General features: G+C 53.0%; 3 protein-coding genes across 8 annotated transcripts; 2 read left to right on the forward strand and 1 right to left on the reverse strand.

The window, feature by feature from the left end:
* Window positions 1-21,781: 21,781 nt before the first annotated feature.
* GTPBP4 (GTP binding protein 4) lies at window positions 21,782-42,057 on the forward strand. Its single transcript, XM_047741096.1, is given in 18 exon segments — window positions 21,782-21,925; window positions 22,843-23,013; window positions 25,746-25,849; window positions 25,930-26,066; window positions 27,534-27,634; window positions 29,205-29,297; window positions 30,039-30,230; window positions 30,312-30,377; window positions 32,467-32,556; window positions 33,282-33,392; window positions 35,455-35,532; window positions 35,804-35,855; window positions 36,250-36,350; window positions 37,330-37,452; window positions 37,454-37,528; window positions 38,593-38,658; window positions 40,519-40,662; window positions 41,419-42,057. Coding segments are annotated over 18 exon segments (1,905 nt in total). The 5' UTR covers window positions 21,782-21,877; the 3' UTR covers window positions 41,572-42,057.
* Window positions 42,058-52,218: 10,161 nt separating this feature from the next.
* Window positions 52,219-54,379, reverse strand: LOC125106068 (isopentenyl-diphosphate Delta-isomerase 1-like). Of its 2 annotated transcripts, XM_047739590.1 has the most exons (4): window positions 54,080-54,376; window positions 53,849-53,941; window positions 53,344-53,474; window positions 52,219-52,703 (listed from the first exon to the last, which is right to left on the reverse strand). In XM_047739590.1, exons 1-4 carry the CDS (start codon window positions 54,219-54,221, stop codon window positions 52,386-52,388), a joined length of 684 nt encoding a protein of 227 aa, XP_047595546.1. In that variant the 5' UTR covers window positions 54,222-54,376; the 3' UTR covers window positions 52,219-52,385. The 2 variants fall into 2 exon arrangements, with proteins under 2 accessions (XP_047595546.1, XP_047595547.1); XM_047739591.1 differs by lacking the exon at window positions 53,849-53,941 and having other exon boundaries at window positions 54,080-54,379.
* A 2,764-nt stretch (window positions 54,380-57,143) lies between these two features.
* WDR37 (WD repeat domain 37) lies at window positions 57,144-107,633 on the forward strand. 5 transcript variants are annotated; one of them, XM_047739584.1, is made up of 14 exons: window positions 57,144-57,814; window positions 68,312-68,489; window positions 70,497-70,593; window positions 73,441-73,536; window positions 74,213-74,277; window positions 77,647-77,782; window positions 78,921-78,992; window positions 81,202-81,246; window positions 82,884-82,960; window positions 87,360-87,600; window positions 88,904-89,045; window positions 101,333-101,467; window positions 101,922-102,036; window positions 104,809-107,633. In XM_047739584.1, exons 1-14 carry the CDS (start codon window positions 57,591-57,593, stop codon window positions 104,938-104,940), a joined length of 1,755 nt encoding a protein of 584 aa, XP_047595540.1. In that variant the 5' UTR covers window positions 57,144-57,590; the 3' UTR covers window positions 104,941-107,633. The 5 variants fall into 5 exon arrangements, with proteins under 5 accessions (XP_047595540.1, XP_047595541.1, XP_047595544.1 ...); XM_047739585.1 differs by having other exon boundaries at window positions 87,363-87,600; XM_047739588.1 differs by lacking the exon at window positions 57,144-57,814 and adding an exon at window positions 57,962-58,236.
* The last annotated feature ends 689 nt before the right edge of the window (window positions 107,634-108,322 follow it).

Here is a 108,322-nt window from a genome sequence, read left to right on the forward strand (position 1 = left end):
ATCAGTATTTTACTCAGGTTCAATTTAACTCAGCCAACTTTTCTATTATGTGTTGCTTGCAAAGAGAGGAAAAGAGAGAGAGGATTGAACTCTAATGAAAGGATTGAAATTAAAAATTTTAAAATCCCACGGATATCTCAAAACCTCATTTTAGGCTGTTCAATATTTCATCGCTTCATCCACCCATGCTCCCGTCCACCCATCCAGGCACCCACTGCCTCGTCCACCCATCCAGGCACCCATCCATGCAGCCATCTATTCATGCTTCTATCTATCCAGCATCCATCCATCCACTCACCCACCCAACCATTCATCTGTCCATCTATCCCTCCATCTACCCATCCATCCATCCAGTATCTAGTGATTATCCTGGTAGGATAAAGCCATCAGAGAGACCCTTGCTAGTTCTAAATCTCTAAATTCTATGATTTACGGACCCAGCACTATTCTAGCTACCGTGAGGTATACTGAAATACAGAGCATGGATTTCCCAGCTGACTCGGAAGTCACAGTCTAGTCTGCATCAGACGGTGGTTCATACATCCAGATTCTGGGCATTGATAGTTGTAAGCTCTCTCACACACACAATTTTTAAATTGTCATTGCTAGCAAAGGAAATCAAGTTCTATCACCAAGCATCATGCCTTGCAGATTGTCGGTATTGCAAACAACAACAGCTAATACATGTGTGTGGGGCTCTCAGCTGTGGGTGACTGTACCCGGCAGGGGACATCTGGTGGGGTCTGAGATACCTGGGGTGGGAGGGTTAGGGCTGTGAGCAGCCAGTGGGCAGAGGCCGTGGACCTCCTCAGCATCCTTCAGTGCCCAGGACAGCCCCACAATGTGGAAGTTTCCAGCCCAAAATGTCAGTGTTGCCAAAGCTAAGAAACCCGTATGTGTACACGTGTGTGCATGTGAAACACTGTCTCACAGGTGCCACTCTAACTAACCACTGGGCACCTGTGAGCTCCACCAACACAGCAGTCTTGGGGGCCGCTGGTGTCAGGAGGCTGCGGCAACAGGAGGCCAGGATCTTAGAAGCTTAGAAAAACTCAGATTTATTGTCTTGTATGTCAGTGTCTGAAACGGGTCTCACTGGGCTAAAACTGAGGTGGCAGAGGGGCTGGCTCCTTCCGGAGGCTGCGGGGGGACATCTGTTCCTTGCCTTTTCCAGCTTCTAGAAGCTTCTGCATTCCCTAGCTTGTGCCCTTCCTCCGTCTCCTGGGACAGCAATGCCTCACGTCTCAGAGCCTCTCCTGTGGCCACATGTCTCTGGGGCGCGTTGGGAAAGAGGTCCCTGCTGTCAAGGATGGGTATGATTCGGTTGGGCCCCAAGAAGCAGCAGCAATCCCCCCATCTCAGGATTCTGTAACCTCACACCCGTCCTTCCTTGTGGCAGGCGGAAACACTCACAGTTCTGAGCATCAGGACACAGACATCTTCGGAATCCACTTTTCCCGCTGCCACACTGGGTGCCACACTGGGTGCTTCTATAGTCTGGAATCTCGTGAGCAGACACTGAGGGACAGAGAAGCAAACAGCTCAGGGAAGGTTCCACAGCTGCTTGTGGGGCGAGCGGTCTGTGTGCAGCCCGAGCTCCTGCCCCTTGCCAGCAAGTCAGAACCTCAGAGAAACAGACGAACAGACGTACAGACAGACCAAGAAGCAGCTCTGCCCTCACGCCCTGAGTCTTCCTGAGAGGGAGCAGACAGGGGTGTGCGGGACCCACACCCTGAGCTGCGGGGCAGGGTTGCGGCTTGCGAGATGGCAGATACCGCTCCGTGCCCTTGCCCCGCTTCTGATCTCTGGCAGAGCTCTCGGACCTTCTGGCTCCTTCCCGCGCGTCTTCCCAGAGGGCTCCTTGGCCGTCGCTCCTTCCACCAGCGAACACGAACCCAGAGCCAGGCTGGGACTCAGCCCCCGTCCCTCCGTCAAGGAGCAGAAGCATGTCAGGGAGATGGCGCCCGAATGCTGTGCCACCGCGTGCCGTCGGCGCAGGGCGGGCGGTTGGATGTGCCTGTGCCCGGGGACCCGCGGGCTCGCAAGCAGGAGCCTGGGCCAGCGCCGGGCGGGAGGGGCGGGAGGGGGCGGGAGCCCGCCAGAGGGTCGCAGGCATCCTGGCCCGAGGGAGGGAGCGTCTGGGCCGCTGTCGCCCCCGCAGGAATGTCACACGCGCCACATCGGTGACTGCCAGGGATCTGGTCACTCACTACTCGTCTGAAAACCATGGAGAAGGCGGAGCAGGACGGCGGAGGGGCGGGAGAGGGTCTGCTCGAGCGACCGGGCGGCTCCGAGCATCCGCGAGCTCAGCGGGCGGGCGACGGGCGAGCCGCGGGTCTAGACGGAACCGACCGCCCCCGGCAGGCGGGACATGCGGAGAAGCGGCCCCGCGGCGGTCGCGGGCGGACGGCCGGGGCAGAGCGCGAGGTCGGGACTATGGGATCCGCTCCGCGGAGGGACGACCCCAGACGCCGAGCGCGCCAGAGCCCTCGCGGGGACACTGTGGTCTCAGGACACGCGGGTCGCAAAGGCCGGGGCGTCCGCGTGCAGCCGAGCGGCCAGGGACCGCGGCGAAGCCAGCGGCGGAGACGGAGCCGAGGGGGCTCTCAGCTCGGGGTTACCTTAACCCGTGATGGAGGCACAGTCGGCCGCGGTCTCCGCGCAGGGACCCCACGAGCGGCAGGTCCGGAGAGACGCCCCATTTCTCCTCTGGGAGGGGCGGTGCGGGAGCGCAGGGCGGGGATCCGCGGGGTTCGGAGGCTCCAGACGGGCCGCGCCGGAGACGGAGACGCTCGGTCACAGGCCGGGGAGCTCGGAGCGCGGCGGAGACCAGGGAGCCCTGGCGGGAAGGACGGCTTCTACCCACGGTGCCCTGAGGAGCGGCCGAGCTCCGGCTCTTCCCGGCTGGGGACTGGGCGGCCGCCATCTTCGTTCCCGCCCTCCGGACTCTACGGAAAGCGCTCGGGGAACAAAAGCTCCGAGCGCGGACCCAGTGGGTGGCTTAGCCCGGCCCCTGGCAAGGATGGGGCAGTTCCGCCTCGGGCAAAGGCATTTGAGAATCAGGGCAACAGACCCCAGATCAGCAAGAACATCCAACCAAGACCAAGTTCACCGATCAGTGACAACTGCGGAACCCCAGAGCTCCGGGAATACGGCACATAGAATCATGATTTCCCCCCAGGATCCTTTAGTCTTGCAAAGTTACATTTTTTTAAATTTAATTTTTTCTTATTCTACTTTTTAAAAAATTTTCCTCTTTCCTATTTTAACATTTTTAACTATTTATCGTATCAATACCTGAAATAAAAATTTCATTGTTATAGTCATATTTATCCCTTCATTGTATTTAACATTATTTTTTGTATACATATAGGGTTTGTTTTTCTTAAAAATTGTGGGATACAATATCTTCTAATACATCAAAATACACCCTAAATCTAGCACATGGCTTTGTTCTAGTTTCCAGCCTGATCACATTCTTTCCTCTTTTTTTCTTTTCTTTTTTCAACCAACTACTTATCAATTCCTTTTTTAGAATCTTTTTTAATTTTCACCTTTACAGTCACATTCCATCCTTTCATCGTGCACAAACAAAAGAATGAAACTGGACCACTTCCTTACACCACACACAAAAATAGACTCAAAATGGATGAACGACCTCAATGTGAGACAGGAATCCATCAAAATCCTTGAGGAGAACACAAGCAGCAACCTCTTCGACCTCAGCCGCAGCAACTTCTTCCTAGGAACATCGCCAAAGGCAAGGGAAGCAAGGGCAAAAATGAGCTACTGCGACTTCCTCAAGATCAAAGGCTTTTGCACAGCAAAGGAAATAATCAACAAAACCAAAAGACAACCGACAGAATGGGAGAAGATATTCACAAACAACATATCAAATAAAGGGCTAGTATCCAAAATCTATAAAGAACTTATCGAAATCAACACCCACAGAACAAATAATCCAATCAAGAAATGGGCAGAGGACGTGAACGGACATTTCTGCAAAGAAGACATCCAGGTGGCCAACAGACACATGAAAAAATGCTTCACATCACTCAGCATCGGGGAAATACACATCAAAACCACAATGAGATCCCACCTCACACCAGTCAGAATGGCTAAAATGAACAAGTCAGGAAATGACAGATGCTGGCGAGGATGTGGAGAAAGGGGAACCCTCCTACACTGTTGGTGGGAATGCAAGCTGGTGCAACCACTCTGGAAAACAGCATGGAGGTTCCTCAAAATGTTGAAAATAGAGCTACCCTATGACCCAGCAATCACACTACTGGGTATTTACCCTAAAGATACAAATGTAGTGATCCGAAGGGGCATGTGCACCTGAATGTTTATAGCAGCAATGTCCACAATAGCCAAACTATGGAAAGAACCTAGATGTCCATCAGCAGATGACTGGATAAAGAAGGTGTGGTTCATATATACAATGGAATACTATGCAGCCGTCAAAGAAATGGAATCTTGCCATTTGCGATGACGTGGATAGAACTAGAGGGTATTATACCGAATGAAATAAGTCAATCAGAGAAAGACAATTATCATATGATCTCCCTGACATGAGGAATTTGAGAGGCAGGGCAGGGGGCTTGGGGGGTAGGGAAGAAAAAAATGAAACAAGATGGGATCGGGAGGGAGACAAACTATAAGAGACTCTTAATCTTACAAAACAAACTGAGGGTTGCTGGAGGGTAGGGGAGTAGGTACAGGGTGGCTGGGTGATGGACATTGGGGAGGGTGTGTGCTATGGTGTGTGCTGTGAAGTGTGTAAGCATGATGATTCACAGACCTGTACCCCTGGGGCTAATAATACATTATATGTTAATTTTTTAAAAGTATAAAGAAACTAGTGTAAGTTATTTTTCACAATACACGTATGTAACCTGACATAACAAAGACTTTATCTGTGGGATCAACATGCAAGTGATGGTGAGATTTTACACTCTCTACATGAACTCTGCATGGGAGGTGCATCTGTACCCCCAGCACACCTTGATCCAGAAGCCCCATGGGTCTAGACCTGGGGCCAGTGGTCCAGACAGGACAGAGCCTCTGGGCCACATTCATAGCAACTGCGTGACAAGTAAGGCAGGCGCAGAGGGCGATGAAGCGGTGATGACCTGACCCCCATCCATGAGCACCCACTGGCATGTGGACGTCTGTGTAGGTGGTGGGGCCTGAGGGGACAGGATGGTGTCTTCCACCCTTCACGGTGTGCAAACCCCTAGCCTGAGGGAGGCCACCCACCCGGAGCTTCATAGGAGAAGCTTTGGTCTGCATGTGCTGGGCAGAGGCCTGGGCGTCAGGATTCAGACACCAGGCAGGAAAGCCTCCATGTCACAGCCGTGAGGTTGCCAGGACCAGTCCTGGGGAGTTGGCTGAGCCCCCGACCCAGCCCCCACCTCACCTGAGCCTCCTCTGCGCGCTTGCCCATCACTTCCTTGTTCCCCTCCCCATGTTTGCTCTAGTGTCCTCAATCGAGGTGTCTATCCTATCTGTGATACATTGTTGTTTTTGCTTCAACGATCTGTTATTCTAAAGCATGGGTGTTGGCAGGTAGGAGACGCGAGAATTCCAGGTCCACGCGAAGGGCTTGCACTCTGCAGCCCAAGGTGCAGCTGCTGGGGACGTTTTCAGTGGCGCAGAGTGTCAGAGGTGAGCGTGTCAGGTGCCTGCTGAGTTTGGAGCTGACGCGGGCGCGGTGCCCTCCCTCCGGTGCTCAGCCCTCTGTGTGGGCAGACTGGCTCTGCTCCTACGTCAACATGCGGGAAAGGTTAAGTACGCTGGCCTAGGCGGGAGTTTCCTCCTCCTGCACGGGCCCAGCCCTTGACACCAGGAGGAGGCGTCCACGCAGGCAGCCGTGGGTGTCTGCCACTTTCCGGGGTGGCCGCCGGGGTGTGGGCGCCGCATCCTCCTCTGCAGGCCCGCCGGCCCCCATCTGCCAGGCAGCCCTCCCATGGGGGGGGAGCTGGGGGAGGGTGACGGCCGGACTGTGGGTGCCACAGCACCCCGGCATCGTCGGGGGTGTGGCCGGTCAGATGGACCCCAAAGAGTGGAAATCAGACCCATGTCCGCAGACGGCCACCGAAAACTCACAAGCCTGGGGGGTCAGAGTCCTGAGTTCTGTGCAGTGAGGACTGAGTGGAGTCAGGGACTCAGATGCCTGCAGGACAAGGGTCTGGAAGGTTTTTAGGGGGACAGACCCCATAATAAGTAGGTTCTCTGGATGCAGAATGGGGCCAACACAGTGAGGAGCGGTGTCTTCCTCAGTGCCAGCAGCCTCGCCAGCGTTTTCTAGATGGAACGTTCTGGAACAGTCCAGCGACATCCAGAAGTCTTATTAGCAGAGTTGGGGAGGGGAGTGCTGACAGGAGTCCAAAGACAGGGCCCATGGGAGGCTCTGGAAGCGCCACTGACCAGTTTTGGCACCTGCTACAGGAAGGCAGCCTGTCACCTCAGAGCCCCAGCCCAGTCCACGTTGCTCACATCCAAAGTTGAAGTGAAAAATGAAAGTTGGAAGTGTATGGGCAACAGACACATGAAAAGATGTTCCACATCACAGACTGTCAGGGAAATACTAATCAAACCCACAGTGAGATCCCACCTCATACCAGTCAGAATAGCTAAAATTAACAAGTCAGGAAATGACAGATGCTGGCGAGGATGCGGAGAAAGGGGAACCCTCCTACACTGCTGGTGGGAATGCAAGCTGGAGCAGCCACTCTGGAAAACAGCATGGAGGTTCCTCTAAAGTTGAAAATAGAGCTACCCTCCGACCCAGCAATTGCACTACTGGGTATTTACCCTAAAGATACAAATGTAGTGATCTGAAGGGGCACCTGTACCCTAATGTTTATAGCAGCAATGTCCACAATAGCCAAACTATGGAAAGAACCTAGATGTCCATCAACAGATGAATGGATAAAGAAGATGTGGTATATATATACAATGGAATACTATGCAGCCATCAAAAGAAATGGAATCTTGCCATTCGCAACAACATGGATGGAACTAGAGGGTATTATGCTAAGTCAATCAGAGAAAGACAATTATCATATGATCTCTCTGATATGAGGAATTTAAGAAACAAGGCAGAGGGTGGTAGGGGAAAAGAGGGAAAAAATAAATGAAACAAGACAAAACCAGAGAGGGAGACAAACCCTAATCTTAGTAAACAAACTGAGGGCTGCTGGAGGGAAGGGGGTGGGGGGATGGGTTAACTGGGGGATGGACATTAAGGAGGGCATGTGATGTAATGAGCACTGGGTGTTATATAAGACCGACGAATCATAGGCCTGTACCTCTAAAACCAATAATATATCATATGTTAATTAATTGAATTTAAATTGTAAAAATAAAAATAAAATTGGAAGTGTAATCTCCTGATGACAACGTTGATGTTTTCCACAAAGCCCCAGGCTGGCGTTGCCTCATCTAGCAAATAATACAAAGCCATTAAAACTGTGGGTGAGGGGTAGGACCCTAGCGTGGCCGTGGCCACAGCCAGTCCCGGGGAGAGTCCCCGTGCACAGGGTGGCAGAAGGCACCCACTTCCCTGTACAAGGGAGCTGCACTGGCCGCTGGGAGGGCACGCAGCCCCCCGTGCTGACCCCCAGTGGGAGGGTGGGAAGAGGAACGTGGTGCGTCCACTCTCTCCCCTGCGGACAGTGGAGGGGACACCAGCCCCAGCGCCCGGCGGAGGGACAGTTCCATGGCTCCATCTCCAGGGACCTGCCTTCAGTCGCCACACAGAAGGGACAGACAGCTCTGCTCTGATGCCATCTTCGCTCCTTCCGCACTAACGCCTCCCTTCTGCTCAGACAGCAGACAGAACCCTGCACAGAGACGAGTACACGCGTGTGTAAGCATGACGACGCCCGCACGTTTGTGTCTCCGGGTCCGGAGCCACGCTGCATCTGTTTCTTCTTGAGCGAGATGGCGGCTGGACCAGTGGATAAACCAGCTGTGTGTGAGTTTCCTGCTGCTACTGTGACACGTGGCCGGCAACGAGGTTGAAAACAGCACAGAACCTACTGTTCTTCAGGCTGGAATTCTGGAAGGGCCCCCCCACCCCGGGCTCACTTCCAGTTGCCGGTGGGGCTGCGTCCTCCTGGAGGGTCACAGGAAGAAGTTACTTCCTTGCCCTTTGCAGCCTCTGCGGCCGCCCACCTGCCTTCTGTCCCCACAGGCCTCATCTGACGCCCACCCTGCTACTGCCCTCTTCCCCTTCCGAGTGCCTTGTCGTCGGCTGAGCCCACCCCGCGCATGCCTCCAGGTCAGCTGGCTAGCACCCTCCATCCACCTTCACTTAGCTCCCAGGGCCATGGTCTCGTAATGCACTCACACACTCATGGTCCTGGGCATTAGGATGGGGGGCTTTGGGGCCACTACTCTGCTGAGCACACCCACCAATATGCCAGGCTCAGTGGAGGCATATGATGCAGATTTCCTAATGAAAGTAAGTAAATAAATAGGCCTTGATATCCAAACTCTACTGAATCAACGTGGTGTTTACCATTTTGGGCAGTGTGCACATGTGTGCATGCCCTGCAGCGGCACGCAGTAGGTCTAGAAGTCTGCAGACACACTGCTTCCTGGGCGGTGGGCACGCGTGTGCACGCTCTGCAATGGCACACAGTAGGTATCCTCTGGTGGCTCACCGCGCCGGAGGTGGACTCAGGAGGAGGCACCAGCCGATGAGAGGCGCTGGGGCTCGCGTCTGCTCCTCTTACGCTGCCCAGTGCCCAGCCTGTTCCCTGCTTGGTCAGAGATGTGGGGCCCAAGATGATTAAACTGAAGGGTGCTTTTGCAGACACAGCAGCACCAGGTCTGTGCCGGGGCCGGGAGACCTGCTTTCCCTTTGGATCCCGTCTGGAAGTGGCTCCTCTCCCAGAGAACACGGACCCAGACACGCCCCTCCGGGTGCCGCAGAGAGAGCTGGAATGAGCCGTGTAGTCCCCAGGGCACCGTGGGTGCAGAACAGCTGCTGTCCATTTGAGTCACGGAGCATCATTAGTAGGTAGAAAGGAATCGACGGCCAGTACTTCGTGCTGGAAGGCGGCCTGTGTCTGTGCGCCAGTCCCAGGAAATGAGTGAGCCGCACAGCGGACGGACGGGGCTCATGGAGGGTTGTCTGTGTGCCCAGGATGGCTCGGGGGCCTCACGCAGACCCTGTGGTTGCAGCAGGAGATGCAGAGGCCGGGGTCAGAAGGCCAGGGGGCTCCAGCAAGCACAGAGGGAAGAGGAACTGGAAACCAGTGTCAGAGCCCACCATGACTGTGTCGTCCGCTGTGGGGTCACAAGCTGTCCTGAATGGGCCCAGCAGTTGTCCCCAATCTCTTCATCAATCCTGTGTGGAAGAACCAGGCAGTGACATTTACAGACCACATGGGGGATGGGAAGAGCCTAGTACAGACTGTATCCAGGGGTCAGCCGGGCCAGCCAGCGGGCAGCATCTGGAACCTGACACGGCCAGGCCCGGCTCTCACGCACCTGCTCTGCTGCTGGCTTGCACACACCTGTCCCGGGCCCTTTGCAGATGTGCACGGCTGGGATTGGGTTCACACCATGGAAGATTTTCTCTGTAATATCAGGACGTGAGTCTTCCCAGAAAACTGCCAGAAACATCTCTGGCCAATGCAGAGGCAAGAGCAGGAAGGGGAATCAGGACCTCCCCGCAAGGCCCTCCTCTCCTGCCGGCCCCGACCCCCCCAGGCAGCCAGGGTCTCTGTCCCATCCACTTGTCACCCCACAGACACTCTCTCAAATCCGCCTCCGCAACCAGGAAGATGAACAGAGTTGGGGCTGCCTACGGCTTCCTGCCCGAGATGTTCCACGTCAGAGTGTCGGACCCGCTGCCCTGGGTGACGGCCCCGCTTTTAACCACGCTCTAAACCCGGCCCTCCTGCACATGCGACACTGCTGCTCTCGTGCCCCTCTCTCTCGCCCCCGGCAGTCCGCACCCCCACCTGCGGACCCTGCACTGCCTGCCGCCCCTGCTGGCAGGTCTCCTGCACACGCAGGCCCTTTCGTAGTCACCCCCTCGCGCTTCCGAGCGCCTTCAGCAGCTTTCTGACCAGAGGACTAGGCCCTCATGATAGCGCCCGTGTCTGCATGGTCTGTGCTCCTGAGCTCCCACCCCTGGGGCCCCAGGCACCCATGCTCCCGCCCCTGGCTGGCTTCCCTACTTTCCCCGGGGAGGGACTTCTCCTCCTTCCTGTCATCCAGATGTGCCTGATGTGCCTAAGGGAGGGCATCTGCAAGCCACTGGCTTCTCAGCCTGGAGGTGCCCTGCCATCCTGGACACCCCTGATGGGGGGTGGGTACAGGGGTGCCGAGGCTGTGTGAAGGTGGCTGTGTTACTGTGAGTGTCATCTCCCACATGGAGCTGGTTCCTGGACCACCTGTGCAGTCCTGCTCCTTTCTCATCCCTGATCCCAACAGTGAGGCCAAGCACATCTGCCATTGCTGCGCACTGCACAAAAGGTCTGTCCCTCCATCAGCCTTGTGCCATCCTCAGAAATGCTGGTACTTGTTTGATGACAAATTTCAACAAAATCACATTATCCACTTTCTTGGACTTAGAAATCCAAGGTCATATTACTTATGGCTCATGTGTGAGAATTTGGGGATTGCATTAGCATTTGAAGGGAGCCAGAAAACAGTATTTGAGACAAACTTACTCCTAGTCACTGTCCAAGGAAGTTCTGAGAAGCCCGGGACCTCGGGTGCCCGAAGATGGGGCTGAGTCAGGAGGGTGGGGTTCCCGAACCTTCTGAGACTGATCGTAGAAACACACGCGAGAAGCACACCCTCATTGCTCTGAGAGTCCGCAGCTCAGCGGTGATCTCGAAGGGCCGGTGACTATAAAGACGAAAGGCCCACCTGCTGAGGAGCCCGCAGGGCGAAGCTGGGCGTGAGCGGTAGTAGACTTGAAAGGGGGTTCCCGCAGTTCGCTCAGCGGCTTCCGCACAATCATGTGTGTCCTTGCCTTGCATGAAGCACACCCCACTAAGGGTCAGCTGTCGGGAGCACCACACACTAGAGATCTGGTGGCGGCCAGTGGAGGATGAAAGGAGAGAGAAGAAATGGGAGGAGAGCCACCGCTGTCACTGCACTCTTGGGCTCGCTCCATGCACAGCCCCCCAAGGTCCCAGAGTTGGGGAGAGCATCTGCCTTTCTTGTTCTGAGGTTTGGCCTGAGGCTGAGCCACGGGGCCTCGTGTATTTGTGGGGTCTGCAGCCAGGGGCCGACAAGCCCTTACAAGAGCCCCCCCTGCCCTTCCGAGAGAGCACATTTCTTTACTTCTAAAACTTACAAGGGATGCGGACTGTGGCCAAAACCAAGATGACAGATCACAATATGTGGGTCACTACAAGGCGGTGTTGGTGGCGTATGGGGTGCACTGGGTGTGGGGTTGATATTGTTGGCGAAAGGAGTGTTTCTAAGAGCGGGTTGTTGTGATAGCCGCCTCCTGATGTCTGTTCCCTTGTGGCTGAGACACCGTCCGCAGCAAAGCCCAAGGCTTCTATCAGAAAGGCTGGGGTCACCCCGGGAGTCTGTGAATGCTGCTCCCACACGGGATGAGGGCTCCTGGGTGTCCCTGGAACATATCCTGTGGCCATTTGCCAGACTCTCACACAACGGACCACCAGCAGTGTGACCATAGCACATCTTAATGTGTGTCTTGGTTTTTAAGTTTCATATCTGAAATGTGTAAACAAGTGAGTTTTCGCTGGGAGATTACAGCCTGGAACCAGGGGTTCTGAGGATGATTAAGAAGGGTGAATACTTAGCCGCTGCAGAGTCCTTGGGCTGTCGGGCAAGGTCAGGCTTCTGGTGGCCTTTGGTGCCATCACAGCCTCAGGCTCCAAAAGACGAACCTATGACACAACTTCCACGAATGCCCAACATCTCAGAGATCCAGCTTGTAGGACAAACTAGACAGGCAGCAGGGTAGGAGCGCAGGAGTCAAACACGACACCTGCTGTGTGGAGGTGTGGCCAAGCTGGTTGGGAACGGCACACAACAGCTCTGTCCCCAAACAGTGTGACCAGGGCTCGGGGAGGGGCCGCTGGTGGAGGTCCTATAACGATGACTCAGCGAGCCCTTGGAAACCACACCCGTGCTTGCGCCAAACCACCGGTCCTCCTGGGCAAGCGAGCATGGATCAGAAACGTTTGTGGGACAGGTTTGTCCCCCTGAGCGTGCCTCCCCCCCAGCAGCAGCGCCTGCAAGCGTCACTGGGTTCTGCCCCTGCGCCGCCTCGCTGGGGGCAGAATGAGGAAACCGCTCCGCTTCCTTGTCCCTACATGGGGATAACAAAACCTCTGTTGGGGGGTGGTTGGGATTTCTATTGTGATAAATCATCAGAAATAACCTACGTAGGGGCGCCTGGGTGGCTCAGTGGGTTAAAGCCTCTGCCTTCGGCTCAGATCATGATCCCAGGGTCCTGGGATCGAGCCCCACATCGGGATCTCTGCTCAGTGGAGAGCCTGCTTCCTCCTCTCTCTCTGCCTGCCTCTCTGCCTACTTGTGATCTCTGTCAAATAAATAAATAAAATCTTTAAAAAAAAAAAAAAAAGAAAGAACCTACGTGAAGCCAAGTGCCTGGTACGCACACCCCTGTAGGCGGCCACTGTCCCCTACTCCCCAGCCAGACAGCTGCACAGAGGCCACGACCCCGTGTTCTGACTCAGCCGTGAAATATCCTACCGGTCCCTACCCAGGTGAGGTTAGCAGTGGTTGTGAGGTTGAGAGGAGTTGATGCGAACCTGGCTGGGTCCATACTCCTCCGCGTTGCCCGTGTTGTGAGCAAGTGCGTGGCTCTCCCACCCACCGTGGTCGCAGGGCTTGGGAAGGGTGTGACATTGTCTTGTCGCAACAAATGGAAACACAGCGGGGTGGGGGTGGGGAGCTAGGCCTGGACTGACATTTGAACCGGAAACGCATGCACATTATTTTTACAGGTTCCCGGCAGTCAAGGAAAAAACTGCAAGTTTGTTAATTGGTGATGGTTTCCGGTAGACTTGATGGTTTGTGCGTTTACATAAACCTCCTGATTTGATCGCATCCCCTCAGGCTGTCACTTGTTTTACTTACTTGCGTGGACGTCTTCCTAGTGCTCAATGCGGGGTCAGCCACACAGCTGGTATTTTATAAATAGTTGTTGAGTTGAAGGGATAACGTACTAAATTTCCTAAGAGTGTCCTTGGGGCACCTGGGTGGCTCAGTGGGTTAAAGCCTCTGCCTTCGGCTCCGGTCATGATCTCAGGGTCCTGAGATTAAGCCCCACATCCCGCTCTCTGCTCAGTGGGGAGCCTGCTTCCCTTCCTCTCTCTCTCTGCCTGCTTCTCTGCGTACTTGTGATCTCTGGCTGTCAAATAAATGAATAAAATCTTAAAAAAAAAAAAAAGAGTGTCCTAGAATTTCTCATACCTTGCTCCTTCCCCTGGTGTGGGGGCACAGCCTTACCTACATTTTCAAATACAAAAATCTGGATTTGAGGAAAGGCTGTTTTCTCATGTGTAATACAGGCATTACTAGGAGGGATCCCATCCAACGGTGAGCCCTTTGCCCAACTCTCATGACCAGATCGCAGCCCTCGGGGACTCAAGGAACAAAATCAAGGCCCGTCTGGTGCAGTATGACGCAGAGGACAGGGCCCCAGGATGTGTGCTCTGCAGTTAGCTGAGGTTAGGCCTGTCTCTGGATGTCTGCAGGGCTCGCTTTCTCATCTGCACCATGAGATTCTTGAAGGACAGATAACTGACACATGAACTTGGCCTCCCACTGGCATTGTCCCTCGGAATTGGCCTCATAAACTTGATTTTTTTTTTGTAACTTACTGCCTCTTGATTGTGTCCATTTCTTAAATTGGAGTGCCGCTGACCTACCATGTTCTATTGGCTTCAGATCTAAAGCAACCCTGTGCACCGCTCAGTGCTACCCACGGTGAGTGGGTCCCTGACCTCAGCACAGCATGTCTCCCTGGATCCCCTGTGCTGTGATCAGCGAAGGGCAGCGTATCTGAAGAACACTGAATTCCTGCTCTGTCTTCCGCTGTACTGAGACATAATTACACACGGCCATGTGTAAGGTCCTGGAGTCCCGAGTGACGGTTTCGCACACGTGTGCGTCGGGAAACGCTCATCACGGCAGCGCTCCTGAACGCCCCCCGCCGCGCCTCTCGTGACTACCATCTCTTTCTTGCGGTGAGGACGTTGAAGACCCACGCCCTCACGGCTTTCAAGCATGTGATACAGCATTGGTAACTGTAACCATCACACTGGACGTCAGGTCCCTGGCCCTTATCCGTCCAATAACTGAAGGTCTGTACCTTCAACAACAGCTCCCTCCTCCCCCAGCCCGGCCCCGGCGACCAGCGTCCCGCCGGCTGGGTCTTTGGGTCTGATGTCTTTCGAGTCCATGGCGGAGTGACGCCGCGCGGTACTTGTCTGTCTCGTTTCGCCCAGCATCACACACTGCATGCGCACCCGTGTCGTCGCAAACGGCGGGATTTCCTTCTTTCCTCACTGTGTGTCCGTGTGTACCGCGTCTTCCCCGTCCGCCCACCGCTCGCAGACGCTCGGCCGTGTGCTCTGCGGAACACGCCGCAGGGAACGCGGGGCCGCCGGTATCAAGTCCGGTCCGGTTCCGCTTCCTTCGGGCAGACACCAGCAGTGGGATCGCTGGATTACAGGGCGGCTCCATTTTCAGCCTTCTGAGGACCCTCCACGCCGTGGTCCAGAGCGGCGGCCCCAGCTCGCCTTCGCAGCAGCAGTGCACGGGGGCCGCCCTCTGTCCGCATCCTCGCCGCGTCCCTCCTTTCCTGTGCCGTGGGGTTTAGCCGTTCCGACAGGTGTGCGCGATCCCCGCCGCGCTGGTCGGTGATGCTGAGCGTCCTTCGTGCACCTGTCGGCCGTCTGGATGACTTTGAAGATGTATCTGTTCGAGTGCTCTGCTAATTCTTTTTTTTTTTTTTTAAGATTTTATTTATTTATTTGTCAGAGAGCGAGAGAGCGAGCACAGGCAGGCAGAGAGGCAGGCAGAGGCAAAGGGGGAAGCAGGCTCCCTGCCGAGCAAGGAGCCTGATGTGGGACTCAATCCCAGGACGCTGGGATCATGACCTGAACCGAAGGCAGCCGCTTAACCAACTGAGCCACCCAGGCGTCCTGCTCTGCTCATTCTAAAAGTCAGATTGGGTTGTTTTTTGTTTTTGCTGTTGAGGAGCATGAGTTTCTGGATGTTGGCCCCTTGTCAGACGTACAGTTTGCAAACATCCTCTCCCTTTCAGCAAGGTCCCCTTTACCCTCAGTTGTTTCCTTTTCTCTACAGAAGCTTTTTGTTTGATGCAATCCTACTTGTGGCAGTTTGCTTTGCTACTTTGTGCTTCCGTGTCATATCTGTGAAACCCTTGCCAAGACTCACCATGGGTTTTTATGGTTACAAGTGTTAAATTTAAGTACTTAATCCATTTCAAGTTCATTTCTGCTGCCTCCTCCCAAAACCCCAGGGGGGACATTAGCACCAGCAGCTCATGTGTGGCAGCCCTGGGTGTGTGAATACACTGTGTGTGTGTTCCTAATCCCTGTAACCTCTGAAAAAATTGCAGTTATCCTCAAGCTCATATTTTGTAGAATAAACGTAGTAAATATCAATGTGATAGAAAGTAGTAACTTCTGTTTACACTGACTTTTAAAACTCTTAGGTCATCATATTAAAAGTGAATTTAATATCAATATTAAATAATATATTAAGGCATTTAAGAGTATGGCCCCGTGGAATCAGGTATGTTTGGTCTTGACTTAAGATAATCCCTTGGAAATTTCATAAAAAGGAAAGAAAAGTCTGCTTCAACGTTGTCTCTCCCACAGATAGAGACAGAAGATGCTGACCGCGCAGGTGCACTGCCTGTTTGTGGGGGCCGTGGGGGAGCTCTCAGCGGGTCGTGGCTGCTGCTAGCGCTCCACGATGCTGCTGTTCTCTGTGGCGGTGCACACCCTCCCATCCGGAGCCAACAGTTTTAACTGGGTTTCTAAAGGCAGACACATCATCGACTGAGCCCCCTAGGCGTCCCAGAATGTCCAACTTAAGAAATTCTGCCTGCACCTGATTTAGAATCGCTTGGAAATTAGTCATGCAAGCCAAAGTGCACAGATTACAAACCTTTGGTTATCACCTTTTATTTTCTTTTAGAAAAGAGGTATAAGATTTAGAAAACTGTAAAACGGAGACAGTTTCAACGGTGAGTTCCTATAACAGAATGAGGCACGTACCGTCCCTGAGTTAAAGCACGGAAACATCCCTCTTGATGGCGGCCAGCAGGAACAAGGGTGTTTCTTCTCCAGCACAGGCAGCACGGCCCTGCCTGCCCCTCATTCCCAGAAGAGACCCCACCCGTGCACACACACAGCCCGTGCTTGAGTCAACACCAGTGTCGTGGGGTCGTTCGCAGCACATGACCCGCAGTGCCCTCGCTCATCCATCTCCACGGAATACCAAATAAAGTAGTCGTCCTAACGAGGTCAGGAGCAAAGTTACTCCTCAAATGCAGCGCAGCGAGGAAAGTGGCTTTGGAGTCCATTTCCAGCTGTGCCACTCAGCAGCTGGTGCCAGGAAACAGACCGGTTGACCTCTCCAAAATCAACATTCTTATCTGCAAAATGAGACGATCACGTCCACGTCATGGAGCTCCGGTAAGAACAGTCACCCAGCAAATCGTAGAGGCACCCTGGGTGGCTATTGTTACGTAAGGCCAAATAGGAATTTGCTCAAATAAAAACTCAGACTATTATCCTACGCAAGCACCAACAGCACACAGCTAACACTGGCATGGTTTTCCTGCATAGCTACCGTGCACCAAGCACTCTGACAGATGCTTCACACGTACCAGCCAAGCCTCACAGCAGCCCTCTCCGCAGGCATGATTCCTGCCCCCAGTTTGTAAGCAAAGAAACTGAAGCTTAGCGGAGTTGAGCGCCTCAGCCAAGATCCTGTGGGGTGGAGACAGGCCTCAGAAACAGAGCCCACGGTCTTAGCCCACCGTGCAGCTCTTCAGAGCTGCACGTGTTACACGGCCCCTGTGGAGGGGGTTCGAATGCTGTCATCTCCCTGTGTGGAATGAGGGCGCGGCCCCAAAGGATTCACACCCCAACCAAGCTAAGACGACATCTGTCCTGCTGCTGCACTTCAGATCCAGCAGGACTCACAGACCTGAGCGGCAGACCCCGTGCGGATGTCGCCGTTACAGTAACACACCCCACTTGCTAGCTACTGATGAATGTGTCCCCCGGAATCCATGTGTTGAAGACTCAATCTCCAAAATGATGGTATGAGGAGGTAGAACCCATGTGACGGGACAGTGTCCTCATCCCCAGGGAGCTCCCATGCCCCTCCCACGGCAAGGAAGGCCCATGGCAAGAAGGTGACTCCTAGGAACCACGAAGAAGGTCCTCACCAGAATGCAAGTGTGCCAGCGCCCTGATCCTGACCTCCAGCCTCCGGAACGCTGGAAGTGAACATCTGTCCTTTAGAAGCCTCCCTGTGTGTGGTCATTTGTGACAGCAGTCCCAGTGGGCTAGTGACAAATGTCACTAGAGTAAAATTCCCCTTGAGTTTTCAGTGTCACATTAGAGGTAAACTGTGACAGGTAAACCTTTCACCTCTCCATCCTTCAGCGACTTCTCTCATAACCAAGCCCAGCAACCACTGATAGACACACACATACAGCCCTCCTGTGCGGACTCAGCTGACGTCCCCTGGGCCAGCAGTGGAGGCACCACTGGTTCATGCCAGGAGACCGTGGTCAGGAGACCGTGGGTTGGGAGAGCGTGGGCCAGGAGATTATGGGTTGGGACCCTGAGGTCTGAAAGGCTGTGGGATGCATGGCCGCGGGTCAGGCTGTGGTGGAGAAACCAGGGCCCAAGCATGAGGAGCCATGCTGATGGGCAGAGCTTGCTTGTGGCGCGTGCGTACCTGCGACGAAAGGAAGCACCCTCCTGCCCGCTCTGGGGGCCGCACAGCTCGTCAGCACGTCAACATGGAGCGAGCTGGTCCGCAGCGGGCTGGCTGGCTGCAGGCTACTCGGGATCCGGGCCTGCAGCCTCAGAACACAAGACCTTCGTGTCCCTTGTCACTCCAGCCCAGAACCCAAGACCTCTGTGTCCCTTGTCGTTCTAGCTGAGGCACCCACCCTGGCTGTTCACACATGAGGTCCCGTGCTCCCTCGCCTGCGGTACGGCTCAGTGGGACAACAGAAGCAGCACGAGGCCAGATTCCCCATGTCACGGCCCCCACTGCAGCCTTCCATCTACCCATTCCAACCATTCTGGAAAGCTCGGGGCGCTGCTGGTACTGCAAGGAATGGCGGGAGGCCGAGACACACTCCCTGCTCTCCAAGGGGCTGTCTCTTTAGGTGGATCCAGGGGACATCTAGGCAACAGCCCGAAACAGCACAGGTCCATGCCAGACGCATGGGCCAGAACAGCTTCTGGGGACCCAGGGGCATGACCACAGATGCTCTGGAGGGGTCCTAATGCTTTGGTACCAGACAGCTACCAATGGCCAAGTGACTAATCCCCACACAAAGTCTCCTTTCAGGCAAGAAGCCTGGTCACACTTCCCTGGCCCAGATGCTGCTACGAGATGTCCTGCCCATGTCAGAATTACAGCAACAGGAAAATGCAAGAGAGGAGACCCGTCCACAAAACAGAGCTTGGAGAACAAGCCTGGCTGAAGTCGCCAGGAAGCCCCACAGGGCACCCTCGAGGGTCAGCCCCCACAGCCAAGGTTTACGGCCGCCCCAAGGTTCGCCCTCTGAGGAGCCCCGGTAACCAAACATCTCCAGACACGGTCGGAATCAGCTCAGGAACTGGTGAGCTGCCCTCACTGAGGGTGGCAGTGAGGAGAGGCCCCCAGAGACCAGCAGCTTCTCCACGGACGAGCGGCTTGCTCTTAGTGGCCTGGGACACATGCCTGTGCCCCAGGAAGCCATGCTCAGCCAGGCAAAGTGCAGGTGGGAAGGGTAGGACTTAGATTCTCAACACACGGGTGGTGTGGGATGCGAGGTACTTCTGCACAGGAGTGCGGCTCTGGGCCCGCGATGCTCGGGCACACAGACCCGCCGGGCAGCTGGACAGCTGCTGGCGCGTAGCCTGGTGTTCCCATGGCCCCTCTCCCATGTCACACCCACAGATGCTTTAGAGCTGAGGCTGGTTCACGGGTCTCTTCCGTTTGTGGGGTAGTCCCCATCCCTTGTGAGCAGCAAATAACTCAGATTCTGCATGACCCCACTCTCTGAGGGATGATTTCATTACCACATGTGGCAGCGGAGACTCTCTGATAAGAAACCTGGCATTTACTATCCTTTATGGCAATGCTCAGGTCATTACCTGGTGCTGACCCAAAGAAGTTTTCATATAAAAATTAACGATCATCATATTAACTCCTCTTATGCCTTGTGCTTTTGCACACATCTTCGTCAGTTACCACAAACGACCCTTCAGAGGTGGCAACGTTTCGCCACTTGACGAAGAGGGGCCAGGGCTAAGAACCGTCGGGTTTCCTGCCAGAGTTCACGTAGCTTGCAGGGGGCAGACCCGGGATGCGGACAGGGGCCACGGACGCTCCACCATCACGAGTGCCCATTGTTTTAGGTAAATAGGATTCCAAGCTCAGGAGGGAACAATAAATACCAAAGACCTGTCAGTTTTTCACTGATGGGATTTATAAAGTTCTCTTGTTTCTTCTCTGACACGAATGTTAATGTACCTGCTCTTTGTCCAGAGTCTGTTTTTTCTGTTTTTTCTTTCAACGAATGGTTCCTTTCCTCCATAGGAACAAGCAGACTTCAGCCGTTCTGCGTACAATCAACAACATCGCATACACTGACATTTGGTAACACTATCCCCATCGTAAAGAATTCTGTGCCCTCCACGGAGTGTCTGCATATAAGGACTGTGTTTACCGGGCACTGGGATCCTGTCTCCTTCGCCCCTCACAGCCATGTGACTCTGGGGAGAAGCCAGCCCGCGATCTCACATTAGCACCACACCACGAAGCGTTGGGAGTATCATGGAGACTGAGGAGGAAAGCACTTGGCAAATGTTAACAACCTGCCCAAATGCAAGAATTGGTTTGTTACCGCCTCGAGTGAAGAGCTAAAGAAAGGACAGTCGTCTGCCCGAAGCAAAGGATGGACTTACTGAAATACCGGGTTTTTAAAGAGGAGGGGCAGCCACTGAGAGTGAGGGCAATGGAGAGGCTGAGGACATGCCTGGGGAGAGGCAGAGTCCAAGCAAAGCTTCGCAGAGCTGTCCTGTGGTTCAGCAGGTGCCTGCAGCTGGAGGCCCCGGATGACCCCGGGGGGCTCCCTGTCTCAGAGCCACCACACGAAAGGGGGCTGGTGTAGCTCGCTGATGGCACAAAGCTGTCCTTACAGCTCGTGACAGACTCGTGAGTCACAACTGCTTTCGACACTGAACATTAGCAAGTCGTTTAAAAATTGACAGGACCTGCTCAAAGGACCCGAGAAGGCAGAGAAGCAGAATGGCCACGGGTCCAGAATGGCGACGCCGGGCCAGGCCATTTAGGTTCAGACCCAAGTCGTCCCGGACGGGCCGTGTGACCGCGGGCGGTGAGAGCCTTGCCGTGCCTTGATCTCCCCACGCTCTGCTGGGGCTTGCAGGAGCTGAGCGAGCTAACACGCGGTCCGGGGCTTAGACGGGGCTCGGCACAGGGTCGCACCTACGCAGACTTGCCGGCGCGGTGCTGAGTCACCACTTGCCCGATGCCGAGCGCCCGGTGCTCCGTCCCCACCACCCCGCCCCTCGGTGGGACACCACTGGCCCCTGGACGCTCCGACGCAGCAAGCAGCCCTCCGCCTCGGAAGAGGCCGCGTCCCTGTGCTGCTGGGACTTCCCAGTCTCCGAACCGTGCCCCGGGTCTGACTTCACGGCGGCCCGCGGCGCCGTCTCACACTCATAGGACTGGGTCAGCCAGGGCGCAGGGACCCTTCGGGGCTCCGCAGGGAGGAGCACCTGCCCCCGGGGACGATCGTGCGAGTGTCCGACCCAGGACACGCTGAGTCCGTCCGCAGGCACCGAGGGCGCCGGGGGCAACTCCCAGCCGACGGGGAGCGCCGGTCTGCAGCGGAGACGGGAGCGTCCGCGCCGTCGGAGAGATCCGAGCGGGGCCCTGAGCCCCGCGGCCCCGGAGGGACTCCCGGGAGCGGGGCGGGGGTGGAGGCGTGCGGACAGGGGGCGGGGTCCGAGGCGGCAGGGACGCGGCGGGAGGCGCGCGGGAGAGGGGAGTGATGACCGGCGACGGTCCTACCGCGCCGGGACGGACGGGGGTGGGCGCGGGAGCCCGGCCGGCAGGACTCGGACGCCTTCGGGGCTCGCGGCGGGCGCTACGTCTCTACGGGTCTGGGACGCGGGCCCGGACCGGCCTCGCCGGCTGGGAGCGGAAAGGGCGGAGCTTGGGCCTCCCCGTCCCGCCGCGTTACCCGCGCGTTCGGCCTCGTGGCGTTCCCGAGTCCGGCGTCGGCGGGAACTGGTGCCCCCGTCCCCGGGCCCCTGAGACACTCCCCGAGGCCCCCGAGACCCCCAGGACCCCGAGCCCCCCGCGCCCCTGAGCCGGGTCCGCCCGCCCGGACCTGCCCCTCTCTCCCCCTCGCCTGCCCCGCGGATCCCAGCAACTTCCCCCGCGGGGACCTGCCGCCAGGCGGGGGCGCCGTGCGACTCGGAAGCGGAGCCTGGGGACGCAGCGGGGGCATCCGGAAGTGACGCCCGTCGGCGGAAGTCCCGCCCCCCGCCGGAAGTCCCGGGCCCCCCTCCGCGCTCCCTCGTGGTAGGTTGCAGGCATGGCGCACTACAACTTCAAGAAGATCACGGTGGTGCCGTCTGCCAAGGTAGGCGACCGCGAGGGCCTGTCCGCTTTCGCCTCTCCCCTGCCGGGTCGCCAGGAAAGCCCGAGCCTGTACTTCGGGCGGGGACAGAGGTCGCCTCCTCCGGCGGGTCTGCCCACGTCCTCGGCAGGTTAGAGCCTTCCGGGGTTAGCGGTTGTCCCGGACACCGGGGGCTTGCTTCGGCGTTGGGGTCCCTTCCCCAGAGGTTAGGGTCCCCCCCCGCGTTGGGGTCCCTTCCCCAGAGATCGGGGTCCTCCCCTCCATAATTAGAGACCTTCCGCAGCCCTTGGCATCCTACCCAGAGAGGGAAGAGGACAGTCGGGAAAACTTCGCGAAGTAGCTGACTTCTGGACGAGCCTCTTAAGGCTTCAGAGAATTCCCTGGATTGGGGCGGGAGGGGTACAGGTCTCCAGGCTTGAGGTCTGTGTCCTTCCCGTCGCCGACAGGTGTTGTGGGCACCCGTTTGCTTGTCTCTGCTCGGGGCAGTTCAACCAAGAGTTGTTTGTGTCTCGGTGACTTCTCCTATCTCGGGAAATTACAGACAGTAGATTTTGGCTTTACTTGTTTTATGAAAGTCAAAGATTTGCGAGTTGAAATCGCAGGACTTTTTTCTCTTGAATGTTTTTTCTGATTTATGCCTGAGTTACTAAAGTTGGGGAGGGCCCTGGGTGTGTGGATATCAGGGTAACATCAAGAACGGATGGCACAGAATTTATTTTGGCGGCCATGTGCTAAGGGCTTTTTAAAGGCCAGAAACTATGAACGTGATCAAAGTTGAGTATAAAAGATTAAAGATCAGTTAGAAAAAGTGTATTTAGAAACATGTGGTACCATTGCTTTTAGTCTTTTGAGAGGATTTCAGATAAGCAGATAAAAGGTGGGCGTTTCTGTGTACTGTGTCTTACTTCGTGTAATTGCAGGACTTTATTGACCTGACGTTATCGAAGACTCAACGGAAGACTCCAACGGTTATCCATAAACATTACCAGATTCATCGTATTAGACATTTTTACATGCGGAAGGTCAAATTTACTCAGCAGAATTACCATGACAGACTCTCCCAGATTCTAACAGATTTCCCCAAATTGGATGTAAGTGACTTGGGGACGCAGATGGTGATGTGAACGGGAGCCAGCCCATAACTGGTGTCGACAGCCGGTTCGTGTGCATCTCCGACAAATAGGGGAGGAAACAAATGATTCGCTTGTCAGACTTTGTGAGTTAGTGGCACAGCTGGGAACAGACCACAGGAGTTTGACTCCTTAGTATTCTTCTTTCCCCCGTCACACTCACGTAAGAGACCCAAAGCTGTGTCCTCGGGCTTTCTCTGTCACCCCAAGGCTGGCAGGTGGCAGCCCAAGCTCTCAGCGCTGTCGCTGGGAATCTGGCAGCTCCCTGGCTTGGGTGGGCTTCCTGTCCTTCCTCCTTCCAACGCTCCCTTTCCTGTGGCCTCAGGTCACATCAGTCGCCCGAGGTCCACCACTGTTTGTGATCCTGTCACCTTGTTGGCCAGGGATGGCCAGGTCAGCACTGGCCTCTTTGCGACTGCTGAGAGGAAGTTGTGTGGGGAGCAGGGATTTGTGCCTTGAGCGAAAACAGTTGAAACCTTCGCTCTGCAGCATAGTCGAGTTTGCTTATTGGCGAAGCTCGGAAAGCAGGAGCCGATGCTGCTTACGAGGTCACTGTGTAGGGTCACACAGCTGCAAGGTGATTTGAGGTGGTAAAGGACATAGGGTGGGGTCAGCAGTACAGGGTGAGAGCCTAAATTTGCCACTGTCCCAAAAGAGTCTGTGAAGCTCGCTTAAGGCCGAGGGGAAGTTGGTTTATGTGACAGGAGTTTCTTCTGTATTTGAGGTGGTGATGGTTCGTTTGAACAATTACAGATGTGCCTCAAGTAAGAGTAGAGGTTTCTGCCAGCAGAAGGCGCGCACTCCCGTGCGTCTTCAGGTGTGCTGAGGTGCTCCATACGGGCCACTGAACGTGTGAATAGTTTCTGGGGCGAGGATGGGTACCCTAGAACTTCCCTGGTGGGAAACAGAAGAGTGAGGTTTTTGAAAACTGGTGTGATACTCAGAAACACTTGATCTGAGCAAACAAAATGCTGTGAACTAATTAGTACCCGATTTCTGTAGTTCTTTGTAAGAACTTTTATCTTTTTTCTTCTTGGTATTTTTTTATACAATAGAAATTTAAATTTGTGAACATTCTATTACTTTTTTGTTCCCCAAGGGGTTGGGGAGGAAAAGAGGGAGAGAGAGAATCTGAAGCAGGCTCCACACTCAGTGTGGACGTGACACTCGGTCTCACCACCCTGAGGTCATGAGCTGCACTGAAGCCAAGAGTCAGATGCTTAACTGAGCCACCCAGCTGCCCCCCGCGCTTTTTGAACTAGAGTGAGCCATCTGAGAAGAATTTTGGAGTAGGAGGGGAGAGCAGCTGCGTGTCTGGGGATCTGCTCAGACCCCGGGAGCATAGCAGGCACCGAGGCCCTGTGCTTGTCTGGTGAGGGGAAAGGTGGTAAACGTGGTGGAGATCCGCGGCGTGGCAGCTGAGTGAGGAGAGCCCGGGGATTGTGGCAAGGCCTGAGGGCAGTGAGGTGGTGAGCCGTGCGGCCGCTCACGAACAGCACTGAGGCCATAGGAGCAGCAAGTGCAGAGGCCCGGAGGGACGCAGTGTGATGTCTTCCAGGAGCAGGAAGACCAGGCGCTGGGGCTGGGTGTGGAGAGGGGAAGGCTGCAGATGGGTCAGAGCGGATGTGTCCGCCAGCCAGCGGGTGCTTGTGTTCCGTCTTAAGCTTTCCAGGCTGACCCTTGGACGAGCCGAGCTTCGACTTATCTTGTAGAGGATGAGTGGCCCGTGGGATAGGAGACCGCCGGAAGGTTGGTGCACCGCGTTAAGTGGCTGGCGGAGCTGAAGAGTTGAGTGCTTGGGAGGAAGAACTAGCGGGTTTGATGACAGCGCAGGTGACAGTGCTGGCGCTGTCCATGCACGCGGGAACGTGGAGGGTTTGAGGAGGAGGAGGATGGTTTGTATGCATTGATCGAAATGTGGGTGAGACATCACACAGAAGGGCATGTGGTCTGGAGCTTTATGTGAGGTCTGGCCTGGAGATGTCCCTGCACTTAGATCCACGTGAGGTCACCCAGGATGTGAGTGAGGAGAGAAAAGTGCTCCCAGGAACTCTGATGTTGGGTGTTGGGTAGGAGCACGAGGCCACAGGGATGGAGGCCATTTGGATAGAAAGCATCAAGAAGTGTGAGTGGCCAGCTGTGTGCTGTGCAGAGCTCTGCAGGGATGAAGGGAGTTTGGGGCGGGGCTGGTCTGATGAGCTGTCTGGGTGGGCTGGTGGAGACAGTTCTGACCAGACTGGGTTTCAGGGAGGGAAAGAGCCTCTCTTCGTGATGTTTGCCAAGAGGGGAACAAAGGAGTAAGAAGGCTTGTGGGCTTGAGGGGGCTTGCAGACTTTCAGATTGGGGGGGCGATGACAGCATGTTTGCAGGCCTGGGTTCAGGTCTTGAGGAGTGGGGGAGGAGTCTGGTGCACAAATGGAGAATTGGCTGGGTTTGTGGATAAGGGTGAAGGGGGCACAGTCTTGGGCCCAGGCCAAGTGGGCAGGCAGAGGCAGCAGTGACCCCTAAGCTCGCTTAGATGTTTTCTCAGAGAACTAAAGAGTCATCAGGAGAGAGGGCAAGGGGAAGATCCTGGGGGGTTGTGGAGAGAGGAAAGGTGGGATGTACTTCCCCAGGAAATTATTCTGTAAGTAATCCTGACATCAGGGTGAGAAAACTGTACCAAAAAACCGCTCGCTGTGTTTCTGTTCTAGGACATCCATCCATTTTATGCTGATTTGATGAACATTCTCTATGACAAGGATCATTACAAGTTGGCTCTGGGACAAATAAATATTGCCAAAAATTTAGTGGACAAGTAAGGTATTTTCTTAATACAGTATCTTCCAAATTATTGCCCAAAGTGAAAAGCATCTCACATATTTGTTTTTATTTAAGTGTGGCTAAAGATTACGTGCGGCTCATGAAGTACGGAGACTCTCTGTACCGTTGCAAGCAGCTGAAGCGCGCGGCCCTGGGGCGCATGTGCACCGTCGTCCGGAGGCAGAAGCAGAGTCTGGAATATCTGGAGCAAGGTGCCCCTGCTGTGGGAGTGGGAGCGGGAGCGCCGGGCGGGAGCGGGGCGGGCGCGGGCCGGGCGCGGGCCGGGCGCGGGCCGGGGCCTGTGTGCTTTGCGGCTGGTTCTCGTCAAGAGCTCCTGTTCGGGGCACCTGGGTGGCTCAGTGGTTAAAGCCTCTGCTTTCGGCTCAGGTCAAGATCCCAGGATCTTGACCTCACATCGGGCTCTCTGCTCAGCAGGGAGCCTGCCTCCTCCTCCTCTCTCTCTCTGCCTGCCTCTCTGCCTACTTGTGATCTGTCTGTCAAATAAATAAAAATCTTTAAAAAAAAAAAAAAAAAGAACTCCTGTTCGGACTATTTGGCTTTGTTTTCTTTTAGACCTAACAGGGTCGAATGACTTTTCCCGTCTCGCCTATCAGAAATTCTGGCAGGCTAGTTATTCCTGAAAAAGTAGCTAGGAGTTAAAACGCTTACAAATTACTAGTACTGTTAAGAGAATTTGTTTTTCATATTTCGTGCGTAAGGCACATACGCTGTAAATCTCAGGGAGATACCAAGAAAATATGTAAAAAATAAAATGACCCATAGTTTTAACCTATTGATATTACAAATTTTTACCAAAAATTGCATCATGGGATGCCTGGGTGGTTCCGGTAGTTACGCGTCCAGCTTTCGATTTCAGCTCAGGTCGTGATCTCAGGGTCATGGGATTAAGTCCCTGTTTGGGCTCCATGCTCAGTGGGGGGGTCTGCTTGGGATCCTCTTCCCTGCGCGCCCGCAGCTCGGCATGTGCAAGTGTGCGCCCTCAGATAAGTAAGTCGTCAGGAAAAGCTTCGCGGTATGTGTCAGCGTGAAGTGGCTGCCTGGGTTAGAAGTTAGTTAGTAGTAGTTAGAAGACGGTACTGCATTAGCGGAGTATGCGTGATGACACAGTTAGGTGCCTTTTTATGTACATTTTTATGCCACAGATGCTTTTAAGTCATTGTTTTCCTGCCCGGGTATCTGCAGATAATTTGTAACAAGTTGTGCTACTTGACTGCCGTGACAGTGCTTCCAAGGGTCTGTTCGGTCTGACCCCGAGGGAGTGGAGTGGCCTCACTGTGCCTTGTTCTGTGGAAACAGCCCAGGGCCTAGGCAGGAAGCCGTGCACGCACACTTGCTTCAGAATCGCTCTGATTCTAAGCAAGATACCGTCTCACCCAGTAAGAGCGGTCTGGGCAAGTTGACCTGTTTCTGGCTCCATTTTGGACCTGTCCAGTAGGATTCTGGATGCAGCCCGATTTGGGGAGCTCTTCAGTGTTCGGTGGTGTGTCTGCAGCGAATCCTTTTCTGTTCGTGTGTTTTCTGTCAACTCGCATTGTAACTGTTGGAACGGGCTTAATGAGCCACGGCCCGGGAGTACAGCTGACTGAAGCAGATCGCGAAGTTTGACTTCTTCCGTGGTTCTTACGAAATTAAGTGCGTGTAATGTGTGTCTCCCACAGTGCGCCAGCATCTGTCCCGTCTGCCGACTATTGACCCAAATACGAGGACGCTGCTCCTGTGTGGGTACCCGAATGTCGGCAAGTCCAGCTTCATCAACAAGGTCAGTGTCTGCTTGTGGCTCAGTCATGATCTTGGGGTCTTGGGATGAGCCCCGTGTCAGGCTTCCTGCCTCTCCTTCTGCTTCTCCCTCTGCTTATGCACTGTTTCTCTGTCTGAAAAATAAATAAATCTTTAAATAAATAAGGTTAGTCTGTGTCTGGGGATAACGCAAGTGACCAAGGACCTGAGGCTCGAGTCCTGCTGTGTCCTCTCCCTGTGGGTTGGAGTCCGGCTGGCCAACTAGTCCTTGAGTCAGTGCTGCCCTCGGCGTACACAACCCCTGACTGGAGGGGAGGACTGAATCTGTATGAATCCACATTTGTGTTGCTGTCGTGGAAAACATTGTGTTTTTTGGTGTGTGTTGCTAAGTTTCTTCGGGATTCACAACATTCGAGTGTGGGTTTTTTAACACGCAGGGAGCATAGTCTGGGAGCCGTGACACGGGGGCAGCCAGTGTGGATGGACAGGCCGCAGTTGCTGGACTGGGCTTCCTGAGGTATTTCCTGGGTGTCACCTTGCGTGATGGGTCACTTGTCACATAAGATACTTGGCCCCCGTCCTGGGGAGTGGCCGGGTTGCCGTGTCCTTGAGCGAGTCTTTGTTGGGACTTGAGGACAGTATTGAGTGACATGGTGCTTCAGGACAACTTAGCTGAGCTCCGGGGACCTGAACATTGTATAAACCGCATTTAAGGGGCACCCCGGTGACTCAGTCAGTTAAAGGTCTGACTCTTGATTTCGCCTCAGGTCGTGATCTCAGGGTCATGAGATCGAGCCCCTCATCAGGCTCCTTCTCAGTGCAGGGTCTGCTTGAGAGTCTCCCTCTCTCCTTCCACCTCTCCCTCTTGTGCCTATGCATGCACACTCTTTCTAAAATACGTGGACACGTCTTTTGGAAAGTAGTATTGGTTCATGAGTAAATAGAACAGAAGGTCAGTTCACGCCAGCAGGAGCTCGGGTGCCAGTCGGGAGCAGGTGCGGATGTGTGCACCAGGAGCACATCTGCTCGCAGCCCATTTGCAAGTTTCTCTCTAGTCCCCAGCAGTGCTGACGTGACAGGCCACGGCTCTGTGGTGCCCGAGCCAACGGTCCAAGTGCTTGGGAGCCACTTGGTCTCTTACGTGGAACCAATAAACCGTTGAGTCCCTCAGGTGCACGCACTACTTTCCAAGACTTGGTAGGGACGTGTGGCTGGTGGGCCCTGTGTCAGCCGTGCAGGTAGGGCATTTCTGTCTGCACAGCGAGTTTGTGGGGCACTCCCGGGCCCGGGGTGGATCAGAGCGCAAGCTGACGGACACCCGCCAGGCTGGTGGCCCCCCACCTCCCTCCTGTCTGATGGGGACCGTTCCTGTCCTGGCCCTGTCGTGGGAGGAAGTGGGTGGGGCCTGTTCGTCTGTCAGCAGAGGCTTCTGTCCTCCGCGGTGTAATTGTGCCAGGTCTCTCTCCTTGTGTGGTCTTGTTTTAATGCCAGAATCCTTCGTCTCAGTAACCCGTAGGTGTGACGTTGACCTTCTCAAGGGGAAATGAGGTGTGGAACTTGTGTGACTGGGGAAGGTGGTTGTTGTGTTTTAGGTGACAAGAGCCGATGTGGATGTCCAGCCCTACGCGTTTACGACCAAGTCTCTGTTTGTGGGGCACATGGATTATAAGTACCTGCGCTGGCAGGTAAGTGCCCTCACCTCCAGACATGGAGCTCGCATCCGGGTGGCTGTTTGCGGGGGTCGACTTCGGGGATCCCTGAGGAACTGAGTGTCTCCCTAATTCCAATGCGCTGGGGGGAGGACTCTGAGGAGGCAGGAGAGATTCTCGGGGCCACCAGGAGCGCCGCTGTGGAGAAGACTCCGTGAGCTTCCCGGCTGCCTGAGGGTGGCTCAGGGAAGCAGCCGGTGGCCTGTGCGGACGTCCGCTTGTGTTAACGGCCTCCTCGTCGTCTCTGACCCTGTTTACACAGAGGACACTTATTAGCCATTTAAAAGCTTGGAGCAGTAGAATTTCATTCCATAAATGGTGAAGCCGTTCCTAACACAGAGGCCTGTTTGCCTGTTGCTCTCCTGTATTGCTCGGTCGGGGCCTCTGGCTGGCTCAGTCAGGAGAGCACGTTGCTCTCAACGTCCGGCTCAGGAGCTCAGTCCCTGTGTTTGGCATAGTTTGGCATATGTTAAAAATTAAAAAAAAAAAGAGGAGTCCTTTTCTCCAGGTCTTTGACTAGTTCTTTAGTGATCTCTGTGGGGTCCAGCCATCCCCCCTTTCTCTTCACATGTAAAGCCTATTTGATTGTGGTCGGTGGGAGACCTATCTTATGTATTGGCTCTGTGGGGGCTCGTTTGGGGTTGCGTCCCTTCCAGGGTGTGCTAGACGGGAGGTCTGTGGGTGTGTGTGCTCTGGGATGACACATCTGACTGTTAGGTGGTAGATACACCGGGGATCCTGGACCACCCTTTGGAGGATCGGAACACGATTGAGATGCAGGCCATCACGGCGCTGGCTCACCTGCGCGCTGCCGTGCTGTATGTGATGGACCTGTCTGAGCAGTGCGGGCACGGGCTGAAGGAGCAGCTGGAGCTCTTCCAGAACATCCGGCCTCTGTTTGTCAACAAGGTACGGGTGGCAGCCAGGGCTTTCGGTGTATAACGTGCACCGCGAGGACGGTAATTTCAGTATCTGCCTTCCCTGTTCCAGCCTCTGATAGTCGTGGCGAACAAATGTGACGTGAAGAGGATTGTGGAGCTTTCTGAAGACGATCAGGCAAGTCACCTTAATATTTTGAGTATTTCTTACCTACTAATTCCAAACCTCATTTCAGACCAGCAAAGTTCAGAAGGAATCTTAACAATACTAGCCCGGGTTTTTAGTTTACAGTTGAGCTGGCAGCCTTGGCGGGTTATTGGTGGCAGACTAGACCTGGCCTGTCCTGACCTCTGCTCTGCCTTCGAGGCCGTGGAAATGCCCATGTGTTCAGCAGGTTGGTACATTTAACCTATGGAAGGTCTTACCTTGGTGCCAGAGAGCACACAAAGCGCCTTGAGGTAGGCCCTGCCTCTTCCGGCCTCAGGCGGCCCGGTGCACTGAGTGGCACCTGCAGAGTAGGGGTATAGGTGGGAGGGTTCTGTGGGTATCACCTGTCTGCTGCGCAGTCCTGTGGGGAAATGAGCTTGGGGACTGAGTGAAGGAGGAGCATCTGTGAACTTGCCAGAACAGTGAGTCAAGAGTGTTCGCTGTACTTTCTGGAGGCAGGTAAGGTGGTTAGGCCTCGCTGTCCACACAGCTCATGCTGCAGCCCTGGAGAAGCTTTGCACTGGTACTGAGGTTCTCAGACTCTGGGGCACACCCAGGCCTGCAGGGTGGAAGCCTGGGAGGCGTCCCTGGGGTGGGTCACCCTGGAGTTTGGAGAGCAGTGCACTAGATAGCCACACTGTAGCCCCATTTCCTGGAGCACGTGTCACTGACCAGCTCAACGGAGAGGGTCTCCAGGAGGTGGTGTACTGTCCCTTCCCAGTGCCCCTGTCTTGTACTACTGGGACACCGAGTGCTCGGGAAGAGGGTATTTTCAACAGCCGTGCTGGTGTCTCGGGCACTGCACTGTGTTCAGTCAGTTACTGGCCAGGTACACGTGGCCTGGTTGGAGAGGACCCAGTCCCTGATAAGTGAGCTCCAGTTTTTAGGTGCTTGCACGGGGGGGTGGAGACAAGGGTAAAGTTGTGAGGCTCAGATGTTAGGGTGAGTGTCAGGCAAGGTGCTCGGGCTTTGAGGTCAGGTGTGCCCAGGCCCCAGTTTCGTGGTCTGCCTGCTATGACGGGGTTGGTTTCCATTCTGGAGTCCCTGGTACTAAGAGCCGCATTCCTGGGTGGCTTGTTGGCCATGTCATCAGGCAGACGGGAAAGCACGTGGGCAGGGGATGCCATCGCAACGGTGCTGTTGGGTTAAGCCGAGAGTGCAGCCTGCCTGTTGCTCTGGCTTGTTGCTGGTCTTATGTGCGTTAAACACGGTCACTGTGAATTCAGGTAGAGGAGGGGTGTCTGGGCCACAGGCTAGTCAGAACCCAGTGTCCCCAAGATCACTGCTCTTTGCAGGGGAGGAGGGAGTCTCCTGGTAAGTCAGACCCCGTAGTGAGGGTGGTGGCCTTGTTTGTGACCGGTTTTCCCGTCATAGGGTTGACCAACGTCTGGACGAGGGTGTGCTGGTGAAGAGGTGCACAAATGAAGCCCCTTATTCCAGATCTGAGCGATTGCTAGGTTTCTGTGCTGTTTTGTAAGGAATTCTCTTAGGTTGTAGAGACCAAATGTTTAATTTAGGAATCGCATTGAAGACATTCTAAAAGAAATTCTTTAGGGGTGCCTGGGTGGCTCAGTGGGTTAAAGCCTCTGCCTCTGGCTCGGGTCATGATCCCAGTGTCCTGGGATCGAGCCCCGCATCGGGCTCTCTGCTCAGCGGGGAGCCTGCTTCCTTCTCTTTCTCTGTCTGCCTCTCTGCTTACTTGTGATCTCTGTCTTCAAATAAATAAATAAAATGTTTTTATAAAAAAAAAAAAGAAAGAAATTCTGTAGCTTGATGTTGCCAGGTTCCTTGTTAGAAGATGATACCGTAGAAAAAAATGCTCCAGGGAGCATTTGGTCTACTTCCTAGTCTGGTTTGATCTTCTTGGTAATGGGTATTTCCTTAATCACAGAATAATATAAGGAAAGATCAGCATTTGGGGAAATGTCCTTTAGATGAGTTTAGAAACGAACTGTGGACGTGCCAGCTAGCACATATGATACCCGTGTGAAGAACAGAATTATTCCTGGGGAAGTGGAAATAGATAATGGCGCTCTCGTTTTTTCTTTTGTCTTCCCAGAAAATATTTGCAGATTTGCAGGCTGCAGGACTTCCCGTGGTTGAGACAAGTACCCTGACGGAGGAGGGGGTCATGCAAGTGAAAATGGAGGTCAGTGCTTCGTGCTTCCCTCAGAGGAGCGCGTTTGGGGGAAGGAAGCGCTGTCTGCAGGCATCGTGGGCAGGGAGCCCTCGAGGCGGCTTGTGGGAGAGCCTGTGCACAGCACTGAGCCTGGTCCCCGCCCGTCCAGTTGAATGCGGGGCTTGAGGGGACCCTCTGAGTCCCCCATGGGTGGCTTCGCTCCTTCCGGACCTGGCAGGAGGGCTGCAGGAGCCGTACTGTCACAGAACTTGGGCGGACGTCGAATGAGCAAGAGGAGCACAGGGAGAGACGTTTCCTCTTGGGTTTCAGATGCAAGTCTGATCACTTACGCCGGTCTGACGCTGTGGTTGACTTGGCTCTGGTGCTCTAGTCACAGTCCCTGGGGGGTGGGGCGTGAACCTGGCTCGGGGCACAGCACGAGTCGCTGGTGGCCTGAGCAGGCCTGGAAGGACCGTGGAATGTTGCCTCGGGATGCTGCCTCAGCCTGGGCTGGTGGCCTGCTCCCTCCTGAGCGTGTGGTCTGCCCCAGGGGTTTACGTGGACTTTGGCGTGGTCCCCAGGACAGCACCAGCTGCTTGACTCCCGAGGAAAAGCACATGGCGGGGTCTAAAGCTTTGGAACATGGTCTGCTGATGAGCCGGGGATGTGGGGGGAGCTGATTCCTGTCCCGCACCCCCACGTCCAGCCCTGAAGGCGGGATGCCTTGTAAGCCTGGTCCTATTTCCTCACCTCAGGCTTGTGACAGGCTCCTGGCGCATCGAGTTGAAACCAAAATGAAAGGAAATAAAGTGAACGAGGTGCTGAACAGGCTGCACCTGGCCGTGCCGAACAAGAGAGACGACAAGGTGAGGTCGGCCTCCCGAGAGCTGCAAGCCGACACCCGCCGAACGCAGGGCTCTCAGGCACCGCACACTCACGCGGAGTGACAGTGCCGTCATGTGCCCTGACGTGGTAGTAATGTCTCGTTCGTCCTTCCGTTCTCTCTGGTGTGTAAGCATGCTTGTAAAAATCCTAGAGGTGTGCCACATTCCTTAACATTGTTGGTTTTCTGGGCACGGATGGCAGCGTCGGTGAAGCGTGTGAGACGGGTTCAGCCCAGGGTGCAGTCCTCAGGGTTGTGGGATCAAGCCCCGTGTTGCTGTTGGAGGGGGGGGGTGGGGGGGGTCTGCACTCAGCGGGAAGTCTGAGATTCTCTCTCCGTCCGTCCCACCCGTGCTCGCACTCTAAATCAGTCTTTATGAAAATTTTTATTGTTGGTTTTCTTGCTATTGCTGGGCTCAGTTGCACGTCTTTATCCATAATTTTGTTTTAATTGTGGATGTATTCGTAGAGTGAATTTTACGGTAGGGAGTGGAGGAGGTCAGACCGTGCCCTCCAGAAATGCCTTCCTGGGCTACGCTGTGCATCGCCTGGATCTGTAACGCTGAGTGTTTGCTGGTGTCAGTCTCATCCGTTAAAGATGGTCCCATTGCTGGGATTTCCTTGATGATTAGGGAGGCGAGCTTTTTTTTATTCTTAAAGGTTCTATTTTAACGTAATCTCTACCCCCAACGTGGGGCTTGAACTCGCAGTCCTAAACCCGAGAGTCAGGTGCTGCGCCCTGTCAGGCAGACTTTTTTCATGAGCTTATTGGCCTGTTCGTTCTTCAGGTCATTTATCTGTTACTCATTTAATTTATGATTTTCACGTAAAGGAAATCAGACTCTCACGTTCGATAGGTGGTTGTTGTGCTTTGGTCATTTGCATTTTGAGTTGGGATTCCTTTTTTAGCCTCGAGTTGCACTTTTTTTTTTTAAGATTTTATTTATTTATTAGAGAGATCACAGGTGGGCACAGAGGCAGGCAGAGAGAGGGGAAGAGAAGTAGGCGCCCCGCTGAGCGGGGATCAGTCCCAGGACCCTGGGATCATGACCTGAGCTGAAGGCAGAGGGTTAACCCACTGAGCCACCCAGGCGCCCCCGGTTATACATTTTTAATCTACTATTTAATATTTAATTTTTAAAATATATGCTATTAGCTAATATTGAGGTGTTTTTGTTTTTGTTTTTGTGTTTTAGCGGCTACTGCGCAGAAAGACCTACCATTTGTGATGGCTGAGTGTGGCTCAGTCATTAAGTGTCTGCCTTTGGCTCAGGTCATGATCCCAGGGTTCTGGGCTCAAGTCCAGCATTGGGCTCCCTGCTCAGTGGAGATCCTGCGTCTTCCTCTGCCTGCCACTCGCCTGGTTGTGCTGTCTCTCTCTCTGTTATATTAGTAAATAAAATCTTTTTTATTTATTTTTAAAATTTTTTAAAAAGATTTTATTTATTTGACAGAGGTCACAAGTAGGCAGAGAGGCAGGCAGAGGGGGTTGGGGGAAGAAGGTCCCTGCTGAGCAGAGAGCCCGATACGGGGATCCATCCCAGGACCCTGAGATCATGACCTGAGCCAAAGGCAGAGAGAGGCTTTAACCCACTGAGCCACCCAGGCGCCCCTAAAATCTTATTTATTTATTTATTTATTTATTTTTAAAGGTTTTTATTTCTTTGTTTAACAGAGAAAAAGAGATCACAAGTTTGCAGAGAGGCAGGCAGAGAAGGGGGGGAAACAGGCTCCCTGCTGAGCGGAGAGCCCAATGCGAGACTCGACCCCAGGACCCTGAGATCATGACCTGAGCTGAAGGCAGAGGCTTAGCCTGCTGAGCCACCCAGGCATCCCCTTAAAATCTTTTTTAAATAGATAAACTTTGGATCAGGTATGGAGTCTTCCTGTTTCCTTGTCCAATTGGCCCTGCGGTTCTGCTCAGTGGTCTGTTGGATTGGAATTGGTCTGACTTTGCAGGGAGGTGCATGCCTCCGTTTTTTCTCTCATGTTCCTTTTGCATTCAGCAACGTATTTCCATAACTCTTTCTGGTGATGTCCCCTCAGGAGAGGCCCCCTTTCATCCCTGAGGGAGTGGTGGCACGCAGGAAGAGAATGGACATCGGGGAGCCCAGGAGGAAGCGGGTAGGTCTGCTGCAGGGGTGCAGAAGGCCGTTTGTGCATGGGGCGGGCACAGAGCGTGACACTAAGGGCACCTGGGCCCGTGCTGTCAGGCTCCATGAGCACAGATGTGAGTGGTGGGGTCCCCGGGCCATGGGAGCTGGGCCTCACAGGCGTTAAAGGTGTGGGCTGGCAGGCTGGGGAAGAGGTCGTCTCCCGGGGGTGAGGGGGACTCCACAGTTGTGCACCGCGAAGGCCAGCGAGCTGACGGGAGTGCTCTGCCCTTCCGTTGCAGGAACGAGACCTCGAAGTGGAGCTGGGAGACGATTACATTTTGGACCTCCAGAGTAAGGGCCGGCGTCCGGGTCGGGAAGCAGCGGGAGGCTTCTGTGCCGCACGTCCTGCCGCCGCGCCTTCATCTCTGTCTTCGGGAAGAGACGGGCCCGAGGCTTCTTAGCGGTTTGGCGGCTTCGGGACGGCGGCGCTGAGCTCGCCCGGTGCGCAGGTGCTGGCGTGCGCCGCTGCTGCGGCTGGTCTGCCGCCACCGCCTTCGCCTCCCCTTCTGGGCCTGCGGTCCTGTGGCGCTCGCTGGCCGACCCTGGCGTGTGTTCGTTTGTTAGGGGTGGGGTACAAGGGCTCTGTTGTCCACCTGGCGAGACGGGTGTGAGAAGTCACTGTGGACACATCGTGGCTGAAGGTATTAAAAACTGTAGTAAACATGTCCTTTCCTTTCTACTTCAGAGTACTGGGATCTGATGAATTCCTCCGAGAAATATGACAAGATACCAGAGATCTGGGAAGGCCACAACGTGGCGGATTATATTGATCCTGACATCATGCAGGTCCGTGTCACTCGCTGAACTGTGTGATTTTACTCCTTTCGTGACCGTGAAGGTATCAGCATGGCTGTTGGCCTGCCTGGACTTGTCGCCCGTGTTCCTTCTACACCGTGAGCCTCCCCACCCCACCACCAATGGCCTCTCCTGCCGAGGGTCCTGGAGACCCCAGGGCTCTGCTCCTCTGGTCTGAGCCGTGACCTCTTTTGTGGGGCAGGTGCACTCCATGGTCTGCGAGCTCCCTGCCCTCCTGCTGGACCCGCTCTTGCCTCCTGGAGCCCTGCTCCTTGGTGGTGGCTCCCTCCTGCTGCTGTCTCTTCGCAGGTTCTTTCTCTTCAGAAGACAGAATCTTTCTTAAAGCCTTTGTCCTCTGCAGGGCAGGCTCCTTCATTTGCACACTGAGGCCCACACTCCCAGCCCCAGGAACCCGGTCATGGGCTCCTTTAATCTCCACCCCCAGCACTGGGCCTGAACTCAGGATCCCGAGATCAGGAGTTGCATGCTCCACGGGCTGAGCCAGCCAGGCGTTCCCGTAACCGGTTTCTTAGTAACTGTGTAGCCAGTGGTGGCGTTTGTGTTTGGGGACGGCCTTAGAATGGATGAAGGGGATGTTCTAGTCACATATCAGCTCACTTTGATAAGTTTCTAGTTTTAGAGCAGGATGTGTTCACGTGTGTGTGTGTGTGTGTGTGTGTGTGTGTGTACACACATGCGGTGGAGGGGCGTGCTGGGGAGTGAGGGGGGTAATGGTTGCACATTTCACCTTGATGTCTGCAGTCATTGTCAGCAAAGAGAGGAATGGCACCGGACAGCTCATGGGGTTTGTGGGCTCACTGCGGGGTGTGAGCTCCAGGGCGTCCCTGCACGGGACCGGGTGCAGGCACTCATCGCCCCCTGAAAGGCCGAGGGAAACTGAGCTCCTATAGGAATATTGTTACACTTGAGAGTTTTTCACTGTTGTGTTTAATGACAATTCTTTTTTAAGAAATTAGAAGAATTAGAAAAAGAAGAGGAACTAAGGACAGCGGCAGGCGAGTACGACAGCGAGTCTGACAGTGAGGATGAAGAGATGGGGGAGATCCGCCAGTTGGCGAAGCAAATTCGGGAAAAAAAAGAAGCTGAAAATTCTGCAGTCCAAGGAGAAGAACACACAGGGCCCCAGGATGCCACGGACTGCGAAGAAGGCAAGTTCTGTGTTTCTAGAGTGCCAGGACCAGCTCGCGTGGGTGTCGGCTTCTTGCACAGCCGTTGCTAAGTGACATTTCATCCCAGATGTGGCTGTGGGATTGCACATGCATTGTACTGTCGACGGGTACTGGTGTTGGAGGTGGGTTGAGCCCCAGTCAGCCAAATTCTGCCGACGACCCCCTTTCCTCATGACTTCTGGGTTCTGCACTGTTGGAGGCAGTTTCTTTGCAGCTGAACAGAGTGAGGTGGTAGTTTGAGATTTGTGGCAGGAAAGCCGTCAGCCACCCTGTTCCTGTTGCTTATTTTCCATGCGAGTCAGGGTTCATCCTACAGAAGCCTGAGCCGGTCCGGCTTAAGTCCGTGGACCGTTTCTTGGCTCCTGTGACGGGTTAGGATGCGGGGGGTCACACTTCAGGCACGGTGGTTCGAATGGTATGAGAATTCTTTCCGGTCTCAGTCCCGTCTCTGTAGGATTTTTCTCTCCTGCTCTGTGCTCGCCGGGGTGGCAGGTGAGGCCAGGTCCTGTGGCACCCTGAGACCATGGGGTGTGGTAGACAGGATGGCGTGCAGGGCAGCTAAAATATGACAGGAGTGGAAGGGAAACAGTGATGTTCCAGACATCTCTTAATGGATGACAGCGTGTCTGAAATACTGTTTTCATGAGATGGCAAGTGAGTGGTTCTTGGTAGACGGGACATCTGTCTGTGTCCCCTGTGGTGCTTGGTGGCTTTGGAAGGAGACGCTGTGGCTGGAGTTTGTGTCTTGGGGCACATCATGTGACCTCAGCGCCAGGGACCCTGCACGCAGAGACCCCCCCGCTGAGCTGTGCAGAATCCAAGGACATGACGTGTATGTCGTCTTATCCGTGGCCACTGCTTGGGAGATGCTGGTTTCAGCAGCTTTAATGCTTGTCCAAAAATACGAACATGAGCTCGATTACGAGACTTAATTCCTAGAAAAAATGTATTGTAGGTCATTGTAAAAGGTACGTTTTCCCTTCAGTCTTTTTTTTAAACATATCATCAAGGTATTTGCTTAAATTCCTTTCCCCCATGTTCAGGTTCAGCGGAAAGTCTTGGAGGATGAGATGCGCAGTCTTGGTGTTGACATGGATGACAAAGACAATGTAAGTGTGTGGAGATGGTCCTGGGGCACGGACGGCTCTGCCTTAGGACAGCAGCTCTTCGAAATCCGGGGGCTGGCAGAGCTGGTTACAGAAGAGAGGGGAACTGGGAGCACGTGTCGAGGCTCAGCATGGAGGTGCTGACTGAGAGCTGAACACGCTCGTCCCACCGCTGTCTCGGGCCCCTCCGACGGCTCAGGGCACTCGGCTCCAGGGCCCCTGCGGGTGGTGCAGAGGCTGTCTTCAGCCTCTGTTCTTGTTCCCGCAGCGAGAGTTGAGGGACGCCGTGCACGCTTCATGTGACCCTGCCTGTGGGCCGGCCCCAGTGCATGCACTTTGTGGGTTTGGTTTTGTTTTATTTTGTTTGTTCTTTTTGTTCTTTTTGTCAGCTTTTTATCGTATTTGTGCCTACATCGTCTTCCATTCCAAGTTAACGAAAAATACGAAAACTACCAAAACCACAAAAGAAAAAAATCACTTGTGTTTGTAGCACACAGAAATGATCTAGTGGACATGCAGTTTACACCTTTTTATTCAGCTTTTTATGGGGAGAGCTTGAACTTCCTCTTTTTCCCTTTAAAATGTATTTATAACCGTATTCTATACATCATGCCTGTGGTATAGCATTTTTTGGATAATTTTCGAGTAGAAAGTGTTAGTTCAGCCTAAGCTTCTGGGGTGGGTTGTTGTTTAAAAATTCATTGGGTGTCAACTCAGAATACACGGTGACGTGTAAGTAACGTAAAATACAGTAGAAGTAATCTGTGTCTGGGAAAAATACAAGTTAGAATAGACTGTCAGAGAACAAAATGTAAACTTGTTTTTTTAATTTTTAACTTGAATTTTGATATTGGTGACTCGGGTCTTCACGTCGTGGCTTCAGCATAGTGACCAGATAGATATATGAGGGTTTGCTGCGTCCGTCCTCATGAGAGGAGTTTAGGCTGTAAATAGTTCAGAACTCTTCCTGGGGCCCAGCAATTAAAATGTGTGTCACATAACCATTGGAATTCTGATTTTTTTCCTTGATGAATGGTGCTGGAGCATATATATTTTTTTAAGATTTCATTTATTTTACAGCGAGTCTGTATGAGCAGATCAGGCTGGGGGCAGAGGGAGAAGAATCGGGAGCATGCTCACTGCTGTGCACGGAGCGCAACACTGAGCTCGATCCCAGGGCCCCGAGGTCATGACTTGACCTGAAAGCAAGCGTCGGACGCTTAACTGTCTGAGCCCCCCAGGCACCTCTGGAGCATATGTGTTTTTGTATAAAGTAACTTTTTTGTATTCCGGATTATTTTATTAAAACAGGTTCCTGAATTAGAATAACAATCAAAAGATAATGTGTTAAAGCTCTTTTCCGAAGGGTTAGACTAATTCGGCTTTTAATCGGTGTGCGAGGGCCGTGTCCACACGGAGCGTTCTATTGGCGAGTGCGCGTGCCGGTTGACCGTGCCGGCTGACGGCCTGTGCGCCTGTCGAGCAGAGAACAGTCGCTGTGTCTGCTGAACCTCAGCTCGGAGCTTTCTGGGCGCTGTCTCCTGTGGTAACCGCCGAGCTGGAGAGGAGAGGACACTACGTCTGAAATAGAAGTTGGGGCATCAGTCTCACGATCTGGGGTGTGGGAGAACGTTGTGGAATGGCCAGCTTCTAGTAGATACTTTCTGATGGAGTTAAACTCCCATCCGTAACATAAAGCAGTGGTCGAGTGGGAAGGAACATTCGGCCGGTGACTAACACGATGTCCCAAGAGCTGTAGCTTGTTCAGTCATGTCTTTCAGAACTCTCGAGTGTCCTGTCCCCTTGTCAGTGTAATTTCACGTGTGTGACCGCAGCCCTGAATTTGCTGTTTGTGCTTTCCAGGCCCATTACGCAGTCCAGGCCAGGAGGTCCCGGAGCGTTACTAGGAAGAGGAAGCGGGAGGACTCTGTTCCACCCCCGTCCGTAGCCCACAGCCGCAGCTGCTCTCGGCCTCCACGGGATGTCTCTGGCCTTCGGGACGTGAAGGTTAGTCCCTGTGATGTGCGATAGAAAACAGGGACCTCTGTTGGTGATTCATGGACTCAGGCACACCCTGCAGCTGTTGTTCCGAGGTCAGGGACCACAGGTGGGGACTGGTGCCCCCCGAGAGGCCAGCTCAGCATTCTGGACCCTTACCCTAGAGCTGTCCTCCCATGGGTGGTGGAAGCATGGTGTCCTAGGACTCTGTGCTCAGAACCGGCGGCCAGAGCCCCTCCAGGGGCTGGCTGTGCTCAGTCTTTTGGGAACGACATTGGATATGTACAGTCTCTTTCACTGAAGCTTTTCTTATTAAATAAACACAGAAATGGTTAGTTTTGGCATTTCGAAAGTTCGGGTACAGGAGAAAGTCTGTATATAAAGTGGCAAACTGTTTACTTGATGGAAGCCTGGAGATTTCCATCTCCTAGATACCTGGATTTTCATAAGACCAGTTGCCGCTTGTCAGATGGGAGCGGTGTGGTTTCACGGGCTTGTTTGTCTAAGAGGGAACTGTAGCCGATGGGCCCAATCTTTGGTTCCTGCTGGGCGTGGACTTGTCTGGACAGAATGTTCTTCCCGTCCTCGCATGCACAGGGTCGAGGTCTGCAGCCCCTGGGTCCCAGGGCAAAGTGTAGCGACAAACTCGTCAGCGCTTCTCCTTGCAGAAGAGATCTGGGCCATGAAGACAGACTGCTGGCCGGTCGTGACAGGTGCGTAGACGCTTGGGAGTTAACGTGTGTTGTGTGTTCTTATGCTTTGCAGATGGTGAAGAAAGCCAAGACTATGATGAAGAGTGCGCAGAAGAAGATGAACCGCCTGGGGAAGAAGGGGGAAGCAGACCGACATGTGTTCGATATGAAACCCAAGCACTTGCTCTCCGGAAAGCGGAAAGCTGGGAAGAAGGACAGGCGGTAGCGGCCTCTGCCGCGGCAGCATTCCGGCAGGGCGGGGGGCACCCGGCCTGGTCTTGTGGGGTCCCAGCCTGTAGACTGCAGAGAGCAAGGACACCCGGAGCTCTGGCTGCTTTGCTGTCTGCGGGGTGCGCGGCTGCCGGATGTTGGTGCTGCCCCAGCGCCGGTCTTCTAAGGGCGCGGTGAGTTCTGTGTTTAGGGAGTTTTGATCGCTTCAGGTCTGCAGAACTGGGAAGATTGATTGACGTGAATGTGTGTTTTGATGGAGAAAAATCTTCCTCCTTTCTGCAAGAGGGAACTTTGGTTCATGTGCATCTGGTCTTTTTTGAGAAGAGAACACCTCTGCTTGGGGACACAGGCAGAATGCTGCCAGCCTGCCTACTAAGAGCCAGCGCCTGTGCTAGATGATTTTCTAGACTTTTCTCTGCGATGTGTGTACCCTTGCTACCTGTCTGCATCTAGCCTATCCAGAACAAACCTCTGAAAGAAAGTGGTTTCGGTTGATTTAGTTTTCTGTTGTTGTTTAGTTATAAATCACTCTAGTTTGGCGAAATGAAAAGGAAAACAAGTAACTCATTTGTTTTCAAAACAGAAAGTACTCCTTCGTAGGGTGAGATGTAGGGCAGTGCGGCAGCCAAGTGTGACCTCTGCTGCTCGCGTGAGGAGGCCGGCATGGGTCCAGCGAAGCACAGTCCACCCCCGCTTCCGCAGAAGCACCTGCTGGCGCCTGTTCGCAGGGCTCCCGAACGGAGGTCGTTGGGCCGCGCGGGTGACCGCTGGAGCCGCCGTGCACGAGCCGGGGCTCTGGGGCCGCGCTTCCCGACCTTCCAGCTGAGCCCACGGGGCCGCCAGCGCCCCCGCAGTTACAGTGTGGCGCTTCCCCCGTGCTCGCCGTGCGGCCGTCTTCAGCCTTCCGTCATGTGTCGTAGTTTTCTTACAGGCGTGTCTAACAAGTGCTGTGTTTTGGGGGCGTAAAGTCGGATTTCCATGTACGTGTGCTGAAAAAGCTTCATTTAAGAGAAGCTGAAATGCACGTGGTGCTGGGGAGACAGGAACCATCTCTGTGCGGGGAACGCAGCCGCGGAGCTGTTCTGGAGCTCGGGTCTCTCTGGAGGCCTGCGTCTTGCAGGGAAGGGCTTGGCTGGCAAATCCATCAGTTCTGGTCAGTTTTAGCCCTTGTGGCTTTGGTGTTCACATAGCAACCCCGGTGGTGAGGACCTTGTCCCCCAAAGGTTAGGATTCTAGGTTTAGATCGCTGACTGCTGGCTGCTGCTGGTGCAGCTGTAGACAGAGACGGACCCCGTTCTTGCAATCCCCGTCCACGGAACCGGCTGCAGCGGGTTGAAGGAGCCAGTGCCCGTTTCTTTTTCTTTGCTTTTTCCTGCTTTTACTTTTCTTGGGGGCCCGATACTTAAGAACTAGGACTTTGAAAAGCAACTGCAGGGGCGCCTGCGTGGCTCAGTGGGTTAAAGCCTCTGCCTTCAGCTCAGGTCATGATCTCAGGGTCCTGGGATCAAGTCCCCTATCGGGCTCTCTGCTCAGCGGGGAGCTTGCTTCCTCCTCTCTCTCTGCCTGCCTCTCTGCCTACTTGTGATTTCTGTCAAATAAATAAATAAAATCTTAAAAAAAAAAAAAGAAAGAAAAAGAAAAGCAACTACATGTGAAGGGAATTTGGAGAGACCACACACATGCTCCAGGAGAGACACATACTCCCAGAAGAACTACGGGACCTTCAGTGTTTAGCCGTGGCTGGCACAGTGATACCCTTAAAATAAGGGAGAGTACCTGGTTTCCAGAATTCCCACATTATAAGATTTCAGATGTCCAGTTTTCAACAAAATCACAAGGCATACAAAAAAGTAGGGAAGTGTGTAGCCCATGAAAGGAAAAAATGCTATCTCAGGAGGATGAGATGGTGATTGCCCAGACAAAGTTTAGGACAACCATCCTAAAGATCCAGAGCTGAAGGACGCCGCGCAGAATCAGGAAAATGATGTATGAACAAAGAAATAGAAAAGAGCAACAGGTGCCCCAAATCCCAGCATTGGAGAGTACAAGTAACAAAATTAAAAAGGTAGATCAATGATATTAAACCAATCTCTCTGCTTCAAAGGAAATAATCAGTGAAAGAGACCTTAAGAAATGGGAGGAGATATTTGCAAACAATGTATCTTTTTTTTTTTTTTTTAAGATTTTCTTATTTGACACAGAGACACAGCGAGAGAGGGAACACCAGCAGGGGGAGTGGGAGAGGGAGAAGCAGACTTCCTGCTGGACAGAGAGCCAGATGTCGGGCTCCATCCCAGGACCCTGAGATCATGACCGGAGCTAAAGGAGGATGCTTAACGACTGAGCCACCCAGGCGCCCTAAACAATGGATCTTATGAAATTAATAAGCAGAACACATAAGGGACTCCTAGAGGCAATTCTCCAAAGAGGATGCACAAATAACCAATCAGCACGTGAAAAGATGCTGAAAATCACTAATACAGAGGAATGAAGATGAAACCTACGTGAGCTCACTCCCACCAGAATGGACACTTGAGAGAACAGGTGTTGGCGAGGAGGCGGAGAAAGGGGATTGCTCGTGCGCTGTTGGGGGGAATGCAGACTGGTGCAGCCACTGTGGAGAACAGTGTGGAGGGTCCTCAGAAAGTTAGAGTTCTCACGAACCAGCAGTCCCACTTCTAGGTAGAAAGCCAAAAGAAGGGCTCCTGGGTGGCTCAGTTGGTTAAGCGACTGACTTCACCTCAGGTCATGATCCCGTAGTCCCAGGATCGAGTCCCATGTCGGGGTCTCTGCTCAGTGGGGAGCCTGTTTCTCCCTCTGACCCTCCCCCTTTCATGCTCTCCCTCTAGAATAAGTCTTTTTTTTTTTTTTTAAAGATTTTATTTACTTATTTGACAGATCACAGGTAGGCAGAGAGGCAGGCAGGGGGTGGGGGAAGCAGGTTCCCCACTGAGCAGGGAGCCCGATGCCGGGCTTGATCCCAGGACCCTGAGATCATGACCGGGGCTGAAGGCAGAGGCTTAACCCACTGAGCCACCCAGGTGCCCTTCGAATAAATAAAATCTTTTAAAAATAAAAAGCCCAAAAGAATTCAAAGTAGGATCTATAAGAGATGTGTGTACCTCACTTTTGGTGCAGAATTACAACAGCCTCTAGGAGGGCACAACCCAGGAGTCCAGGGATGGGTGGATGAGTAGAAGGGCACAGAGAAAAGCAGACAAGAGTATCAGAGTGTGGATGGAGCGTGAGGACCTTGCCGCAGAAGATAAGCCATTGATGAACGGACCTGCACCCTGTGGTTCAACCTGAGGTCTCGAGTAACTCTCAAAATCCTGGAGACCGGGAGTTGAGAGGCGGAAGCCGGGGGACAGGGAGGGATTGTTTCATGGGGACAGAGTTTCAGTTTTGCAAGATGTAAAAGTTGTAAAGATCTGTCATACGCAGGCACGTGAGTGTACTGAACGATACTGGATGGTGTCCTTAAAGATGGGCTACGGTGGGCAACTGAATGTGTGTTTCTTAAAACTTTCAGCAAAGAACAGCCTTGGCCCAGGTGGCTTAACTGGTGAATTTCTGCCAAACATTTAAAAAACATCAGTCCTTAAACTGTTCCCCAGAAACAAAGACAAGGTGCACTTCCTAAGTCATCCCATGAGGCCAGCATTGCTGGGACACCGAGGCCAGACGAAAAACCGGAGACCAAGGTCCCTGGTGAACATCGACACGAAGTCCTCAACGAAAGGCCAGCAAAGCTCAGCGAGCAGGATGGAGGGTCGCCCGGCGTGAGCCCCGGAGGTTCCGGGAGTCTAGGACGGCCGGCGTGCAGATGTGACGGCCCGTTAACGCCGCGACGGCGGGGACCGTGAGACCCTCTCAGCGACACAGGGAGACCATCTGATCAAGGGCGATACCGGCTCCGGGGGAAGCACAAAGCCTGAGCCGGAAGCCACGGCGGAGTAAACGGCGGCTCCGGAGAGCGCGCGGCCGCGTCCCCGCCGGTCCTCTGAGACGGGGCCAAGGCCGCCCCCCGCGGGGCTCCGCTGCTGCAGGGCACCGTGTCCCGGCCGGGGCGGCGAGACGCGAGGACTGGGAAGGAGGCGGGCCGCGCGGCTGTGTGCGCCGGGAGCTCCGGGACTCCACGCCCGGGAGCAGGAACTCGGCGCGGTCTGCGGACTCGAGTCCGGCTACGGGACACTCACGTCTCGGGCCACTACAGTGAACGACCCGAGGACTACGCGGAACTAGTCCCATTTCTAAAAGGATGAAAAGGAAGGAAGGATTTGGGAACTAACCGGGGGGGATGTGGACGCTGAAAAGCGCGCGGCGCTGCTGGGAGGACCGCGGAGAGCCCCGCCGAGCCCCGCGAGCGCCCCAGGGCGCGGTGGCGTCCGGCTGTCCGCGCGGCCGCCGCCCGCCCACCCCGCGCAGCCCTCCTCGCCGGCCCGGCCACGCTTCTGCCGGAGCAGAGCCGGGCTGCGGGCCACACGGCGGCTTCGCGGCGCGGCCGCGCGCACCCGGAGGAGCAGAGGGGAGCGGAGGACCCCCACGTCCCGTCTCGGAGCGCGCTTCCAAGCTGCGGCCATCAAGGGCGTGCGCGGCCGGGGCGGGAACCTCTGGAGGCCCCGTGCTGCCCCCAGCTGGGGCCGCTCGCGAGCGCCGTCCTGCAGCGCCCGGAGCCCGCTCTGAGCCGAACGAGGGCTCTAATGGCAGCCGCACCTGCAGAGCAGGCCAGCGGGGATGGAGATAGTGAGTAAACGTAGCAGAGGCACCCGGTCTCGGGGACAGCCCCAGGGCAGGGACCGTTTACTGTGGCAGCGGTTGTCAAAAACCTCATCCCGGGAGGAGTTGGCCGTGGGGTGTAGGCCCTGCAGCCTCAGTGAGGGGCTCAGCAGTTCCCTGAGCCCAGACCCCCGCCGGGCCCCACACTGCTGGAAGCCAGAACACCGAGGTCTGCCCTGGGTCTGGCCTGCCAGGCTGGCTGCAGGCCTCTGAGCCTCGCTGTGGGGGTGACTGCTCCTGTCCTGGGCCCTGGGAGCAGGCTCCGTGCTGGTGGCAGCCTGCCTACTCGGGGACTCTGTCCTCTCCTGGAAATCTGGACTTAGCTTGATTTCCGCTTTACTTCCCTTCCTTGTTCCAACCTCTCCCTTGTCCTCTACCAAGATGTCAAAAAGAAATGTGATCTCATTAATTCATTCCACAATGTCAGCATAACTTCCTGTACATCCTGAAACTCCCTCTCTGGTTGGCGCTTTCCTGGCAGAACCCCTCTCGGGGTCTCAGTCTCTCATCCTCTTTTGGGCGTGTGCTAACCTGCATAGAAAACCTGCCATTTCCGGCGAAGAACGTTCCGCGGTCGTGCGCGTGTCCCCCGAGCTAGCACATTCTCAGATGCTGACGGGGTCAGCCAAAGCACGCACTGATTTCTGAAGTCAAGGATGGCGGTGACGTTTATGTCTACCTCGTGGACTGGCATCACCCAAAGACGAGGAAGGGCGCGACGGGGGTTTTGATGTTGCATTCGGTGCACCTACCCCTTGACCGTTGCTGGGGGCTGGAACTGCTTGGGAAGCTCGAGCATTTCAGGTCTTGGTTTGGGATGAGTTGGGTGAGACCAAGCAGTCTTAAATCTAGGCTAACTCTCCACCGAGACAGGTCACTTGTGAGTATCTGCTCACTGCTGGGAACCACTAGGCTGTCCCTTCCCCGCTGGGCGGAGGTGTGGGGTGCCGTTCCCTCGGGTCCTGGGCGTTGTTCCTCCACTCGTGGGCAGGCTGACTCGTCCTCACCCGCAGCTTCGAGGAGCAGCTGTCCGCACAGCTGCTCCCGTATCACCTGCCTGAGTGTGGGTGTGGGGAGTGGGCACTGAGTTCCAGTCTGGCACTCGGCTGTAATGGGAAACGCGGATTTTCATTGTTCTTTGGGGTTTTGGCCATCCCTGGTAGTGTCCTTGCTGTGGAAGGGAGGCATGATCATGAAATAGGCTTTAGGAATTGTTACCACTGTCTGGGGCGCTTTTTGTTTGGTGTTCTTTTTTTTTTTTTTAAAGATTTTATTTATTTATTTGACAGAGAGGTCACAAGCAGGCAGAGAGGCAGGCAGAGAGAGAGGAGGAAGCAGGCTCCCTGCCGAGCAGAGAGCCCGACGCGGGGCTCGATCCCAGGACTCCGAGATCATGACCTAAGCTGAAGGCAGTGGCCCAACCCACTGAGCCACCCAGGCGCCCCTGTTTGGTGTTCTTTGATTTTAAGCTTGTCTTATTCCGGAAAGGATTTTATTTGATTTTTTAAAAATATTTTATTTATTGGGGCGCCTGGGTGGCTCAGTGGGTTAAAGCATCTGCCTTCGGCTCAGGTCATGATCTCAGGGTCCTGGGATCGAGCCCCACATCGGGCTCCCTGCTCAGCGGGGAGCCTGCTTCCCTCCTCTTTCTGCCTGCCTCTCTGCCTACTTGTGATTTCTCTCTGTCAAATAAATAAATAAATTCTTTAAAAAAATTTTTATTTATTTATGTCTTAGAGATAGAGAGAAAGAACACAAACGGGGAGCAGCAGGCAGAGAGAGAAGCAGGCTCCCGGCTGAGCAGGGAGCCCAATGTGGGACTTGATCCCAGTACCCTGAGATCATGACCTGAGCTGAAGGCAGAGGCTTCACTGACTGAGCCACCCTGGAGCCACTCCAGGACGGATTTTAGAAAATATGTGGGAATTACTGAATGAAACACCCCCGTCTGCCCCTTTCCGAAGGCATTTGTCTGAGTTGGCTGGGAGACCACTAAGGCAGGGGTCAAAGTGAGGATCTCAAGACATACGCAGAAGCACCCACATCCTCTCTGCAGCCTGGGGGATGAGAGGAGCAGCTCCTAGAGCTCAGCTGTACACCGTGGCAACTGCGTGGGCGGGCAGATGCGCCCCCGCCTGCTGGCCCTCTCACTCAGTGAACGCTTCCAATCCCAAAATACTGGTTACACAGACCACACACAGCCTGACCTAATCCACCAAGGACAGCGGTGAAATGCACAGTTGTCTCACAGCTCACGATAAAATTAAACTAGAAATGACAGATGTGGACTCTGATGCCAGATGATGTGTGTTTACTGTTCCAGTCCAGCCGGCCTTCCACTGCGCCCCGGGGCCATGTGTGATACTACAGAAAGTCAGCGAGGAACAGAGTCCCTCAGTGCATTTCCTTTCTTTTCTTTTCTTTTTTTTTTTTTTTAAAGATTTTACTTATTTGACAGAGATCACAAGCAGGCAAAGAGGCAGGCAGAGAGAGAGGAGGAAGCAGGCTTCCCGCTGAGAAGAGAGCCCAATGCGGGGCTCCATCCCAGGACCCTGGAATCATGACCTGAGCCGAAGGCAGAGGCTTAACCCACTGAGCCACCCAGCGCCCCCGCTCAGTGCATTTTTAAAAAGAACATGCTGCTCAAAAGAGACACATTTAAAAACAACTGAGAAAAATCCCATATGAAGGAGGAAAGTAAGTGAGAAAGAAGACCACACCTGTGATGCCCCAACGAAGCAAGTGTGGCCGTCTGGGTGTCGGTTAAAAGAATGAAAAGCACCCAGTTGGCTAAAATACCACAAAGTTCTATTAAACAGGAATTCAGTGCGAATTTAAAACATAGGTGATACAACGGTTTGAATCTTTCTATGTGTCCTGGTAGGGGAACTAGAGAAATCCTTAATCATTTTGGATGTTTGATCATCCCACAAATAATAAGCAGATCAAAGAGAAAAAGTCAAGGTCTCAGTAACTGAAAACCCAGTGAACAGTTATCCAAGCATAACAAAACCCTTGGAATTTTCCTTTTGTGTTATTTTTTGGGGGGTGTGTGTGTGTGCGCGCACGTGCGCGTGTGTGTCTTAAATAGACTCCATGCCCAACACGAGGCTTGAGCTTACAACCCTGAGGTCAAGAGTTCCGTGCTATGCCCTGCCTTGGAACTTTCCTAAAGAAAATTTCAGTAGATTCTGAAAACAGCCACCGTATTAGTCACACACTCCAAGATCACGCAAAAGCATTAGAGCTTTAATACCAAAAGTCAGAAGTAAGCACACATGCCAGCCCAACCTCCCATGCACCTCCTAGTGAGTGTAGGAAATATCCCTGAGCTGGACGTGGGTGGGAAACTGCCAACAGGTTCAGACCTGTGCTGGGAGACCTAATTCTTTCAGAGTTGTGCAAACCCAGAGGATAACAAACGCTGCTGATAATTGAATAACAACATGTTTGACCGACTATGTGCCTTTGTATAGTGCAGAAAAGACATATTATTGTAAAAATCCTAGAAACATTGGACAAATACAGCTCAGTTTGTGGCACAAAGAAATGACAGCTAACAACTCAATAGCAAGCCAACAACCTGATGAAAAATGGGCCGAGTTGTAAGCACATTTCTCCAAGGACGACATCCAGGTCGGCGATAGATCCACAGAAAGAGGCTCAACATCCCCCAGCGTCGGGAGATGCAAATCCAAACCACAGTGAGATACCACCTCGGAAGAGCGGAAATCAGCAGCACCAGCAACCACTCGTGCTGGCGAGGGTGTGGAGAAGCGGGACCCTCGTGCACTGTTCAAGATTTTAGTTACTTATTTGACGGAGAGAGATCTGTCTGTGAGGATGCAGGCGGGCATCCAGACTTACAAGAGTGGGGTCCCCCCTCCCTAGGAATGCCCACCGAATGGGCCCGCCCTTTTGGGGGGGAATGAAACCATCAAGCAGGTGTTCCTGGAGAGCAGATGGACCACCTCTACCACCTCCACCTGAGAATTACGTGACCTGCAGCCCAGGGACCCACTCACATGGCTCCGAGTTCTGTCCCTGTGCCCATCCCTGTACTGGGGGCTGGGGCCACGCAGGGGAGTGACACACGCCCCTCCCTACAGTCTTGGTTTTTTCATTCTTGTTCTCTGGCCAGTATAGGCTTGAAGACGGAATAACCAATTTTACTTTTAAAATTTTGAGAGAGAATGCTCACAAGTAGGAGGGAAGGGGGAGGGGCAGAGAGAGAAGCGGACTCCCTGCTGAGCAGGCAGTGGAACTGTCTCAGATTCCAGGATCACAACAGGAAGACGCTTCACCAGCAGAGCCACCCAGGCAACCCGAGTAATCAGTTTCATACAAGACTACTTCTGGCCCCTAAAGGTGTCAGACAGTTATAGATTTTGAAGACCATGAATTTTAAGATAAAAACGGTTTTGTTCTAAGGGGTTCATCAGGTCAAAGAACATTCATCCTTCCGTGTTCCAGACAGGCCTTCTAATACCGCGACAGCGGGAACATCTAGTGCTCACTGAAGGTTTACTGGGTGGGACAAGGTGTGCGGTCCACTGGTGCTCTTGATTATGGATCCCATGACTTTATTAAAGGGTTAAATAATGGGATTAAAGTCTTAACAAAGCAAACAACAATATTAAAATGTGGTATTTCTTTTTATTCTTTTTGCTTTTCAGAAAAATTAGTATTTGCCACACAATCTTGCCTGAAGTTTTAAGTCAACTGTTAAGGGATTTTTCTATTGAATTTACAAAACATTTGCTTTGCTAGAACATTTCTCATGCTTTTCTTTGTTATTTGTTACACAACACTCAAGGATAATGCAGCTGTCTTAAGATCTCAGACCTGAGAAACCTATGGCAAGACTTCTGGAAAGTGCATTAGTCAAGGTATAATTTAGCAATATGTTTTTAAAGATCTTATTTATTTGACAGCGAGAGAGAGAGAGTGAGAGAGAGAGAGAGCACAAGCAGGGGGAGCAGGGGAGGGAGAAGCAGGCTTCCTGCAGAATGGGGAACCTGATACAGAGCTCGATCCCAGGATCCTGGGATCATGACCTGAGCCGAAGGCAGACGCCTAACGACTGAGACCCCAGGCACCTCAGTCAAGGTGTAATTTAAGTATGAATATATACACATCCCATAACCCAAATCGGTAACACGGACGGTCATATTTCTGCAAATTTTTTCCCCCTACAATACAGCCTGATGTTGTAGAAGTGGTTTTTGACTGGGGGTGCCTCTGCCCTCCAGGAGTTACTTGGCATCGGGTGTCACAGTGACTGTCAGAGGGGGAGGGGTGTTAATGGCTTTGAGTGGGTAGAACCCAGCAGCTAGACATCCCACAGCACACAGGATGAATTCTCATGGGGAATGATCCAACCCACATATCAGCAGCGTCGAGGTAAGAAATCCTCACCCCGCTGACTCGATTTCCACCTGACAAGCAGCCTGTGCACCGTCCACCGGAGCGCGCGCTTTACTACCTGGCAAAGACTGTTCAAAAGATTTAGTGACAGAAATCAGGACATGCAGCATTTAATTTCTCTTGAACCTCCTCCACTAGTTCCACCTGCTCATATGGAAGTTAACTTGGACTACTCTGAAGTAGCTAAGTGAGCCGTTCCCCTGCACGTTCTTCTAGGCTGTCCTAAGAATGGAATGATTCGTAAAGCGTTTGGCAAGAGCGAGGTGTTCTCCGCGCCCGCGGACGGGATCATCTCAACGCTCTGAAAATGAAAAGCTTCACCTGCTGTTCCTGCGTCAGGACCGCGCGATTGGAGGGAACGCGAACTTGCCCTCTGTGTTGACAGTGACCTCTCACAGGTGTCTTCTATGAACAACAATGCACACATATAGGGGTGTGTGACAAAAAATTAACAAGTGGGTTGTATTTTCAACAAATACTGGTTATAAAGTATCAAGGTTTCAAGTGACCAGTTCTTATGGGGAACCAAATTTCTAAAAAATCACGTTAAGTTTCCTAAGTGGAGAAATTTTTCACTATTTCGCTAACCATTCATTTTCACATTCACATTCTGTGTATTTTCTCATGGTCAACAAACTGATCCAAGTGGTTCAAGTTATCCCACCACTTGAAGAGGAAAGCATCGGCAATAATCTGAAACCAGGGGGTCAGCTTGATTTCCCCACAGGCCGCCTTCTTCAGAAGTTCTCTTAGCTCTTCCTTGGTCACGTAACAGTAGCTCTTAATCTCATTGGGGTCCGGATTCAACATCACATTCTTCCTCATGAACAGGATGTAATCGATTTCATGTTCCCCCCAGAGGCCGTCTGACTGAGCCTTGTAGTGGATTCGCGTCAGGTAGTTCATTTCCTCCGGAGGCACCTGCGACGAACATGAAACAGCAGCAAAGACTTCAGCACAAGGGACGTCAGGGCGCCTGTCAGTGCGCGCCCCGGCCGCGGAACCGCTTCCAGCCGTCTCTGTTATTATTATAGTGTCAAGTGCCTAAACTTTTCTCCCTGTGGGACGAACACTCGAGCCCATTTTACGGACAGACTGTAAGAGAAAAGGTCGCTCAAACTAGATGCGTGTCCTCACGCCTCCATGGTACTTTGCAAGGGGAAAACGTATTTACCATTTTAACCAGATGACAGATACTTTGTTTGCTCGGGTCTCATTTAAAGGGAGCAACTGCAGGAAAAAAAAGGTCATTCGCGTGCGTCTGATTGGGTAATCAGATCTGCAGTTCCGATTTGAAAGGATTTCCACAGAAAAAGCTATCGTCTTTCATCTGGTCAACTACAAAAATAATCCACTTTATACACTGGTTAGGGATCCATCCACTTCCACACTGGGCTACGTTCTCGCAGGAGACCGAAATTCAAGGACTCTTTAGTGGAGGGCTTCCTGGGGCCGGTACCTCACGAGCTCACAGAGCAGAGACGCACCTTACGTCCAAATTCTAACTGCGGCGGCCTAACGTGCGTTTGGGCTGCTCAGCGGGATTCAGGCGCGCGCTTACCGCTTCCATGGGGATCCCTAGTTCAGCCTCCAGGCGCCTCTGGGCCGCGCGTCGCACCCCCATGGCCTCGGCCTCCTCCAGCTCGCGCGGGTTGCTCAGCGGGTGGCTGCAGCAGGAGTTGGTGAAGCAGCCTGCGGGGGACACGCGTCAGCTTCCCTAGCCCGTCGCTCCGCGGGTCCGTGAGAAACTCCAGTTTTAAAACGAACAGGAAGGGGCGCCTGGGGGCTCAGTGGTTGAGCGTCTGTCATGATCTCAGGGTCCCGGATCGAGCCCCGCATCGGGCGCCCTGCTCGGCGGGGGGCCTGCTCCCCCCCCCCCCCGCTTGTGCTCCCTCTGTCGCTGCCAAATAAGTAAAATCTCAAAAAGTATCAGAAAACCGGAATTTCTCCGCCCGTCGTCACGGCGTATCCGGACGCGCTCCGTGTCGGCTCTAGGGGCCCCAGCGCGGTGCCCGCTCCGAGCTTCCGCCCCGAGCCCGCGGCCGCCCCCCGGGGTCCACACTCACCGGGAAACGTGATCTTGGCGTCCGAGCGCTGCTGCAGCAGGAGCCGGTCGTCCGCGTCGAACAGGAACACGCTGAAGGCGCGGTGCAGCAGCCCTGCGGGGGGACACCGCGCTGGCTCCTCCGCGGGCAGCCCCCGCCCCGCCGCCGGCCTCCACACGCGACCCCGCCGTGCGACAGCGCAGCGGGCCCCCGCGACCCGGCCCCGCACCGGCCCCCTTCCTGCCCCCGCACCTCGGTCTATGTTCGCGTTCAGGTGGCAGTTGCGTTTGGTGTCGGCGCCGACGCGCCGGTCGTCCGCGTCCACGACGATGCACATCTCCGACAGCAGCTGCGCCTGCTGCGCGTCCAGCTTGTCCACGTCCACCTCCGGCATGCCGTCCGCCCAGCCCGCGGCCCTGGTCCTGACACGGCGCCGCGCCCGTGACCGCGGGTCCCCGAGACAGGCTCCCCCGCTACCAGCGCCCGCCGGCTCGGTCCCCGCTCCCGGGCGCTCCGCCTCCGCGCCCCTCCGCGCCCGACCCACGTCCCACGTCCCACCCGGACCACTTACCTCCCGCGGCCGCGCTCCGCGAGATCTACCTTTAAGCCCCGCTCCCAGGCCTGGGGCCCGCCCCTCGAGGCCGCGCGTCCAACCGTCAGCGCCCGCGCCACAGCGCGCCACATGCTCCCCAGCCAATCGCGCGCCGGCCCCGCAGACGTCACGGTCGCGCGAGGGCGTGTGCAGGGTCCCGACGCCGAGGTTCGGCGGCTCCCGGTGCCCTCTGAGCCGCGCTGTGCTCAGCGGAGCGCTTTTAAGGAGGGAGCCCGGCAACAGAGGGGAGGCGCGCGGCTCGGACTATCCCCCGCCTTCCGCGCGCCGGAGGCGCCGAGCAGAGCGTCCGCGCACTTCCGGGTCCTCGGGCGCTCGAGTTCTGACAGGTCGTGACGTGTGTGCGCGGGGCCCTCTGCGCAGTTAGCCGCGGGGGAGTGGGTCCGAGCTCGGGTTCCCTCCGCGCGGGGCAGCACGAACACCGCGGGGACCGCGCCAAGCGTGTCCTCGCTCCGGAGGCCGCCCCGCCCCCACAGCCGCCTCACCTCACACCCGCACGTCACACCCACTCAAAATATTAAGTACTACGTGTTTTTCACGTGTTCATTAAGAAAATTCATTTTTCTGTTAAAATTCCGAAGTCACTGAATTTGTTCTCAGGTCACAGTCATCCGTGTATTCCGACAGGTTGACTGGACTGTGGCTGCACGCGCGGTGTCTCCAGGGCACACGGGGACTTCGGGCCGTTTTACGTGTCCGTTTTAGCGCGTCACGCAGGCCACGCTCCGCCGTCCTGCGCCCGTGAGGAGCACGGCTCCGCGGCGCGGGCTCGCCGGACACCCGAGTCTCAGGCCCGACCGACAGCGGAGTGCGCGGCTGCGTCCCGCGGTCCGCCTCCGGGCCCGCCGCCTGCGCAGCGACAGGCGGCGACTGCCTTTGGCTTGGCTCTGGATCCGGGGTCCCGGGATCCAGCCCGCATCCGGCGCCCTGCTCGGCGGGGGGCCTGCTCCCCCTACCCCACTCCCCCTGCTGGTGCTCCCTCTCTCGCCGTCTCTCTGGCAAATAAATAAAATCTTATAAAAATTTTTAATAATGTGGGGGCGCCTGGGCGGCTCAGTGGGTTAAGCCTCTGCCTTCAGCTCAGGTCATGATCCCGGAGTCCTGGGTCCTGGGATCGAGCCCCGCATCGGGCTCTCTGCTCAGCAGGGAGCCTGCTTCCCCGTCTCTGTCTCTGCCTGCTCTCTGCCTACTTGTGATCTGTCTTATCAAATAAATAAATAAAAATTAAAAAAAAATAAACGAATTAGGCAAAAGACTTAATAAAGTATATTAAAATTTTTTAAAATGATAATAAATTAAGGTATTTGTGAATTCACTTAGACACGCTGCGTGTAAGTACAAGTAACACCAGTACGTGCTCTGCAAACACATCACAAGAGGCTCAAGGAGATGCTTCCGTACTGCACATGTCGCTTCTGTCTGCGGAGAAGGCCGCTGTCACCTGTCGTACTGGACCCCATCTATGAAGAAACTCTTACCTCCCATACACACGCTGGAAAACTGGCAAGTAACTGTTTTACCAGCCTTTTCAGATGATCCAGCTGATTTTTGTTTGATAAGAACCAGCCCACTGCCAAGTCCTTCCAAACGGCAGAGTGACCTTCCCCCAGGGACTCAGGGGCCTCCCTGTGAGTACTTTGCTAAGGGCAAAAGGCAGACTTTGCCCAACCCCCAGGATCCTGCAAGTACTTTAACACATAAAACTTAGAAATTTCCTTCATCCCTGACTCCACCAAGAAACTTGTTGGCCATCCACTCCCCACCCCAAGGCGTATGGCCCACGAAAGGACACCTGGCGGTCTCACGGCTGAGGTCTCCCTGGACAGCAGTAGCACTTCCCAGCAAGAGCGAGCCCCTCAACGTCCCGGAAACCCTGCTTCCCATATTCCTTAGAGACCCCATCCGTAAGCCCCGGGCGGTGTATGAACCGGATGCAGCTCTTCCTGCCCCGGGTCCTACCCTGTGCTTTCAGAAAACCACCTTTTCCCACCCGAGAACTCCTTCTTGGCTGTGGGCTTCAAACTTAATGTCTCCTACATCAAAACCGCGTCAGTGAACATCTTAGACCGTTACAGGAACACTCACTGCTTGGGACCAAAACTGCCTATTTTCTCATGCCTGATATTGCAATACTGAGTCACTCGGAAAATACTCGTTCACTGGATTAAGCAAATCTTGCAAATGTTGACACATGTCATTCTTCAGTATCAATCACCTTATTAATACCAGCACTGATTTCATCAGAAAGGCCTGAGGTGCCTGGGTGGCTCAGCTAGTTAAGCGTCTGCCTTCAGCTCAGGTCATGATCCCAGGGTCCCGGGAGCTCCTCCCCCCTGCCTGCTGCTCCCCAGGCCTGTGCACGCACAGGCCACATCTCTTTCCCTCAAATAAATAAATAAAAAATCTTAAAAAAAAAGGGGGGGGGAAGTCTTTCAAGCATTGGGACGCCATCAAGGCCTGGGTGGGACAAGGAGGGCGCTGGCCAGTCTACTCCGCTGGAGTCCCCTCTGCGTCCCGTGGCTTCCAGCTGGCTTAGGAGCGGGCCGGCCCCACCCCCGAGTTGCTCTCCTGCCCCTGGAGTCCCGGGCCCTGCTCCTGGATTCGGGGTGACCGAGGATCCTCTTTCTCCGGAATCTCGCACGTCTGCCGAACTCCCTCCTCACGTAACTGAAACTGCGTGTGACCTTCCTGCGCATCTGTCCCCTGTCGCTGTCACCGCCCGCCCGCCGGAACCCCGAAGCGGAGAGGCGGCTCCCGGTGCCCGCCGCGACTCCGGGAATCTGGAGCCCCGCGTCTCCTCCGGAACGCCTCTGCCCGGCTGAGCCCCACCCGCGCGCGAACACTTCGGGATCGCGTCCCCTCGTTCCGCGGCTACCGGGTCCCCAGCTCCAACACGCTTGTTTCCCGCACGGCCGCGCCGCGACGGTCCTGGGAGCCAACGGCGGGCGGTGCCTTGGAGGCAGGAGCCCCGCGCGTCCGGGGCTGTCCCGCCGCTCGGCCCCCACAGCTCGAGTCCCCGCCCGCAGAGCCGTCCGCGGCGCGGCCGCGGCTCTCGGAGGTCTCGGCCGGCCCGTCCCCCCCCACCCCAGCCCGCGCGGACACCAGCCAGTCCCACCTTCCGCGGCGAGCAGCTGACTCGAGTCCTTCTGGCCAATGGCGAGCGCAGGCTCCGGGGCGGGTGAGTCACCGCCGCCGCCGCGCTCCAGTATTAATAGCTCTGCCCCCACCGGGAGCCGCGCGGCCGGCAGCCTCCGCCGCAGCCCGCACCGTGCGGCCGCGGGGACTCGCAGGTCCGGACGCCCGCCAGCGGCGGCCCCGACCCGAGCCGATGGACGCGAACCTGGGGGGGTCAAGGACCCCCGCGCGAGCCCGCCGCAGTGAGTACCGGGGGACGGGCCGGCGGGTCCGTGCGAACGCCCGCGCCTCCCAGCCCACGGATCGGCCCTTCCGGGCTCATCTTCGGGCAAGCGCCGGCCCCCTGGGGCGAGGGCGGGCAGTCTCGGGCGCCCACGAGCGCTGCCGCACCCCCTAGCCCCGGGCCGCCCGCGCACTCGGGCCCCGCCAGCGCGACACGGGACTTCCGGCCGGGGCTCAGGGCGGGGGAGGGACTTCCGCCGTCGCGGCGGAGATGGAGGCTGAGAACGGAACTTCCGGCGCGGGGCGGAGGTCGTGGAGGGACTTCCGGCGGCCTAGGCGCGAAGCGACGCCGGAGCTTCCGGCGGCTCCGGAAGTGCGAGGCGTAGGGCTGCCGGGTCGCGGAGCCGTGTCAGGGCGGAGAGTCGGTGTCCTGCGTGTCCCGGTCCGTGCGTGCGCCGCGTGGTTGGGAACGGGCGGTCTGCGGCGCAGGGCCCGGTTGGCTTGAGGGGTCGGCGGGCACGGCGGCGGCAGGACAGGTGAGTGCCCGGCGGTCCTCTTCCTCCCCGGCGGGACAGCCCGAGGGCTGGGGACTGCGGCTCGGAGAGGGGCTGGGGGCGTGCCCCGCCCCCCACCCCGACCCGGCGTGCCGCGGTCCTTGCGGCGGGTGTAGGGCTGCGGTCGGCCGGGGACGGGGGGCGGTGCCTCGTGCGGAGCCCCAGGCTACGTGCTGGGCCGGGGCGGCTGTGCCGGCGGGTCCGCGGAAGCCGACGAGCCTCCCGGGGGCGTCGGCAGGTCTCGTCTCCGCGCGGGCGGGCGCCCCGTCAGGGCAGGACGGGGCCTCCACGGCGTGACCTTACACGTGTCCTCGGAGCCGTGCGCCTCGGGGGCGGCCGGTGCCTCCGGAGTGCCTCTCCCCGCACGCTCGGCTCCCGGGCTGGGGGTCCGCGTGGCTTGCGCGGCCGGGCCCTCGGCAGTCGTGCGGGCGCCGTGTCCTCCTCGCGTGGGCCCGGCCGGCGGGGAGAGCGGCGGACCCCGGCCGCACCGCACAGCGGCTGCGCGACCTCTCCGAGCGCGTGCGGACCCGGGGAAGGTCGCGCTGGGCTGTGTGCGCCCCGCGTCCCTGCGAAGCCTTCGGCCCGGGACAGCTCGGGGCGGGGGGCGCTGCCTTCCTCTCGTCCCAGCCCCCGGCCGGCTGACGGCTGGCCTCGCACTTGCACCCGGGGAGTCCGGGTGGTCCTCTTCCCGCCGCGCTGCCCGTCCCTTCGGGTGGACGCCGCCCGCGGCGCAGACCGGCGGCGCGAGCCTGCCGGCGCCCTCTCCCCGGTGCTGCGGGGCCGCTGGCCTTGCTGTCGCCGCGGCCGGCCATTCGCAGCGCCGCGCGGGAAGAGAGCGCGTCCGAGGTGCTGCGTGGACCGGCGGCTGGGCAGTCACCTTGGACACCGTGACGGGCCCGGACGGATTCCACTGCGCGGTCATTGTGTGCGTCTGCTTAACGCTCGTGAGATTACGGGGTCAAGTGTTCTGTTCTTGCTAAAAAAATGTTTCAGAGTCCCGCTGGGTGTGAGATTGTGAGTAATGTTTTGTATATGGGGGCACGCGCGGCACAGGAGTTGTGCGGGGTACTTCGCATTAAAACTCCTCCTGCGAGTGTGGGATGAGGGGTTGGGCTTTTGGGGGGAACTGTTTGTAATTCCTTGAAAATAATGTTTTTAAAAGCAGTAGGTTTTTTTTTTTCATGAACCTGTTTAATGGGATCTGCCCTGTAATAGTGGGTTAGTATGAATATTTTTAAGAAATGTAATTATCTTTTGGAATTTCAGGTATTTGTTTTTGATTGTATTTAGGTAAAACGGCACAGCTTTTGACATTGGTTACAGTAGATTACTTTTAGAGTAAAGACTTTTTTCCACTTTACAGTTCTGTTCTTTTTTTTTTTTTTTCTTTTTTCTTTTCTTCTCCCTGCCCCTTCAGGGTCCCCCTTTTTTTTCTTCCCTTTACAGTCTTTTTTTTTTTTTTAAGATTTTATTTATTTGACAGAGAGAGCGAGCACAAGTAGGAGGAGCAGTGGCAGTGGGAGAGGGAGAACTAGGCTCCTTGCTGAGCAGGGAGTCTGATGTGGGCTCGAGGCAGGACCCAGTGATGACCTGAGCTGAAGACTGACACATCGGCCACTGAGCCACCCAGGCGACCCTCCCCTCTGCAGTTCTGTGACCGGTGTACTGAAGTGTTTGGCCTGTGGAAGATTTTGGGACCTGTTGGAGCTCCAGCAGGGACGTTAGAGCAGTAGTGGCTGATGTTACTGATGCATGTGAACCTCACACTACACCTTTGTCGTAGTTCTTCCGGCTCGTCTGTCGCTGCAGCACTGTCTAACGCTCTTCCCTCGTGTCTGGCTCGGAGCCCCTGCCGTATCAGTTCCGTCTTCCTTTTACAGACACCTGCGATTTCCTTGCTCCTCTCTGTGATTTCAACCTGAAAACACCCTACACTTTTCAAACATTTATATAGGATTTATCCTAATACTGATCCCTGCGGCGGTGAAGACCGTAGATGCTTCAGTTCTCCGGTCAACCAAGGCCTTGTCTACCCTGGGCGGACCGGTGTGGGGAGAAGTGGTGTTGGCACCAGGGCGGACTACTGGAGGAGGGAGAGGATGTGAACGACGAGGACAAGAGTAAGATTTTAAAGAAGGTTTGGGAAGAAAATTTTGATGGAAAGATTAATGAATGAAAAGAAGAAATTGGAAAGAGGCTAGGAAAACTAGAGGAACCCCCCACTCTAGTTTCCGAAGAATGGTGAATATCATTGAAGACATGAGTGGAGGAGGCAGAACTTGAGTTGGCCGCGTCGTCTTCAAGTATTAAGAACACAGCGCATGGCACAGGCATTACGAGCCCATCACTGAAATGGCGCATCACAGAGCTTAGGTCTTAAGGGATAAAATTACCAAGGATGAAAAATCTCCATTTAATGCCAGGTTTTGGACAACCAAAACCTGTTCCAGATTTATAAACTATGATTGTGTGAAGTGTACATATTTGGTTGGAAATCAATCAACATGAAAAGATTACGTGTATATGTACTGTGTGGTGAAATGACGAAAACAAGCAAAGCCTAGAACAACAGTATTTGGGGTTTGTGGGGAGGAGGGAGGTTGAAGACACAGTGAAAGGCAGAGGGTGAAGATTTGTTTGTTAAAAGTTTTATTTATTTAAATAATCTTGACACCCCACCGTGGGGCTTGAACTCATGACCCTGAGATCAAGAGTCACACACTCACTCTTCCAACGTGAGCCAGCCAGGCACCACCAGAGGGTGACGGTTTTTGAAATTAGTTGTGTAGGGGACTGCTTATTACTTTTTTGGGAAGATTTTATTTATTTGACAGAGGCACAGTAAGAGAGGGAACAGAAGCAGGGGGAGTGGGAGAAGGAGAAGCAGGCTCCCCACTGAGCAGGGGGCTTGATACAGGCTCCATCCCAGGACCCTAGCTAGGACCATGACCCGAGCTGAAGGCAGACACTTAATGACTGAGTCACCTAGGCGCCCCAGGAGTGCTTGTTTCTTAAGGTATAGTGTCTGGAAACCCAGTGGTATGATACTTAAGACAGAAAATCATTGATTCAAAACCTACAGCTTTGAGGGGTGCCTGGTTGGCTCAGTTGGTGGAGTGTGTGACTCTTGATCTTGGGGTTGTGAGTTCGAGCCCTGTGTGGGGTGCAGAGATTACTGAAAAAATGAAAAAACAAAACACCGAAAAACCTACAACTTTGAGGTAAAGGGAAGGTTGGTGTTGCAGTTTTTGCACTTTATATAACCAACTTGTGGAATCTTCAAAATACATTAACTTTCCAGCTTATACTTACCGGAATATTTCCACTGACATAAGTCTTCAGATAGGACAGAAAAGACCTTTACTCATTTATTTACTTGATTGAAACGTCTGCAGATAAAGTCTCCTCTCTGCGGCTCTATTAGGACGGTTTCACAAGGTTTTGATATTTTCCTTTTTTACAAAGTGTGACTTACAAACTGCAAGGTAACTGTGGTAGATTGTGTTAATGATTTGGCAATGGAGATGCTTTATGAGGTTATTAATTTAATCTGTGTAATCACTGAAAAAGAACTACTATGTCTACCTCCTTTTTATGAGGAATATAATTTCTGGGTAATGTTCCATTAAATCATTTTGGTTTCTTGGCCAAATTTTTATGTGGCACAATTAAATAGTTCTGAATGGTTCCATTAAAAAAAAAAAAATTATTGAAATACCCTTAAGTGGGATCATATGAATTGTTTAACCAAGGTAGTTTTGTTATATTCAATTTGTCAAAGTTAATATCAGTGTAACTTTTGTGTGTATAAAATTCTGCCAATTATAGATTCTGCCATTGTCTGGCTTATATCTTTATTTCAGTCATCTCTAATTTCTGTAGCTCTAAATTTTCAGACCGAAATGTCATTAAAAAATGTGTTCTTTAACTTTTCAGTCAGAAATAATTTTTCGGGGTGCCTGGGTGGCTCAGTCATTGGACATCTGCCTCCGGCTCCGGTCGTGATTCCAGGGTCCTGGGATTGGGCCCCGTGTCGGGCTCCCTGCTCAGCGGGGAGCCTGCTTCTCCCTCTCCCACCCCCCTGCTTGTGTTTCCTCCTTTGCTGTGTCTTTCTCTGTCAAATAAATAAAAAAAAAAATCTTTAAAAAAATTTTTTTTTTCCACTGCTGTGCGGGGGTGGTTAGGCTCCATTGGTTAGGCATCTGCCTTCCGCAGGGTTCGTGATCCCAGAGTCCGGGTATTGAGCCTCTAGCCCCGCACCTCTCCCTGCTTGTGCACCTGTGCACACTCTCTCTCTCTGTCAGATGAAGAAACAAATTTTTTTTTTTAAGATTTTATTTATTTGACAGAGAGAGATCACAAGTAGGCAGAGAGGCAGAGAGAGAGGAGGAAGCAGGCTCCCCGCCGAGCAGAGAGCCCGATGCGGGGCTCGATCCCAGGACCCTGAGATCACGACCTGAGCCGAAGGCAGAGGCTTAACCCCCTGAGCCACCCAGGCGCCCCAAGAAACAAAAATCTTTAAAAAAATAATTTTTCTATTTGCTATGAAAATGAAACAGGATTTAAGATTGACTTAGTTAATTGAGGTGATTCTACTTTAAAAAAATAATTTTTCCATATGTCATTTGAGGGAGTTGTATTACATGTTTTGTTTTATTGTGTGTTGTTTATTTCTACCTGTAATGTTCATATAAGCTTTTTTTCCATCTTACTAAGAAGAGTAATATTTGGTAAGTCATAGAATTTGGAGGAATGATGGTGTAGACCTCTCCCAGATCTATAAATTTAGTCCCGTTCTCTTTTCCTCTCTAGACCTGTACGCCTCCTGCTGCTTCTGGATTTTAGATGTGCAGAGGCATTGCAGGCATGTTACCTTCAGTATTCAGTTCTTGCTTTCTTCTGCAAATCTGCTGCCTCGATATCTCAATACCTCAGTAATTTGATCTCTTTTTCACCCATTTCTTATCCCAGAAGTGAGGGCTGTTCTTGACCCCTCTCTTCTGCGCCACCTGCCCTCCCCACCCCAAGTCCATCCGTGTACCGCTTTGATCTTAAGGATCATCGTTAACTGCCTAGACTGCTCTAGTGACTTCCTAGCTGGCTTTCCCATTCGGAGGCCTGTGACTTTTTCCTGTGTTTTCTACACAGCAGCACGAGTGATTTTTCATGCAAATCTAGTGTCACTTATTGATGTAAACACCTTGAAATGACTTCCTTTTAGTTTTAGGGTACAATCTAAACATGAAAGACAGGCTCTAAGCCTACCTCTCCCACGTGTACCATTCTCTCCATTGTTTGTTGTGCCTTAGCCACATTATCTCTTTGTTAGTACCTCTGATAAAGTAGTTTCTTTCCCAGCTCAGGGAATTTGCACTCGCTGTTCCTGCTCTTGGAATACCCACTCCCTCTCTCTCTTTCCGCATGCTTAACTCCTACTAGTCCTTCAGTCTCAGTTTAAATGTCATTTTGTTGGAAAAACCTTGTAACTCTTTAGTTTGTATCTTGCCTTCTCATGATACTTGTATGTCTTTAAGACTAGTCTCCATAGGGGCGCCTGGGTGGCTCAGTGGGTTAAGCCACTGCCTTTGGCTCAGGTCATGATCCCAGGGTCCTGGGATCCAGCCCGACATCGGGATCTCTGCTCAGCAGGGAGCCTGCTTCCCCCCACCACCGGCCTGTTTCTCTGCCTACTTATGATCTCTGTCTGTCAAACAAATTAAAAAAAAAAAAAAAAAAGACTAGTCACCATAATTTGTAATTTCTGTAGTAAATTCTGAGATATTATGCAAGGTCTGTCTCACAACTCTAAATAACCTGAAAGTAGGGACCAAGTCTGTCTAGTTCACTGCAGTATTCCTGGTACCTCACATGTTTATGAACTGAAGAGTACTGGTGCATGACTTAAAAAAGGAAATGAATGCTATTGCTGTCCCTGCTTTGACGATGACAAAATTAAGCTTTAGGAAGGTGGTTAAATGACTTGACCGAGGTTATACAGCTAGTTGGTGTTAGATGTGTTCGTCCATTCATTCACTTACACCACCAAATATTTTGGGATGTATTTATGTCAGGCCACCTGGTTGGCCCTACGAGAACAGTAGTGAGCCCAGATAATGTCCTAGGTGGGACATTGGTGGTGGTGTGGGGGAAGCATTCATTAACTGAGTAAACCACAGCTAAGACCTAAGTGTGCAGGTGCTGAGGGCCATGCAGTGCTGTGACTCGCAGTGGTCAGAGGAAGCTCTTTTAGAGGAGGTAACGCTTAAGCCGAGGCTCTACTCAGCAGCAGTGAGGAGTCCCCCACCCAGGGTCAGGGGAGGCTGAGCCGAGAACCCGGACTTCCATCTCCCCCTTTACGGTCTCCCTGGCAGAAACAAGAATTTGCTGGGGCATGGTCATTAGAGACCTGCTGTAACAGAAGACTTAAATCAGATCCTGGTCTCGTAACGTGAAACCCATAATGTTGAGGCTTCAGTTGGAAATTATCTGTCATGAAGAAGTGGGAAAATCTCCGTTTGAATGAGAAAAGACAACGGACAGCAGCACAGAGATGTTGCAGATGCTAGAATGATTTGACAGGGATTTGCAGGCAGCCAGAATGAGAGTATGTGGTAGTGAGCCATTAGTAATGTTTGAGACAAATGAGAAAAAAAACGTCAGGGAGAGAACACAGGATATAAATAAACACATGGGAATTTGGAGCTGAAGAGTGTAATTGAAACAAAAACCTGGTGGACGGTGGGACCGCAGAATGGAGAGGACAGAGGAAAGACTGAAGAAGCAGAGATTACCGAACTTCAACAGTGGAGAGAAAATAGACCGGAGGAAAGGGAACGGAGTATCGGGGGCCTGTGGGACTTTGACAAAAACCTGTTGTTCTTGTTACAATCCCAGAAAGAGGAGAAAGACGGTGGAGCTGAAAACATATACTTGAATAAATACTGGCTGAATATTTCCTAAATTTGGGAAGCTATAAACTTAGCAGAATCAAGAAGCTTTATGAAACTCAGACGAGAGAAACTCATAGAAATCCATGCTAAGACACATCGCAGTCAAACTTCTGAGAACTAAAGAAACAGCAGTGAGAGAGAAGTGCTACTTTTCCGGGAGTGGACAGACGAGTTGACAGTGGATTTGCCATCAGTGACCATAGAGGCCACTAGGACGTGGCATATTTTTCAAGTGCAAGAGGAAAAGACCTGCCAGCTCAGGGTTCTGTATCAAGTGAAAACATCCTTCACGTGATCTGTCGGTGGCCCCAGATCTGCGCAAAGAGAACAGCTGGAGGAAGGTCGCGCGACACCCCGGGAAGGCGGGAAGCCACGTGGGCGCAGCGGGAAGGAAGCACGGACGGCGGCGAGAGCAGACTTGCTGGTGCACACGGCAGGTTCCCCTCGCGGCTGAAGGTTGAAGCTCTGGACGTTCTCTTGGGGTGTGTGGAGGAAGTGTCTCACGTGACCATTACGAGTGGGGGTGTAAGGAGACAGGAGGGCAGGTTTCTGTTCGTTACCGTGAACTCGTGCAGTGTTGATCATCGGACCGATAGCTGTGAAAACCTAATGCCTGCAGCAGTCACTGAAAGTCACACAGAAGAGGTGACCTCAGAAACGACACCATATGTCAGAATGGAATGCTGAGACATGTTGAAGTAACCCGCAGGAAGGCAGAAACAAAACAAAAAACAAAATGAGGGAACAGAGATTGACTGGTATACTAGGGACAAGTGGGGTTTACTTGTGCATGCAAATTTGGAATGTCGTTTGAAAATCATCTGTGTAATTGGTCTGTTAACAGGGTAAAGAAAAGCCGCACCATTAAGTGATGCAGAAAAAAACCATGACAAAATTCAGCACATTAGTGAGACTCTCAGGAGTGGGGAGTCTTCTCATCGCAGCAGTTGTCCTACAGCTAGCATCATACTTAACGGTCAGAAACCGTTTTTTTAACCTTGAGATCCAAACAAAACAAGGATGTTTATTGTCACTATTTACAATACAATACTAGAATTTCTAAGCCAGAAGGAAAGGAAATAAAGGCGTACAGATCAGAAAGGAAGAAATGAAACTTTTTTTTGGATGACATTAGTCTACATAAAAAATGCCAAAAAATGAATAAAAATCTAGAACTAATAAATGACTTCAACAACAGTGTGGGATACTAGCAATTAACACAAAATGGAAATAAAAATACAATGTTGTTTAACATCACTCAGAAAGTAACAGCACAAGTTTCCGTGTGAATTGAAAAGTCACATGTAGGACTTCTTCGTGGAAATCTGCAGAACTGAGGGAAGAAGAAATGATCTAAATAAACTGAGACGTACGCTGTATTCATAGGTTGGAACGCTCAGCATGATAAGGTGCCACTTCTCTCCAAATCGATGAACAGATTAAACACAATTCCTTTAAAATTCCATGAAGATTTTTATTTTTGTAGGTATGGGAAAGATTATTCCAAATTTATGTGGATAGGCAAAGGAACTAGAATAGTTAAGACAATTTTAAAAAAGTTTTCAGTGATAGGAATCACTCATGATTTCAAGACCACACAGTAGTCCAGGCTGTTTCATTGGCAGGGCGCCTGGCCGGCTCGGTTGGAAGAGCATCCGGCTCTTGATCTTGGGGGCATGAGTTCAAGCCCCACGTTCATTATAGAGATTACTTAACTAAAACTGAAAAAAAAAATACTGTGTTGTTTGGAGAGAGAGAGAGATACATAGATCAGGTGAACAGAAGAGAGAACCAAGAAATAATCTCACCTAAATATAGCCAGTGGATTTTTGACCAAGATGCCAAACTTTCTCAACTCAGCGTGGGATGGGTAGCTTTCAATATGTGATACTGGAATGCTCGGATATCCTCAGCAAAGAATGAAACAAACAAGAAAACCCCAAACAAAAATACCCTGGGATCTAAACTTCACGCCTTAATATAAACACCAACCCAAAGGAGCTCATAAATTTAAATATAATGTATAAAACTACAATTTTAAAAGAAAACAAAATTTTTAGGAGCTAGAATTGATAAAAAGTTCTTAGACATGACTCTGAAAGTATGATCTGTAGGAGAAAGATAATCCATCAGTGGGATTTCGTTAAAATTTTAAAAGTTGTTTTGTGAAAAACCCTGTTAGGATAAAAGACTGGGGGAAACTTGGTAACCCACTCAGCTGACATGTACCTCGTGAAGGCTGTACGGAGAACTTCCAGATCTCAGCAGTAAAAACCCAGAGTCCTGTCAGAAGCTGGACAGAAGATGCGAGGAGACGTTTTCCTGACAGTACACGGGAAGATGTGCAGGGTCACTAGCCACCAGAGAAGTGTGTGCAAAGACTGTGACAAGATACTGCATGTCGGTCAGGGCCGCTGGAACTGAGCACAGGGAATGCTCCAGATGAGTCGGTGGAGAGCAGAATCCCGTCGATGATGGGAACAGAAGACGTTACAGCTGTTGTGGAGAAGGGTTTTGGCGATTAGTGTTTTCTGTGTTGCCTGAAGTTATAGTATTTTAGACACAGTGAGCTAAATAAATCACTAAAAGTGATTTTACGTGTTTAACTTTTTTTTTTTTAACGTGGCTCTAGAAAATTTGCCATGTTGTGTGTGGCTTGCATTGTGTTTCTCTTGGACAGCATTGTTCTAGGATCTGCGATCTAGAATGTGTGATTAGAATTGGTTCTCGGGGGAGTAGACTGAGGTTGGGGAAAGTTGGTTAAGGGAGACTTGTTCTTTAAGCCTGGCTTTGCCATTTGGTTTTTCAAAACTTGTTAATCAAATTTGATAAAAAGTTACCTGTTTGATGAAGGCTGGGGTGTTTATCTTAAAAAAGGTTAATTTGTCACTTTCTAAATTAAATAGTAAATACTGCCATAGTGAAAAAGTTTGGAATTGAAAGTAATTGTCATCTGCTTTTCCTTCATTTCAGTTTGGCAGATCAGAAATTAAGTTTCCCTGCTTTTGTTTAGCTTACTGCAGGAGCGACCGGGAAATCACCTTCTAGAAGTAATGCCCACAGAAAGCGGGAGTTGCTCCACTGCTCGCCAAGCAAAACAGAAACGCAAATCTCACAGCCTTTCCATACGAAGGACCAACAGCTCGGAGCAGGAGAGGACGGGTCTGCCGAGAGAGATGCTAGAAGGACAGGTGAGCTCGTGTCGACTGTGTTTGTAATGTTCCAGAAGTAGCCACATACATGCAGGTCTCCAAAGTGGAGAAGAAGGGTGGGTTACTGAGACTAAACAAAACCAAACCAGCCCCTTCTTCCCTTAATAACCGATTAAAACAACTGTCACATATAATGCCTACACAGAGACGCGTGGCTGGCTAGTGTGACAAAGGAATTTTTTAAATTTTAATTAATTTACATGCGAGCACTACATTTAAATTTAAATAGCTACATGTGGCTCCTGGCTACCGAATTGGACAGTGCAGGTAAACAGTCTGGGACACGTTTTTTTATTAGATTTATTTACATTTCTAGTGGAAGTCCCACACTCTCCTTTGCTAGCATCTTCTGGAGTTAACTCCCATTTGAGGTGAACGTGTCCTTTGCTTGGCCTTCTGAACGCCCCTCCTCCATTGTGATGTAGGACAAGTAGGTGAGCGCGTCTCGGGGTAACCCTTCCTCAGGGTCACTCAGAGGCCTGCAGGCTCAACGGCCTGGCCGCTACGCTGCCCCGAGGGCCCTCGTCTTTGTACTCAGCATTTTTTAGCCTTCTTGCCGAGAGGCGTCCCTGGATGGCGGGTGTGAGGTGCTCTGGCTGGTTCGGCCGCAGGAAGACCGCAGCAGTGGTGGGCGGTGCGAGCCGCTCGCATGGTAGGTGGGGGTAGAGGGATCTGAGAGTCCGGCTCCCAGTGGACTTGCTTTCCAGACAAGGCGATGGTAATTTGCTGGGGAGCAGTGTCTTGCCACACGCAGGTGGTATGAATGAGCAGTGGTGGTCACTGCCCCCGGCTCAGACTCAGGACTGTGGCGTCGAGGAAGGGGATGCTTGGCGCAGGGACGCGAGACCTGCCGGAGCCTGGCCGCGTCTGTGTGTGCACCAGGCGCTGACTGGCCTGCAGCACCCGGGACGTGCTGATGGGACGGAGCGCACGTGGGTTTTAAAGCTTTGCTGAAACCCTGGCTTTTCTGTCCTACCGCTGCACCAGGGTCTGTGAACCGGGACGGTCCCCGGAGCCCGGCCCGGAGCGTTCCCATGTGGCTCCCTCCACCTTCCTGGGGGAGAAGGTCTCGTTTCACCGCACATTTTGCTTCCTGATTGTCAAGTGAGGCTCTTGCCGATGTCCCAGTTTTGTCTCCAGTTCCGTGACATCCTGCATTTACTGCTTCAGTAAATGCGCTCTTTCAGTTACTGAGTAGTCAGGGTCCGGAAGCACTGTGGGTGCAGGTCAGTAGGCATGGATGCAGTAAGAGGGGTTTGGCCTCCCTGGAGGACGCACGAAGGCTTCTCCCCAAGTGCCCCGTGCAAGGGGGACTCGCTGGACCAGGATGCAGGAGGAACATGGCACAGAGAGGGAAGAGAATATGCGAAGGTCACGAAGCAAGGTGGATAGTGTGGTAGATGTTCATTGTGATGGTTTATTTTCCTTTTCCTTTTTTTTCCCTAAGATTTTATTTATTTATTTGACAGAGAGAGATCACAAGTAGGCAGCAAGGCAGGCAGAGAAAGAGGAGGAAGCAGGCTCCCCGCTGAGCAGAGAGTCTGATGTGGGGCTCGATCCCAGGACCCTGAGATCATGACCTGAGCCGAAGGCAGAGGCTTAACCCACTGAGCCACCCGGGCGCCCCTAGAATATAGCTTATTAAAATTAACTTACAGTATCGTATGGTGGAACTTAAGAGACTATGTGTAATAAAACCTCGTTTATGGGAACTGTCTTCCTTCTCTATAGATCTGGAAGTTTTCGAATAAGGTAGGCTTATTCCCTCCCTTGTTAAAGGAAAAATGTTTTGAAGAAATATTTTTTTTGAATCCCATATTGGGCTGGGTGACCATTTTTATCATTGGGTTGTAGTTTTCGTCTGTAGTCTGTGTAGATGTGAAACTAAGTTCTTAAGCATTTTTTGTGTAAGAAATAAGAATTTAAGACATTCACTTTGGAAAAGAGTTTCTTACTCATTTTAAACAGAATCTTCCTTTTTTTCAGGATTCTAAGCTGCCTTCCTCAGTTCGCAGTACACTTCTGGAACTGTTTGGTCAAATAGAGAGAGAGTTTGAGAACCTTTATATTGAGAATTTAGAACGTGAGTATCTGCTGTCTTCATAAACTTCTGTGAGATGTCTGGGTAGACATTCGTCACTGTGTCTGTTTCCTCCTCTTCTGTGCCACTTGCAGTCCCTTAGGTTAACGCAAATTTATGACATTACAACTCCCTAGTCAGAAGTCTGTGGAAGTCTGTGGCTGTGTCACCAGGCTCAAATCATGGTGTCGGAAGGACTGTGCCCCTCTGAAGGTGCGAGAGGGAAGTCTGTCCTCTGCCTGTTTCATTGTGGCAGATTTCGGTCCTCGGCAGTGTGAGGACAGAGGTCGCCATCTTCCTGTTGGCATCCCAGTGTCTAGAGCCTGCCTCACTCTTCACCTTGAAGCCCTTCCACTCCTGCCTCCAAAGCCATCAGCAGCGGGCAGAGTCCTCCTAGTGCATTCCTGAGCCATTTCTAAGGACATGAGGGAAGGATGGGTCATCGGGTCATGCAGGGTGACATCCTCATCAAAGATCCCTTACCTTAGTCACACCTGCAAGGCCCCTTTGCCACGGAGGCCACATGCTCACAGGTTGCTTTTGGGACGGGTCGTATTCTGCTGACTTGCCCATTCAAACTGATTTTATGAAAAATAAATGCATCTTATAAACGCTCCTACAGAGAGTTTATCGTAAATTGAGAAAATGTTGATTCGTGTTTCTCTTTAAAATAGACTGTATTTTGAGAACTTCTTAAAATGTATTATCTGTTTGACTTACTAAAGGTAAATCAAAAGAATTTTTATATTAGCTTAGCTTTAGGGGCACCTGCGTGGCTCAGTCGTTAATCATCTGCCTTCCGCTCAGGTCATGATCCCGGGGTCCCCAGATTGAGCCCCGCATCGGGCTCCCTGCTCGGTGGGAAGGCTGCTTCTCCCTCCTACTTCCCCTGCTTGTGCTCCCTCTCTTGCTGTGTTCTCCCTGTCAACTAAATAAGTAAAATCTTCAAAAAAGAATTAGCTTAGTTTCTCCTTTTAAGTTTATTTTAGAAGGAATGCCTTCCATTACTTACAGAATCAAGCAGCATCAGGGCTCCTGGCTGGCTCCTTTAATGGAGCGTCTGGTTCTTGATATTGGGGTCATGAGTTTGAGCCCCACATTGGGTAGAGGTTGTTAAAACAACAAAAAAAAAAACAACAAAAAAAAACCCCCAGTATATAAAGATAACTACTATTACCCTTGCCTGTCGACCTATTCTGTTCTGCAAAGGAAAACATTTTCTGCATTTTTTGCTTTTAGTTCTTTGATTATTTCTGTAAACTTAGTCCACTTTTACTTTGGCTAGTCAGCTTCAGGCCACGTGCACTCATGCTTCCCTGTGAAATGTTAGGAAAGAAGCCTGTCCCTAACCCACTCGTCTCTCCGTTACTTTGCAGTGTCTGTTCTTCCCGTAGGGTTCGTGTGGATAAAACCTGTGTTATGTGCATGTAACCATTATCTGGTCTTCATACTTTATGCTGTGATTTCAGAAATTGACCAACAAACAGCATTTCTATTAAAATTCTTTTCTGTATTAATATATAATGTGTCATTAAAATATCTTTTACTCAAACTGAGTGGTGTTGAGTAAATAATGAAAAGAATGTAATCCTGTGTCATTTAAACTTTTCTAGTGGACCATTTAATGTTCTATTTTTGAATTCTCCTTATAAGTCCATCTTGGAAATTTACAGAGAGAGAAATTATTCGAAGTTTTTATAAAGTAAAACTTAGGTACTGTGTACTGCTTCTGATCTTAGGGCTTTCTTTTTTTTTTAAAGTATCAGTTGTAATGACCCAAGTGCTATTGAGTTTCTTTTGTGATCTAAGGCCTTATGTTTTATGAATTCATGCAGTTTGTTCTAGAAAAACAATAGAATTACAGGGGTGCCTGGGTGGCTCAGTCGGTTGAGTGTCCGACTTTTGATCTCAGCTCAGGATCATAAATTCAAGCCCTGTGTTGGTCTCCGTGGAGCCTAAAAAAAACCCAAAAAAAACCAACAACAGGGTTACCAGTGACTAATGCCAGAGGAACTTGGGAGTGTCTATGGTCTCATGCTGACTGTCTGGATGGCTTCCTGTGATCTGAGGACAGTCAGCGTTCAGTGGATTTGCTCTGAGCCTTTGCCCTCAGCCTCCCTGTCGCCTGACCCAGCCCCTTGGTCTCACTGGAGGTCGAGTAGACAGTGGAGCATGCTGGGAGGTGGCTTGACATAGTGGCAGGTGCGTGGCCAGGTCACGGCCCTGCTGCCTTGCTGCAGTGGCTCGTGTCCTTGGCCGAGTCCCTTCCCCAGATGTGACTCCTCATCCCGCGGTCTCACAGTCCTGTTCCTCGGTGCTGAGAGGGCTCGGTGCTGAGAAGGGCACTGGCATGAGCGTGTCTGCTGATTGTCCCCTCGATGACTCACGTCCTCCCTGTGCCTGCCTTCCCTGGGGTTCTGCACTTGCAGTCGTGGGTGCGAATTCCCCCTGAATTGTTCATCTTGGTTACATGTCCTCTGGATCTGGCGCCTCAACAGCGAAGGCTGCATGTTGTTATGGCCTGTGTTTTCCCCCAGTTTCCGTGTTCTCAGCTAGACTAAACATTTCGCTGAATTTTGGACAGTATCAGAAATGTTTTAAGTGTACAGAGGAGAGTAGAAAGGGGACGACCTGAGGCCCAGGTCCCGGAGTCCTGCCCGTGAGCCCCGGAGGCGCAGCATCTTCCCGGTGCTGGAGTTCGTCGTCTTCGCAGGGTGTCGTGAGGTTTGTGAGACCTGTAGGAACTGGGATCTCGTCTGCGTTTAGACAGTACTTCTGTGTTAATGTTGTTACGTACTAAGTTCGGAAGTGCATGTCTTACCTTCTTGAAATACACTTCTTTATTCCCAGTGCGTAGGGAGATCGAGACTCTTAATGAACGCTTAGCCGCTGAAGGACAAGCGGTCGATGGGGCGGAACTGAGTAAGGGCCAGCTCAAGACGAAAGGTAAGGGTGCGCTCACGAAGCTTGTCCGACAGAGTATATCCGAGTGATATTTCCATGTCGGTCACGATATTCTTGAGTGACTTTGTGTGTGCGAGTGTACCTGTGTAATGAGTCCTCAGTGGCAACAACAAATACTGTGGCATAACCTCCAAAGACCACATTAGCTTTCTTTTTTCAAATTCTTCAGTACTCAAGGTGCTACCTAATAAAATAGAAGAAATTGTAAAACTATAGGGGAGGGAGACATTTCAAAGCATGTGGGTCGAACTGAGTCTTAAGATAGAAAGTGATATTTTCAAAATTAAACAAATGAGTTTATTCAGCTGTTCTTAAAAAAAAAAAAAAAAAAAGGATTGTCCTACACATTCCGTGTAGGGGAAGTGTGGACGTTAACGAGGGACTCGGACTGATGGGTGGTGTGCAGTGGGCGGGACTCGGGCCCTGTGGTCAGCATGGGTGTGGAGGAGGGGAGGGGGCTCCGGGAGGCCGGGCTTCCTGTTGTGGCCGTGGCCTGGCCCTGACGCCAGCATGGATGGACCCTTGGGGGAGTGGTGGTCACTGTCTTCCTGTGTGGAACCACAGATGGTGTTTGCTGTCCCTAGTCTGTCCCTGCTCTGACACTCTGGGGCCCTGTGCTTGTACGACGTCCCTGACTGTCGCTTCTCTGCGTCTGCAGCCAGCCACAGCACCAGCCAGTTGTCGCAGAAGCTGAAGACCACGTACAAGGCCTCCACCAGCAAGGTACGCCGGGCGCTGGCCCTCGGGCCGCTCCTGTGGTATTTGTCCAGACGTGTACCTGAAGCTACATATTTTCCAGTCAGGAACGTGTAACAGACAAGGGGGAATTTCTGCTGTTTAGAGAAATGGGATTTTGCAGGGAATATCATAAGTGTGTTACGTGGCCACGGCCTCTGGACACCTGGACTCTGCTCTGCCCAGGTCCTTCCTGAGAGTCAAATGTTGCGTGTAAGTAAATAGATTGTCTTTTTCAGGAAAGAGACATTTTGTGTCGTTCTGTGGTTGATGCAGAGGCTCTAAATTTGGAGACCGGGACAGTGGGAAGCAGTGAATATTCTCATGAGTCACGTTTCCCCCCGTTAGCCTCGCCTTCTCTCTCATTTTCTAAGAATCATCCAGAAGTGAAGGTCTGTCTGCAAGGCACGTAGGGACAGGTGGGGTAGTTTCTTTTCCTAAAAGTTACCTTGTTCTGACCGTCTTAAAGTGGCAAAAATTGAATCATTTGGAAATAAGTTTATCTGGGAGGGAGGACTGCTGTCAGGGATTGTTTTGAGGTCCTCTTGTGTGCATCTTTATTTTGGGAGTATTCTGGACGTACAAAAGATTAATTATTTAACCGTAATAAATGGACATTCTTTCTGCTAAACCTGAGGGAAAAGCTGAAGTTTGTGGTGTGCTATGGTCGCATGAAGAGTTCTTGTTAACTTCCTGTGTTTCCAGTTTGTTCCGTTGAGCCTAAAGTCACTGAGCGTGCCCTCCACAGGAGACTCACCGCAGTTAACGGCCCCGATGCAGTCTTGTGGCTACTTCTGCTTATTTGAAAATTCTTAGTACTTCCTCATTGTAAAAAATAGGAATATTGATTACATTTTCTTCTGTTTCCTTTGATAACTCTAGAGTTTAAGTGGTGAATTAAAAATTTTTTGTCATGTATTATTTAGCTTATACTTAGTAGTTTTTAAGTTTTTAAATAAATTAACGTTAAACTATTTTTCAAAATGTGTTGTAAGGTTATGTTCTTCCTCATCTAACTGCTTGTTGTATTATCTCGACTTACGTTGTTTATTCCAGTGGGACAGCTTATGTACACAACACGCGGTCTTAGGATTCGGAAACCTTCAGAGCATTTCTGAAGTAGAAGACGAAAGGAGTGTATAAAGTTATCCCTTGCTAGCAATAGTGAGAAACGAGATTTGGGCCAGGGGAAGGATATGTATTATTATAATACTCTGCTTAAAGAAAAACGTATTTAAATGTATTTAAAGCCCCCATCATTTTAGATCCTACAAATCCATACCTGTGTAATATTAAGAAACATGTAATTAATGATCTTTATCGTGTGCATTAAAGAATAATACTGAAAGATGTCATCTGAAAATTGAAGAAAGACTGAGATAGCAGCGTGTGTTCTGGTCCGTGCTGCGCGTGTGTGCGGCGAGGAGGTGGCGAGCCGGAAGCGGCATCGCTCGCCTCCTCGCTCAGCCCTGCCGGCCAGCAGTGTGCTCGGTGCCCCCGCGTGCGCTCAGCGGACGAGAAGAGAGCTTCCCTTGCTGGGTGCCTGAGGATGGATGGCGCATGTCTGTCGCGGGGCGGGGCGGGGGGGTGCCCGTCCAAGGCACTCACTGTAGGGAAGCTTGTGTTTTTATAAAGGTTAACTCTCTCATCCTGAAAAACCCCTTTCCAGTTTTGTTGAAGTACTTTAGATTGTATCTTAATTAAAACGGTAATTAGGATGACAGGTGTAAGCATCACTTCAATCTGCTTTTCTGTCAGGAATGTTCACTGCATGACCCCGTCTTTTGTGGGGCCTCTTCCCTGTCATGACAGGGTTAGGATTTTTAAGAACAAAGAACTGATAGGTGTTCAGAGCGCGGTGGGCATTTGGAATCAGCACATGGGATGACTTGTCACGGTGTTCATGGGCTGCATTTGTCCGTGTCCGAAATCGACCAGAAGGAGTCGGGGTCCGTGTGTCTTGAGCAGGGACCTTCGATTCTTCTGTGCGTGAGTCTGGCGAGGAGCGGGGCTCCAGGAGCACTCGTCTCCGGACAGCAACGTCTGAGTGAGAGACGGCAGGAGGCTCCCCACGTACCGTGGCCCAGGCTGTGCGCATTCTCCAACTGCATTCCCTCCTTCGGGTTCCGTTGCTGGACATCCGATTGGCACCTCACGCCAGCCAGAGCACTTTTCCTTGGCGTGGAGGGACGGTTTCGCTAGTTGGGGTGGGATAGCCGCTTGCAGAAGGGTGAGAGAAGACGATGGGCTTGCATTTGAGCAAATCGTCTTGTAAAATTCAAACCCAGTTAGATGTATTTCTGCCAAAAGAGTCCATGTTTGTTAAACACGTTGTTTTAGTCGTTCCTGGTGTCCGAGGACGGTTTCAGTGTTCACCCCTAAATCGATGTACCAGTGGCTTGTGTTTGTAATGTCTTTGTTCTAAGAATGAACTTAGATTCATTTTCAGGGCTTCGCTAAATCAGTGTTCAAAAAAGCTGTTTAATCCGTTCTCTTTTTCACTTGATTTTATGGTTTCCTTATTCTGATTAATCTTCATTATTCTGGTTTGCTTAAAAGCTGAAAAGCCATTTTATCCAGGAATAGTTTATAAACCAAACTCTGAAGAGCTGTATTTAGTCTCTTCTCAGCCCTTGGTGTTTCCCTGTACGAGGAGGTGGGATCTGTCAGCTGTGTGTATCGTGCGGGCCCGTGCCTCGCCCTCGTGGGCACCCCTGTGCTTCCGTGGTCTGTGTGTGGACCATGAGCCGCCCGGGGCCTGCTGGCGCGCTGTGTGCATCTCTCGTGCAGCGTGGGCACTGCTCACGCGCTCGGTCAGCAGTGCTGGGCAGACGGCGTCTGGGGGCAGTGTCGTCCTTGGACTCCTCCCCACCTGGGTCTTGCCTCCTGATAATACGTGGTTGGTGTAAATTACTAGAAATGGGGAAAAAAATGAAGGTTTCCCCCAAAATAAAAGTGGTTTTAAGGATGCGGGTATACTCTCTTGTCTTTCATGTCCTGATAGTTCTTTTTCTTGTTTGTTTTTCAAAGAATTTGGAAATTTGGCTGATGGGTTGGATTTGTGGAAGAGACTTGCAGTGCATAAACAGACCCTTCTCTCCCTTCTGCGGGAGGACGCACCATGCTTTGTGGGAGTGTGGGGTCCTTCTGAGGCCTTAGGCCAGCCTTCATTCTACCGTGTGACCCCAGCTGGAAGGATGCTGCCGTTTGTGCTTACATCGTGTTCCCTTAGTGCTTTAAATACCCTGTTCCGGGACTTAAGCCATTCAAGACCTCTTTTTCTGTTGTACCTTTTTTAAACTTAAAATCATTCAGTCACTAAGTTGTGTATAATACTCCTTCCCATCATGGTTTTAGATTGTTTCCAGCTTCAAGACCACCACGTCGAGGGCTGTGTGCCAGCTCGTGAAGGAATACATTGGCCACAGAGATGGCATCTGGGACGTCAGCGTGGCAAGGACACAGCCCGTGGTGCTGGGCACTGCGTCTGCTGGTGAGTCTGCAGTGAGTCCCTCTACTTGCTGGGTGTGGCGGCTGGTGCAGACCAGGGACCTGCCAGTGTTGGTGGCCGAGTTGGCCCTGGCAGTGGACAGGAGGCCAAGCCGTCACTGACACGGAAGCACTAGGCCCCTCCATGGCCCGTTGGGCCTTGCCGCTGAGACGTGAGTCTGCTGGCCGGGTGAGCGGACGCTGGCTCTGGGATCCGCAGCCGCGCCAGGAGTCGCTGTTCACAGCAGTGTAAGGCAACATGTCTTTTACACAGACTAGGTATTTTTTTAATTGGCTTTTGTGTTACTCACAGTTGAGTGCACATCTGCTTCAATTGTGAGGTACAGGGGGTTCGTTCTAGGATTCAGGCAGAAGCTGGACCGCTGGCAGCCCAGTTTGTCTGTGGGGGGACAGGCATCTGAGAGCCCTTTTATCTCATTAAAGGAAGAATATTTTTTGAAAGCTGTCCAAGGTGCATAACCTGATACCCTTTGAGATAAAATTGCTGAAGTTAAAATGGTGCTCACTTGTTGAAAATGACTACCGGCTTGTGAGAAGTTCCTTACTAGGTTCTGCTTTTTAAAGTAGAAGTAGAAGATGTTGCAGTAGTTAGACCCGTGAAGAAAGTTCTCTTTCTTGTTTAAAATTATGTTCCTACGTGAGCACCCCAGCATGTTCTGGAAATTACAATGAAAAAGAAAGAAAGGGTCCTTTTCTGGTCCCAAAAATCTTGTTTGGATCACTGGCACTTCTTTCCAGATTTCCATGGTATGTAAGAGGAAAGGTCCAAAGGAATATTTATATCTCAGATACTTGTAACTGGATTTGGATTTGCATTTCAGTGCCTGTGATGCCCTGGAAAGTTTTGATTCAACAGAACAGTGGACCTTTTACCTGAGGACTCCGGCGAGATGCCATCCGTGTCACAGTGCCCTGGGGTCCAAGTCCCTGGGTTTCCGTTTGCCACTTCCCTGACCAGTCACCAGCTTCTGTCTTCTTGGAAGTGTTTTCTTTCGTCAGTTGAACTACAGACCAGGACGGAGTTGTAGGAGATACTAGTGACGGCGTAACCTCTCCCTTTTATTGAAAAGACCGCAAAAGCGGAGCTGGGCCGGTTACTCTGGTGTTTTTGGATCTTGCAGATCACACGGCTCTGCTGTGGAGCATAGAGACAGGGAGGTGCCTCGTCAAGTACTCGGGCCATGTGGGGTCAGGTGAGCAGCCCCGGGGGGCGGTGTCTCCTGAGGGGCGCTGCGCTGACCTGCCAGGGGGCCGTGTGCGCTCGTGGGCGGTCGGGGCCTCGTTGGGGGACAGCGTGCGTGTGGGAGTCGTCTGCGTCTTTGTTACCGTTGCCTAGACAGCCGCGTGTCCGCGGATCCGGAGCTGACGTGCGTGCCTTGGTCAGAGACCGTGTGTGCTTTGCAGGGAGCTGCTTCCTGTGCTTTGTGTGCAGTAGGGCCCAGAGGGCTGCCGTCTGTCCCTGGGCTTCTGCCTGCAGGTGATGGCCCAGCGACCTCAGCAGCTCCGCCCTGCCCCTGAGCTGCACCCGCTCCACCGGCTGCTGTTTTGTTTTTTTTTTTTTTTAGATTTACTTATTTATTTGACAGACGGAAATCACAAGCAGGCAGAGAGGCAGGCGGTGTGGTGGGGGAGCAGGCGCCCCGCTGAGCAGAGTCCGATGTGGGGCTCGATCCCAGGACCCTGAGATCATGACCTGAGCCGAAGGCAGAGGCTCAACCACTGAGCCACCCAGGCGCCCCTGCTGTTCTGACCGCATCTTGCCCACTTCCCTCTGGGTGCCCTTCGGGGTTCCTTCTTCCTGGCCTGGCCCTTCCCCCCCTCCCATCAGGCTGCCTCCCGTTTCCCTGTCCTCTCACCAGCTGCTGCCACTGCCCTCCCCTCACGGACACGTGCCAATGGCGCCTGTCTTCCACGCCCGTGGCCGGGTGCGCCCCAGCTGCAGACTTGGGTCAAGCCCCGCTGCCCAGTGGGGGCCTTTGTGTGGTCCTATCTGGGCTGTGACCCACAGTCTTAACCTCTCTCGGGGTCTCCTTCCCTCGGGTGTCCCCACTGCCTCGTCCTGCCCCTCCGCACGCGAGTGTCTTCCCCGCAGCCTGCATCTTCTGTCTCCACAGGGCAGTGCCCGGGCTGCGCAGACGTTCTCAAGTGAGCGCTTGCTGTAGCCTTTGTTCCTTGGTCAGACACCTGCACGTCGCCTAGAAATGGAGCAGGTGCTAGGCGGCCTGTATAAGATGGGAACCCCTTCGTACTCCTTTTCACTTCTCCCACAGCTTTATGTGTTCTGCTTTTTTCTCGATAGCCTGTCCTATTATTTGAGTTATTGAGTTTTAGACAAGGGGCTCTTGCTGAGGCAGTGAGGACCCACTCCCTTGCCACGTAACGTGACTGTGCACTCTCGTCCTCAGCACGCAGCTGTGGCGCGGTTCTTACTCAGATCTAAGTGTGGCGACATGGCTGCCCACATACGTGCCCTCCTTACAGTTGCCATGAGCTCTTCCCATGTTTACCTGTCGTTTAGAGTCAATAGTGAACGCATCTTCTAGCATTTTCCAGTTCCTCAGAAATGTAGAATTCCAGGGGCTTAGCTGACAGACCCATCCTGAAAGCACTTGCTGAAGTTGGCTGAAACTTCCTGTGTGTTCGGTGTACGCTGTGTGTCTCCCACGTGCGGGTGTGAGGGCCGGCTGCCCTGCGTGCCCTGACTCAGGTCAGCTCTGTGTTGGGGGCGCCGGGAGCTGCTGTTGTCATTTCCCGAGAGAGCTCGGTGGCGGGCAGCGAGGTCCCAGCAGCCAGGCTCAGCCTCAGCACGTGCCAGCTGCTGTCATGCCGCCACGCTTTTGGGACGAGGGGAGGGCTGCCCTTCCCTCTACTCTGGCGTCCCATCCCATAAAGGAGCACCACCGGGGAGGCCTTGGATGGATTCCCATAACTGGAGAAGGAAACTGTCCACATTGCTCTGACCCTCCCCGAGCTGGCATGGCCTTATCTTCTCTGTTTCTGGGGCCTCCTGGAACGGGTCAGGGGGGAGGGTGGCCTTGGGCCCAATGGGCCCTCAGCCGTGTCCCTACTATGTTCTGTTTCTGTCTGTTGTCGTGTTTTTCTTATCATCCCGATTTATTTTTAACTCTAGGTGGCTTCCTTATCTATAAAAAGTGGTAGGTTGTTCGTAACGTTCTTCTGTGTGTATTACACTTTGGCAATGTGATAGTTGATAACGCAGTTGTGTTTTCTTTTTTCTCTAGTCTCCTATGCATTTATTCATAGCTTAATTAAATGGGAGGATCTAATATTGAACCATTATAGTTCTTTTAATTTTTGAAGTTACTTTGTAATAAATATTTAGGTGTGATAAATATTGATATGTTTTTATTTTAAACCTTTTGTAATATTTTTATTTTGCAGTAAATTCTATAAAGTTTCATCCATCAGAGCAGTTGGCTCTTACTGGTATGTTGATTTTTTTTCTTTATTGAGCAAAGTTATTGATAATCTTGAAATAGCTGTGGTCATCCTTTTCTTGTCTGTGCCTCGTACCAAAGTCAGATGGTCACTGGTAGCCATTTTATGTAATACTTGAGGAATGCGGAAGGAAAAACACATCTAGTAGAACCTTTTTCACCCATAATGGACTGTCGGTTAGATGAGCTTGACTGTCCCGTGAGATTGCGGGTGACCCACCGTGAGGTCGCCGTATAGAGCACGTGGTGGTCGCCAGCCTTCTCTCTCACACAGGCGTTTCTCAGCAGACTGACCTTGCTTCTCTCCGGCCCTGTCATTGCTGCTGAGCTCCTCAGCCTGCGTGCACCTGAAACCGACGGGAAAGTAGCAGCCCCGGTCATGGCTCTCTGCACGGCCAGTGTTTTCAGGCCTTTCTGGGTAGCGCTCCTTGGCCCTGGGGGTGTGGGTTTGCCATACTTTTCTCTTGGACTGAGGAGTCTTCCTATAAAATTGTCCGGCACCTGTAGACTTCTGTGATTTTGGGGGACCCTGACAGTAATCTTGAAGGATAGATGTTTAGCAAGTGGAGGTCAGTGAGCTTTTTTTTTTTTTTTTTTTTGGTAAAGGACCAGACGTCCATGCTCTCACGGTCTGTGGCTGTGGGCAGTAAGCCTTTTTCTCACAGTGGGCTGCTGCTTGGCTTTGGCCCATGGGCCAGATTTCACTAACCCTGGGATAGAGGACGAAAGTGAGCAGGACACGGTGGGAAAGTCTGTTCGAGAGCGCTCTGTGAACCGATGGGGTCCCACAGCAGCCCGCTGATGCCTGAGTAAACAACGGGGAGGACTTGCCACCTTTGGCAGTGGTTTGGTGTGGGACTGTGAAGAGGGCGGGTGGGGGAGACCAGTGACGAGCAGAGGTGGGGTGCGCAGGAGACGAAGACATTCTCAGAAGGGCTGATGGAAGCTGAAGCAGAGCACGTAGTGCGCTGGAGAGGGGCGCGCAGGGCGACGCTAGGAGGGCTCGAGGCTCTGGCCGTGAGCTTGTTTGATCTGGTGAGAAATGTGCTACTGTCCACACGCGGCCACTTTGGGGGACCTTCTGCAGCCACAGAGAGAAGTGGGATTCAGGCAGGCGCTCTGTGAGGGCGAGTGCAGACGCCCACCTGGCACGTCTGTGGGCCTGAGTGCGCCCTTCACCGTTCTCTCTCTGGTCCCCAGTCCGAGCGGCACCTCGCCCGCTTGGCTGGTGACAGTGAGGGCTGAGCACTCACAGGGGCCCGGCAGGCTGTGAGCCCGTCAGTGCGGAGTGGAGGGGAGCACACTTTCACATGGGACTCGCTTTTCTGAAGGGCCTCGGAACTGCCAGGGTCGAGAGTTGAAGTGTAGTTGGGTTCCAGTTGACTTAGGTTGGGTAAATGGAGAATAAAATCTGTTTGTACATTTTGCCTGAACCTTCACAGCTTTTTACCCTAAAATGAAAGGGGTATTTTAATCACTGTCTTAATTTGATACCTTTAGTCTCTTGGCAGTGGTATCACATAGTCTCCGAAGTAGCTTTGGGATTGCTGATTGACAGCCTAGCAGAAAGCACGTTTCACACCTGCTCTGCACTGTGGGTAATTGTCCCCTAATTTCTGTCCTCAGCCTCTGGAGACCAGACTGCCCACATCTGGAGTTACGCTGTCCAGCTGCCGACACCCCAGCCCGTTGCCGACACTACTGTAAGCAGCACCTTTACTTACCCTGAGAGCAGGACATGGGGTATGTCAGTAGGGTTCCGGGCATGTGCGAAGTTCAGGATAGATTTATAATGTCTTACAAACTGGATGTGTGTGGTCCCTCCCCTTTCCCCCCTCCTGTAGTTTGAAGCCCTCAACCCCCAGCGTGGCTGTATTTGGAGATCGGCCTCCACAGAAGTAATAAGGTCCTGAGGTTGGGCCCTGATCCCAGAGGATTAGTGTCCTCTGTGGCAGACGCCACTGAGCTCTGTCTGTTTCCTCTCCCTGCACGTGCCTAGGAGAGGCCGTGGGGGGTGGCGTGGCGAGCTGGGAAGGCCTGGCCCGAAGCCGGATTGGCCGCTCTTTGGGCATGGCCACCCCGTCTCGGTGTTTTGCTCTGTAGGCGGAACAGACTGAGACAGGGTCGAAAGTGCCGTGCCCGCCTTTATGTGGTGTGTTGTACTCACTGCCCTTTCCACTGGCCATTAATGTTTAAGAATTGTAGGATTACGTCCTGTTTCTAAATATTTCATGTATCTTGGACAACTCGCTTGTCCTTCACGTAAGGTGAACAGTGCATGTCATCATCCCGTGCGTGGGGTTTTAACACAGGTAACGAGAGGCAGGGAGAGGAAGGATGAGTGGGTTTAAACCACGAAGCCTTTGATGACCTTTGTCCTGTAGGGTGCAGCTGTTCCCCTCAGCCCAGCACCCTGTGTGTGTCGTCCCTCGGAGACCACCTCCCTAGTTTCCTCTGCAGGGCAGGGCTCTGCCGTCTGGTCTTCACGCGTCGTTAGCCTGTCCCAGGGGCGTGCATGCGGGTGGAGTCGCGTCGGGCCGCCGAGCGCAGCAGAGCCGTAGCTGTCGAGGGGACGGCGGGTACCCTGCGCTTGGGGCGCTTCCACCACTGAACACTTCTTTCTTGTCTTATTTTGCTTTTTAAAGATCCCTTTACTGATTTGAGAAAGTGTGCATGCGTGTGCACGGGAGCGGGGAAGGGCTGAGGGACAGGGAGAAGCAGACTCCCTGCCGAGTGTGGAGGCTGATGTGGGACTCAGTCCCAGAACTCTGGGATCATGACTTGAGCCAAAGGCAGATGCTTAACCCACTGAGCCCCCCCACTGCCAGGTGCCCCATATGTTTTCTCTTTTTAATTTGGACCGTCGAGTTTCGCTTGGCATCCACCACATTGATAGATACTGGGGTGGTGTAGTGGAAACGGTTTCAGATGACCTGTTAATCACTGTGTGGCAATGGTTGTGTGATGCTGATTTAACCTGGTGAGTGGCTTAATTTTCCTCTTCGGGAGTGAAAATTGAGGCGTGTTACGTAAGTGGCTTCCAGGAGCCGTTCCTGCCCAGAAGCCCTGATTTAGTGAGTGAGTCAGAGATCCCTTGGTTCTGGAGCTGCTGGTGCTCAGGAGATGACGTTGTGTACTGCTGACAGTGCCGGACGCCCTGTCCGAAGGCTGCTGGCCGTGAAAGCCGCTCAGTGAGTTACACGCCATCCCCAAGACATCGGCAGAAATCACATAGTTCTCAGCCTCCATCCCTGCCTCTGGCCGCGTTAGTGTTAAAGATCTTACAATTACTCATGAATAGGGTTTAGCACATTTGCATTTTAAAATCTCTTAGTTCCTTGTGTAGTTTGGGAAAATGACTTCTGTCGAGGTTCTGACCATGATCTTTCCAGCATGGATCCTGCTGGCTAGAGCTTTCTGAAGCGGGAGCTCCAGGCCACTCTTCTGAGATCCGCAGTCTCTCCCCTGGACTTGTGCTGAGGACATCCCTGTGCTCACGCTTACTGGTCGCTTCTCCTTCCAGATACTCGGGGAATAGCCCAGTGGGTGCACCGCTGCAGGTCTGGGTAACTGCACCAAACCGTCAGGACATTTGGGGTTGTCTTTGACGTGTCTCTTCTTCCCTCCCTGTCTTCCTCTTCCATGGTTTCCCTGAGCCTGTGACATCCTACTGCTTCTGCTTCTCACACGGGTCTTGGATGCACTCCCTCTGTCTGCAGGCTACCCCTTCCGTAACACCGGCCCGGAGATCTCTCTGGAGCCGTGGCCCCCTCTTCTTCACCTGTGCGAGGCACCACCCAGACCACCCCTGCCTGCTGGGGACAGGGAGGGTCGGGAAGCTCCTCCAGAGCGGCCACGGGAGCTCAGAAGACTCGTGGCCCAGGAGCTGGTGTTGCCTGGTGGAAAGCCCCGAGTTGGGGCGTCCCCATGCAGGATTTGTAGTGATCGTGTTGCTCCTCCTGTCTGGGTGCGGTTGCCAGTCCGGTCCTTTCACCTTCAGCAGGTTACACTCCTGGGACCTCCCTGCACGCTGAGGGGCGGGTGCTCTGAGCCCCCATCGGTCTTCCATCTCTGGTCCCCATCCTGTCTTAGGCCTGGCTGCTCCCGTTGTCTTTCTGCGCGATGTCAGGAGCAGTCTGTCGGGACTGGCCCTTGTCACCTGGATGAGTCCTTTGCCAGTCCCTGGCCTTAGTTTGTGACTCTGCCTGGCTCTAGCCCTGACTGGATGCTCTTGCTGGGCCTGCCTCTGCGGGTCCGCTCCGCCCTTCTCCTGGGTGCTCTGGGCTCACCCCCGTGCTCTCGGCGCTGTAGCTCCTGCTGCACTCCCCACCCGCCTGCTTCGGCGGCCTCCCCTTCGCTTCCTAGCCTGTGGTGCGCTTTGGAATCGGTAACTCTGCATGATGACATACATCTGACTTTCCTGCGAGACCGTGGGTCCCTGTCTCCCTGGAGAAATCCCACCTGTGGTTCCACAAGGCTTTTCTTGGTCGATGCTCCTGACCTGTGAGTGCCTTGAGCGGGGAACCCCCAGCCCGCTGCCTGAGTTGGCCACGGCCACACTCCTCCAGGATTTCCACCTCCCTGCCGGCCTCTCATCTAGATCCTTCCGGGCAGTACTCAGACCTGGTGCAGCGGCGTCCGCCCTTAGCCCTGGTTTTCCTGGACACACCTTGCACCCTTCCTGCTCTCGGCACATTCCTGTGGGCTCAGCGGGGTGTCCCTGCTGCTCGTTGGCGTCTCCTCCACGCTGCCGAGCGCAGTCAGTCCTTGGACTCCTTACTCATGTCTGACAGTGTGACCCTCTGTCAACCTCTGTGTTTCTCCCACTTGCTTTCTCTCGAGTCTTACTGGCTGGGTCACCTCTGACCCCACGTGACCCGTGCGAACGTCTGTAACTCACCTCTCGCGCCTCTGCCGCCATCCCTTGTTGTTTGTAGAGACCCTGTCTGCTCCCTTGTTAGGCTTTTGCACCTGCTGTCCCCTCGTCTGGGGACGCTGTTCCCCTCGATGTTGGTGTGCCTCGCTCCCTTCCTTTTTCATGTCCCAACTCAGATTTCACTTTAGCGGTCCTCTGAGAATTTCGTGTAAAGTAGCAGCCTTTATGCCTGTCTGTCCCATCTTCTGCCTTGTTTTCCTTGTTAATGCTTATTCCTGCCTGAACTTGTGTGTGTGTGTGTGTGTGTGTGAGACTTCTGTCCCTATTATGTGTGCATGACATATCCTTACACTGTGTGTACATACACGTGACCTATGTTCCCGTATGATGTGCACATGTGACTTGTATCTCTACTGTGTGTGTGTACAGGGGACATAGTTCCCTGTACTCTGTGTCTTTCCTGTGACGTACATGAGCACACTAGTGTGTGTGATTACATGGTATCTACTGCTATACTGTGTGTGTGTGGTCAGTCTTCCTCGCTAGTGTGTAAGCTCTGTGATAGGAGGGCATTGCCGGTCTCCGTGGCTCCAGTGCTCTCCGCACCCGGCGTGTCCGTTGTTCTGGATGTCCGTGTCAGACAGTGGTCCTCTCTGTCCTCTGCGGGAGCCTGGCGTGTGGCCTGGCAGTGTGTAAGTGCTGGATAAATACTAAATGAGTAAATCTTTTCTTAAAGAGCTCAAGCCTTTCATACTTGCATTTTAGCTTTTGACAAAAGAACTCGTTGACGTTGTAGGAGAATAAAGCGAACTCTTGCATCTCCTCCTATTGCGACAGAATTCTTAGTAGCCCCTAAGAATTCAAGTGTTTCTTTTCTGATTGCAACAAGTCATTGACTTCCAATTACATTATATTACATTCCTACTAATACACGGTGAAAACTTAAAATCATTTTATTTGCCATTTTATTGGTTAGTGGAAGGCACTGTAGCTCTTTTGATGTCATAGTGTCCTTAGTTTCTTCTTCTTATACTTGGTCAAGGGTTTTAGCCAAGGAGATAATTGTACAGTTGATAAGTAGTGAGCTCCAGTTACACACCAGGTGTGTGCCGGTCCTGGTCATGATGAGGGCCGAGTCCAGAAGGACGAATGACAGCAGCGTGATTATGTAGCCGTGTCAGAAAAGACAAGATTCCCAGGGAGTTCTTCTCTGCTCTCACCATCAGCAGCAGGTCTGTGGCGAAGACGAAGTGGAGTGCTCTGATAAAGACGAGCCGGACGTGGACGCGGACGTGTCCAGTGACTGTCCTACCATCCGAGTGCCGCTGACGTCTCTTAAGAGCCACCAGGGAGTGGTCATAGCCGCTGACTGGCTGGTTGGGGGGAAGCAGGCGGTGACGGCCTCCTGGGACAGAACGGCGAACCTGTTCGACGTGGAGACGGCAGAGCTTGTTCATGCTCTGACAGGTACTTCTGACACCAGCGCTTCCAGCCACGTGTGTTTGAACGACGTGCCTGCGTTTGTGTCTTACCTTGCGAATGACTTCTTGTCCAGAATGCTTTGTAGTTCTCATGGTGCTCAGGTTATGATTTTTCAGGGATCCTTTCTGAATCATAGAACTGTTTGTTAAGTTCATCTTATCTGTAGGGGATTTAATTGTAGCATATTATATCCAGATATTTGAAAAAAAGTTGGTCTGTTAGCTCACTATTGCTTTGTAGCAAATTTCCAGAAAATTCGTGTCTTGAAATAACAGGAACTTATAATTTCATGGTTTTCCTACATAGGAGTTCTGGGCGTGTGCTCTCTGGCCCTTGTGGGTGAAGTGGTGTTTGTTGCCTGGGGCTGTGATCTCATCTGAGGGTCAGGGTCTGTCCTCTTACGTACTGTTGTTGGAAGGATTCATTTTGGTGTGGCCCATGGCTGAGGTCCCCATATGGCTGAGGTCCTTATTTTCTTGCTACCTGTCAGCTGGGGACCGCTCTTAGCATCCAGGGGGTGCCCTCAGGTCCCTCACTGCCCCTCCAGAGGTATTTCCCAACACAGCTGTTTGCTCTCTCTCCAGCTTACTGGAGAGCATCTCTTCCAAAGGGCCTGCCTGCCTATGTCAGAGCACCAGGACAGTTTCTTTTGATGCACTTAGAGGCACCCGATTTGGAGGTCTAGGTTACATCTGCAAAATCTGTTTTGCCTCTCGATGTACCGAGCTCACCAGAGTGATATCTCGTCACATGTGCACGTTCTGCCCAAACTCAAGGGAAGGTATGCAGGGTGTGTACACCAGGGATGGGGGTCACCAGGACATCTTAGAATTATGCCCACCTCAGATGTTTTTGCAAATTTGTCAGTAAGTGAATTTCCTCATTGAGTGTTAAAGATTGTATTTTACTAAGGGCTCCCCATACCATATTATTAGAAGCTACTCTGGAAGTGAAGAATTAAGACAATCTGTTCACGTCCTCAGCCTGCTGAGGAGATTTGCCAGACCGGCTAACCATCAGGATCAGGACGCGGGTCACACTCACGCTCCTTTTCCTGATCCCTGTAAACGCATGAACGAGAGGACTTGCAGCACCTGAGGGAAAACCAGTCCCACCATGAGCTTTTGTGCTATTTTTAAATGATTTCTTACTTTTGCTTCCTGTATTCACTTTCACAGTGAGCATTAGCAGTAGAGACCGTAAAGACTTGATTCTTGTGTTAAGACAGCGACACTCTAACTGTGCCTGCAGGTGGATGATCTTGCATTTTTGTCGTCTTTGGTTGTAGGGCATGACCAGGAGCTAACGCACTGTTGCACACACCCCACCCAGCGGCTTGTGGTGACCTCCTCCCGGGACACGACTTTCCGTCTTTGGGATTTCAGGGACCCTTCAATCCACTCCGTGAATGTCTTCCAGGGCCATACGGAGTGAGTCACAGTCGTTTAGAGATCTTTCTTTAACTATTCGTGGAAAAGGTTTTGGGGGTGGATGTTAAAAATTAATTCTTATCTTAATTTACAGCTCCACTGTCTTCCAAATGGCTACTCTTTCCCTAAACACTTAGCTCCATTTGTATATTTGTAAGAATTTAGAAGAATTTGTGGAATTCCCACAAAGAATTGGATGCGGGTAGAATGGGGCAGAGGGGAGATCGGGAAATACTCTAGGGCTGGTGGCAGTCATGTCCTCTGCGGAGAGGGCCCGACCAGAGCTGGGGAAGAGACATGCACGCGTGTGCATGTACACACACACACACACACACACACACACACACAGCCATAGACACAAATGCACATGCTCACACACGCACACTCACAGGAACACACGCACACACACCGCACACTAACTCACACCCACACGCACACATGCACAGCTCTCACATACTTTAACTCACACTCACACATGCACACTCACAGCACACACGTGCACACCCACGCACACACAGTAATCTCTCTCACACACACACGCGTGCATACACTCTCACACATTCACTCTCACACGCACACACATGCAAGCCCCCACGTTCACTCTCACACGCATGCCCACGCGCCGGCCCTCCTCTTGCAGTGCCCGCCCTGCTTGGCATCTGTCGGGCAGCTCAGGCATAACCATGTCTTAACAGAGTTCTTCCTTCCTTCCAAAAACCTTTCTCCTGGTCTGACCATTCCCGGTAAATTATGTGAACCCCTTCCAGTTACTCGTCCCTCAGATGTCCCCAGTTCCCCGCTGTGCCCCATCCACTCCACTAGCAGGATTCCTGACTGCGTCTTGTCACCTGCGCCCCATGCCACCGTGGCCCCTGCACGCTGTCCCCTGGACCGGACCGTGCCTGTTCCTCTCCGGCCGTGTGTGTCCAGCTGGGGCTTCTGCATGTCCGGAAAAGCTCCGGCGTGCTCCGTGAACACTCCTTAACGAACACTTGCTTATTTGGCTGCTTGAGAATACGGATTTTCTTCATTCTTTCGTATGATGCAGTAAATAAGTCTGTTTTATGTGTTAACATTAGAATACTACGGTTTAATGTTTAGAATTTCTGAAATGTTCACAAGGAAACGTGGACAGAGATTTTTAAGAAGCTCGAGACTGGAGAGGAAGTGGTGTCTTGCACCTGAGGTGCGCGGCGGTGTCGGTGGGTGACACGCCTGTGTTCTGAGAGCTGCCGCAGGTAACGGAGTGGGAGTTGTGGCCACCAGCTGGAGTTACCGTAGCCCCGGGACGGAAGGTGGCTGGCTCCCCCGGTTTACCTAGGGTGGTGCTGCCGCCTGGGCGCAGGGTAGCTCTTGCCGTGCCCCTGCTGTTGCGGGTCTTGGTCCCGTGGGCTCTGCTCCGGACCACGGAGGGGACAGCTTCCCGTCAGCCTCGCCGGGATGACACGGAGTGGGCAGCAGTGGGATCGGGGGTGTCAGGAGCAGCTGCCCTTCACCTGCATGTAGGATGCGGTTGCTCTGGGCCTGGGGGACAGGAGGAGCCCTGTGCCCGGCACTGGTGTGCACGGTGAGCCGGGCCCCCCGCACGCACGGCCCTGTTCTGAGCCTGGGCTTCTCTTCTCCCTGGGGCTTTATCTGGAAGAGTTTCAAGCGTGAGATTGAAGGGAGCAGGGCAGCAGGTGTCCTGCTTGGCATGTCTGTGTGATTTGGGGTGTAGTTTTGCAGCTGGTGGGTCTGTGAAGTAGTGGCTGTTTGGAGAGGGGTACTTGCAAGGAACGTAGTTGGTTGTGAAGGCTTGTTCTTCTCACGGGATCGGGGTGGACCTGTGTCTGTCCCTGGGCCTCGCACCCGCGTCCCCCAAGATAGGAGTTGGTGCTTCCATTCCGTGTAGCTGAGGACATGTGGGCTCTTGGGCAGACAGAGAAGATGGATACGAGTGCTGCTCTCGCCCTCCTACCTGAGTGGGCACGAACGAGCACATTCGTTGACTTGGAGTTACAGAGATAAGAAAACGTTCTCCCTTTGGTGATTTCCTGTGGTAAGGGTCGGAGAAGGGGAAGTTTTACCTTCTCTTAAGCCTTTGGGAATTGGCCTGGCCTGGGGGGCTCGTTGGCCGTGCCTGCGGCTGAGCCTCCACTCTGTTCCCTCGGTTGTGAGCACGTGCAGGTGGGAGCCTCTGCTCCTGCGGTGTGGAGAGGCCCCTGCCTGGTGAGACCCCACACTGCGCGGTCAGCAGGCGGGGCTGCAGCCCGTGTGAGCCCCGCTGGACGCCTTCCTGTGTTCGATGCCCTCAGCGTCTGCAGATCGTCGCAGTTTGGAAAAGCAGGATTGAGGCATGGATGGGGTTTCTAGGTGAGCCTCTTCTTAGTACCTGTTGCTTTCTTTTTTTTTTTTTTTTAAAGATTTTATTTATTTATTTGTGTGTGTGTGTGTGTGTGTGAGAGAGAGAGAGAGAGAGAATGAGAGGAGAGGGGTCAGTGGGAGAAACAGACTCCCTGCTGAGCAGGGAGCGTGATGCGGGACTCGATCCCAGGACTCCAGGATCATGACCTGAGCCAAAGGCAGTCGCCCAACCAACCAAGCCACCCAGGCGCCCCTACCTGTTGCTTTCTTATCTCTGGCGTGGGTTCCCTTGGTTTGAGCCCATAGGACAAATAAATCCTATGGAATACGGTACCGGTGAAGGGGATACCGGCGTGTGCCCACACAGGGGCGTGCTGTCACCTGAACACAGGAGCCCGGGTACCGGCTACGCGCATAGGAGATTTTGACTGTGTGTTCGTGTAGCCGCTCACCTGGGATGTTCTGAGTACAGCTTCTCGAGCACACTGGCTCTCCTGCCTCCCCTCAAACCTTTGGTCCCTCTGACGGATGTCCCCGCTGCACCCGTTCCCTCCCACTGGCCACAGCTGCCGTCACGGACCCAAGGCCGCCTTCCTGGCATCCGGCAGTGCCCACCGCCCTAGGAAATAAGTCACACGGTTCTCTCCGGAGCGGCCCCCTGGTCTGGGAGGTAACTCTTGGCTTTCCAGGCTGCTTCTCTTGAATTGTTTTGGCCCGTTTCTTTCCCGAACATGAGAAGCACGGCTCCGATGAGGGCATTTCTGCTCCTTACCTGGTGTCACCCGAAGAGGTGTAGGCGCAGTGGTCCTTTCCTGGGTCATGGCTGTAGCAGAGGCAGCGTTTCTCAAAACTTCGTGACCACATATTTGTTTGGTTTTGATGTGACGTGGGACACACTGTGCAGAACTTACTATCTTAGGGCATGTTTTGTTCTCTAGGAGCTCATCGCATATTCTTAAAGTTCCGTTAGAATCTGTTGTTTTATAATGTGAGTAATTCACTTATTTGTCCAGTTTTGAATTTCTGTATGTTGGGTTTTCTTTTGTTTTTTTTTTAAAGATTTATTTGAAAGAAGAGAGTGCAGGAGAGGGGAGGGGCTGAGCAGGGAGCCGGATGCAGGGCTCCATCCGGGACCCTGGGATCGCGACCTTGCCGAGGGCAGATGCTTCACCGGCTGAGCCACCCAGGTGCCCTGTACGTTGGGTTCTCTTAAGGCAGGATGTAACTGTTACAGGTTTCAAGATTAGTGGCTTAGTTTTAGAATTTGATTTCTCCGGGATCTGGGAGAGAGAGACTTTTTCCTGTTCCTGTTGTCTGTTACCCTTGTGCTGCTCTGTGGATTCTGTGCTTTTTAGCAAAAGGAGAGTTTGAGATGTAACGCCTCACTGTGGGGTAGTCTGTAGCCGTGTGGGGCCCCTTGAAGTTGGTGCTGCTGTGATTTCTTCTTGACGTAAGCTCTGTTTAAAGTTCTCATTGGATGGGGCGCCTGGGTGGCTCAGTGGGTTAAGCCGCTGCCTTCCGCTCAGGTCATGGTCTCGGGGTCCTGGGATCGAGCCCCGTGTCGGGCTCTCTGCTCAGCGGGGAGCCTGCTTCCTCCTCTCTCTCTGCCTGCCTCTCTGCCTGCTTGAGATCTCTGTCTGTCAAATAAATAAATAAAATCTTTAAAAAAAAAATAAAGTTCTCATTGGAAACACTGAGGAGGACAAATAATGGTTTTTTCCTTCTTGATGTGTGCCGTTAGTGTTCACTCTGTACTGTGAAGCTCTTCGTTACAGTGGGAAGGTTACCGGGATGGGATCTGCTTGGGGCAGCTGTGGCTGGGACTCGGGGCCTCGCTGCTGGAGGCTGCTCCGAGTCCCGTGACGGTGGATTTTAGATGCTTTTTATGTCACAGGTGGTCTTCCCAATAGCAGGAACGAGAAATTGTTGTGTGCACTGCTCTTGGAAAGAATGGAAATGGTTAACTGTTTTGGAATGTCAGGAATTTAAACCACTGGCCGTGTGTTTTTATGTGTTTCTGTCGTGTTCGTCAGGAGCTGGAACTGAAATCCAGGGCTTTTCATCTGAAATCAGCTAAACCCTTCCATGTTTGTGTGTGTCCCCCGACAGTATAATTCAGTCTCGTGCCGTGAGTGCCAGCTGGCTCTTCCCTCCTCGTCCACTGGTGTGTGCTCTGCGGGGTGGGGCGTCCTGCCGACCGCGGCCGGACTCTGGCCTGTGGGCCGTGTGCGCATGGACGTTCTGCAGGCGGCGTGGCTGGTGCTGGAGCTCACCTGAAGGTTCGGCCGCTAACTGTCCTTTGAAAGGGGTGTGGACGCTGCCTGTTGGGAGCGCCCTCTGATCGGAGGCCCCGGCCTCCTCCCTCCCGTCACCACCGCTGCTCTGTGCGTCTTGGTGGAGGCCCCCTTCTTAGTTTTTGTTTTGTTTTGTTCCAAATGCTATAAAAAGGGACTGACAGTTGAGGCAGTCACTGGTCATTAAGCTTCCTCTGTGGGTGGCCAATGACTTCAGTCTGTGCCCAGCTGACAGGATCCGTAAGTGCAGATAAGCTCTGGCAGTGAAGAAACTGGGAAATCGGCTTAATATGGGCAAAATATCTGAGAACGCGAAGTTGTTTTTTTCCTGTTTTGCTTTAATCTTCCCACGTGATTATAACTTTATCCTCCAAATGTGAACTGTAGTGTCTTCTAAAGAAAACAAAATACCACATCTAACAAACAAAATTAAAAAAAAGTCACATGAAAAATGATAATGATTGTTTTAAAGCTAAAACATTTTCGTATGCTTTTGTTTCCAAATACCAGGGAAGATCTTTCATACCGAATACCAAATTCTAGGCCACGTATGCACGAGGTGAAAACAGCTCTTGCTTCGTGCAATTAACAGTCGTCTTCATGCTTTAGGAGAGAAAGCATTTCAGCAGCACGACTCCTTAGCTGCGCGCTTGGCTCGCTAGCGTCGAGTTCTGTGCTCGGTCAGAGACTCAGGTGCTGTGCAGGCCCTCGGTGCGGGTGTCCGGGGCTGTCTGCTGCTGGAGCCGCCACCGGGGCGCTGGGTTTTGGCGGACTGTGTTTGGTTGGTACGTCCGTTCTTCTTGGCGATGGCCTGGGAGCCCTTGTCTGTGAGGACGAGGAGGAGGTGTGTTGCACCGCGCAGTTTCTTCCCGGGACGGGACAGCTCCGGAAGGGCCCCTGGGGTAGGAGTGACCGTTGAGGAAGAAGGGGGCCTGTCGTGGCCCACAGCAGCTAGATGCTCATCGAGCCTAACCTCCTTTCACGTTTACCCTCCCTGCCAGGCGCCTGAGAGTCTGGAATTGCCTTTTTTTTACTTAGACGATTTGAAAATGATTTTGAGAAGATGAGCGAGTCCTGTAACTCCTGGTTGGTTGCTAGCTAAGGTTACGTGAAGCCGAGGTCGGGAGGGACTAAGGATACCCCCAGTACTTGCTGACCCAGTGGCCGTGTTCAGTCGTGTTTTTGGACGTGTCCTTTGTGTTTTAGCGCCTGTTCGTCGTGGCGCCGGGGGAGCGCTCGAGGAGAGCTGAGCGTGGCCGGCAGCTGGACTTGCTGGGGCGGCTCCGCACCTCCCGTTCGCAGCCCAGGCTGTGGTTTTCCTGGAACTGTGGCCATTTCCCGGGCGTTGCCGAATCCCCGCGGAGATCCGCGGCTGCCCTGGGTCGGCCTCTGCCCCTCCGGCCTCTAGCCCGGGGTCTGGGGACTCGGGAGTCCACTTAACAGGCCCCTCGTGATACATTTGAAAGTTGCTTCCGATGCAGCATACAGTTTTTAAAAGTAAGAGGGGACTTAATATTTATTCTTTCAAACTTTCCCATTTCAGAAGGGCTAACGGGAACTAATAAAAGTATAGACTTCAGGAGATGAGCGCACCGAGGGGACCGGAAGAACCGTCCGGCTGTTTACACGGCGTGAACGCCTCCTCCCCGTGCTAGTGCCCGCTCGCTAGGCGGACCTGACACGTGTGTGGACCTGCCTGCCGGGGTCGGCGGAAGGCCCCGGTGCGGTGTGCAGCGAGCGGTGTGGGGAGGGAGGCAGAGCTTGCTTCTGGAAGAGGCGGTGCTCGTGGCCCTCGCGCGGCCCCCTGGCTGCACACGCCTGGCCCGGGTGGGCCTCACGGCGGCCACCCAGCAGCTGTGCCTGCCAGCGCCCGGCCGTTCTGTGGGAGCCACGGGGGACAGATGCTGCTGCTGGAGCGGAGGGATGCTCCATTTGCCGTCGGGCCTCCGAGGCTCCACCAAGGGCGTTTTCCAAAATCCCTCAAGGACCAGAACTTTTCAAAAAGACTATTTTTGGGGCATGTGTGTACTGAGAGGGACTTTGGATGCTCTCAGCAGCCTCCTACGTGCTCTTAGATTCCCACACCGAGCCGCACGCTGGTGCTTGGTCCAGGCACTACGGGGCTGCGTGTCCGTTCTCGTTGCAGAGCCCGTGGAGTGGAGAGCGGGTACTTAACCCGGAGAGTATAGACTCCGTGCTGTTTCCCACCCTGTCTGATGACGCGTCCCTGCGTAGAGGGCTGGGGAGCAGCACATGCCGACTGCCTGGACCAGTGGGCGTGACCGACACAGGCCACATGGGGGATGGGTTGCCGTCGGTGTGGCCGGGGTCAGCTGCCCAGGGGCCAGCGTGGAGTGCGCAGACTTGGATATAAATTGAACACCATCCGGGGCGTTATTGTGATGGTCGCCCGTGGAATTCCGTGTGTGGGGACAGGCTGGCCGTGAGACCTAGCGCTGTGGAAGTGGTGCCCACAATGGCGATCATCTCCTCCCCCTGACCCCTGCCCCCCCCAACCATTGGTCTGGGACTTGCGGTCCTGGACAGCTGCTAGCCCTGGCTGTGCCCACAAGGTCTGAACCTTTGCTCAAGGGAGTCTAGTAAACCGAAGGAACAGACATGCTTTCCTGTTGCACGTGTGGCAGCCCCATGACTGTCACATCCCACAACGCGTCCCACAGAGAAAGGTGGCTGCGACCCTGGTCCAGGGCAGCGTCTGTCCTGTGGGGCCCGTAGCACCGGGACCCTGGAGAGTCAGTCCTCATGTGACCAGGTACTGGAGGTGCCAGCGCTTGGTCTCTTCCACGTGACTAAGGAGGTGCAGGGAGTTGGGAGCTTGTGATGGTGGCTGACTCTGGCCTTTCAGCGTGGCCGGGGTTTCCCCTAGGTGTCCGTGCTTGGGTGTGGGAGCCGTGGGTGCTCCCTGGTGCCGTGTTTCCTGCCCCTTCAGGCCCCTTCAGTGCAAGTCAGAAGTCTGAGGAAAGGACACCTGTTTGTCAGAGAGGCTGGGGTAGCAGCCCCTTCTGTGCGGGCGAGAGTGTGGGGGTAGCAGCCCCTTCTGTGCGGGCGAGAGTGTGGGGGTAGCAGCCCCTTCTGTGCGGGCGAGAGTGTGGTCCTGCCTGTTTAACACACATGGGCACACATGTCCCGTGCAGCCAGCGTCCCCGAGTGCTGGCACATCCGTGTGCACGTCCCTGTGCACATACCTGCATGTCCCGCACGTCACCCTCCACGTAGCCCGCACCACTTCAGCCGGCGGCGTGCTCACACTCCAGATCGGAAGCACACTTGTGCGCAGTCCTTGGGCCACGAGGGCCCTTGGGCACCGGCAGTCCAGTGTTTAGGGGACATTACCCCCGTGCCGGTGGGAGGGACATCAGGCCAACCTCTCCTGTAACTGGTGAAGAAGAGGGGCCTTCCCACGCATGTGGTCGCCGCAGACCCACGGTTGGGCTCACTGTGCTCTGGGGTGTCTTCAGGAAAGCACCAGGGATCTTTCTTTGATGTTGTGGTTTTTGGCTAAGGTCGTGTGTTTGAGAGTAAAAATCTTATGGCTCCTGATACATTTCCGACTTTAATTTTCCTGATTATTCTGGTGAATAGGGTTTCTGTATATCCTGTTACTTTCAAAGCTAATGCCAAATTTTCCCTTTTGGAAGATTTAAAATAAATGAATCTTTTTAAATTATTCATTTCCTAGTTTTTATATACAGAGTCACGTGACAGTGATATTGGGGCATTGGCTGTGAATTGATTAGCACGTGGCCAGTGAAATTACATCCAGAAACCAAGGGAATGAACAGTCAGCCTATTAAAACCTGGGCGAACTCATTCTTTACCTAATTTAAATTTTGCCACAGTTGTTGATATAATTACAAATATTCGAAACTTACTTGTGGTTGTCTGTTAGCACTGTTTAAGAAGAGTGAAAGAGGGGCACCTGGGGGGCTCAGTCCGTTGGGTGTCTGCCTTCGGCTCAGGTCATGATCTCAGAGTCCTGGGATGGAGCCCCGCATCGGGCGCCCTGCTCAATGGGGAGCCTGCTTCTCCCTCTCCCTCTGCGTCTGCCTGCTTGTTCTCTCTGTCAAATGAATGAACAAAGTCTTTGAGGGAAAGGGAAAAAAAAAAGGAGGAAGAGTGAAACAGGACCAGACTTCACAAAAGGGAACTCAGAGCTTTGACCCTTGATACTATGAGCATGAAGTTACCCTGTGAATCTTACTAAGTGTAACTCTTCTGTCTCCCTTTTAAATCAGGTCGTGTGGAACTATCCTTTTTTGAATGACCCTCTTTTTTTTTTTTTTTTTTTTTAAAGATTTTATTTATTTATTTGACAGACAGAAATCACAAGTAGGCAGAGAGGCCGGCAGAGAGAGAGAGGGAGAAGCAGGCTTCCCGCTGAGCAGAGAGCCCGATGCGGGGCTTGATCCCAGGACCCTGGGATCATGACCTGAGCCGAAAGCAGAGGCTTTAACCCACTGAGCCACCCAGGCGCCCCTTGAATGACCCTCTTAATTCAGTTAATAAAATACCAAGAAGAAGGATGGAGCCAGGTTAACTAAGTGCTGTTTGACACGTTCCTGAAGCCATGTGGAGCTGTCCGGGGGCGTGGGGACCTTGGTAATGGCAGAAGCTTCTCCGAAGCCTCGGCACAGGTCTTCCCCGAAGCACGTTTTAGCAGCCCGTCGCGCACACTGCTGCTGAGAACTGCACATGTGCCGTGAGGGCGACGAGTGTCGCCGCCCCGCCGGGATGTCTGCCCTGGACCTTCTTCGTGGTGGTGCGTGCTCACAGGGAGCAGGCCCTTCCCATCGTGGGGGACGGGAACCCTGTGTGACTCGTTTGAATGTTTTCATCTTACGGCCTGCTTCCGTGAGAGTAGCTGTCGAGCAGTGTTCAGAAACGTGTTTCGTTTGGGGAAGTTTTCGTTTTCTCCTCTCGGCGCCCGGGATCTGAAGACGCAGGCTCCCTTGCGCTGTCCGCGCCCTGGGAGCCACACAGGGCGGCAGGGCCCGGGCGAGTGCGCGCTCCGGGACCCTCCGTGTGTGTGCGGCTGCCTGGAGACGCGTCTCGCCAGTTATTAGTGTAGCTGACGACGCGCACTGGGGAGTGGTGGCTGGAGAGGAGTGGGCCCTGTGACGGCGTCGTGCCCTGATGCGGTCTCCTCCCGCGTCTTCCATGCAGGCGTGTGCACGAGCCTAGCCTGCTGGTCCGAGAGCCCCGCTCTGCGTGTCGCGCCGGCAGGGGTGGGCCATAGACGTGCTGAACGTGGCCTTCTCTGTGAACGTGGCCGTGTACTTGCCGGATCGACGGGCCGCACTGACCTCTTCCTGGATGCGGTTTTCCGAGGGCCTGGGGTGTGTGTGCGGCGCGGAGGGGTGCTGATGCCCGGTCGACTCTGTCCGGAGGGCTTGCTCCGCCGCTCTGTTCTTCGGGTGCGAACGCAGGGCTTGTTCGTGGGGAGCGACATCTGGAAACTGAGGACCGGGGAGCTCTGCGGCCGTCTCTGCCGCGGGGCCCAGAAAGCGCCCTGCTTGGGCATCTCCCCATCGGGTTTCTCCTGAGCTGTGAGATTCCAGCAGATCGTTATGCAAAGCAGTTTCGAGTCTCTGCGTGACTGGGGAGACAGCTGTTCGTCCTAATGAGGAGGCCGGCGTTATCGTCTCTCCGTTGGTGGAGGCCCGCAGAGGGAGCGGAATGTTCCAGATCGGGTGGTGGTGTGCAGCGAGAAGGTGCCGCGCTGTCAGCTGAAAGCACACGCTCGGCTGCGCTCGGCGACAAGATGGATGAGTCGGCCGCGGTCGGGCAGAGTCTGAGGCTTTCCGGTGAGCGGCCGTGGCGCAGCCGCCTCCCCGTGGGACCCGAGTCTGAGGGCGCCTTCGGAGCGATTGCCCCTCGCCAGCTTCTCCCTTTGATGCCCTACAATACCTGTCAGGATCGTGATTTATTAAAAACCTAATGTCTTTCAGCACTTCATTAACATAAGGTGAGGCGGTCTGTTGTGGAGACTTTTCTCATTAGTTCAGCAGATCGTTCACAACCCCCTGAAGACGGGAGTCCATGGGGAAGGCCCGGGCGTCTGCACGGCCCTGTCTGTAGCTGAAGTCCTCGGGCTTGCGGTGGCCTCTGCGCCCATCTCTAGGCCGGCCCTGACGCTGCTCTCGGCCTTTGGAGCCGGGGATTCGGCGGGGTGGGGGGGGGTTGTCACGTCGAAGTTTACCCAGCTTCCCCTCCTCTCCCTGTTCTCTGTGCGTCACCCATGGGTCCCCCAAGGTCTCTGCGTCCTTCACATTTGTCCCCGTTGTGACAAATGGCAGGATTTCTTCCTTTTTTGTGGCTGAATAAAATCCCCTTGTTTATGTATAAGTCGCGTCTTCAACCACACATCTGCCGGTAGCCGCTGGGGTGGTCCTTGGTCTGGGCTTCTGTGAGCAGAGCCGCAGTGAGCACGGGCGCGCAGAGAGCCTTCTAGGTGCTGATGTCCCTTCTGTGGGATGTGCGCCCCATCATGCGATCGCTGGGCCGTAGGGGGGCTCTGGTTTCACCCTTCTGAGGACCCTCGTGCTGGTTTCCGTGAGGGGCAGCCCCAGCTTGCATTCCCAGCAGCAGTGCAGGAGGTTCCCCTTTCTCCACATCCTCACCAATGCTTGTGTTTGTTTTTTTTTTAAGATTTTATTTATTTATTTGACAGTGAGAAAGGGGACACAGGCAGAGGGAATGGGAGAAGGAGAAGCACACTCCCTGCCAGGCAGAGGCCGGCGCAGGGCTCGATCCCAGGATAGAGGGGATTCTGACCCCAGCTGAAGGCAGGAGCCCAACGACGGAGCCACCCAGGTGCCCGGGTTCTGGTTTTTCCGTTGGTGACAGGCCTTCGCGTGGGTGTGCAGTGGGATCCAGAGCTTTAGGTTTGCATTTGCTTGTTGATTACTAACGTTGAGTGTCTTTTCATGGGCTTTTTGGGCATTCATAAATATTCTTTGGAGAAAGGTCTATTTAAGTTCTTCACACTTTTTTTTTTTTTTGAGGATTTATTTATTCATTTTGCTAAGAGGGCACGTGTGTAAGTGGGGGAGGAGCAGAGGGAGAGAATGAATCTCACACAGAGCATGATGTGGGCCGGATCCCACAACCCCAGGATCACGACCTGACCTGAGACCAAGAGTCGGACACTCAACCAGCTGAGCCACCAAGAGCCCTCTTGGCTCACCTTTAAGCCAGTGGTGGTGGTGGTTGAATTAAAGGAGTAGGTTTTCTCCAGGGTTCTGGTTAAACAAAGTTGGTGTGAATTTTTTCCTGAATTTTCTGGCATTGGCATGAGCATGTATAGACGTTTGGCAGGTTCTGTGTAATCCGTGTCTTCCGGTAGCTTCTCTTTGCTCCATTGCCTGAGAAGGCGGAACAGAATGCCGTGGACTAGTTTTCTTGTCTGCTGAGAAGTTGGGTGTGTGCACGTGCACACTAACCGAGGGCTTTCAGCGGGAGGAGCAGTTAGCAGAGACCACTGTCCGCTTCCACGTGTGCAGGCTCCTGCCCTCTTGCCTGGCTGGGGTCTCTGGCAGTGGGACCTGTGTTCATTCCGCAGGTGGAGAGGACTTGTGCCTGTACTCTGAACCTCCCGAGATTTTCTGAACCTGTGCTCTTGACTTGCAGCACTGTGACCTCTGCTGTGTTCACCGTGGGAGATAATGTCGTTTCGGGCAGTGATGACCGCACCGTGAAGGTCTGGGATTTGAGGAATATGAGGTCTCCCATTGCGACAATTCGCACAGACTCCGCCATCAACAGGTGAAGAGAGCTGTTTGTGTGTCTTGAAAGGGTGAATTATAATGCGGTGTCTTGTTCATGTAAAGTCAGTGTTTAGTAGATCTTGGAAAAGCAGCGGAGGCTTCTGGGGGAGTGAGTTTTGGGGGGTAAGATTTTTTATTGATCCTCCGTTGCACATTTAGTTTCTCCTTTTTGCTGAAACTTACGTATAAAATCAGGCTGTGCAGTGAGCCTCGTGGGCTATGAGTGGGCCGCCCGCGGGGCAGCGTTTGTGTCGCTGTGAGCGTGCGCACGTTACACGTGAGCGATGTGGTCTCTGCCTGACGCTGCTGATGGCCGACACCTGCGGTTTGCTCGAGTGTTTTGCTGGGAAACGGGAATGGTGTGGAGGCTCCTACTTTGTGATGCCCTGTGGACTCAGACTCGCGTGCTGTCACCACTTCACCCATAACGCACTTTTATCTCTTCTTTACAGGATCAATGTGTGCGTTGGCCAGAAAATCATCGCCCTCCCCCATGACAACCGGCAAGTGAGGCTGTTTGACATGTCAGGCGTGAGGCTCGCGCGGCTCCCCCGGAGCAGCCGGCAGGTAACCGCGCTCCTGCTCTGCAGCAGACACACAGTTGTAGGGACAACTGGGAGTCTGCATCCCAGGTCACCACTGACAGGAATAGGCTGTGAGCCCCACATCGTTCAGTTGTCTAAAACAGGAGAAACTCATCTTAGAGTATATTTAATTTATGCATATGTGATCGAGATAATGCAATTTTAATTATAATCAGTATAACAGTATTAGAGGTTTTGCATTCTTGTTTTCTTGTTGTCTTCACATGCTAGGTTTTTGCTGGAAATACTTGGTCTGTGTTTAGAGCTCATGAAATTTGAAGTTGAAACTGTTTCCCGAGACCTCAGCTAAGAGAATCAGGTGTTCCACAAACGTCCATGAGGTCATGCACTCCGCGCCTCACGCTCTGGTTTGTGGAGCTGTTGGCACGTGTGGTAGTGGTTTCCACTTTGGGAAGCAGACTCGGATCTTGGCAGGTGAAAGTGTGCGGCCAGGAAGGTGTTAGACGAGGAGCACGGAGTGGCGTCTCCGTGTGCTGAGAACTGGCTGGCGCCCGTAGCCCCGGCCCGCATGCACCTGCTGGTGGGGGGGTCTCTGAGGGCCCCCTGGGCCTCTGTGCATAGACAGTTCCTGGGCAGTTGGAAGTGAGGGGAGAGGCTGAGAGTATGTGACGTGACGGGCTCCTTCCGTGGGGAGTGGAGGTCACTCCCCCCTCCCCCAACTGAGCAGTGTCTTTGCAGGCTCAGGGCTTAAGTGACCCCATCCCCGGCCCCTCTCCTTTCTTCCTCTCATGTTTTCTGTGTGTCATTGTGACACGGCTGGGTGGGCAGGCCAGGACCTTCGTGCATCCCCTGAGCCTGCAGTCGGCGTGTCTGTCCCCCCGGCGCCTGCCACCCTTGCTGCCCGACAGCTGCGGCTCTGCCGACCTTAGAGCAGATGCACATCTCTTCTTGGCGCATGGCCTCATGGATGGTTTGTGACCCTCAGGCCGGCTGTGCGCGGGGTGAGGCTTCAGGAGCGCTTGAGTGACGGTGCTCTTGGGACGACCGTGGGGGGCTGTGCTGTCAGCGGGGCAGCACCTACTCTTTGAGTGGCGCCAGCTTCTTGGGAAGCCTGTGCCCTGAAGACAGGACCGTTTAGTCTGCTCCCTTCCAGGGCTGGGACGCAGATCGTTGAAGTGGGTTATCGAACTTCGGAGTACACGTGATCGAAAAGTGCTCAGGAATTAGAGGACCTGATGAGACCTTCACACCCGCTCACAAAGGGCGTTTTTCACGTGCGGTGCCTGCCGAAGGTCCCTGGTGCTGCCCACGCAGCGTCGCTTGCACGGTGGCTTCTCCTCCTGCCGTGCCCATGTGTCCCCGATGTTGCTGTGTGGCCCGCGAGGGCTGTCCCTGAAACACAGCACGGTGCTGTGAGCGTGTGACTTCACGCTCCAGTAAGGTCCTCTGCAGGGAAGCAGGAGTTCTCCGAGGTGCTTGGGCGCTAATTCTGTGGAGGTGTTTTCGGCCGTGGAATTGGCTGTGCTTGGATTTATTACCTTTTGAGGCGGTGTGTTAAACGGGGCTGTTTTTTAAGATTAGCGAGTGACATTTCCGGTCACTCCGAGCTGTACAGGCCTCTTCAGATACACGAATGCGCTTTCCCAGCGGAGAGCCCGGGGCTCGCGCTCCCGGCCTCCTTCAGCTGATGGATTCTACAAAGAGGAAACAGCAGGTCCCTCACTGGGACCTGGAGCGAGAGGGAAGGTGGCCAGCGGCGTAGACTTGTCTTATCTTCGGCAGAGTGTGTGGGGCGTTTCCCGCAAGAGCGGTTCTGGCGAGGCGAGCGCGGGAGCGCTGGGCGGCCTGAGCGGGGGCTCTGTGTGTGGCGTGCGGGGCTCACGGCGAGGACACGGCGTCCTGGAATGGGCGTGCGGCACCGAACTGTGACGCTGGGCGGGCACGGGGCGTTTCCAGAACACACGTGCCCACAGACCCTCTGGGGACGCATGCCCCACGCGTGTCCGTGTGCGCTCATGCGTCCCGCGGGGGACGGGAGGCCGGGTTCTAAACCCGAGTTGGCTTCCAACCCCGTCGTGGGCGAGTGGCTCGTGCACACTTGTCCTGGGCACCGCGGGGTCTCATCCTGCTCTCAGGCTTTCTGCGTGAATTCCTCGAGCTGACGGAGCAACGTCTGCTGGTTCCCGTGCGGACTCTGGGGTTACTGCCGCTTAATGGGTGCGAGCGTGCCCTTCTCCCCCGGTTCTTCACGAAGACGGGGGATGGAGCCCTTTGTTGTGTGCGCTTGTGCCTGCAGTGCCTTTACTCTGGGGCCTGTCGTGTGTCTCGCATGGTGGGCAGCACTATTCACATGTGAAGGTTTCACGGAGGGAACTTTGTGTCATTGTGTGTTTTATTGGTACCAAGTGTATATTCCCGGGTCCCTCATACCTGAAGCAACTGTTTGTTAAATGGCCTTTAATGTGCTTCCGGGTTTCCTCCGGCCCTGTTAAGACAATTCAGGTGCATCGTTTATCCTTTGTTCTCCTGAGCGGAGTCTCTGTCATTTAAGGAATCCCAGCACACTTTAGGTCTGAGTCTCACTGACTCCGTCGTGTTCTGACGTCACCCCCTGTCCCCGTTCCCCAACGGCACATGCGCAGTGTTTCTAGCTCATTCCGTCTAATGCTGCCTGTTGAGTTTTTTCTTCCAGTTCAGTCACGTTGAGTGGTGCGGTGGTGAATCTGGCTGAGGGTTGATAGCACGTATGCCTCGGGAGTAATACACTAATTCTGGTTTGTGTGATTGGAAATAGGGCCACCGAAGAATGGTGTGCTGCTCGGCGTGGAGCGAGGACCACCCCCTGTGCAATCTCTTCACCTGCGGGTTCGACAGGCAGGCCATCGGCTGGAACATCAACATCCCTGCGCTGTTACAAGAGAAATAAGGTCGCTGGCGTCCTTGGCTGCGTTGTTCACCGTGGGCCTGTGGACTGGTGCCGCTCTTCTCAAACTCGTCAAGCCCTTTTTGTGAGAGTTGCACCCTGGAAAGGGTGGTTCGTATGTTTTCTCATTGTACCGAGCTTGCATGAAACGTACAGCGAAATGTGTGGTCACATGTCTTATTTTCGTCTTGTGTGTGTGTTGGCAACCTCTGGTCAGTGACATGAAGCCCCCTTCCCTGTAGCACGTTGTGTGTTGTGAGTTCCTGGCGTTTGACAGATGACAGGAGGGCATTACGTTTGCGTGAGTTCAGTGTGAACCCGTGTACTTACTGTGAGACGGAAGCAGTCTGTGGCGTTGCTGGAGTCATCGTACACATCTACCTTGTACTGTGAAGGTCACGGAGCGACATCTGCGCTGGCTGGCGATTGGCAGGCGTGATGGGAGAGTTCATGTTTACTTCTGTCTGAGGGTTTAGCGTGCTGTGCTGTAACTCAGTTCAACTCTGTATTCTGGTATAGTTGTGTAAAATTAACCTGGAATTGAGAAGTTAACAAAAATAGAATGCCGATTTTGTAACATTTGGAAAGTTTTTTTGAAAACAAAAAGTTTCTGCTCTTTTATAGAAAATCATTTCAATCTCCTGAGGTCTCATATTAGCAAGTTCAAAAATAGGATGATTCTAATCACTGATTTCAGATATTAAGCAAAATGTAAAGCACTTTAGTTTATAGCTATGGTTATAAACAGTTTTATAAGTTTCAGATGACTTATCCAGTGACTGTGACTTGAGCTTCTAAAGAAGGCCCTGCCTGCTGCCCGAAAACAAAACCTTATTTATTTTCGACACTTTGGTTTGCGCATTTCTAAATGGTTCACTCCTCAGTGGTGTTTGAGAGCCAACAATGCGAATAAAGGAGTACTACCTCAGAATCCATGTATCTGGAAAACGTGGGGTCTCGCTGTTGCCCAGCTACAGCACTCTTCACTTACAGCTGGAACGCCGAATTCAGTCCAGAGGGCAAGAAAGACAATCACAGCAAACGTATCCTGAGGACGGAAGCTCTCCCATTAGCCGACAGGGTGGTAGCGGAAACCAGGTTGCACAGGGTACAAGATGCTCCTGTTTCGGCAGCTGGGACCCCTCTCAGCGCCAGTCCTCCCACCGCCTGGGCGAGCCTGTCACTCTTGCCTTCTTAGTTACTGTTGTCTGGTGTCTGTGAGTTCATGTTTCCTGCTCAGTTACAGTTTTGATAAGAGCCATCTCCGTGTACTGCTCTCCTCTTTTTGATACTTTGAATGTGTCCACTTGGAGAGGCACAGAGGGTAATGATGACAGTGATCACGCGTGTCCCCTGCCTCCCGGTGGTGACCACGGTGGAGTGCTGTTTGGCGAGGGGTGTCAGCAGAGCGTGCGGGCCGCCCTCGGTCCTGCGTGAACACGTCTCTCTTGAGGCTCCTTTGGCTCAGGTCCCATGTGCGGTGGCTCATCTTAGGAGCTTCAGCCCTGAATGACCTGGAACGATTCTGAAGTGACTTCCGTCCGGAAGGGAAGAGGGGCCAGGGGAAACCCGTCAGGACGTAGTCAGAGCTGAGGCTGCCGACTACAGGACAAACGACTGGTGCTTCAGAACGGCTTTCTTCCCAGAGCCTGGCACCTCCCCGCACCACACCGGAGAACGTGGGCCGGAGCATCCGCGTCCAGCCCCTGCCGACCCGAGCACGCTACGCCCCTGGCGGCAGAGCGCTGTTGACCTTGGGACGCTAAGCTGCGCGTCCACACTCTTGGGCTCCTGTAGTATTTTAATTTGAATGTCTGGGTGTTTTAGAATCTTTGTTAGGAACATTGAAAAATATGTACAGACACAGTGAAATCAAACTTAAGAACCGGATCTCTGCCAGACTGAAAAGTTTGGAGCTTTTAATTCAATATCTCTGGTGGCTGTATAGTTCTCCACGGACGAGTGCCCCCCACGCCCAGCAGCTGCTCACCTTCTCATGGGCAGGAGGGGCCATCGCCGCCCCTCACCAGGCTCCACGAGGGCATGGGCCCCTGCTGTTGGCGTGAGCTCTCCGGAATAGGACGTCCTCCAGCCACCTGCAGTGTCGTCCTCGGATGCAGTTCCCCTCAGCTGCTGCTGGGGACTCAGTGGTGGTGTTTTCAGGAGTCACGGAGATTTGGGATAGGGAATGCACATGTGTGCATGAGTGCGTGTGCGTGGGTGTGAATGTGTGAGTCTGCATGTACGCACCTGTGTGGCTGAACTAAGTCGTGTGGTCAGCCACACCTGATCTCATCTGCAGTGTGTTTGGGAATGAGAGTGGTTTTGTCCTGTGTGCTCACATGTCCAGGATTTCATTTAATAAAGGAAGGAAATGTGTGGTTATTGGAAAATGTGTATTGGTAGTTTCGTAAGATCTATATTGTTGGACAAAACAGCACTCTTTCTCAACCACTGCGCATCGGTTTCTGGAGAGACAAAAATTCTGTACATACTTTGGAATTTGAAGAATCCTATGTACATCACTTGTTGCTTTTAAATCTGTGAAAACCGAATTTCTTTGGGGGGAAAAGTATGCATTTATAAGTGTGTTGTGTAGAAGCAAGTGTTTTTTTTATCGTGTTCATGTAATTGTTTTTAAGTGTTGACTGTCTTCATTGCCAGTATGAAATTCATTAAAAATCCACATTCTGTAATCACTATTGTGAAAGTTTTATTTTATTAGGACCCTATTTTCTTTATTATTTTACTTTTTAAAATGTTTTGCTTTGCTGGAATAACGTTAACGGCTGCTAAACACCATAGGAATGTAGAAATCGTATCATAGTACCGCCCACTTGAAAAACTTATAACTTTGGACTTAACAGATCGGTTGTGTTCTATTTCCTGTCCGTCTCTTAGGCTGACGTGAGGCGACATGGAACTATGCTTCTCCGTTGCAGCATCTCTGCCCGGACGGTTTCTGGAGGGAGTTAGCAATTAGATAGAATGCATGTGCTCGTCCAGGTTCCTCCGAGTTTCCTAAGATGCGTGTCCTGTCCTTAGCACAGTTAAGCTTGTCTGAATGTTTTAAAAAAATTACAGTTGCAGCAAGTAGGCCCCGTCCATCCCCTGTGGGAGAATCTGGATGGTCGGTGGCTGCTTGCTCATTCGTTCTCACCCAGGGAGGGTGAGCGGAGTGCTGTGCCGGGCGCCGGGGACCTCAGGAGGTGTTCTCACACGGCTTGCCGGAGCCCCCGCTGCAGACCTGTAGGGCTTTATTCAGTCTCCAGAAGGCAGACATTCACTGATACTGTCTTTCTTACCTTGGTCTTTAGAAATGTGATTATTGTCCAAATTTCACAATGACATTTTCAGTTACATTTAAAAGTTCATCTGGTAGTAT

This window comes from Lutra lutra, chromosome 8 (assembly GCF_902655055.1).
Source record: "Lutra lutra chromosome 8, mLutLut1.2, whole genome shotgun sequence".
Classification (NCBI taxonomy): Eukaryota; Metazoa; Chordata; class Mammalia; order Carnivora; family Mustelidae; genus Lutra; species Lutra lutra.

Coding starts and splice junctions, on each gene's coding strand:
- LOC125106068 (XM_047739590.1), bottom strand. CDS start 54,221: ATGCCGGAGGTGGACGTGGACAAGCTGGACGCGCAGCAGGCGCAGCTG. Junction 53,942..54,079: donor GAACGCGAACATAGACCGAG/GTGCGGGGGCAG, acceptor GTCCCCCCGCAG/GGCTGCTGCACCGCGCCTTC. Junction 52,704..53,343: donor TAGGGATCCCCATGGAAGCG/GTAAGCGCGCGC, acceptor TGTTCGTCGCAG/GTGCCTCCGGAGGAAATGAA.
- WDR37 (XM_047739584.1), top strand. CDS start 57,591: ATGGCGAGCGCAGGCTCCGGGGCGGGTGAGTCACCGCCGCCGCCGCGC. Junction 74,278..77,646: donor ACAAGGCCTCCACCAGCAAG/GTACGCCGGGCG, acceptor TCATGGTTTTAG/ATTGTTTCCAGCTTCAAGAC. Junction 82,961..87,359: donor AGCCCGTTGCCGACACTACT/GTAAGCAGCACC, acceptor TCTCACCATCAG/CAGCAGGTCTGTGGCGAAGA.